The sequence below is a fragment of the Triturus cristatus genome, chromosome 1_1, assembly GCF_964204655.1.
Source record: "Triturus cristatus chromosome 1_1, aTriCri1.1, whole genome shotgun sequence".
NCBI lineage: Eukaryota > Metazoa > Chordata > Amphibia > Caudata > Salamandridae > Triturus > Triturus cristatus.
Window position 1 is genome coordinate 1043958711 of NC_140579.1, and position 144179 is coordinate 1044102889.

The following is a 144179-nucleotide window of genomic DNA, read 5'->3' on the forward strand; positions in this document are numbered from 1 at the left end:
CCACACAATGGATTCCTATGGAAGGAAATACAAGTTACTGGTAAGTACGCTTAGAATTACTTTTCAGGGTAAGTGCTGGGCTAAAAGATGCAGCCCTGGGTTCTCTCCTGATAACAGGTGAGTAAATCGGAATTCGTAGTTCGGCTGATTTTAGAGGAATATATGTACGTTTCAAAAATGGACACAGAAAATTTTCTGGTGAAAACCACACAATGGATTCGTATGGCAGGAAATACAAGTTACTGGTAGGTACGCTTAGAATTACCTTTCAGGGTCTGTGCTGGGCTAAAAGATGCAGCACTGGGTTCTCTCCTAATTACAGGTGAGTAAATCGGAATTCGTAGTTCAGCTGATTTTAGAGGAATATTTGTACGTTTCAAAAATGGACTCTTAGAAAATTGTCTGGTGAAAACCACACAATGTATTCCTATGGAAGGAAATCCAAGTTACTGGTAAGTACGCTTAGAATTACTTTTCAGGGTCTGTGCTGGGCTAAAAGATGCAGCCCTGAGTTCTCTCCTGATGACAGGTGAGTAAATCGGAATTCGTAGTTCGGCTGATTTTAGAGGAATATATGTACGTTTCAAAAATGGACACTTAGAAAATTGTCTGGTGAAAACCACACAATGGATTCCTATGGAAGGAAATACAAGTTACTGGTAAGTACGCTTAGAATTACTTTTCAGGGTCTGTGCTGGGCTAAAAGATGCAGCTCTGGGTTCTCTCCTGATTACAGGTGAGTAAATCAGAATTCGTAGTTCGGCTGATTTTAGAGGAATATTTGTGCGGTTAAAAAATGGACACGTAGAAACTTTTCTGGTGAAAACCACACAATGGATTCCTATGGAATGAAATACAAGTTACTGGTAAGTACGCTTAGAATTACTTTTCAGGGTCAGTGCTGGGCTAAAAGATGCAGCCCTGGGTTCTCTCCTGATTACAGGTGAGTAAATCGGAATTCGTAGTTCGGCTGATTTTAGAGGAATATTTGTACGTTTCAAAAATAGACACGTAGAAACTTTTCTGGTGAAAACCACACAATGGATTCCTATGGAAGGAAATACAAGTTACTGGTAAGTACGCTTAGAATTATTTTTCAGGGTCAGTGCTGGGCTAAAAGATGCAGCTATGGGTTCTCTCCTGATTACAGGTGAGAAAATCAGAATTCGTAGTTCGGCTGATTTTAGAGGAATATTTGTGCGGTTCAAAAATGGACACGTAGAAACTTTTCTGGTGAAAACCACACAATGGATTGCTATGGAAGGAAATACAAGTTACTGGTAAGTACGCTTAGAATTACTTTTCAGGGTCAGTGCTGGGCTAAAAGATGCAGCCCTGGGTTCATTCTTGATAACAGGTGAGTAAATAGGAATTCGTAGTTCGGCTGACTTTAGAGGAATATTTGTACGTTTCAAAAATGGACACAGAAAATTTTCTGGTGAAAACAACACAATGTATTCCTATAGAAGGAAATACAAGTTACTGGTAAGTATGCTTAGAATTACTTTTCAGGGTCAGTGCTGGGCTAAAAGATGCAGCCCTGGGTTCTCTCCTGATAACAGGTGAGTAAATCGGAATTCGTAGTTCGGCTGATTTTAGAGGAATATTTGTACGTGTCAAAAATGGACACAGAAAATTTTCTGGTGAAAACCACACAATGGATTCGTATGGCAGGAAATAAAAGTTACTGGTAGGTACGCTTAGAATTACCTTTCAGGGTCTGTGCTAGGCTAAAAGATGCAGCACTGGGTTCTCTCCTAATTACAGGTGAGTAAATCGGAATTCGTAGTTCAGCTGATTTTAGAGGAATATTTGTACGTTTCAAAAATGGACACTTAGAAAATTGTCTGGTGAAAACCACACAATGGATTCCTATGGAAGGAAATACAAGTTACTGGTAAGTACGCTTAGAATTATTTTTCAGGGTCAGTGCTGGGCTAAAAGATGCAGCTATGGGTTCTCTCCTGATTACAGGTGAGAAAATCAGAATTCGTAGTTCGGCTGATTTTAGAGGAATATTTGTGCGGTTCAAAAATGGACACGTAGAAACTTTTCTGGTGAAAACCACACAATGGATTCCTATGGAAGGAAATACAAGTTACTGGTAAGTACGCTTAGAATTACTTTTCAGGGTCAGTGCTGGGCTAAAAGATGCAGCCCTGGGTTCATTCTTGATAACAGGTGAGTAAATAGGAATTCGTAGTTCGGCTGACTTTAGAGGAATATTTGTACGTTTCAAAAATGGACACAGAAAATTTTCTGGTGAAAACCACACAATGGATTCCTATGGAAGGAAATACCAGTTACTGGTAAGTACGCTTAGAATTACTTTTCAGGGTCAGTGCTGGGCTAAAAGATGCAGCCCTGGGTTCTCTCCTGATAACAGGTGAGTAAATTGGAATTCGTAGTCCGGCTGATTTTAGAGGAATATTTGTACGTTTAAAAAATGGACACTTAGAAAATTGTCTGGTGAAAACCACACAATGGATTCATATGGAAGGAATTATAAGTTACTGGTAAGAACGCTTAGAATTACTTTTCAGGGTCTGTGCTGGGCTAAAAGATGCAGCACTGGGTTCTTTCCTGATTACAGGTGAGTAAATCGGAATTCGTAGTTCGGCTTATTTTAGAGGAATATTTGTACGTTTCAAAAATGAACACAGAACATTTTCTGGTGAAAACCACACAATGTATTCCTATGGAGGGAAATAAAAGTAACTGGTAAGTACGCTTATAATTACTTTTCAGGGTCAGTGCTGGGCTAAAAAATGCAGCCCTGGGTTCATTCTTGATAACAGGTGAGTAAATAGGAATTCGTAGTTCGGCTGACTTTAGAGGAATATTTGTACGTTTCAAAAATGGACACAGAAAATTTTCTGGTGAAAACAACACAATGTATTCCTATAGAAGGAAATACAAGTTACTGGTAAGTATGCTTAGAATTACTTTTCAGGGTCAGTGCTGGGCTAAAAGATGCAGCCCTGGGTTCTCTCCTGATAACAGGTGAGTAAATCGGAATTCGTAGTTCGGCTGATTTTAGAGGAATATTTGTACGTTTCAAAAATGGACACAGAAAATTTTCTGGTGAAAACCACACAATGGATTCGTATGGCAGGAAATACAAGTTACTGGTAGGTACGCTTAGAATTACCTTTCAGGGTCTGTGCTGGGCTAAAAGATGCAGCACTGGGTTCTCTCCTAATTACAGGTGAGTAAATCGGAATTCGTAGTTCAGCTGATTTTAGAGGAATATTTGTACGTTTCAAAAATGGACACTTAGAAAATTGTCTGGTGAAAACCACACAATGTATTCCTATGGAAGGAAATCCAAGTTACTGGTAAGTACGCTTAGAATTACTTTTCAGGGTCTGTGCTGGGCTAAAAGATGCAGCCCTGAGTTCTCTCCTGATGACAGGTGAGTAAATCGGAATTCGTAGTTCGGCTGATTTTAGAGGAATATATGTATGTTTCAAAAATGGACACTTAGAAAATTGTCTGGTGAAAACCACACAATGGATTCCTATGGAAGGAAATACAAGTTACTGGTAAGTACGCTTAGAATTACTTTTCAGGGTCTGTGCTGGGCTAAAAGATGCAGCTCTGGGTTCTCTCCTGATTACAGGTGAGTAAATCAGAATTCGTAGTTCGGCTGATTTTAGAGGAATATTTGTGCGGTTAAAAAATGGACACATAGAAACTTTTCTGGTGAAAACCACACAATGGATTCCTATGGAATGAAATACAAGTTACTGGTAAGTACGCTTAGAATTACTTTTCAGGGTCAGTGCTGGGCTAAAAGATGCAGCCCTGGGTTCTCTCCTGATAACAGGTGAGTAAATCGGAATTCGTAGTTCGGCTGATTTTAGAGGAATATTTGTACGTTTCAAAAATGGACACAGAACATTTTCTGGTGAAAACCACACAATGGATTCCTATGGAAGGAAATACAAGTTACTGGTAAGTACGCTTAGAATTACTTTTCAGGGTAAGTGCTGGGCTAAAAGTTGCAGCCCTGGGTTCTCTCCTGATAACAGGTGAGTAAATCGGAATTCGTAGTTTGGCTGATTTTAGAGGAATATTTGTACGTTTCAAAAATGGACACTTAGAAAATTGTCTGCCGAAAACCACACAATGGATTCCTATGGAAGGAAATACAAGTTACTGGTAAGTATGCTTAGAATTACTTTTCAGGGTCTGTGCTGGGCTAAAAGATGCAGCCCTGGGTTCTCTCCTGATTACAGGTGAGTAAATCGGAATTCGTAGTTCGGCTGATTTTAGAGGAATATTTGTACGTTTCAAAAATAGACACGTAGAAACTTTTCTGGTGAAAACCACACAATGGATTCCTATGGAAGGAAATACAAGTTACTGGTAAGTACGCTTAGAATTATTTTTCAGGGTCAGTGCTGGGCTAAAAGATGCAGCTATGGGTTCTCTCCTGATTACAGGTGAGTAAATCGGAATTCGTAGTTCGGCTTATTTTAGAGGAATATTTGTACGTTTCAAAAATGAACACAGAACATTTTCTGGTGAAAACCACACAATGTATTCCTATGGAGGGAAATAAAAGTAACTGGTAAGTACGCTTATAATTACTTTTCAGGGTCAGTGCTGGGCTAAAAAATGCAGCCCTGGGTTCATTCTTGATAACAGGTGAGTAAATAGGAATTCGTAGTTCGGCTGACTTTAGAGGAATATTTGTACGTTTCAAAAATGGACACAGAAAATTTTCTGGTGAAAACAACACAATGTATTCCTATAGAAGGAAATACAAGTTACTGGTAAGTATGCTTAGAATTACTTTTCAGGGTCAGTGCTGGGCTAAAAGATGCAGCCCTGGGTTCTCTCCTGATAACAGGTGAGTAAATCGGAATTCGTAGTTCGGCTGATTTTAGAGGAATATTTGTACGTTTCAAAAATGGACACAGAAAATTTTCTGGTGAAAACCACACAATGGATTCGTATGGCAGGAAATACAAGTTACTGGTAGGTACGCTTAGAATTACCTTTCAGGGTCTGTGCTGGGCTAAAAGATGCAGCACTGGGTTCTCTCCTAATTACAGGTGAGTAAATCGGAATTCGTAGTTCAGCTGATTTTAGAGGAATATTTGTACGTTTCAAAAATGGACACTTAGAAAATTGTCTGGTGAAAACCACACAATGTATTCCTATGGAAGGAAATCCAAGTTACTGGTAAGTACGCTTAGAATTACTTTTCAGGGTCTGTGCTGGGCTAAAAGATGCAGCCCTGAGTTCTCTCCTGATGACAGGTGAGTAAATCGGAATTCGTAGTTCGGCTGATTTTAGAGGAATATATGTATGTTTCAAAAATGGACACTTAGAAAATTGTCTGGTGAAAACCACACAATGGATTCCTATGGAAGGAAATACAAGTTACTGGTAAGTACGCTTAGAATTACTTTTCAGGGTCTGTGCTGGGCTAAAAGATGCAGCTCTGGGTTCTCTCCTGATTACAGGTGAGTAAATCAGAATTCGTAGTTCGGCTGATTTTAGAGGAATATTTGTGCGGTTAAAAAATGGACACATAGAAACTTTTCTGGTGAAAACCACACAATGGATTCCTATGGAATGAAATACAAGTTACTGGTAAGTACGCTTAGAATTACTTTTCAGGGTCAGTGCTGGGCTAAAAGATGCAGCCCTGGGTTCTCTCCTGATAACAGGTGAGTAAATCGGAATTCGTAGTTCGGCTGATTTTAGAGGAATATTTGTACGTTTCAAAAATGGACACAGAACATTTTCTGGTGAAAACCACACAATGGATTCCTATGGAAGGAAATACAAGTTACTGGTAAGTACGCTTAGAATTACTTTTCAGGGTAAGTGCTGGGCTAAAAGTTGCAGCCCTGGGTTCTCTCCTGATAACAGGTGAGTAAATCGGAATTCGTAGTTTGGCTGATTTTAGAGGAATATTTGTACGTTTCAAAAATGGACACTTAGAAAATTGTCTGCCGAAAACCACACAATGGATTCCTATGGAAGGAAATACAAGTTACTGGTAAGTATGCTTAGAATTACTTTTCAGGGTCTGTGCTGGGCTAAAAGATGCAGCCCTGGGTTCTCTCCTGATTACAGGTGAGTAAATCGGAATTCGTAGTTCGGCTGATTTTAGAGGAATATTTGTACGTTTCAAAAATAGACACGTAGAAACTTTTCTGGTGAAAACCACACAATGGATTCCTATGGAAGGAAATACAAGTTACTGGTAAGTACGCTTAGAATTATTTTTCAGGGTCAGTGCTGGGCTAAAAGATGCAGCTATGGGTTCTCTCCTGATTACAGGTGAGAAAATCAGAATTCGTAGTTCGGCTGATTTTAGAGGAATATTTGTGCGGTTCAAAAATGGACACGTAGAAACTTTTCTGGTGAAAACCACACAATGGATTCCTATGGAAGGAAATACAAGTTACTGGTAAGTACGCTTAGAATTACTTTTCAGGGTCAGTGCTGGGCTAAAAGATGCAGCCCTGGGTTCATTCTTGATAACAGGTGAGTAAATAGGAATTCGTAGTTCGGCTGACTTTAGAGGAATATTTGTACGTTTCAAAAATGGACACAGAAAATTTTCTGGTGAAAACAACACAATGTATTCCTATAGAAGGAAATACAAGTTACTGGTAAGTATGCTTAGAATTACTTTTCAGGGTCAGTGCTGGGCTAAAAGATGCAGCCCTGGGTTCTCTCCTGATAACAGGTGAGTAAATCGGAATTCGTAGTTCGGCTGATTTTAGAGGAATATTTGTACGTTTCAAAAATGGACACAGAAAATTTTCTGGTGAAAACCACACAATGGATTCGTATGGCAGGAAATAAAAGTTACTGGTAGGTACGCTTAGAATCACCTTTCAGGGTCTGTGCTAGGCTAAAAGATGCAGCACTGGGTTCTCTCCTAATTACAGGTGAGTAAATCGGAATTCGTAGTTCAGCTGATTTTAGAGGAATATTTGTACGTTTAAAAAATGGACACTTAGAAAAGTGTGTGGTGAAAACCACACAATGTATTCCTATGGAAGGAAATCCAAGTTACTGGTAAGTACGCTTAGAATTACTTTTCAGGGTCTGTGCTGGGCTAAAAGATGCAGCCCTGAGTTCTCTCCTGATGACAGGTGAGTAAATCGGAATTCGTAGTTCGGCTGATTTTAGAGGAATATATGTACGTTTCAAAAATGGACACTTAGAAAATTGTCTGGTGAAAACCACACAATGGATTCCTATGGAAGGAAATACAAGTTACTGGTAAGTACGCTTAGAATTACTTTTCAGGGTCTGTGCTGGGCTAAAAGATGCAGCTCTGGGTTCTCTCCTGATTACAGGTGAGTAAATCAGAATTCGTAGTTCGGCTGATTTTAGAGGAATATTTGTGCGGTTCAAAAATGGACACGAAGAAACTTTTCTGGTGAAAACCACACAATGGATTCCTATGGAAGGAAATACAAGTTACTGGTAAGTACGCTTAGAATTACTTTTCAGGGTCAGTGCTGGGCTAAAAGTTGCAGCTATGGGTTCTCTCCTGATTACAGGTGAGAAAATCAGAATTCGAAGTTCGGCTGATTTTAGAGGAATATTTGCGCGGTTCAAAAATGGACACGTAGAAACTTTTCTGGTGAAAACCACACAATGGATTCCTATGGAAGGAAATACAAGTTACTGGTAAGTACGCTTAGAATTACTTTTCAGGGTCAGTGCTGGGCTAAAAGATGCAGTCCTGGGTTCTCTCCTGATAACAGGTGAGTAAATCGGAATTCGTAGTTCGGCTGATTTTAGAGGAATATTTGTACGTTTCAAAAATGGACACAGAAAATTTTCTGGTGAAAACCACACAATGGATTTCTATGGAAGGAAATACAAGTTACTGGTAAGTACGCTTAGAATTACTTTTCAGGGTCAGTGCTGGGCTAAAAGATGCAGCCCTGGGTTCTCTCCTGATAACAGGTGAGTAAATCGGAATTCGTAGTCCGGCTGATTTTAGAGGAATATTTGTACGTTTAAAAAATGGACACTTAGAAAATTTTCTGGTGAAAACCACACAATGTATTCCTATGGAGGGAAATAAAAGTAACTGGTAAGTACGCTTATAATTACTTTTCAGGGTCAGTGCTGGGCTAAAAAATGCAGCCCTGGGTTCATTCTTGATAACAGGTGAGTAAATCGGAATTCGTAGTTCGGCTGATTTTAGAGGAATATTTGTACGTTTCAAAAATGGACACAGAAAATTTTCTGGTGAAAACCACACAATGGATTCGTATGGCAGGAAATACAAGTTACTGGTAGGTACGCTTAGAATTACTTTTCAGGGTCTGTGCTGGGCTAAAAGATGCAGCTCTGGGTTCTCTCCTGATTACAGGTGAGTAAATCAGAATTCGTAGTTCGGCTGATTTTAGAGGAATATTTGTGCGGTTAAAAAATGGACACGTAGAAACTTTTCTGGTGAAAACCACACAATGGATTCCTATGGAATGAAATACAAGTTACTGGTAAGTACGCTTAGAATTACTTTTCAGGGTCAGTGCTGGGCTAAAAGATGCAGCCCTGGGTTCTCTCCTGATAACAGGTGAGTAAATCGGAATTCGTAGTTCGGCTGATTTTAGAGGAATATTTGTACGTTTCAAAAATGGACACAGAACATTGTCTGCCGAAAACCACACAATGGATTCCTATGGAAGGAAATACAAGTTACTGGTAAGTATGCTTAGAATTACTTTTCAGGGTCTGTGCTGGGCTAAAAGATGCAGCCCTGGGTTCTCTCCTGATTACAGGTGAGTAAATCGGAATTCGTAGTTCGGCTGATTTTAGAGGAATATTTGTACGTTTCAAAAATAGACACGTAGAAACTTTTCTGGTGAAAACCACACAATGGATTCCTATGGAAGGAAATACAAGTTACTGGTAAGTACGCTTAGAATTATTTTTCAGGGTCAGTGCTGGGCTAAAAGATGCAGCTATGGGTTCTCTCCTGATTACAGGTGAGAAAATCAGAATTCGTAGTTCGGCTGATTTTAGAGAAATATTTGTGCGGTTCAAAAATGGACACGTAGAAACTTTTCTGGTGAAAACCACACAATGGATTCCTATGGAAGGAAATACAAGTTACTGGTAAGTACGCTTAGAATTACTTTTCAGGGTCAGTGCTGGGCTAAAAGATGCAGCCCTGGGTTCATTCTTGATAACAGGTGAGTAAATAGGAATTCGTAGTTCGGCTGACTTTAGAGGAATATTTGTACGTTTCAAAAATGGACACAGAAAATTTTCTGGTGAAAACAACACAATGTATTCCTATAGAAGGAAATACAAGTTACTGGTAAGTATGCTTAGAATTACTTTTCAGGGTCAGTGCTGGGCTAAAAGATGCAGCCCTGGGTTCTCTCCTGATAACAGGTGAGTAAATCGGAATTCGTAGTTCGGCTGATTTTAGAGGAATATTTGTACGTTTCAAAAATGGACACAGAAAATTTTCTGGTGAAAACCACACAATGGATTCGTATGGCAGGAAATAAAAGTTACTGGTAGGTACGCTTAGAATTACCTTTCAGGGTCTGTGCTAGGCTAAAAGATGCAGCACTGGGTTCTCTCCTAATTACAGGTGAGTAAATCGGAATTCGTAGTTCAGCTGATTTTAGAGGAATATTTGTACGTTTCAAAAATGGACACTTAGAAAATTGTCTGGTGAAAACCACACAATGGATTCCTATGGAAGGAAATACAAGTTACTGGTAAGTATGCTTAGAATTATTTTTCAGGGTCAGTGCTGGGCTAAAAGATGCAGCTATGGGTTCTCTCCTGATTACAGGTGAGAAAATCAGAATTCGTAGTTCGGCTGATTTTAGAGGAATATTTGTGCGGTTCAAAAATGGACACGTAGAAACTTTTCTGGTGAAAACCACACAATGGATTCCTATAGAAGGAAATACAAGTTACTGGTAAGTACGCTTAGAATTACTTTTCAGGGTCAGTGCTGGGCTAAAAGATGCAGCCCTGGGTTCTCTCCTGATAACAGGTGAGTAAATCGGAATTCGTAGTTCGGCTGATTTTAGAGGAATATTTGTACGTTTCAAAAATGGACACAGAAAATGTTCTGGTGAAAACCACACAATGGATTCGTATGGCAGGAAATAAAAGTTACTGGTAGGTACGCTTAGAATTACCTTTCAGGGTCTGTGCTGGGCTAAAAGATGCAGCACTGGGTTCTCTCCTAATTACAGGTGAGTAAATCGGAATTCGTAGTTCAGCTGATTTTAGAGGAATATTTGTACGTTTAAAAAATGGACACTTAGAAAATTGTCTGGTGAAAACCACACAATGTATTCCTATGGAAGGAAATCCAAGTTACTGGTAAGTACGCTTAGAATTACTTTTCAGGGTCTGTGCTGGGCTAAAAGATGCAGCCCTGAGTTCTCTCCTGATGACAGGTGAGTAAATCGGAATTCGTAGTTCGGCTGATTTTAGAGGAATATATGTACGTTTCAAAAATGGACACTTAGAAAATTGTCTGGTGAAAACCACACAATGGATTCCTATGGAAGGAAATACAAGTTACTGGTAAGTACGCTTAGAATTACTTTTCAGGGTCTGTGCTGGGCTAAAAGATGCAGCTCTGGGTTCTCTCCTGATTACAGGTGAGTAAATCAGAATTCGTAGTTCGGCTGATTTTAGAGGAATATTTGTGCGGTTCAAAAATGGACACGTAGAAACTTTTCTGGTGAAAACCACACAATGGATTCCTATGGAAGAAAATACAAGTTACTGGTAAGTACGCTTAGAATTACTTTTCAGGGTCAGTGCTGGGCTAAAAGATGCAGCCCTGGGTTCTCTCCTGATAACAGGTGAGTAAATCGGAATTCGTAGTTCGGCTGATTTTAGAGGAATATTTGTACGTTTCAAAAATGGACACAGAACATTATCTGGTGAAAACCACACAATGGATTCCTATGGAAGGAAATACAAGTTACTGGTAAGTACGCTTAGAATTACTTTTCAGGGTCAGTGCTGGGCTAAAAGTTGCAGCCCTGGGTTCTCTCCTGATAACAGGTGAGTAAATCGGAATTCGTAGTTTGGCTGATTTTAAAGGAATATTTGTACGTTTCAAAAATGGACACTTAGAAAATTGTCTGCCGAAAACCACACAATGGATTCCTATGGAAGGAAATACAAGTTACTGGTAAGTACGCTTAGAATTACTTTTCAGGGTCTGTGCTGGGCTAAAAGATGCAGCTCTGGGTTCTCTCCTGATTACAGGTGAGTAAATCGGAATTCGTAGTTCGGCTGATTTTAGAGGAATATTTGTACGTTTCAAAAATAGACACGTAGAAACTTTTCTGGTGAAAACCACACAATGGATTCCTATGGAAGGAAATACAAGTTACTGGTAAGTACGCTTAGAATTATTTTTCAGGGTCAGTGCTGGGCTAAAAGATGCAGCTATGGGTTCTCTCCTGATTACAGGTGAGAAAATCAGAATTCGTAGTTCGGCTGATTTTAGAGGAATATTTGTGCGGTTCAAAAATGGACACGTAGAAACTTTTCTGGTGAAAACCACACAATGGATTCCTATGGAAGGAAATACAAGTTACTGGTAAGTACGCTTAGAATTACTTTTCAGGGTCAGTGCTGGGCTAAAAGATGCAGTCCTGGGTTCTCTCCTGATAACAGGTGAGTAAATCGGAATTCGTAGTTCGGCTGATTTTAGAGGAATATTTGTACGTTTCAAAAATGGACAAAGAAAATTTTCTGGTGAAAACCACACAATGGATTCCTATGGAAGGAAATACAAGTTACTGGTAAGTACGCTTAGAATTACTTTTCAGGGTCAGTGCTGGGCTAAAAGATGCAGCCCTGGGTTCTCTCCTGATAACAGGTGAGTAAATTGGAATTCGTAGTCCGGCTGATTTTAGAGGAATATTTGTACGTTTTAAAAATGGACACTTAGAAAATTGTCTGGTGAAAACCACACAATGGATTCATATGGAAGGAATTATAAGTTACTGGTAAGAACGCTTAGAATTACTTTTCAGGGTATGTGCTGGGCTAAAAGATGCAGCACTGGGTTCTTTCCTGATTACAGGTGAGTAAATCGGAATTCGTAGTTCGGCTTATTTTAGAGGAATATTTGTACGTTTCAAAAATGAACACAGAAAATTTTCTGGTGAAAACCACACAATGTATTCCTATGGAGGGAAATAAAAGTAACTGGTAAGTACGCTTATAATTACTTTTCAGGGTCAGTGCTGGGCTAAAAAATGCAGCCCTGGGTTCATTCTTGATAACAGGTGAGTAAATAGGAATTCGTAGTTCGGCTGACTTTAGAGGAATATTTGTACGTTTCAAAAATGGACACAGAAAATTTTCTGGTGAAAACAACACAATGTATTCCTATAGAAGGAAATACAAGTTACTGGTAAGTATGCTTAGAATTACTTTTCAGGGTCAGTGCTGGGCTAAAAGATGCAGCCCTGGGTTCTCTCCTGATAACAGGTGAGTAAATCGGATTTCGTAGTTCGGCTGATTTTAGAGGAATATATGTACGTTTCAAAAATGGACACAGAAAATTTTCTGGTGAAAACCACACAATGGATTCGTATGGCAGGAAATACAAGTTACTGGTAGGTACGCTTAGAATTACCTTTCAGGGTCTGTGCTGGGCTAAAAGATGCAGCACTGGGTTCTCTCCTAATTACAGGTGAGTAAATCGGAATTCGTAGTTCAGCTGATTTTAGAGGAATATTTGTCCGTTTCAAAAATGGACTCTTAGAAAATTGTCTGGTGAAAACCACACAATGTATTCCTATGGAAGGAAATCCAAGTTACTGGTAAGTACGCTTAGAATTACTTTTCAGGGTCTGTGCTGGGCTAAAAGATGCAGCCCTGAGTTCTCTCCTGATGACAGGTGAGTAAATCGGAATTCGTAGTTCGGCTGATTTTAGAGGAATATATGTACGTTTCAAAAATGGACACTTAGAAAATTGTCTGGTGAAAACCACACAATGGATTCCTATGGAAGGAAATACAAGTTACTGGTAAGTACGCTTAGAATTACTTTTCAGGGTCTGTGCTGGGCTAAAAGATGCAGCTCTGGGTTCTCTCCTGATTACAGGTGAGTAAATCAGAATTCGTAGTTCGGCTGATTTTAGAGGAATATTTGTGCGGTTAAAAAATGGACACGTAGAAACTTTTCTGGTGAAAACCACACAATGGATTCCTATGGAATGAAATACAAGTTACTGGTAAGTACGCTTAGAATTACTTTTCAGGGTCAGTGCTGGGCTAAAAGATGCAGCCCTGGGTTCTCTCCTGATAACAGGTGAGTAAATCGGAATTCGTAGTTCGGCTGATTTTAGAGGAATATTTGTACGTTTCAAAAATGGACACAGAACATTGTCTGCCGAAAACCACACAATGGATTCCTATGGAAGGAAATACAAGTTACTGGTAAGTATGCTTAGAATTACTTTTCAGGGTCTGTGCTGGGCTAAAAGATGCAGCCCTGGGTTCTCTCCTGATAACAGGTGAGTAAATTGGAATTCGTAGTCCGGCTGATTTTAGAGGAATATTTGTACGTTTAAAAAATGGACACTTAGAAAATTGTCTGGTGAAAACCACACAATGGATTCATATGGAAGGAATTATAAGTTACTGGTAAGAACGCTTAGAATTACTTTTCAGGGTCTGTGCTGGGCTAAAAGATGCAGCACTGGGTTCTTTCCTGATTACAGGTGAGTAAATCGGAATTCGTAGTTCGGCTTATTTTAGAGGAATATTTGTACGTTTCAAAAATGAACACAGAAAATTTTCTGGTGAAAACCACACAATGTATTCCTATGGAGGGAAATAAAAGTAACTGGTAAGTACGCTTATAATTACTTTTCAGGGTCAGTGCTGGGCTAAAAAATGCAGCCCTGGGTTCATTCTTGATAACAGGTGAGTAAATAGGAATTCGTAGTTCGGCTGACTTTAGAGGAATATTTGTACGTTTCAAAAATGGACACAGAAAATTTTCTGGTGAAAACAACACAATGTATTCCTATAGAAGGAAATACAAGTTACTGGTAAGTATGCTTAGAATTACTTTTCAGGGTCAGTGCTGGGCTAAAAGATGCAGCCCTGGGTTCTCTCCTGATAACAGGTGAGTAAATCGGAATTCGTAGTTCGGCTGATTTTAGAGGAATATATGTACGTTTCAAAAATGGACACAGAAAATTTTCTGGTGAAAACCACACAATGGATTCGTATGGCAGGAAATACAAGTTACTGGTAGGTACGCTTAGAATTACCTTTCAGGGTCTGTGCTGGGCTAAAAGATGCAGCACTGGGTTCTCTCCTAATTACAGGTGAGTAAATCGGAATTCGTAGTTCAGCTGATTTTAGAGGAATATTTGTACGTTTCAAAAATGGACTCTTAGAAAATTGTCTGGTGAAAACCACACAATGTATTCCTATGGAAGGAAATCCAAGTTACTGGTAAGTACGCTTAGAATTACTTTTCAGGGTCTGTGCTGGGCTAAAAGATGCAGCCCTGAGTTCTCTCCTGATGACAGGTGAGTAAATCGGAATTCGTAGTTCGGCTGATTTTAGAGGAATATATGTACGTTTCAAAAATGGACACTTAGAAAATTGTCTGGTGAAAACCACACAATGGATTCCTATGGAAGGAAATACAAGTTACTGGTAAGTACGCTTAGAATTACTTTTCAGGGTCTGTGCTGGGCTAAAAGATGCAGCTCTGGGTTCTCTCCTGATTACAGGTGAGTAAATCAGAATTCGTAGTTCGGCTGATTTTAGAGGAATATTTGTGCGGTTAAAAAATGGACACGTAGAAACTTTTCTGGTGAAAACCACACAATGGATTCCTATGGAATGAAATACAAGTTACTGGTAAGTACGCTTAGAATTACTTTTCAGGGTCAGTGCTGGGCTAAAAGATGCAGCCCTGGGTTCTCTCCTGATAACAGGTGAGTAAATCGGAATTCGTAGTTCGGCTGATTTTAGAGGAATATTTGTACATTTCAAAAATGGACACAGAACATTGTCTGCCGAAAACCACACAATGGATTCCTATGGAAGGAAATACAAGTTACTGGTAAGTATGCTTAGAATTACTTTTCAGGGTCTGTGCTGGGCTAAAAGATGCAGCCCTGGGTTCTCTCCTGATTACAGGTGAGTAAATCGGAATTCGTAGTTCGGCTGATTTTAGAGGAATATTTGTACGTTTCAAAAATAGACACGTAGAAACTTTTCTGGTGAAAACCACACAATGGATTCCTATGGAAGGAAATACAAGTTACTGGTAAGTACGCTTAGAATTATTTTTCAGGGTCAGTGCTGGGCTAAAAGATGCAGCTATGGGTTCTCTCCTGATTACAGGTGAGAAAATCAGAATTCGTAGTTCGGCTGATTTTAGAGGAATATTTGTGCGGTTCAAAAATGGACACGTAGAAACTTTTCTGGTGAAAACCACACAATGGATTCCTATGGAAGGAAATACAAGTTACTGGTAAGTACGCTTAGAATTACTTTTCAGGGTCAGTGCTGGGCTAAAAGATGCAGCCCTGGGTTCATTCTTGATAACAGGTGAGTAAATAGGAATTCGTAGTTCGGCTGACTTTAGAGGAATATTTGTACGTTTCAAAAATGGACACAGAAAATTTTCTGGTGAAAACAACACAATGTATTCCTATAGAAGGAAATACAAGTTACTGGTAAGTATGCTTAGAATTACTTTTCAGGGTCAGTGCTGGGCTAAAAGATGCAGCCCTGGGTTCTCTCCTGATAACAGGTGAGTAAATCGGAATTCGTAGTTCGGCTGATTTTAGAGGAATATTTGTACGTGTCAAAAATGGACACAGAAAATTTTCTGGTGAAAACCACACAATGGATTCGTATGGCAGGAAATAAAAGTTACTGGTAGGTACGCTTAGAATTACCTTTCAGGGTCTGTGCTAGGCTAAAAGATGCAGCACTGGGTTCTCTCCTAATTACAGGTGAGTAAATCGGAATTCGTAGTTCAGCTGATTTTAGAGGAATATTTGTACGTTTCAAAAATGGACACTTAGAAAATTGTCTGGTGAAAACCACACAATGGATTCCTATGGAAGGAAATACAAGTTACTGGTAAGTACGCTTAGAATTATTTTTCAGGGTCAGTGCTGGGCTAAAAGATGCAGCTATGGGTTCTCTCCTGATTACAGGTGAGAAAATCAGAATTCGTAGTTCGGCTGATTTTAGAGGAATATTTGTGCGGTTCAAAAATGGACACGTAGAAACTTTTCTGGTGAAAACCACACAATGGATTCCTATGGAAGGAAATACAAGTTACTGGTAAGTACGCTTAGAATTACTTTTCAGGGTCAGTGCTGGGCTAAAAGATGCAGCCCTGGGTTCATTCTTGATAACAGGTGAGTAAATAGGAATTCGTAGTTCGGCTGACTTTAGAGGAATATTTGTACGTTTCAAAAATGGACACAGAAAATTTTCTGGTGAAAACCACACAATGGATTCCTATGGAAGGAAATACAAGTTACTGGTAAGTACGCTTAGAATTACTTTTCAGGGTCAGTGCTGGGCTAAAAGATGCAGCCCTGGGTTCTCTCCTGATAACAGGTGAGTAAATTGGAATTCGTAGTCCGGCTGATTTTAGAGGAATATTTGTACGTTTAAAAAATGGACACTTAGAAAATTGTCTGGTGAAAACCACACAATGGATTCATATGGAAGGAATTATAAGTTACTGGTAAGAACGCTTAGAATTACTTTTCAGGGTCTGTGCTGGGCTAAAAGATGCAGCACTGGGTTCTTTCCTGATTACAGGTGAGTAAATCGGAATTCGTAGTTCGGCTTATTTTAGAGGAATATTTGTACGTTTCAAAAATGAACACAGAACATTTTCTGGTGAAAACCACACAATGTATTCCTATGGAGGGAAATAAAAGTAACTGGTAAGTACGCTTATAATTACTTTTCAGGGTCAGTGCTGGGCTAAAAAATGCAGCCCTGGGTTCATTCTTGATAACAGGTGAGTAAATAGGAATTCGTAGTTCGGCTGACTTTAGAGGAATATTTGTACGTTTCAAAAATGGACACAGAAAATTTTCTGGTGAAAACAACACAATGTATTCCTATAGAAGGAAATACAAGTTACTGGTAAGTATGCTTAGAATTACTTTTCAGGGTCAGTGCTGGGCTAAAAGATGCAGCCCTGGGTTCTCTCCTGATAACAGGTGAGTAAATCGGAATTCGTAGTTCGGCTGATTTTAGAGGAATATTTGTACGTTTCAAAAATGGACACAGAAAATTTTCTGGTGAAAACCACACAATGGATTCGTATGGCAGGAAATACAAGTTACTGGTAGGTACGCTTAGAATTACCTTTCAGGGTCTGTGCTGGGCTAAAAGATGCAGCACTGGGTTCTCTCCTAATTACAGGTGAGTAAATCGGAATTCGTAGTTCAGCTGATTTTAGAGGAATATTTGTACGTTTCAAAAATGGACACTTAGAAAATTGTCTGGTGAAAACCACACAATGTATTCCTATGGAAGGAAATCCAAGTTACTGGTAAGTACGCTTAGAATTACTTTTCAGGGTCTGTGCTGGGCTAAAAGATGCAGCCCTGAGTTCTCTCCTGATGACAGGTGAGTAAATCGGAATTCGTAGTTCGGCTGATTTTAGAGGAATATATGTATGTTTCAAAAATGGACACTTAGAAAATTGTCTGGTGAAAACCACACAATGGATTCCTATGGAAGGAAATCCAAGTTACTGGTAAGTACGCTTAGAATTACTTTTCAGGGTCTGTGCTGGGCTAAAAGATGCAGCTCTGGGTTCTCTCCTGATTACAGGTGAGTAAATCAGAATTCGTAGTTCGGCTGATTTTAGAGGAATATTTGTGCGGTTAAAAAATGGACACGTAGAAACTTTTCTGGTGAAAACCACACAATGGATTCCTATGGAATGAAATACAAGTTACTGGTAAGTACGCTTAGAATTACTTTTCAGGGTCAGTGCTGGGCTAAAAGATGCAGCCCTGGGTTCTCTCCTGATAACAGGTGAGTAAATCGGAATTCGTAGTTCGGCTGATTTTAGAGGAATATTTGTACGTTTCAAAAATGGACACAGAACATTTTCTGGTGAAAACCACACAATGGATTCCTATGGAAGGAAATACAAGTTACTGGTAAGTACGCTTAGAATTACTTTTCAGGGTAAGTGCTGGGCTAAAAGTTGCAGCCCTGGGTTCTCTCCTGATAACAGGTGAGTAAATCGGAATTCGTAGTTTGGCTGATTTTAGAGGAATATTTGTACGTTTCAAAAATGGACACTTAGAAAATTGTCTGCCGAAAACCACACAATGGATTCCTATGGAAGGAAATACAAGTTACTGGTAAGTATGCTTAGAATTACTTTTCAGGGTCTGTGCTGGGCTAAAAGATGCAGCCCTGGGTTCTCTCCTGATTACAGGTGAGTAAATCGGAATTCGTAGTTCGGCTGATTTTAGAGGAATATTTGTACGTTTCAAAAATAGACACGTAGAAACTTTTCTGGTGAAAACCACACAATGGATTCCTATGGAAGGAAATACAAGTTACTGGTAAGTACGCTTAGAATTATTTTTCAGGGTCAGTGCTGGGCTAAAAGATGCAGCTATGGGTTCTCTCCTGATTACAGGTGAGAAAATCAGAATTTGTAGTTCGGCTGATTTTAGAGGAATATTTGTGCGGTTCAAAAATGGACACGTAGAAACTTTTCTGGTGAAAACCACACAATGGATTCCTATGGAAGGAAATACAAGTTACTGGTAAGTACGCTTAGAATTACTTTTCAGGGTCAGTGCTGGGCTAAAAGATGCAGCCCTGGGTTCATTCTTGATAACAGGTGAGTAAATAGGAATTCGTAGTTCGGCTGACTTTAGAGGAATATTTGTACGTTTCAAAAATGGACACAGAAAATTTTCTGGTGAAAACAACACAATGTATTCCTATAGAAGGAAATACAAGTTACTGGTAAGTATGCTTAGAATTACTTTTCAGGGTCAGTGCTGGGCTAAAAGATGCAGCCCTGGGTTCTCTCCTGATAACAGGTGAGTAAATCGGAATTCGTAGTTCGGCTGATTTTAGAGGAATATTTGTACGTTTCAAAAATGGACACAGAAAATTTTCTGGTGAAAACCACACAATGGATTCGTATGGCAGGAAATAAAAGTTACTGGTAGGTACGCTTAGAATTACCTTTCAGGGTCTGTGCTAGGCTAAAAGATGCAGCACTGGGTTCTCTCCTAATTACAGGTGAGTAAATCGGAATTCGTAGTTCAGCTGATTTTAGAGGAATATTTGTACGTTTAAAAAATGGACACTTAGAAAAGTGTGTGGTGAAAACCACACAATGTATTCCTATGGAAGGAAATCCAAGTTACTGGTAAGTACGCTTAGAATTACTTTTCAGGGTCTGTGCTGGGCTAAAAGATGCAGCCCTGAGTTCTCTCCTGATGACAGGTGAGTAAATCGGAATTCGTAGTTCGGCTGATTTTAGAGGAATATATGTACGTTTCAAAAATGGACACTTAGAAAATTGTCTGGTGAAAACCACACAATGGATTCCTATGGAAGGAAATACAAGTTACTGGTAAGTACGCTTAGAATTACTTTTCAGGGTCTGTGCTGGGCTAAAAGATGCAGCTCTGGGTTCTCTCCTGATTACAGGTGAGTAAATCAGAATTCGTAGTTCGGCTGATTTTAGAGGAATATTTGTGCGGTTCAAAAATGGACACGAAGAAACTTTTCTGGTGAAAACCACACAATGGATTCCTATGGAAGGAAATACAAGTTACTGGTAAGTACGCTTAGAATTACTTTTCAGGGTCAGTGCTGGGCTAAAAGATGCAGCCCTGGGTTCTCTCCTGATAACAGGTGAGTAAATCGGAATTCGTAGTTCGGCTGATTTTAGAGGAATATTTGTACGTTTCAAAAATGGACACAGAACATTTTCTGGTGAAAACCACACAATGGATTCCTATGGAAGGAAATACAAGTTACTGGTAAGTACGCTTAGAATTACTTTTCAGGGTCAGTGCTGGGCTAAAAGTTGCAGCTATGGGTTCTCTCCTGATTACAGGTGAGAAAATCAGAATTCGAAGTTCGGCTGATTTTAGAGGAATATTTGCGCGGTTCAAAAATGGACACGTAGAAACTTTTCTGGTGAAAACCACACAATGGATTCCTATGGAAGGAAATACAAGTTACTGGTAAGTACGCTTAGAATTACTTTTCAGGGTCAGTGCTGGGCTAAAAGATGCAGTCCTGGGTTCTCTCCTGATAACAGGTGAGTAAATCGGAATTCGTAGTTCGGCTGATATTAGAGGAATATTTGTACGTTTCAAAAATGGACACAGAAAATTATCTGGTGAAAACCACACAATGGATTCCTATGGAAGGAAATACAAGTTACTGGTAAGTACGCTTAGAATTACTTTTCAGGGTCAGTGCTGGGCTAAAAGATGCAGCCCTGGGTTCTCTCCTGATAACAGGTGAGTAAATCGGAATTCGTAGTTCGGTTGATTTTAGAGGAATATTTGTACGTTTAAAAAATGGACACTTAGAAAATTGGCTGGTGAAAACCACACAATGGATTCATATGGAAGGAATTATAAGTTACTGGTAAGTACGCTTAGAATTAATTTTCAGGGTCTGTGCTGGGCTAAAAGATGCAGCACTGGGTTCTATCTTGATAACAAGGGAGTAAATCGGAATTCGTAGTTCGACTGATTTTAGAGGAATATTTGTACGTTTCAAAAATGGACACGTAGAAACTTTTCTGGTGAAAACCACACAATGGATTCCTATGGAAGGAAATACAAGTTACTGGTAAGTACGCTTAGAATTACTTTTCAGGGTCAGTGCTGGGCTAAAAGTTGCAGCACTGGGTTCTCTCCTAATTACATGTGAGTAAATCGGAATTCTTAGTTCGGCTGATTTTAGAGGAATATTTGTACCTTTCACAAATGGACACTTAGAAAATTGTCTGGTGAAAACCACACAATGTATTCCTATGGAAGGAAATAGAAGTTACTGGTAAGTACGCTTAGAATTACTTTTCAGGGTCTGTGCTGGGCTAAAAAATGCAGCACTGGCTTCTCTCCTGATTACAAGTGAGTAAATTGGAATTCGTAGTTCGGCTGATTTTAGAGGAAAATTTGTACGTTTAAAAAATGGACACAGAAAATTTTCTGGTGAAAACAACACAATGTATTCCTATGGAAGGAAATACAAGTTACTGGTAAATACGCTTAGAATTACTTTTCAGGGTCTGTGCTGGGCTAAAAGATGCAGCACTGGGTTCTCTCCTAATTACAGGTGAGTTAATCGGAATTCGAAGTTCGGCTGATTTTAGAGGAATATTTGTTCGTTTCAAAAATGGACACAGAAAATTTTCTGGTGAAAACCACACAATGGATTCCTATGGAAGGAAATACAAGTTACTGGTAAGTACGCTTAGAATTACTTTTCAGGGTCAGTGCTGGGCTAAAAGATGCAGCCCTGGGTTCTCTCCTGATAACAGGTGAGTAAATCGGAATTCGTAGTTTGGCTGATTTTAGAGGAATATTTGTACGTTTCAAAAATAGACACAGAACATTTTCTGGTGAAAACCACACAATGGATTCCTATGGCAGGAAATAAAAGTTACTGGTAAGTACGCTTAGAATTACTTTTCAGGGTCTGTGCTGGGTTAAAAGATGCAGCCCTGAGTTCTCTCCTGATGACAGGTGAGTAAATCGGAATTCGTAGTTCGGCTGATTTTAGAGGAATATATGTACGTTTCAAAAATGGACACTTAGAAAATTGTCTGGTGAAAACCACACAATGGATTCCTATGGAAGGAAATACAAGTTACTGGTAAGTACGCTTAGAATTACTTTTCAGGGTCTGTGCTGGGCTAAAAGATGCAGCTCTGGGTTCTCTCCTGATTACAGGTGAGTAAATCAGAATTCGTAGTTCGGCTGATTTTAGAGGAATATTTGTGCGGTTCAAAAATGGACACGTAGAAGCTTTTCTGGTGAAAACCACACAATGGATTCCTATGGAAGGAAATACAAGTTTCTGGTAAGTACGCTTAGAATTACTTTTCAGGGTCAGTGCTGGGCTAAAAGATGAAGCCCTGGGTTCTCTCCTGATAACAGGTGAGTAAATCGGAATTCGTAGTTTGGCTGATTTTAGAGGAATATTTGTACGTTTCAAAAATGGACACAGAAAATTTTCTGGTGAAAACCACACAATGGATTCCTATGGCAGGAAATAAAAGTTACTGGTAAGTACGCTTAGAATTACTTTTCAGGGTCTGTGCTGGGTTAAAAGATGCAGCCCTGAGTTCTCTCCTGATGACAGGTGAGTAAATCGGAATTCGTAGTTCGGCTGATTTTAGAGGAATATATGTACGTTTCAAAAATGGACACTTAGAAAATTGTCTGGTGAAAACCACACAATGGATTCCTATGGAAGGAAATACAAGTTACTGGTAAGTACGCTTAGAATTACTTTTCAGGGTCTGTGCTGGGCTAAAAGATGCAGCTCTGGGTTCTCTCCTGATTACAGGTGAGTAAATCAGAATTCGTAGTTCGGCTGATTTTAGAGGAATATTTGTGCGGTTCAAAAATGGACACGTAGAAGCTTTTCTGGTGAAAACCACACAATGGATTCCTATGGAAGGAAATACAAGTTACTGGTAAGTACGCTTAGAATTACTTTTCAGGGTCAGTGATGGGCTAAAAGATGAAGCCCTGGGTTCTCTCCTGATAATAGGTGAGTTAATCGGAATTCGAAGTTCGGCTGATTTTAGAGGAATATTTGTACGTTTCAAAAATGGACATAGAAAATTTTCTGGTGAAAACCACACAATGGATTCCTATGGAAGGAAATACAAGTTACTGGTAAGTACGCTTAGAATTACTTTTCAGGGTCAGTGCTGGGCTAAAAGATGCAGCCCTGGGTTCTCTCCTGATAACAGGTGAGTAAATTGGAATTCGTAGTTTGGTTGATTTTAGAGGAATATTTGTACGTTTCAAAAATGGACACAGAAAATTTTCTGGTGAAAACCACACAATGGATTCCTATGGCAGGAAATAAAAGTTACTGGTAAGTACGCTTAGAATTACTTTTCAGGGTCTGTGCTGGGTTAAAAGATGCAGCCCTGAGTTCTCTCCTGATGACAGGTGAGTAAATCGGAATTCGTAGTTCGGCTGATTTTAGAGGAATATATGTACGTTTCAAAAATGGACACTTAGAAAATTGTCTGGTGAAAACCACACAATGGATTCCTATGGAAGGAAATACAAGTTACTGGTAAGTACGCTTAGAATTACTTTTCAGGGTCTGTGCTGGGCTAAAAGATGCAGCTCTGGGTTCTCTCCTGATTACAGGTGAGTAAATCAGAATTCGTAGTTCGGCTGATTTTAGAGGAATATTTGTGCGGTTCAAAAATGGACACGTAGAAGCTTTTCTGGTGAAAACCACACAATGGATTCCTATGGAAGGAAATACAAGTTACTGGTAAGTACGCTTAGAATTAATTTTCAGGGTCTGTGCTGGGCTAAAAGATGCAGCACTGGGTTCTATCTTGATAACAGGGGAGTAAATCGGAATTCGTAGTTCGGCTGATTTTAGAGGAATATATGTACGTTTCAAAAATGGACACTTAGAAAATTGTCTGGTGAAAACCACACAATGGATTCCTATGGAAGGAAATACAAGTTACTGGTAAGTACGCTTAGAATTACTTTTCAGGGTCTGTGCTGGGCTAAAAGATGCAGCTCTGGGTTCTCTCCTGATTACAGGTGAGTAAATCAGAATTCGTAGTTCGGCTGATTTTAGAGGAATATTTGTGCGGTTCAAAAATGGACACGTAGAAGCTTTTCTGGTGAAAACCACACAATGGATTCCTATGGAAGGAAATACAAGTTACTGGTAAGTACGCTTAGAATTAATTTTCAGGGTCTGTGCTGGGCTAAAAGATGCAGCACTGGGTTCTATCTTGATAACAGGGGAGTAAATCGGAATTCGTAGTTCGGCTGATTTTAGAGGAATATTTGTACGTTTCAAAAATGGACACATAGAAACTTTTCTGGTGAAAACCACACAATGGATTCCTATGGAAGGAAATACAAGTTACTGGTAAGTACGCTTAGAATTACTTTTCAGGGTCAGTGCTGGGCTAAAAGTTGCAGCACTGGGTTCTCTCCTAATTACATGTGAGTAAATCGGAATTCTTAGTTCGGCTGATTTTAGAGGAATATTTGTACGTTTCAAAAATGAACACGTAGAACATTTTCTGGTGAAAACCACACAATGGATTCCTATGGATGGCAGTAGAAGTTACTGGTAAGTACGCTTAGAATTACTTTTCAGGGTCAGTGCTGGGCTAAAAGATGCAGCACTGGGTTCTCTCCTAATTACATGTGAGTAAATCAGAATTCTTAGTTCGGCTGATTTTAGAGGAATATTTGTACGTTTAAAAAATGGACACAGAAAATTTTCTGGTGAAAACAACACAATGTATTCCTATGGAAGGAAATACAAGTTACTGGTAAATACGCTTAGAATTACTTTTCAGGGTCTGTGCTGGGCTATAAGATGCAGCACTGGGTTCTCTCCTAATTACAGGTGAGTTAATCGGAATTCGAAGTTCGGCTGATTTTAGAGGAATATTTGTACGTTTCAAAAATGGACATAGAAAATTTTCTGGTGAAAACCACACAATGGATTCCTATGGAAGGAAATACAAGTTACTGGTAAGTACGCTTAGAATTACTTTTCAGGGTCAGTGCTGGGCTAAAAGATGCAGCCCTGGGTTCTCTCCTGATAACAGGTGAGTAAATTGGAATTCGTAGTTTGGTTGATTTTAGAGGAATATTTGTACGTTTCAAAAATGGACACAGAAAATTTTCTGGTGAAAACCACACAATGGATTCCTATGGCAGGAAATAAAAGTTACTGGTAAGTACGCTTAGAATTACTTTTCAGGGTCTGTGCTGGGTTAAAAGATGCAGCCCTGAGTTCTCTCCTGATGACAGGTGAGTAAATCGGAATTCGTAGTTCGGCTGATTTTAGAGGAATATATGTACGTTTCAAAAATGGACACTTAGAAAATTGTCTGGTGAAAACCACACAATGGATTCCTATGGAAGGAAATACAAGTTACTGGTAAGTACGCTTAGAATTACTTTTCAGGGTCTGTGCTGGGCTAAAAGATGCAGCTCTGGGTTCTCTCCTGATTACAGGTGAGTAAATCAGAATTCGTAGTTCGGCTGATTTTAGAGGAATATTTGTGCGGTTCAAAAATGGACACGTAGAAGCTTTTCTGGTGAAAACCACACAATGGATTCCTATGGAAGGAAATACAAGTTACTGGTAAGTACGCTTAGAATTACTTTTCAGGGTCAGTGATGGGCTAAAAGATGAAGCCCTGGGTTCTCTCCTGATAATAGGTGAGTAAATCGGAATTCGTAGTTCGGCTGATTTTAGAGGAATATTTGTACGTTTCAAAAATGGACACAGAAAATTTTCTTGTGAAAACCACACAATGGATTCCTATGGAAGGAAATACAAGTTACTGGTAAGTACGCTTAGAATTACTTTTCAGGGTCAGTGTTGGGCTAAAAGTTGCAGCCCTGGGTTCTCTCCTGATAACAGGTGAGTAAATCGGAATTCGTAGTTTGGCTGATTTTAGAGGAATATTTGTACGTTTCAAAAATGGACACTTAGAAAATTGTCTGCTGAAAACCACACAATGGATTCCTATGGAAGGAAATACAAGTTACTGGTAAGTACGCTTAGAATTACTTTTCAGGGTCTGTGCTGGGCTAAAAGATACAGCTCTGGGTTCTCTCCTGATTACAGGTGAGTAAATCAGAATTCGTAGTTCGGCTGATTTTAGAGGAATATTTGTACGTTTCAAAAATAGACAATTAGAAACTTTTCTGGTGAAAACCACACAATGGATTCCTATGGAAGGAAATACAAGTTACTGGTAAGTACGCTTAGAATTACTTTTCAGGGTCAGTGCTGGGCTAAAAGATGCAGCCCTGGGTTCTCTCCTGATAACAGGTGAGTAAATCGGAATTCGTAGTTCGGCTGATTTTAGAGGAATATTTGTACGTTTCAAAAATAGACACAGAAAATTTTCTGGTGAAAACCACACAATGGATTCGTATGGCAGGAAATAAAAGTTACTGGTAGGTACGCTTAGAATTACCTTTCAGGGTCTGTGCTGGGCTAAAAGATGCAGCACTGGGTTCTCTCCTAATTACAGGTGAGTAAATCAGAATTCGTAGTTCAGCCGATTTTAGAGGAATATTTGTACGTTTCAAAAATGGACACTTAGAAAATTGTCTGGTGAAAACCACACAATGTATTCCTATGGAAGGAAATCCAAGTTACTGGTAAGTACGCTTAGAATTACTTTTCAGGGTCTGTGCTGGGCTAAAAGATGCAGCCCTGAGTTCTCTCCTGATGACATGTGAGTAAATCGGAATTCGTAGTTCGGCTGATTTTAGAGGAATATATGTACGTTTCAAAAATGGACACTTAGAAAATTGTCTGGTGAAAACCACACAATGGATTCCTATGGAAGGAAATACAAGTTACTGGTAAGTACGCTTAGAATTACTTTTCAGGGTCTGTGCTGGGCTAAAAGATGCAGCTCTGGGTTCTCTCCTGATTACAGGTGAGTAAATCAGAATTCGTAGTTCGGCTGATTTTAGAGGAATATTTGTGCGGTTCAAAAATGGACACGTAGAAACTTTTCTGGTGAAAACCACACAATGGATTCCTATGGAAGGAAATACAAGTTACTGGTAAGTACGCTTAGAATTACTTTTCAGGGTCAGTGCTGGGCTAAAAGATGCAGCCCTGGGTTCTCTCCTGATAACAGGTGAGTAAATCGGAATTCGTAGTTCGGCCGATTTTAGAGGAATATTTGTACGTTTCAAAAATGGACACAGAACATTTTCTGGTGAAAACCACACAATGGATTCCTATGGAAGGAAATACAAGTTACTGGTAAGTACGCTTAGAATTACTTTTCAGGGTCAGTGCTGGGCTAAAAGTTGCAGCCCTAGGTTCTCTCCTGATAACAGGTGAGTAAATCGGAATTCGTAGTTTGGCTGATTTTAGAGGAATATTTGTACGTTTCAAAAATGGACACTTAGAAAATTGTCTGCCGAAAACCACACAATGGATTCCTGTGGAAGGATATACAAGTTACTGGTAAGTACGCTTAGAATTACTTTTCAGGGTCTGTGCTGGGCTAAAAGATGCAGCTCTGGGTTCTCTCCTGATTACAGGTGAGTAAATCGGAATTCGTAGTTCGGCTGATTTTTAGAGGAATATTTGTACGTTTCAAAAATAGACACGTAGAAACTTTTCTGGTGAAAACCACACAATGGATTCCTATGGAAGGAAATACAAGTTACTGGTAAGTACGCTTACAATTATTTTTCAGGGTCAGTGCTGGGCTAAAAGATGCAGCTATGGGTTCTCTCCTGATTACAGGTGAGAAAATCAGAATTCGTAGTTCGGCTGATTTTAGAGGAATATTTGTGCGGTTCAAAAATGGACACGTAGAAACTTTTCTGGTGAAAACCACACAATGGATTCCTATGGAAGGAAATACAAGTTACTGGTAAGTACGCTTAGAATTACTTTTCAGGGTCAGTGCTGGGCTAAAAGATGCAGTCCTGGGTTCTCTCCTGATAACAGGTGAGTAAATCGGAATTCGTAGTTCGGCTGATTTTAGAGGAATATTTGTACGTTTCAAAAATGGACACAGAAAATTTTCTGGTGAAAACCACACAATGGATTCCTATGGAAGGAAATACAAGTTACTGGTAAGTACGCTTAGAATTACTTTTCAGGGTCAGTGCTGGGCTAAAAGATGCAGCCCTGGGTTCTCTCCTGATAACAGGTGAGTAAATTGGAATTCGTAGTTTGGTTGATTTTAGAGGAATATTTGTACGTTTCAAAAATGGACACAGAAAATTTTCTGGTGAAAACCACACAATGGATTCCTATGGCAGGAAATAAAAGTTACTGGTAAGTACGCTTAGAATTACTTTTCAGGGTCTGTGCTGGGTTAAAAGATGCAGCCCTGAGTTCTCTCCTGATGACAGGTGAGTAAATCGGAATTCGTAGTTCGGCTGATTTTAGAGGAATATATGTACGTTTCAAAAATGGACACTTAGAAAATTGTCTGGTGAAAACCACACAATGGATTCCTATGGAAGGAAATACAAGTTACTGGTAAGTACGCTTAGAATTACTTTTCAGGGTCTGTGCTGGGCTAAAAGATGCAGCTCTGGGTTCTCTCCTGATTACAGGTGAGTAAATCAGAATTCGTAGTTCGGCTGATTTTAGAGGAATATTTGTGCGGTTCAAAAATGGACACGTAGAAGCTTTTCTGGTGAAAACCACACAATGGATTCCTATGGAAGGAAATACAAGTTACTGGTAAGTACGCTTAGAATTACTTTTCAGGGTCAGTGATGGGCTAAAAGATGAAGCCCTGGGTTCTCTCCTGATAATAGGTGAGTTAATCGGAATTCGAAGTTCGGCTGATTTTAGAGGAATATTTGTACGTTTCAAAAATGGACATAGAAAATTTTCTGGTGAAAACCACACAATGGATTCCTATGGAAGGAAATACAAGTTACTGGTAAGTACGCTTAGAATTACTTTTCAGGGTCAGTGCTGGGCTAAAAGATGCAGCCCTGGGTTCTCTCCTGATAACAGGTGAGTAAATTGGAATTCGTAGTTTGGTTGATTTTAGAGGAATATTTGTACGTTTCAAAAATGGACACAGAAAATTTTCTGGTGAAAACCACACAATGGATTCCTATGGCAGGAAATAAAAGTTACTGGTAAGTACGCTTAGAATTACTTTTCAGGGTCTGTGCTGGGTTAAAAGATGCAGCCCTGAGTTCTCTCCTGATGACAGGTGAGTAAATCGGAATTCGTAGTTCGGCTGATTTTAGAGGAATATATGTACGTTTCAAAAATGGACACTTAGAAAATTGTCTGGTGAAAACCACACAATGGATTCCTATGGAAGGAAATACAAGTTACTGGTAAGTACGCTTAGAATTACTTTTCAGGGTCTGTGCTGGGCTAAAAGATGCAGCTCTGGGTTCTCTCCTGATTACAGGTGAGTAAATCAGAATTCGTAGTTCGGCTGATTTTAGAGGAATATTTGTGCGGTTCAAAAATGGACACGTAGAAGCTTTTCTGGTGAAAACCACACAATGGATTCCTATGGAAGGAAATACAAGTTACTGGTAAGTACGCTTAGAATTAATTTTCAGGGTCTGTGCTGGGCTAAAAGATGCAGCACTGGGTTCTATCTTGATAACAGGGGAGTAAATCGGAATTCGTAGTTCGGCTGATTTTAGAGGAATATATGTACGTTTCAAAAATGGACACTTAGAAAATTGTCTGGTGAAAACCACACAATGGATTCCTATGGAAGGAAATACAAGTTACTGGTAAGTACGCTTAGAATTACTTTTCAGGGTCTGTGCTGGGCTAAAAGATGCAGCTCTGGGTTCTCTCCTGATTACAGGTGAGTAAATCAGAATTCGTAGTTCGGCTGATTTTAGAGGAATATTTGTGCGGTTCAAAAATGGACACGTAGAAGCTTTTCTGGTGAAAACCACACAATGGATTCCTATGGAAGGAAATACAAGTTACTGGTAAGTACGCTTAGAATTAATTTTCAGGGTCTGTGCTGGGCTAAAAGATGCAGCACTGGGTTCTATCTTGATAACAGGGGAGTAAATCGGAATTCGTAGTTCGGCTGATTTTAGAGGAATATTTGTACGTTTCAAAAATGGACACATAGAAACTTTTCTGGTGAAAACCACACAATGGATTCCTATGGAAGGAAATACAAGTTACTGGTAAGTACGCTTAGAATTACTTTTCAGGGTCAGTGCTGGGCTAAAAGTTGCAGCACTGGGTTCTCTCCTAATTACATGTGAGTAAATCGGAATTCTTAGTTCGGCTGATTTTAGAGGAATATTTGTACGTTTCAAAAATGAACACGTAGAACATTTTCTGGTGAAAACCACACAATGGATTCCTATGGATGGCAGTAGAAGTTACTGGTAAGTACGCTTAGAATTACTTTTCAGGGTCAGTGCTGGGCTAAAAGATGCAGCACTGGGTTCTCTCCTAATTACATGTGAGTAAATCAGAATTCTTAGTTCGGCTGATTTTAGAGGAATATTTGTACGTTTAAAAAATGGACACAGAAAATTTTCTGGTGAAAACAACACAATGTATTCCTATGGAAGGAAATACAAGTTACTGGTAAATACGCTTAGAATTACTTTTCAGGGTCTGTGCTGGGCTATAAGATGCAGCACTGGGTTCTCTCCTAATTACAGGTGAGTTAATCGGAATTCGAAGTTCGGCTGATTTTAGAGGAATATTTGTACGTTTCAAAAATGGACATAGAAAATTTTCTGGTGAAAACCACACAATGGATTCCTATGGAAGGAAATACAAGTTACTGGTAAGTACGCTTAGAATTACTTTTCAGGGTCAGTGCTGGGCTAAAAGATGCAGCCCTGGGTTCTCTCCTGATAACAGGTGAGTAAATTGGAATTCGTAGTTTGGTTGATTTTAGAGGAATATTTGTACGTTTCAAAAATGGACACAGAAAATTTTCTGGTGAAAACCACACAATGGATTCCTATGGCAGGAAATAAAAGTTACTGGTAAGTACGCTTAGAATTACTTTTCAGGGTCTGTGCTGGGTTAAAAGATGCAGCCCTGAGTTCTCTCCTGATGACAGGTGAGTAAATCGGAATTCGTAGTTCGGCTGATTTTAGAGGAATATATGTACGTTTCAAAAATGGACACTTAGAAAATTGTCTGGTGAAAACCACACAATGGATTCCTATGGAAGGAAATACAAGTTACTGGTAAGTACGCTTAGAATTACTTTTCAGGGTCTGTGCTGGGCTAAAAGATGCAGCTCTGGGTTCTCTCCTGATTACAGGTGAGTAAATCAGAATTCGTAGTTCGGCTGATTTTAGAGGAATATTTGTGCGGTTCAAAAATGGACACGTAGAAGCTTTTCTGGTGAAAACCACACAATGGATTCCTATGGAAGGAAATACAAGTTACTGGTAAGTACGCTTAGAATTACTTTTCAGGGTCAGTGATGGGCTAAAAGATGAAGCCCTGGGTTCTCTCCTGATAATAGGTGAGTAAATCGGAATTCGTAGTTCGGCTGATTTTAGAGGAATATTTGTACGTTTCAAAAATGGACACAGAAAATTTTCTTGTGAAAACCACACAATGGATTCCTATGGAAGGAAATACAAGTTACTGGTAAGTACGCTTAGAATTACTTTTCAGGGTCAGTGTTGGGCTAAAAGTTGCAGCCCTGGGTTCTCTCCTGATAACAGGTGAGTAAATCGGAATTCGTAGTTTGGCTGATTTTAGAGGAATATTTGTACGTTTCAAAAATGGACACTTAGAAAATTGTCTGCTGAAAACCACACAATGGATTCCTATGGAAGGAAATACAAGTTACTGGTAAGTACGCTTAGAATTACTTTTCAGGGTCTGTGCTGGGCTAAAAGATACAGCTCTGGGTTCTCTCCTGATTACAGGTGAGTAAATCAGAATTCGTAGTTCGGCTGATTTTAGAGGAATATTTGTACGTTTCAAAAATAGACAATTAGAAACTTTTCTGGTGAAAACCACACAATGGATTCCTATGGAAGGAAATACAAGTTACTGGTAAGTACGCTTAGAATTACTTTTCAGGGTCAGTGCTGGGCTAAAAGATGCAGCCCTGGGTTCTCTCCTGATAACAGGTGAGTAAATCGGAATTCGTAGTTCGGCTGATTTTAGAGGAATATTTGTACGTTTCAAAAATAGACACAGAAAATTTTCTGGTGAAAACCACACAATGGATTCGTATGGCAGGAAATAAAAGTTACTGGTAGGTACGCTTAGAATTACCTTTCAGGGTCTGTGCTGGGCTAAAAGATGCAGCACTGGGTTCTCTCCTAATTACAGGTGAGTAAATCAGAATTCGTAGTTCAGCCGATTTTAGAGGAATATTTGTACGTTTCAAAAATGGACACTTAGAAAATTGTCTGGTGAAAACCACACAATGTATTCCTATGGAAGGAAATCCAAGTTACTGGTAAGTACGCTTAGAATTACTTTTCAGGGTCTGTGCTGGGCTAAAAGATGCAGCCCTGAGTTCTCTCCTGATGACATGTGAGTAAATCGGAATTCGTAGTTCGGCTGATTTTAGAGGAATATATGTACGTTTCAAAAATGGACACTTAGAAAATTGTCTGGTGAAAACCACACAATGGATTCCTATGGAAGGAAATACAAGTTACTGGTAAGTACGCTTAGAATTACTTTTCAGGGTCTGTGCTGGGCTAAAAGATGCAGCTCTGGGTTCTCTCCTGATTACAGGTGAGTAAATCAGAATTCGTAGTTCGGCTGATTTTAGAGGAATATTTGTGCGGTTCAAAAATGGACACGTAGAAACTTTTCTGGTGAAAACCACACAATGGATTCCTATGGAAGGAAATACAAGTTACTGGTAAGTACGCTTAGAATTACTTTTCAGGGTCAGTGCTGGGCTAAAAGATGCAGCCCTGGGTTCTCTCCTGATAACAGGTGAGTAAATCGGAATTCGTAGTTCGGCCGATTTTAGAGGAATATTTGTACGTTTCAAAAATGGACACAGAACATTTTCTGGTGAAAACCACACAATGGATTCCTATGGAAGGAAATACAAGTTACTGGTAAGTACGCTTAGAATTACTTTTCAGGGTCAGTGCTGGGCTAAAAGTTGCAGCCCTAGGTTCTCTCCTGATAACAGGTGAGTAAATCGGAATTCGTAGTTTGGCTGATTTTAGAGGAATATTTGTACGTTTCAAAAATGGACACTTAGAAAATTGTCTGCCGAAAACCACACAATGGATTCCTGTGGAAGGATATACAAGTTACTGGTAAGTACGCTTAGAATTACTTTTCAGGGTCTGTGCTGGGCTAAAAGATGCAGCTCTGGGTTCTCTCCTGATTACAGGTGAGTAAATCGGAATTCGTAGTTCGGCTGATTTTTAGAGGAATATTTGTACGTTTCAAAAATAGACACGTAGAAACTTTTCTGGTGAAAACCACACAATGGATTCCTATGGAAGGAAATACAAGTTACTGGTAAGTACGCTTACAATTATTTTTCAGGGTCAGTGCTGGGCTAAAAGATGCAGCTATGGGTTCTCTCCTGATTACAGGTGAGAAAATCAGAATTCGTAGTTCGGCTGATTTTAGAGGAATATTTGTGCGGTTCAAAAATGGACACGTAGAAACTTTTCTGGTGAAAACCACACAATGGATTCCTATGGAAGGAAATACAAGTTACTGGTAAGTACGCTTAGAATTACTTTTCAGGGTCAGTGCTGGGCTAAAAGATGCAGTCCTGGGTTCTCTCCTGATAACAGGTGAGTAAATCGGAATTCGTAGTTCGGCTGATTTTAGAGGAATATTTGTACGTTTCAAAAATGGACACAGAAAATTTTCTGGTGAAAACCACACAATGGATTCCTATGGAAGGAAATACAAGTTACTGGTAAGTACGCTTAGAATTACTTTTCAGGGTCAGTGCTGGGCTAAAAGATGCAGCCCTGGGTTCTCTCCTGATAACAGGTGAGTAAATTGGAATTCGTAGTTTGGTTGATTTTAGAGGAATATTTGTACGTTTCAAAAATGGACACAGAAAATTTTCTGGTGAAAACCACACAATGGATTCCTATGGCAGGAAATAAAAGTTACTGGTAAGTACGCTTAGAATTACTTTTCAGGGTCTGTGCTGGGTTAAAAGATGCAGCCCTGAGTTCTCTCCTGATGACAGGTGAGTAAATCGGAATTCGTAGTTCGGCTGATTTTAGAGGAATATATGTACGTTTCAAAAATGGACACTTAGAAAATTGTCTGGTGAAAACCACACAATGGATTCCTATGGAAGGAAATACAAGTTACTGGTAAGTACGCTTAGAATTACTTTTCAGGGTCTGTGCTGGGCTAAAAGATGCAGCTCTGGGTTCTCTCCTGATTACAGGTGAGTAAATCAGAATTCGTAGTTCGGCTGATTTTAGAGGAATATTTGTGCGGTTCAAAAATGGACACGTAGAAGCTTTTCTGGTGAAAACCACACAATGGATTCCTATGGAAGGAAATACAAGTTACTGGTAAGTACGCTTAGAATTACTTTTCAGGGTCAGTGATGGGCTAAAAGATGAAGCCCTGGGTTCTCTCCTGATAATAGGTGAGTAAATCGGAATTCGTAGTTCGGCTGATTTTAGAGGAATATTTGTACGTTTCAAAAATGGACACAGAAAATTTTCTTGTGAAAACCACACAATGGATTCCTATGGAAGGAAATACAAGTTACTGGTAAGTACGCTTAGAATTACTTTTCAGGGTCAGTGTTGGGCTAAAAGTTGCAGCCCTGGGTTCTCTCCTGATAACAGGTGAGTAAATCGGAATTCGTAGTTCGGCTGATATTAGAGGAATATTTGTACGTTTCAAAAATGGACACAGAAAATTTTCTGGTGAAAACCACACAATGGATTTCTATGGAAGGAAATACAAGTTACTGGTAAGTACGCTTAGAATTACTTTTCAGGGTCAGTGCTGGGCTAAAAGATGCAGCCCTGGGTTCTCTCCTGATAACAGGTGAGTAAATCGGAATTCGTAGTCCGGCTGATTTTAGAGGAATATTTGTACGTTTAAAAAATGGACACTTAGAAAATTGTCTGGTGAAAACCACACAATGGATTCATATGGAAGGAATTATAAGTTACTGGTAAGAACGCTTAGAATTACTTTTCAGGGTCTGTGCTGGGCTAAAAGATGCAGCACTGGGTTCTTTCCTGATTACAGGTGAGTAAATCGGAATTCGTAGTTCGGCTTATTTTAGAGGAATATTTGTACGTTTCAAAAATGAACAGAAAATTTTCTGGTGAAAACCACACAATGTATTCCTATGGAGGGAAATAAAAGTAACTGGTAAGTACGCTTATAATTACTTTTCAGGGTCAGTGCTGGGCTAAAAAATGCAGCCCTGGGTTCATTCTTGATAACAGGTGAGTAAATAGGAATTCGTAGTTCGGCTGACTTTAGAGGAATATTTGTACGTTTCAAAAATGGACACAGAAAATTTTCTGGTGAAAACAACCCAATGTATTCCTATAGAAGGAAATACAAGTTACTGGTAAGTATGCTTAGAATTACTTTTCAGGGTCAGTGCTGGGCTAAAAGATGCAGCCCTGGGTTCTCTCCTGATAACAGGTGAGTAAATCGGAATTCGTAGTTCGGCTGATTTTAGAGGAATATTTGTACGTTTCAAAAATGGACACAGAAAATTTTCTGGTGAAAACCACACAATGGATTCGTATGGCAGGACATAAAAGTTACTGGTAGGTACGCTTAGAATTACCTTTCAGGGTCTGTGCTGGGCTAAAAGATGCAGCACTGGGTTCTCTCCTAATTACAGGTGAGTAAATCAGAATTCGTAGTTCAGCTGATTTTAGAGGAATATTTGTACGTTTCAAAAATGGACACTTAGAAAATTGTCTGGTGAAAACCACACAATGGATTCCTATGGAAGGAAATACAAGTTACTGGTAAGTACGCTTAGAATTACTTTTCAGGGTCAGTGCTGGGCTAAAAGATGCAGCCCTGGGTTCTCTCCTGATAACAGGTGAGTAAATCGGAATTCGTAGTTCGGCTGATTTTAGAGGAATATTTGTACGTTTCAAAAATGGACACAGAACATTTTCTGGTAAAAACCACACAATGGATTCCTATGGAAGGAAATACAAGTTACTGGTAAGTACGCTTAGAATTACTTTTCAGGGTCAGTGCTGGGCTAAAAGTTGCAGCCCTAGGTTCTCTCCTGATAACAGGTGAGTAAATCGGAATTCGTAGTTTGGCTGATTTTAGAGGAATATTTGTACGTTTCAAAAATGGACACTTAGAAAATTGTTTGCCAAAAACCACACAATGGATTCCTATGGAAGGAAATACAAGTTACTGGTAAGTACGCTTAGAATTACTTTTCAGGGTCTGTGCTGGGCTAAAAGATGCAGCTCTGGGTTCTCTCCTGATTACAGGTGAGTAAATCGGAATTCGTAGTTCGGCTGATTTTAGAGGAATATTTGTATGTTTCAAAAATAGACACGTAGAAACTTTTCTGGTGAAAACCACACAATGGATTCCTATGGAAGGAAATACAAGTTACTGGTAAGTACGCTTAGAATTACTTTTCAGGGTCAGTGCTGGGCTAAAAGATGTAGTCTTGGGTTCTCTCCTGATAACAGGTGAGTAAATCGGAATTCGTAGTTCGGCTGATTTTAGAGGAATATTTGTACGTTTCAAAAATGGACACAGAAAATGTTCTGGTGAAAACCACACAATGGATTCCTATGGAAGGAAATACAAGTTACTGGTAAGTACGCTTAGAATTACTTTTCAGGGTCAGTGCTGGGCTAAAAGATGCAGCCCTGGGTTCTCTCCTGATAACAGGTGAGTAAATCGGAATTCGTAGTCCGGCTGATTTTAGAGGAATATTTGTACGTTTAAAAAATGGACACTTAGAAAATTGTCTGGTGAAAACCACACAATGTATTCATATGGAAGGAATTATAAGTTACTGGTAAGAACGCTTAGAATTACTTTTCAGGGTCTGTGCTGGGCTAAAAGATGCAGCACTGGGTTCTTTCCTGATTACAGGTGAGTAAATCGGAATTCGTAGTTCGGCTTATTTTAGAGGAATATTTGTACGTTTCAAAAATGAACACAGAAAATTTTCTGGTGAAAACCACACAATGTATTCATATGGAGGGAAATAAAAGTAACTGGTAAGTACGCTTATAATTACTTTTCAGGGTCAGTGCTGGGCTAAAAAATGCAGCCCTGGGTTCATTCTTGATAACAGGTGAGTAAATAGGAATTCGTAGTTCGGCTGACTTTAGAGGAATATTTGTACGTTTCAAAAATAGACACAGAAAATTTTCTGGTGAAAACAACACAATGTATTCCTATAGAAGGAAATACAAGTTACTGGTAAGTATGCTTAGAATTACTTTTCAGGGTCAGTGCTGGGCTAAAAGATGCAGCCCTGGGTTCTCTCCTGATAACAGGTGAGTAAATCGGAATTCGTAGTTCGGCTGATTTTAGAGGAATATTTGTACGTTTCAAAAATGGACACAGAAAATTTTCTGGTGAAAACCACACAATGGATTCGTATGGCAGGAAATAAAAGTTACTGGTAGGTACGCTTAGAATTACCTTTCAGGGTCTGTGCTGGGCTAAAAGATGCAGCACTGGGTTCTCTCCTAATTACAGGTGAGTAAATCGGAATTTGTAGTTCAGCTGATTTTAGAGGAATATTTGTACGTTTCAAAAATGGACACTTAGAAAATTGTTTGCCAAAAACCACACAATGGATTCCTATGGAAGGAAATACAAGTTACTGGTAAGTACGCTTAGAATTACTTTTCAGGGTCTGTGCTGGGCTAAAAGATGCAGCTCTGGGTTCTCTCCTGATTACAGGTGAGTAAATCGGAATTCGTAGTTCGGCTGATTTTAGAGGAATATTTGTATGTTTCAAAAATAGACACGTAGAAACTTTTCTGGTGAAAACCACACAATGGATTCCTATGGAAGGAAATACAAGTTACTGGTAAGTACGCTTAGAATTACTTTTCAGGGTCAGTGCTGGGCTAAAAGATGTAGTCTTGGGTTCTCTCCTGATAACAGGTGAGTAAATCGGAATTCGTAGTTCGGCTGATTTTAGAGGAATATTTGTACGTTTCAAAAATGGACACAGAAAATGTTCTGGTGAAAACCACACAATGGATTCCTATGGAAGGAAATACAAGTTACTGGTAAGTACGCTTAGAATTACTTTTCAGGGTCAGTGCTGGGCTAAAAGATGCAGCCCTGGGTTCTCTCCTGATAACAGGTGAGTAAATCGGAATTCGTAGTCCGGCTGATTTTAGAGGAATATTTGTACGTTTAAAAAATGGACACTTAAAAAATTGTCTGGTGAAAACCACACAATGTATTCATATGGAAGGAATTATAAGTTACTGGTAAGAACGCTTAGAATTACTTTTCAGGGTCTGTGCTGGGCTAAAAGATGCAGCACTGGGTTCTTTCCTGATTACAGGTGAGTAAATCGGAATTCGTAGTTCGGCTTATTTTAGAGGAATATTTGTACGTTTCAAAAATGAACACAGAAAATTTTCTGGTGAAAACCACACAATGTATTCATATGGAGGGAAATAAAAGTAACTGGTAAGTACGCTTATAATTACTTTTCAGGGTCAGTGCTGGGCTAAAAAATGCAGCCCTGGGTTCATTCTTGATAACAGGTGAGTAAATAGGAATTCGTAGTTCGGCTGACTTTAGAGGAATATTTGTACGTTTGAAAAATAGACACAGAAAATTTTCTGGTGAAAACAACACAATGTATTCCTATAGAAGGAAATACAAGTTACTGGTAAGTATGCTTAGAATTACTTTTCAGGGTCAGTGCTGGGCTAAAAGATGCAGCTATGGGTTCTCTCCTGATTACAGGTGAGAAAATCGGAATTCGTAGTTTGGCTGATTTTAGAGGAATATTTGTACGTTTCAAAAATGGACACAGAAAATTTTCTGGTGAAAACCACACAATGGATTCGTATGGCAGGAAATAAAAGTTACTGGTAGGTACGCTTAGAATTACCTTTCAGGGTCTGTGCTGGGCTAAAAGATGCAGCACTGGGTTCTCTCCTAATTACAGGTGAGTAAATCGGAATTCGTAGTTCAGCTGATTTTAGAGGAATATTTGTACGTTTCAAAAATGGACACTTAGAAAATTGTCTGGTGAAAACCACTCAATGTATTCCTATGGAAGGAAATCCAAGTTACTGGTAAGTACGCTTATAATTACTTTTCAGGGTCTGTGCTGGCCTAAAAGATGCAGCCCTGAGTTCTCTCCTGATGACAGGTGAGTAAATCGGAATTCGTAGTTCGGCTGATTTTAGAGGAATATATGTACGTTTCAAAAATGGACACTTAGAAAATTGTCTGGTGAAAACCACACAATGGATTCCTATGGAAGGAAATACAAGTTACTGGTAAGTACGCTTAGAATTACTTTTCAGGGTCTGTGCTGGGCTAAAAGATGCAGCTCTGGGTTCTCTTCTGATTACAGGTGAGTAAATCAGAATTCGTAGTTCGGCTGATTTTAGAGGAATATTTGTGCGGTTCAAAAATGGACACAAAGAAACTTTTCTGGTGAAAACCACACAATGGATTCCTATGGAAGGAAATACAAGTTACTGGTAAGTATGCTTAGAATTACTTTTCAGGGTCAGTGCTGGGCTAAAAGATGCAGCCCTGGGTTCATTCTTGATAACAGGTGAGTAAATAGGAATTCGTAGTTCGGCTGACTTTAGAGGAATATTTGTACGTTTCAAAAATGGACAAAGAAAATTTTCTGGTGAAAACAACACAATGTATTCCTATAGAAGGAAATACAAGTTACTGGTAAGTGTGCTTAGAATTACTTTTCAGGGTCAGTGCTGGGCTAAAAGATGCAGCCCTGGGTTCTCTCCTGATAACAGGTGAGTAAATCGGAATTCGTAGTTTGGCTGATTTTAGAGGAATATTTGTACGTTTCAAAAATGGACACAGAAAATTTTCTGGTGAAAACCACACAATGGATTCGTATGGCAGGAAATAAAAGTTACTGGTAGGTACGCTTAGAATTACCTTTCAGGGTCTGTGCTGGGCTAAAAGATGCAGCAACGGGTTCTCTCCTAATTACAGGTGAGTAAATCGGAATTCGTAGTTCAGCTGATTTTAGAGGAATATTTGTACGTTTCAAAAATAGACACTTAGAAAATTGTCTGGTGAAAACCACACAATGTATTCCTATGGAAGGAAATCCAAGTTACTGGTAAGTACGCTTAGAATTATTTTTCAGGGTCTGTGCTGGCCTAAAAGATGCAGCCCTGAGTTCTCTCCTGATGACAGGTGAGTAAATCGGAATTCGTAGTTCGGCTGATTTTAGAGGAATATATGTACGTTTCAAAAATGGACACTTAGAAAATTGTCTGGTGAAAACCACACAATGGATTCCTATGGAAGGAAATACAAGTTACTGGTAAGTACGCTTAGAATTACTTTTCAGGGTCTGTGCTGGGCTAAAAGATGCAGCTCTGGGTTCTCTTCTGATTACAGGTGAGTAAATCAGAATTCGTAGTTCGGCTGATTTTAGAGGAATATTTGTGCGGTTCAAAAATGGACACGAAGAAACTTTTCTGGTGAAAACCACACAATGGATTCCTATGGAAGGAAATACAAGTTACTGGTAAGTACGCTTAGAATTACTTTTCAGGGTCAGTGCTGGGCTAAAAGATGCAGCCCTGGGTTCTCTCCTGATAACAGGTGAGTAAATCGGAATTCGTAGTTCGGCTGATTTTAGAGGAATATTTGTACGTTTCAAAAATGGACACAGAACATTTTCTGGTGAAAACCACACAATGGATTCCTATGGAAGGAAATACAAGTTACTGGTAAGTACGCTTAGAATTACTTTTCAGGGTCAGTGCTGGGCTAAAAGTTGCAGCCCTGGGTTCTCTCCTGATAACAGGTGAGTAAATCGGAATTCGTAGTTTGGCTGATTTTAGAGGAATATTTGTACGTTTCAAAAATGGACACTTAGAAAATTGTCTGCCGAAAACCACACAATGGATTCCTACGGAAGGAAATACAAGTTACTGGTAAGTACGCTTAGAATTACTTTTCAGGGTCTGTGCTGGGCTAAAAGATGCAGCTCTGGGTTCTCTCCTGATTACAGGTGAGTAAATCGGAATTCGTAGTTCGGCTGATTTTAGAGGAATATTTGTACGTTTCAAAAATAGACACGTAGAAACTTTTCTGGTGAAAACCACACAATGGATTCCTATGGAAGGAAATACAAGTTACTGGTAAGTACGCTTAGAATTATTTTTCAGGGTCAGTGCTGGGCTAAAAGATGCAGCTATGGGTTCTCTCCAGATTACAGGTGAGAAAATCAGAATTCGTAGTTCGGCTGATTTTAGAGGAATATTTGCGCGGTTCAAAAATGGACTCGTAGAAACTTTTCTGGTGAAAACCACACAATGGATTCCTATGGAAGGAAATACAAGTTACTCGTAAGTACGCTTAGAATTACTTTTCAGGGTCAGTGCTGGGCTAAAAGATGCAGTCCTGGGTTCTCTCCTGATAACAGGTGAGTAAATCGGAATTCGTAGTTCGGCTGATTTTAGAGGAATATTTGTACGTTTCAAAAATGGACACAGAAAATTTTCTGGTGAAAACCACACAATGGATTCCTATGGAAGGAAATACAAGTTACTGGTAAGTACGCTTAGAATTACTTTTCAGGGTCAGTGCTGGGCTAAAAGATGCAGCCCTGGGTTCTCTCCTGATAACAGGTGAGTAAATCGGAATTCGTAGTTCGGCTGATTTTAGAGGAATATTTGTACGTTTCAAAAATGGACACGTAGAAACTTTTCTGGTGAAAACCACACAATGGATTCCTATGGAAGGAAATACAAGTTACTGGTAAGTACGCTTAGAATTACTTTTCAGGGTCAGTGCTGGGCTAAAAGTTGCAGCACTGGGTTCACTCCTAATTACATGTGAGTAAATCGGAATTCTTAGTTCGGCTGATTTTAGAGGAATATTTGTACCTTTCACAAATGGACACTTAGAAAATTGTCTGGTGAAAACCACACAATGTATTCCTATGGAAGGAAATACAAGTTACTGGTAAGTACGCTTAGAATTACTTTTCAGGGTCTGTGCTGGGCTAAAAAATACAGCACTGGCTTCTCTCCTGATTACAAGTGAGTAAATTGGAATTCGTAGTTCGGCTGATTTTAGAGGAATATTTGTACGTTTCAAAAATGAACACGTAGAACATTTTCTGGTGAAAACCACACAATGGATTCCTATGGATGGCAGTAGAAGTTACTGGTAAGTACGCTTAGAATTACTTTTCAGGGTCAGTGCTGGGCTAAAAGATGCAGCACTGGGTTCTCTCCTAATTACATGTGAGTAAATCAGAATTCTTAGTTCGGCTGATTTTAGAGGAATATTTGTACGTTTAAAAAATGGACACAGAAAATTTTCTGGTGAAAACAACACAATGTATTCCTATGGAAGGAAATACAAGTTACTGGTAAATACGCTTAGAATTACTTTTCAGGGTCTGTGCTGGGCTAAAAGATGCAGCACTGGGTTCTCTCCTAATTACAGGTGAGTTAATCGGAATTCGTAGTTCGGCTGATTTTAGAGGAATATTTGTACGTTTCAAAAATGGACACAGAAAATTTTCTGGTGAAAACCACACAATGGATTCCTATGGAAGGAAATACAAGTTACTGGTAAGTACGCTTAGAATTACTTTTCAGGGTCAGTGCTGGGCTAAAAGATGCAGCCCTGGGTTCTCTCCTGATAACAGGTGAGTAAATCGGAATTCGTAGTTTGGCTGATTTTAGAGGAATATTTGTACGTTTCAAAAATGGACACAGAAAATTTTCTGGTGAAAACCACACAATGGATTCCTATGGCAGGAAATAAAAGTTACTGGTAAGTACGCTTAGAATTACTTTTCAGGGTCTGTGCTGGGTTAAAAGATGCAGCCCTGAGTTCTCTCCTGATGACAGGTGAGTAAATCGGAATTCGTAGTTCGGCTGATTTTAGAGGAATATATGTACGTTTCAAAAATGGACACTTAGAAAATTGTCTGGTGAAAACCACACAATGGATTCCTATGGAAGGAAATACAAGTTACTGGTAAGTACGCTTAGAATTACTTTTCAGGGTCTGTGCTGGGCTAAAAGATGCAGCTCTGGGTTCTCTCCTGATTACAGGTGAGTAAATCAGAATTCGTAGTTCGGCTGATTTTAGAGGAATATTTGTGCGGTTCAAAAATGGACACGTAGAAGCTTTTCTGGTGAAAACCACACAATGGATTCCTATGGAAGGAAATACAAGTTACTGGTAAGTACGCTTAGAATTACTTTTCAGGGTCAGTGCTGGGCTAAAAGATGAAGCCCTGGGTTCTCTCCTGATAACAGGTGAGTAAATCGGAATTCGTAGTTCGGCTGATTTTAGAGGAATATTTGTACGTTTCAAGAATGGACACAGAAAATTTTCTTGTGAAAACCACACAATGGATTCCTATGGAAGGAAATACAAGTTACTGGTAAGTACGCTTAGAATTACTTTTCAGGGTCAGTGTTGGGCTAAAAGTTGCAGCCCTGGGTTCTCTCCTGATAACAGGTGAGTAAATCGGAATTCGTAGTTTGGCTGATTTTAGAGGAATATTTGTACGTTTCAAAAATGGACACTTAGAAAATTGTCTGGTGAAAACCACAAAATGGATTCCTATGGAAGGAAATACAAGTTACTGGTAAGTACGCTTAGAATTACTTTTCAGGGTCTGTGCTGGGCTAAAAGATGCAGCTCTGGGTTCTCTCCTGATTACAGGTGAGTAAATCAGAATTCGTAGTTCGGCTGATTTTAGAGGAATATTTGTACGTTTCGAAAATAGACACGTAGAAACTTTTCTGGTGAAAACCACACAATGGATTCCCATGGAAGGAAATACAAGTTACTGGTAAGTACGCTTAGAATTACTTTTCAGGGTCAGTGCTGGGCTAAAAGATGCAGCCCTGGGTTCTCTCCTGATAACAGGTGAGTAAATCGGAATTCGTAGTTCGGCTGATTTTAGAGGAATATTTGTATGTTTCAAAAATGGACACAGAAAATTTTCTGGTGAAAACCACACAATGGATTTCTATGGAAGGAAATACAAGTTACTGGTAAGTACGCTTAGAATTACTTTTCAGGGTCAGTGCTGGGCTAAAAGATGCAGCCCTGGGTTCTCTCCTGATAACAGGTGAGTAAATCGGAATTCGTAGTCCGGCTGATTTTAGAGGAATATTTGTACGATTAAAAAATGGACACTTAGAAAATTGTCTGGTGAAAACCACACAATGGATTCATATGGAAGGAATTATAAGTTACTGGTAAGAACGCTTAGAATTACTTTTCAGGGTCTGTGCTGGGCTAAAAGATGCAGCACTGGGTTCTTTCCTGATTACAGGTGAGTAAATCAGAATTCGTAGTTCGGCTTATTTTAGAGGAATATTTGTACGTTTCAAAAATGAACATAGAACATTTTCTGGTGAAAACCACACAATGTATTCCTATGGAGGGAAATAAAAGTAACTGGTAAGTATGCTTATAATTACTTTTCAGGGTCAGTGCTGGGCTAAAAGATGCAGCCCTGGGTTCTCTCCTGATAACAGGTGAGTAAATCGGAATTCGTAGTTCGGCTGATTTTAGAGGAATAATTGTACGTTTCAAAAATGGACACAGAAAATTTTCTGGTGAAAACCACACAATGGATTCGTATGGCAGGAAATAAAAGTTACTGGTAGGTACGCTTAGAATTACCTTTCAGGGTCTGTGCTGGGCTAAAAGATGCAGCACTGGGTTCTCTCCTAATTACAGGTGAGTAAATCGGAATTCGTAGTTCAGCTGATTTTAGAGGAATATTTGTACGTTTCAAAAATGGACACTTAGAAAATTGTCTGGTGAAAACCACACAATGTATTCCTATGGAAGGAAATCCAAGTTACTGGAAAGTACGCTTAGAATTACTTTTCAGGGTCTGTGCTGGGCTAAAAGATGCAGCCCTGAGTTCTCTCCTGATGACAGGTGAGTAAATCGGAATTCGTAGTTCGGCTGATTTTAGAGGAATATATGTACGTTTCAAAAATGGACACTTAGAAAATTGTCTGGTGAAAACCACACAATGGATTCCTATGGAAGGAAATACAAGTTACTGGTAAGTACGCTTAGAATTACTTTTCAGGGTCTGTGCTGGGCTAAAAGATGCAGCTCTGGGTTCTCTCCTGATTACAGGTGAGTAAATCAGAATTCGTAGTTCGGCTGATTTTAGAGGAACATTTGTACGTTTCAAAAATAGACACGTAGAAACTTTTCTGGTGAAAACCACACAATGGATTCCTATGGAAGGAAATACAAGTTACTGGTAAGTACGCTTAGAATTACTTTTCAGGGTCAGTGCTGGGCTAAAAGATGCAGCCCTGGGTTTTCTCCTGATAACAGGTGAGTAAATCGGAATTCGTAGTTCAGATGATTTTAGAGGAATATTTGTACGTTTCAAAAATGGACACAGAACATTTTCTGGTGAAAACCACACAATGGATTCCTATGGAAGGAAATACAAGTTACTGGTAAGTACGCTTAGAATTACTTTTCAGGGTCAGTGCTGGGCTAAAAGTTGCAGCCCTGGGTTCTCTCCTGATAACAGGTGAGTAAATCGGAATTCGTAGTTTGGCTGATTTTAGAGGAATATTTGTACGTTTCAAAAATGGACACTTAGAAAATTGTCTGCCGAAAACCACACAATGGATTCCTATGGAAGGAAATACAAGTTACTGGTAAGTACGCTTAGAATTACTTTTCAGGGTCTGTGCTGGGCTAAAAGATGCAGCTCTGGGTTCTCTCCTGATTACAGGTGAGTAAATCGGAATTCGTAGTTCGGCTGATTTTAGAGGAATATTTGTACGTTTCAAAAATAGACACGTAGAAACTTTTCTGGTGAAAACCACACAATGGATTCCTATGGAAGGAAATACAAGTTACTGGTAAGTACGCTTAGAATTATTTTTCAGGGTCAGTGCTGGGCTAAAAGATGCAGCTATGGGTTCTCTCCTGATTACAGGTGAGAAAATCAGAATTTGTAGTTCGGCTGATTTTAGAGGAATATTTGTGCGGTTCAAAAATGGACACGTAGAAACTTTTCTGGTGAAAACCACACAATGGATTCCTATGGAAGGAAATACAAGTTACTGGTAAGTACGCTTAGAATTACTTTTCAGGGTCAGTGCTGGGCTAAAAGATGCAGCCCTGGGTTCTCTCCTGATAACAGGTGAGTAAATCGGAATTCGTAGTCCGGCTGATTTTAGAGGAATATTTGTACGTTTAAAAAATGGACACTTAGAAAATTGTCTGGTGAAAACCACACAATGGATTCATATGGAAGGAATTATAAGTTACTGGTAAGAACGCTTAGAATTACTTTTCAGGGTCTGTGCTGGGCTAAAAGATGCAGCACTGGGTTCTTTCCTGATTACAGGTGAGTAAATCGGAATTCGTAGTTCGGCTTATTTTAGAGGAATATTTGTACGTTTCAAAAATGAACACAGAAAATTTTCTGGTGAAAACCACACAACGGATTCCTATGGAAGGAAATACAAGTTACTGTTAAGTACGCTTAGAATTATTTTTCAGGGTCAGTGCTGGGCTAAAAGATGCAGCTATGGGTTCTCTCCTGATTACAGGTGAGAAAATCAGAATTCGTAGTTCGGCTGATTTTAGAGGAATATTTGTGCGGTTCAAAAATGGACACGTAGAAACTTTTCTGGTGAAAACCACACAATGGATTCCTATGGAAGGAAATACAAGTTACTGGTAAGTACGCTTAGAATTACTTTTCAGGGTCAGTGCTGGGCTAAATGATGCAGTCCTGGGTTCTCTCCTGATAACAGGTGAGTAAATTGGAATTCGTAGTTCGGCTGATTTTAGAGGAATATTTGTACGTTTCAAAAATGGACACAGAAAATTTTCTGGTGAAAACCACACAATGGATTCCTATGGAAGGAAATACAAGTTACTGGTAAGTACGCTTAGAATTACTTTTCAGGGTCAGTGCTGGGCTAAAAGATGCAGCCCTGGGTTCTCTCCTGATAACAGGTGAGTAAATCGGAATTCGTAGTTCGGCTGATTTTAGAGGAATATTTGTACGTTTAAAAAATGGACACGTAGAAACTTTTCTGGTGAAAACCACACAATGGATTCCTATGGAAGGAAATACAAGTTACTGGTAAGTACGCTTAGAATTACTTTTCAGGGTCAGTACTGTATTAAAAGATGCAGCCCTGGGTTCTCTCCTGATAACAGGTGAGTAAATCGGAATTAGTTGTTCGGCTGATTTTAGAGGAATATTTGTACGTTTAAAAAATGGACACAGAAAATTTTCTGGTGAAAACCACACAATGTATTCCTAAGGAAGGAAATACAAGTTACTGGTAAATACGCTTAGAGTTACTTTTCAGGGTCTGTGCAGGGCTAAAAGATGCAGCACTGGGTTCTCTCCTAATTACAGGTGAGTTAATCGGAATTCGTAGTTTGGCTGATTTTAGAGGAATATTTGTACGTTTCAAAAATGGACACTTAGAAAATTTTCTGGTGAAAACCACACAATGGATTCCTATGGAAGGAAATACAAGTTACTGGTAAGTACGTTTAGAATTACTTTTCAGGGTCAGTGCTGGGCTAAAAGATGCAGCTCTGGGTTCTCTCCTGATAATAGGTGAGTAAATCGGAATTCGTAGTTCGGCTGATTTTAGAGGAATATTTGTACGTTTCAAAAATGGACACAGAAAATTTTCTGGTGAAAACCACACAATGGATTCCTATGGCAGGAAATAAAAGTTACTGGTAGGTATGCTTAGAATTACTTTTCAGGGTCTGTGCTGGGCTAAAAGATGCAGCACTGGGTTCTCTCCTAATTACAGGTGAGTAAATCGGAATTCATAGTTCAGCTGATTTTAGAGGAATATGTGTACGTTTCAAAAATGGACACTTAGAAAACTGTCTGGTGAAAACCACACAATGTATTCCTACGGAAGGAAATCCAAGTTACTGGTAAGTACGCTGAGAATTACTTTTCAGGGTCTGTGCTGGGCTAAAAGATGCAGCCCTGAGTTCTCTCCTGATGACAGGTGAGTAAATCGGAATTCGTAGTTCGGCTGATCTTAGAGGAATATTTGTACGTTTCAAAAATGGACACTTAGAAAATTGTCTGCTGAAAACCACACAATGGATTCCTATGGAAGGAAATACAAGTAACTGGTAAGTACGCTTAGAATTACTTTTCAGGGTCTGTGCTGGGCTAAAAGATGCAGCTCTGGGTTCTCTCCTGATTACAGGTGAGTAAATCGGAATTCGTAGTTTGGCTGATTTTAGAGGAATATTTGTACGTTTCAAAAATAGACACGTAGAAACTTTTCTGGTGAAAACCACACAAAGGATTCCTATGGAAGGATATACAAGTAACTGGTAAGTACGCTTAGAATTACTTTTCAGGGTCAGTGCTGGGCTAAAAGATGCAGCCCTGGATTCTCTCCTGATAACAGGTGAGTAAATCGGAATTCGTAGTTCGGCTGATTTTAGAGGAATATTTGCACGTTTCAAAAATGGACACAGAAAATGTTCTGGTGAAAACCACACAATGGATTCCTATGGAAGGAAAAACAAGTTACTGGTAAGTACGCTTAGAATTACTTTTCTGGGTCAGTGCTGGGCTAAAAGATGAAGCCCTGGGTTCTCTCCTGATAACAGGTGAGTAAATCGGAATTCGTAGTTTGGCTGATTTTAGAGGAATATTTGTACGTTTCAAAAATGGACACTTAGAAAATTGTCTGCTGAAAACCAGACAATGGATTCCTATGGAAGGAAATACAAGTTACTGGTAAGTACGCTTAGAATTACTTTTCAAGTCAGTGCTGGGCTAAAAGATGCAGCCCTGGGTTCTCTCCTGATAACAGGTGAGTAAATCGGAATTAGTTGTTCGGCTGATTTTAGAGGAATATTTGTACGTTTAAAAAATGGACACAGAAAATTTTCTGGTGAAAACCACACAATGTATTCCTAAGGAAGGAAATACAAGTTACTGGTAAATACGCTTAGAGTTACTTTTCAGGGTCTGTGCAGGGCTAAAAGATGCAGCACTGGGTTCTCTCCTAATTACAGGTGAGTTAATCGGAATTCGTAGTTTGGCTGATTTTAGAGGAATATTTGTACGTTTCAAAAATGGACACTTAGAAAATTTTCTGGTGAAAACCACACAATGGATTCTTATGGAAGGAAATACAAGTTACTGGTAAGTATGTTTAGAATTACTTTTCAGGGTCAGTGCTGGGCTAAAAGATGCAGCCCTGGGTTCTCTCCTGATAATAGGTGAGTAAATCGGAATTCGTAGTTCGGCTGATTTTAGAGGAATATTTGTACGTTTCAAAAATGGACACAGAAAATTTTCTGGTGAAAACCACACAATGGATTCCTATGGCAGGAAATAAAAGTTACTGGTAGGTATGCTTAGAATTACTTTTCAGGGTCTGTGCTGGGCTAAAAGATGCAGCACTGGGTTCTCTCCTAATTACAGGTGAGTAAATCGGAATTCATAGTTCAGCTGATTTTAGAGGAATATTTGTACGTTTCAAAAATGGACACTTAGAAAATTGTCTGGTGAAAACCACACAATGTATTCCTATGGAAGGAAATCCAAGTTACTGGTAAGTACGCTGAGAATTACTTTTCAGGGTCTGTGCTGGGCTAAAAGATGCAGCCCTGAGTTCTCTCCTGATGACAGGTGAGTAAATCGGAATTCGTAGTTCGGCTGATCTTAGAGGAATATTTGTACGTTTCAAAAATGGACACTTAGAAAATTGTCTGCTGAAAACCACACAATGGATTCCTATGGAAGGAAATACAAGTAACTGGTAAGTACGCTTAGAATTACTTTTTAGGGTCTGTGCTGGGCTAAAAGATGCAGCTCTGGGTTCTCTCCTGATTACAGGTGAGTAAATCGGAATTCGTAGTTTGGCTGATTTTAGAGGAATATTTGTACGTTTCAAAAATAGACACGTAGAAACTTTTCTGGTGAAAACCACACAATGGATTCCTATGGAAGGAAATACAAGTAACTGGTAAGTACGCTTAGAATTACTTTTCAGGGTCAGTGCTGGGCTAAAAGATGCAGCCCTGGGTTCTCTCCTGATAACAGGTGAGTAAATCGGAATTCGTAGTTCGGCTGATTTTAGAGGAATATTTGCACGTTTCAAAAATGGACACAGAAAATGTTCTGGTGAAAACCACACAATGGATTCCTATGGAAGGAAAAACAAGTTACTGGTAAGTACGCTTAGAATTACTTTTCAGGGTCAGTGCTGGGCTAAAAGATGAAGCCCTGGGTTCTCTCCTGATAACAGGTGAGTAAATCGGAATTCGTAGTTCGGCTGATTTTAGAGGAATATTTGTACGTTCCAAAAATGGACACAGAAAATTTTCTGGTGAAAACCACACAATGGATTCCTATGGAAGGAAATACAAGTTACTGGTAAGTACGCTTAGAATTACTTTTCAGGGTCAGTGCTGGGCTAAAAGTTGCAGCCCTGGGTTCTCTCCTGATAACAGGTGAGTAAATCGGAATTCGTAGTTTGGCTGATTTTAGAGGAATATTTGTACGTTTCAAAAATGGACACTTAGAAAATTGTCTGCTGAAAACCAGACAATGGATTCCTATGGAAGGAAATACAAGTTACTGGTAAGTACGCTTAGAATTACTTTTCAAGTCAGTGCTGGGCTAAAAGATGCAGCTCTGGGTTCTCTCCTGATTACAGGTGAGTAAATCAGAATTCGTAGTTCGGCTGATTTTAGAGGAATATTTGCACGTTTCAAAAATGGACACAGAAAATGTTCTGGTGAAAACCACACAATGGATTCCTATGGAAGGAAAAACAAGTTACTGGTAAGTACGCTTAGAATTACTTTTCAGGGTCAGTGCTGGGCTAAAAGATGAAGCCCTGGGTTCTCTCCTGATAACAGGTGAGTAAATCGGAATTCGTAGTTCGGCTGATTTTAGAGGAATATTTGTACATTCCAAAAATGGACACAGAAAATTTTCTGGTGAAAACCACACAATGGATTTCTATGGAAGGAAATACAAGTTACTGGTAAGTACGCTTAGAATTACTTTTCAGGGTCAGTGCTGGGCTAAAAGTTGCAGCCCTGGGTTCTCTCCTGATAACAGGTGAGTAAATCCGAATTCGTAGTTTGGCTGATTTTAGATGAATATTTGTACGTTTCAAAAATGGACACTTAGAAAATTGTCTGCTGAAAACCAGACAATGGATTCCTATGGAAGGAAATACAAGTTACTGGTAAGTACGCTTAGAATTACTTTTCAAGTCAGTGCTGGGCTAAAAGATGCAGCTCTGGGTTCTCTCCTGATTACAGGTGAGTAAATCAGAATTCGTAGTTCGGCTGATTTTAGAGGAATATTTTTGCGGTTCAAAAATGGACACGTAGAAGCTTTTCTGGTGAAAACCACACAATGGATTCCTATGGAAGGAAATACAAGTTACTGGTAAGTACGCTTAGAATTACTTTTCAGGGTCAGTGCTGGGCTAAAAGATGAAGCCCTGGGTTCTCTCCTGATAACAGGTGAGTAATTCGGAATTCGTAGTTTGGCTGATTTTAGAGGAATATTTGTACGTTTCAAGAATGGACACAGAAAATTTTCTTGTGAAAACCACACAATGGATTCCTATGGAAGGAAATACAAGTTACTGGTAAGTACGCTTAGAATTACTTTTCAGGGTCAGTGTTGATCTAAAAGTTGCAGCCCTGGGTTCTCTCCTGATAACAGGTGAGTAAATCGGAATTCGTAGTTTGGCTGATTTTAGAGGAATATTTGTACGGTTCAAAAATGGACACTTAGAAAATTGTCTGCTGAAAACCACACAATGGATTCCTATGGAAGGAAATACAAGTTACTGGTAAGTACGCTTAGAATTACTTTTCAGGGTCTGTGCTGGGCTAGAAGATGCAGCTCTGGGTTCTCTCCTGATTACAGGTGAGTAAATCAGAATTCGTAGTTCGGCTGATTTTAGAGGAATATTTGTACGTTTCAAAAATAGACACGTAGAAACTTTTCTGGTGAAAACCACACAATGGATTCCTATGGAAGGAAATACAAGTTACTGGTAAGTACGCTTAGAATTACTTTTCAGGGTCAGTGCTGGGCTAAAAGATGCAGCCCTGGGTTCTCTCCTGATAACAGGTGAGTAAATCGGAATTCGTAGTTCGGCTGATTTTAGAGGAATATTTGTACGTTTCAAAAATGGACACAGAAAATTTTCTGGTGAAAACCACACAATGGATTTCTATGGAAGGAAATACAAGTTACTGGTAAGTACGCTTAGAATTACTTTTCAGGGTCAGTGCTGGGCTAAAAGATGCAGCCCTGGGTTCTCTCCTGATAACAGGTGAGTAAATCGGAATTCGTAGTCCGGCTGATTTTAGAGGAATATTTGTACGTTTAAAAAATGGACACTTAGAAAATTGTCTGGTGAAAACCACACAATGGATTCATATGGAAGGAATTATAAGTTACTGGTAAGAACGCTTAGAATTACTTTTCAGGGTCTGTGCTGGGCTAAAAGATGCAGCACTGGGTTCTTTCCTGATTACAGGTGAGTAAATCAGAATTCGTAGTTCGGCTGATTTTAGAGGAATATTTGCACGTTTCAAAAATGGACACAGAAAATGTTCTGGTGAAAACCACACAATGGATTCCTATGGAAGGAAAAACAAGTTACTGGTAAGTACGCTTAGAATTACTTTTCAGGGTCAGTGCTGGGCTAAAAGATGAAGCCCTGGGTTCTCTCCTGATAACAGGTGAGTAAATCGGAATTCGTAGTTCGGCTGATTTTAGAGGAATATTTGTACATTCCAAAAATGGACACAGAAAATTTTCTGGTGAAAACCACACAATGGATTTCTATGGAAGGAAATACAAGTTACTGGTAAGTACGCTTAGAATTACTTTTCAGGGTCAGTGCTGGGCTAAAAGTTGCAGCCCTGGGTTCTCTCCTGATAACAGGTGAGTAAATCCGAATTCGTAGTTTGGCTGATTTTAGATGAATATTTGTACGTTTCAAAAATGGACACTTAGAAAATTGTCTGCTGAAAACCAGACAATGGATTCCTATGGAAGGAAATACAAGTTACTGGTAAGTACGCTTAGAATTACTTTTCAAGTCAGTGCTGGGCTAAAAGATGCAGCTCTGGGTTCTCTCCTGATTACAGGTGAGTAAATCAGAATTCGTAGTTCGGCTGATTTTAGAGGAATATTTGTGCGGTTCAAAAATGGACACGTAGAAGCTTTTCTGGTGAAAACCACACAATGGATTCCTATGGAAGGAAATACAAGTTACTGGTAAGTACGCTTAGAATTACTTTTCAGGGTCAGTGCTGGGCTAAAAGATGAAGCCCTGGGTTCTCTCCTGATAACAGGTGAGTAATTCGGAATTCGTAGTTTGGCTGATTTTAGAGGAATATTTGTACGTTTCAAGAATGGACACAGAAAATTTTCTTGTGAAAACCACACAATGGATTCCTATGGAAGGAAATACAAGTTACTGGTAAGTACGCTTAGAATTACTTTTCAGGGTCAGTGTTGATCTAAAAGTTGCAGCCCTGGGTTCTCTCCTGATAACAGGTGAGTAAATCGGAATTCGTAGTTTGGCTGATTTTAGAGGAATATTTGTACGGTTCAAAAATGGACACTTAGAAAATTGTCTGCTGAAAACCACACAATGGATTCCTATGGAAGGAAATACAAGTTACTGGTAAGTACGCTTAGAATTACTTTTCAGGGTCTGTGCTGGGCTAGAAGATGCAGCTCTGGGTTCTCTCCTGATTACAGGTGAGTAAATCAGAATTCGTAGTTCGGCTGATTTTAGAGGAATATTTGTACGTTTCAAAAATAGACACGTAGAAACTTTTCTGGTGAAAACCACACAATGGATTCCTATGGAAGGAAATACAAGTTACTGGTAAGTACGCTTAGAATTACTTTTCAGGGTCAGTGCTGGGCTAAAAGATGCAGCCCTGGGTTCTCTCCTGATAACAGGTGAGTAAATCGGAATTCGTAGTTCGGCTGATTTTAGAGGAATATTTGTACGTTTCAAAAATGGACACAGAAAATTTTCTGGTGAAAACCACACAATGGATTTCTATGGAAGGAAATACAAGTTACTGGTAAGTACGCTTAGAATTACTTTTCAGGGTCAGTGCTGGGCTAAAAGATGCAGCCCTGGGTTCTCTCCTGATAACAGGTGAGTAAATCGGAATTCGTAGTCCGGCTGATTTTAGAGGAATATTTGTACGTTTAAAAAATGGACACTTAGAAAATTGTCTGGTGAAAACCACACAATGGATTCATATGGAAGGAATTATAAGTTACTGGTAAGAACGCTTAGAATTACTTTTCAGGGTCTGTGCTGGGCTAAAAGATGCAGCACTGGGTTCTTTCCTGATTACAGGTGAGTAAATCAGAATTCGTAGTTCGGCTTATTTTTGAGGAATATTTGTACGTTTCAAAAATGAACACAGAAAATTTTCTGGTGAAAACCACACAATGTATTCCTATGGAGGGAAATAAAAGTAACTGGTAAATACGCTTATAATTACTTTTCAGGGTCAGTGCTGGGCTAAAAAATGCAGCCCTGGGTTCATTCTTGATAACAGGTGAGTAAATAGGAATTTGTAGTTCGGCTGACTTTAGAGGAATATTTGTACGTTTCAAAAATGGACACAGAAAATTTTCTGGTGAAAACATCACAATGTATTCCTATAGAAGGAAATACAAGTTACTGGTAAGTATGCTTAGAATTACTTTTCAGGGTCAGTGCTGGGCTAAAAGATGCAGCCCTGGGTTCTCTCCTGATAACAGGTGAGTAAATCGGAATTCGTAGTTCGGCTGATTTTAGAGGAATATTTGTACGTTTCAAAAATGGACACAGAAAATTTTCTGGTGAAAACCATACAATGGATTCGTATGGCAGGAAATAAAAGTTACTGGTAGGTACGCTTAGAATTACCTTTCAGGGTCTGTGCTGGGCTAAAAGATGCAGCACTGGGTTCTCTCCTAATTACAGGTGAGTAAATCGGAATTCGTAGTTCAGCTGATTTTAGAGGAATATTTGTACGTTTCAAAAATGGACACTTAGAAAATTGTCTGGTGAAAACCACACAATGTATTCCTATGGAAGGAAATCCAAGTTACTGGTAAGTACGCTTAGAATTACTTTTCAGGGTCTGTGCTGGGCTAAAAGATGCAGCCCTGAGTTCTCTCCTGATGACAGGTGAGTAAATCGGAATTCGTAGTTCGGCTGATTTTAGAGCAATATATGTACGTTTCAAAAATGGACACTTAGAAAATTGTCTGGTGAAAACCACACAATGGATTCCTATGGAAGGAAATACAAGTTACTGGTAAGTACGCTTAGAATTACTTTTCAGGGTCAGTGCTGGGCTAAAAGATGCAGCCCTGGGTTCTCTCCTGATAACAGGTGAGTAAATCGGAATTCGTAGTTCAGTTGCTTTTAGAGGAATATTTGTACGTTTCAAAAATGGACACAGAATATTTTCTGGTGAAAACCACACAATGGATTCCTATGGAAGGAAATACAAGTTACTGGTAAGTACGCTTAGAATTACTTTTCAGGGTCAGTGCTGGGCTAAAAGTTGCAACCCTGGGTTCTCTCCTGATAACAGGTGAGTAAATCGGAATTCGTAGTTTGGCTGATTTTAGAGGAATATTTGTACGTTTCAAAAATGGACACTTAGAAAATTGTCTGCCGAAAACCACACAATGGATTCCTATGGAAGGAAATACAAGTTACTGGTAAGTACGCTTAGAATTACTTTTCAGGGTCTGTGCTGGGCTAAAAGATGCAGCTCTGGGTTCTCTCCTGATTACAGGTGAGTAAATCAGGATTCGTAGTTCGGCTGATTTTAGAGGAATATTTGTACGTTTCAAAAATAGACACGTAGAAACTTTTCTGGTGAAAACCACACAATGGATTCCTATGGAAGGAAATACAAGTTACTGGTAAGTACGCTTAGAATTATTTTTCAGGGTCAGTGCTGGGCTAAAAGATGCAGCTATGGGTTCTCTCCTGATTACAGGTGAGAAAATCAGAATTCGTAGTTCGGCTGATTTTAGAGGAATATTTGTGCGGTTCAAAAATGGACACGTAGAAACTTTTCTGGTGAAAACCACACAATGGATTCCTATGGAAGGAAATACAAGTTACTGGTAAGCACGCTTAGAATTCCTTTTCAGGGTCAGTGCTGGGCTAAAAGATGCAGTCCTGGGTTCTCTCCTGATAACAGGTGAGTAAATCGGAATTCGTAGTTCGGCTGATTTTAGAGGAATATTTGTACGTTTCAAAAATGGACACAGAAAATTTTCTGGTGAAAACCACACAATGGATTCCTATGGAAGGAAATACAAGTTACTGGTAAGTACGCTTAGAATTACTTTTCAGGGTCAGTGCTGGGCTAAAAGATGCAGCCCTGGGTTCTCTCCTGATAACAGGTGAGTAAATCGGAATTCGTAGTCCGGCTGATTTTAGAGGAATATTTGTACGTTTAAAAAATGGACACTTAGAAAATTGTCTGGTGAAAACCACACAATGGATTCATATGGAAGGAATTATAAGTTACTGGTAAGAACGCTTAGAATTACTTATCAGGGTCTGTGCTGGGCTAAAAGATGCAGCACTGGGTTCTTTCCTGATTACAGGTGAGTAAATCGGAATTCGTAGTTTGGCTTATTTTAGAGGAATATTTGAACGTTTCAAAAATGAACACAGAAAATTTTCTGGTGAAAACCACACAATGTATTCCTATGGAGGGAAATAAAAGTAACTGGTAAGTACGCTTATAATTACTTTTCAGGGTCAGTGCTGGGCTAAAAAATGCAGCCCTGGGTTCATTCTTGATAACAGGTGAGTAAATAGGAATTCGTAGTTCGGCTGACTTTAGAGGAATATTTGTACGTTTCAAAAATGGACACAGAAAATTTTCTGGTGAAAACAACACAATGTATTCCTATAGAAGGAAATACAAGTTACTGATAAGTATGCTTAGATTTACTTTTCAGGGTCAGTGCTGGGCTAAAAGATGCAGCCCTGGGTTGTCTCCTTATAACAGGTGAGTAAATCGGAATTCGTAGTTCGGCTGATTTTAGAGGAATATTTGTACGTTTCAAAAATGGACACAGAAAATTTTCTGGTGAAAACCACACAATGGATTCCTATGGAAGGAAATACAAGTTACTGGTAAGTACGCTTAGAATTACTTTTCAGGGTCTGTGCTGGGCTAAAAGATGCAGCTCTGGGTTCTCTCCTGATTACAGGTGAGTAAATCAGAATTCGTAGTTCGGCTGATTTTAGAGGAATATTTGTGCGGTTCAAAAATGGACACGTAGAAACTTTTCTGGTGAAAACCACACAATGGATTCCTATGAAAGGAAATACAAGTTACTGGTAAGTACGCTTAGAATTACTTTTCAGGGTCAGTGCTGGGCTAAAAGATGCAGCCCTGGGTTCTCACCTGATAACAGGTGAGTAAATCGGAATTCGTAGTTCGGCTGATTTTAGAGGAATATTTGTACGTTTCAAAAATGGACACAGAACATTTTCTGGTGAAAACCACACAATGGATTCCTATGGAAGGAAATACAAGTTACTGGTAAGTACGCTTAGAATTACTTTTCAGGGTCAGTGCTTGGCTAAAAGTTGCAGCCCTGGGTTCTCTCCTGATAACAGGTGAGTAAATCGGAATTCGTAGTTTGGCTGATTTTAGAGGAATATTTGTACGTTTCAAAAATGGACACTTAGAAAATAGTCTGCCGAAAACCACACAATGGATTCCTATGGAAGGAAATACAAGTTACTGGTAAGTACGCTTAGAATTACTTTTCAGGGTCTGTGCTGGGCTAAAAGATGCAGCTCTGGGTTCTCTCCTGATTACAGGTGAGTAAATCAGAATTCGTAGTTCGGCTGATTTTAGAGGAATATTTGTACGTTTCAAAAATAGACACGTAGAAACTTTTCTGGTGAAAACCACACAACGGATTCCTATGGAAGGAAATACAAGTTACTGGTAAGTACGCTTAGAATTATTTTTCAGGGTCAGTGCTGGGCTAAAAGATGCAGCTATGGGTTCTCTCCTGATTACAGGTGAGAAAATCAGAATTCGTAGTTCGGCTGATTTTAGAGGAATATTTGTGCGGTTCAAAAATGGACACGTAGAAACTTTTCTGGTGAAAACCACAGAATGGATTCCTATGGAAGGAAATACAAGTTACTGGTAAGTACGCTTAGAATTACTTTTCAGGGTCAGTGCTGGGCTAAAAGATGCAGTCCTGGGTTCTCTCCTGATAACAGGTGAGTAAATCGGAATTCGTAGTTCGGCTGATTTTAGAGGAATATTTGTACTTTATAAAAATGGACACAGAAAATTTTCTGGTGAAAACCACACAATGGATTCCTATGGAAGGAAATACAAGTTACTGGTAAGTACGCTTAGAATTACTTTTCAGGGTCAGTGCTGGGCTAAAAGATGCAGCCCTGGGTTCTCTCCTGATAACAGGTGAGTAAATCAGAATTCGTAGTTCGGCTGATTTTAGAGGAATATTTGTACGTTTAAAAAATGGACACTTAGAAAATTGGCTGGTGAAAACCACACAATGGATTCATATGGAAGGAATTATAAGTTACTGGTAAGTACGCTTAGAATTAATTTTCAGGGTCTGTGCTGGGCTAAAAGATGCAGCACTGGGTTCTATCTTGATAACAGGGGAGTAAATCGGAATTCGTAGTTCGGCTGATTTTAGAGGAATATTTGTACGTTTCAAAAATGGACACGTAGAAACTTTTCTGGTGAAAACCACACAATGGATTCCTATGGAAGGAAATACAAGTTACTGGTAAGTACGCTTAGAATTACTTTTCAGGGTCAGTACTGTATTAAAAGATGCAGCCCTGGGTTCTCTCCTGATAACAGGTGAGTAAATCGGAATTAGTTGTTCGGCTGATTTTAGAGGAATATTTGTACGTTTCAAAAATGGACACAGAAAATTTTCTGGTGAAAACCACACAATGTATTCCTAAGGAAGGAAATACAAGTTACTGGTAAATACGCTTAGAGTTACTTTTCAGGGTCTGTGCAGGGCTAAAAGATGCAGCACTGGGTTCTCTCCTAATTACAGGTGAGTTAATCGGAATTCGTAGTTTGGCTGATTTTAGAGGAATATTTGTACGTTTCAAAAATGGACACGTAGAAACTTTTCTGGTGAAAACCACACAATGGAATCCTATGGAAGGAAATACAAGTTACTGGTAAGTACGCTTAGAATTACTTTTCAGGGTCAGTGCTGGGCTAAAAGATGCAGCCCTGGGTTCTCTCCTGATAACAGGTGAGTAAATGGGAATTCGTAGTTCGGCTGATTTTAGAGGAATATTTGTACGTTTCAAAAATGGACACAGAAAATTTTCTGGTGAAAACCACTCAATGGATTCCTATGGAAGGAAATACAAGTTACTGGTAAGTACGCTTAGAATTACTTTTCAGGGTCAGTGCTGGGCTAAAAGATGCAGCCCTGGGTTCTCTCCTGACAACAGGTGAGTAAATCGGAATTCGTAGTTTGGCTGATTTTAGAGGAATATTTGTACGTTTCAAAAATGGACACAGAAAATTTTCTGGTGAAAACCACACAATGGATTCCTATGGCAGGAAATAAAAGTTACTGGTAGGTATGCTTAGAATTACTTTTCAGGGTCTGTGCTGGGCTAAAAGATGCAGCACTGGGTTCTCTCCTAATTACAGGTGAGTAAATCGGAATTCATAGTTCAGCTGATTTTAGAGGAATATTTGTACGTTTCAAAAATGGACACTTAGAAAATTGTCTGGTGAAAACCACACAATGTATTCCTATGGAAGGAAATCCAAGTTACTGGTAAGTACGCTGAGAATTACTTTTCAGGGTCTGTGCTGGGCTAAAAGATGCAGCCCTGAGTTCTCTCCTGATGACAGGTGAGTAAATCGGAATTCGTAGTTCGGCTGATCTTAGAGGAATATTTGTACGTTTCAAAAATGGACACTTAGAAAATTGTCTGCTGAAAACCACACAATGGATTCCTATGGAAGGAAATACACGTAACTGGTAAGTACGCTTAGAATTACTTTTCAGGGTCTGTGCTGGGCTAAAAGATGCAGCTCTGGGTTCTCTCCTGATTACAGGTGAGTAAATCGGAATTCGTAGTTTGGCTGATTTTAGAGGAATATTTGTACGTTTCAAAAATAGACACGTAGAAACTTTTCTGGTGAAAACCACACAAAGGATTCCTATGGAAGGAAATACAAGTAACTGGTAAGTACGCTTAGAATTACTTTTCAGGGTCAGTGCTCGGCTAAAAGATGCAGCCCTGGGTTCTCTCCTGATAACAGGTGAGTAAATCGGAATTCGTAGTTCGGCTGATTTTAGAGGAATATTTGCACGTTTCAAAAATGGACACAGAAAATGTTCTGGTGAAAACCACACAATGGATTCCTATGGAAGGAAAAACAAGTTACTGGTAAGTACGCTTAGAATTACTTTTCAGGGTCAGTGCTGGGCTAAAAGATGAAGCCCTGGGTTCTCTCCTGATAACAGGTGAGTAAATCGGAATTCGTATTTCGGCTGATTTTAGAGGAATATTTGTACGTTCCAAAAATGGACACAGAAAATTTTCTGGTGAAAACCACACAATGGATTCCTATGGAAGGAAATACAAGTTACTGGTAAGTACGCTTAGAATTACTTTTCAGGGTCAGTGCTGGGCTAAAAGTTGCAGCCCTGGGTTCTCTCCTGATAACAGGTGAGTAAATCGGAATTCGTAGTTTGGCTGATTTTAGAGGAATATTTGTACATTTCAAAAATGGACACTTAGAAAATTGTCTGCTGAAAACCAGACAATGGATTCCTATGGAAGGAAATACAAGTTACTGGTAAGTACGCTTAGAATTACTTTTCAAGTCAGTGCTGGGCTAAAAGATGCAGCTCTGGGTTCTCTCCTGATTACAGGTGAGTAAATCAGAATTCGTAGTTCGGCTGATTTTAGAGGAATATTTGCACGTTTCAAAAATGGACACAGAAAATGTTCTGGTGAAAACCACACAATGGATTCCTATGGAAGGAAAAACAAGTTACTGGTAAGTACGCTTAGAATTACTTTTCAGGGTCAGTGCTGGGCTAAAAGATGAAGCCCTGGGTTCTCTCCTGATAACAGGTGAGTAAATCGGAATTCGTAGTTCGGCTGATTTTAGAGGAATATTTGTACATTCCAAAAATGGACACAGAAAATTTTCTGGTGAAAACCACACAATGGATTCCTATGGAAGGAAATACAAGTTACTGGTAAGTACGCTTAGAATTACTTTTCAGGGTCAGTACTGGGCTAAAAGTTGCAGCCCTGGGTTCTCTCCTGATAACAGGTGAGTAAATCCGAATTCGTAGTTTGGCTGATTTTAGAGGAATATTTGTACGTTTCAAAAATGGACACTTAGAAAATTGTCTGCTGAAAACCAGACAATGGATTCCTATGGAAGGAAATACAAGTTACTGGTAAGTACGCTTAGAATTACTTTTCAAGTCAGTGCTGGGCTAAAAGATGCAGCTCTGGGTTCTCTCCTGATTACAGGTGAGTAAATCAGAATTCGTAGTTCGGCTCATTTTAGAGGAATATTTGTGCGGTTCAAAAATGGACACGTAGAAACTTTTCTGGTGAAAACCACACAATGGATTCCTATGGAAGGAAATACAAGTTACTGGTAAGTACGCTTAGAATTACTTTTCAGGGTCAGTGTTGGGCTAAAAGTTGCAGCCCTGGGTTCTCTCCTGATTACAGGTGAGTAAATCGGAATTCGTAGTTCGGCTGATTTTAGAGGAATAATTGTACGTTTCAAAAATAGACACGTAGAAATTTTTCTGGTGAAAACCACACAATGGATTCCTATGGAAGGAAATACAAGTTACTGGTAAGTACGCTTAGAATTACTTTTCAGGGTCAGTGCTGGGCTAAAAGATGCAGCCCTGGGTTCTCTCCTGATAACAGGTGAGTAAATCAGGATTCGTAGTTCGGCTGATTTTAGAGGAATATTTCTACGTTTTAAAAATGGACACAGAAAATTTTCTGGTGAAAACCACACAATGGATTTCTATGGAAGGAAATACAAGTTACTGGTAAGTACGCTTAGAATTACTTTTCAGGGTCAGTGCTGGGCTAAAAGATGCAGCCTTGGGTTCTCTCCTGATAACAGGTGAGTAAATCGGAATTCGTAGTTCGGCTGATTTTAGAGGAATATTTGTACGTTTAAAAAATGGACACTTAGAAAATTATCTGGTGAAAACCACACAATGGATTCATATGGAAGGAATTATAAGTTACTGGTAAGTACGCTTAGAATTACTTTTCAGGGTCTGTGCTGGGCTAAAAGATGCAGCACTGGGTTCTCTCCTGATTACAGGTGAGTAAATCGGAATTCGTAGTTCGGCTTATTTTAGAGGAATATTTGTACGTTTCAAAAATGGACACTTAGAAAATTGTCTGGTGAAAACCACACATTGTATTCCTATGGAAGGAAATCCAAGTTACTGGTAAGTACGCTGAGAATTACTTTTCAGGGTCTGTGCTGGGCTAAAAGATGCAGCCCTGAGTTCTCTCCTGATGACAGGTGAGTAAATCGGAATTCGTAGTTCGGCTGATTTTAGAGGAATATATGTACGTTTCAAAAATGGACACTTAGAAAATTGTCTGGTGAAAACCACACAATGGATTCCTATGGCAGGAAATAAAAGTTACTGGTAGGTACGCTTAGAATTACTTTTCAGGGTCTGTGCTGGGCTAAAAGATGCAGCAGTGGGTTTTCTCCTAATTACAGGTGAGTAAATCGGAATTCGTAGTTCAGCTGATTTTAGAGGAATATTTGTACGTTTCAAAAATGGACACTTAGAAAATTGTCTGGTGAAAACCACACAATGGATTCCTATGGAAGGAAATACAAGTTACTGGTAAGTACGCTTAGAATTACTTTTCAGGGTCAGTGCTGGGCTTAAAGATGCAGCCCTGGGTTCTCTCCTGATAACAGGTGAATAAATCGGAATTCGTAGTTTGGCTGATCTTAGAGGAATATTTGTACGTTTCAAAAATGGACACTTAGAAAATTGTCTGCTGAAAACCACACAATGGATTCGTATGGAAGGAAATACAAGTTACTGGTAAGTACGCTTAGAATTACTTTTCAGGGTCTGTGCTGGGCTAAAAGATGCAGCTCTGGGTTCTCTCCTGATTACAGGTGAGTAAATCGGAATTCGTAGTTTGGCTGATTTTAGAGGAATATTTGTACGTTTCAAAAATAGACACGTAGAAACTTTTCTGGTGAAAACCACACAATGGATTCCTATGGAAGAAAATACAAGTAACTGGTAAGTACGCTTAGAATTACTTTTCAGGGTCAGTGCTGGGCTAAAAGATGCAGCCCTGGGTTCTCTCCTGATAACAGGTGAGTAAATCGGAATTCGTAGTTCGGCTGATTTTAGAGGAATATTTGTACCTTTCAAAAATGGACACTTAGAAAATTGTCTGGTGAAAACCACACAATGTATTCCTATGAAAGGAAATCCAAGTTACTGGTAAGTATGCTTAGAATTACTTTTCAGGGTCTGTGCTGGGCTAAAAGATGCAGCCCTGAGTTCTCTCCTGATGACAGGTGAGTAAATCGGAATTCGTAGTTCGGCTGATTTTAGAGGAATATATGTACGTTTCAAAAATGGACACTTAGAAAATTGTCTGGTGAAAACCACACAATGGATTCCTATGGAAGGAAATACAAGTTACTGGTAAGTACGCTTAGAATTACTTTTCAGGGTCTGTGCTGGGCTAAAAGAAGCAGCTCTGGGTTCTCTCCTGATTACAGGTGAGTAAATCGGAATTCGTAGTTCGGCTGATTTTAGAGGAATATTTGCACGTTTCAAAAATGGACACAGAAAATTTTCTGGTGAAAACCACACAATGGATTCCTATGGAAGGAAAAACAAGTTACTGGTAAGTACGCTTAGAATTACTTTTCAGGGTCTGTGCTGGGCCAAAAGATTCAGCACTAGGTTCTCTCCTGATTACAGGTGAGTAAATCGGAATTTGTAGTTCGGCTGATTTTAGAGGAATATTTGTACCTTTCAAAAATGGACACTTAGAAAATTGTCTGGTGAAAACCACACAATGTATTCCTATGGAAGGAAGTAGAAGTTACTGGTAAGTATGCTTAGAATTACTTTTCAGGGTCTGTGCTGGGCTAAAAGATGCAGCCCTGAGTTCTCTCCTGATGACAGGTGAGTAAATCGGAATTTGTAGTTCAGCTGATTTTAGAGGAATATATGTACGTTTCAAAAATGGACACTTAGAAAATTGTCTGGTGAAAACCACACAATGGATTCCTATGGAAGGAAATACAAGTTACTGGTAAGTACGCTTAGAATTACTTTTCAGGGTCTGTGCTGGGCTAAAAGATGCAGCTCTGGGTTCTCTCCTGATTACAGGTGAGTAAATCAGAATTCGTAGTTCGGCTGATTTTAGAGGAATATTTGTGCGGTTCAAAAATGGACACGTAGAAACTTTTCTGGTGAAAACCACACAATGGATTCCTATGGAAGGAAATACAAGATACAGGTAAGTACGCTTAGAATTACTTTTCAGGGTCAGTGCTGGGCTAAAAGATGAAGCCCTGGGTTCTCTCCTGATAACAGGTGAGTAAATTGGAATTCGTAGTTCGGCTGATTTTAGAGGAATATTTGCACGTTTCAAAAATGGACACAGAAAATTTTCTGGTGAAAACCACACAATGGATTCCTATGGAAGGAAAAACAAGTTACTGGTAAGTACGCTTAGAATTACTTTTCAGGGTCTGTGCTGGGCCAAAAGATTAAGCACTAGGTTCTCTCCTGATTACAGGTGAGTAAATCGGAATTTGTAGTTCGGCTGATTTTAGATGAATATTTGTACGTTTCAAAAATGGACACAGAAACTTTTCTGGTGAAAACCACACAATGGATTCCTATGGAAGGAAGTAGAAGTTACTGGTAAGTACGCTTAGAATTACTTTTCAGGGTCAGTGCTGGGCTAAAAGATGCAGCACTGGGTTCTCTCCTAATTACATGTGAGTGAATCGGAATTCTTAGTTCGGCTGATTTTAGAGGAATATTTGTACCTTTCAAAAATGGACACTTAGAAAATTGTCTGGTGAAAACCACACAATGTATTCCTATGAAAGGAAATCCAAGTTACTGGTAAGTACGCTTAGAATTACTTTTCACGGTCTGTGCTGGGCTAAAAGATGCAGCCCTGAGTTCTCTCCTGATGACAGGTGAGTAAATCGGAATTCGTAGTTCGGCTGATTTTAGAGGAATATATGTACGTTTCAAAAATGGACACTTAGAAAATTGTCTGGTGAAAACCACACAATGGATTCCTATGGAAGGAAATACAAGTTACTGGTAAGTACGCTTAGAATTACTTTTCAGGGTCTGTGCTAGGCTAAAAGATGCAGCTCTGGGTTCTCTCCTGATTACAGGTGAGTAAATCGGAATTCGTGGTTAAGCTGATTTTAGAGGAATATTTGTACGTTTCAAAAATAGACACGTAGAAACTTTTCTGGTGAAAACCACAGAATGGATTCCTATGGAAGGAAATACAAGTAACTGGTAAGTATGCTTAGAATTACTTTTCAGGGTCAGTGCTGGGCTAAAAGATGCAGCCCTGGGTTCTCTCCTGATAACAGGTGAGTAAATCGGAATTCGTAGTTCGGCTGATTTTAGAGGAATATTTGCACGTTTCAAAAATGGACACAGAAGATTTTCTGGTGAAAACCACACAATGGATTCCTATGGAAGGAAAAACAAGTTACTGGTAAGTACGCTTAGAATTACTTTTCAGGGTCTGTGCTGGGCCAAAAGATTCAGCACTAGGTTCTCTCCTGATTACAGGTGAGTAAATCGGAATTTGTAGTTCGGCTGATTTTAGAGGAATATTTGTACCTTTCAAAAATGGACACTTAGAAAATTGTCTGGTGAAAACCACACAATGTATTCCTATGGAAGGAAGTAGAAGTTACTGGTAAGTATGCTTAGAATTACTTTTCAGGGTCTGTGCTGGGCTAAAAGATGCAGCCCTGAGTTCTCTCCTGATGACAGGTGAGTAAATCGGAATTTGTAGTTCGGCTGATTTTAGAGGAATATATGTACGTTTCAAAAATGGACACTTAGAAAATTGTCTGGTGAAAACCACACAATGGATTCCTATGGAAGGAAATACAAGTTACTGGTAAGTACGCTTAGAATTACTTTTCAGGGTCTGTGCTGGGCTAAAAGATGCAGCTCTGGGTTCTCTCCTGATTACAGGTGAGTAAATCGGAATTCGTAGTTCGGCTGATTTTAGAGGAATATTTGTACGTTTCAAAAATAGACACGTAGAAACTTTTCTGGTGAAAACCAGACAATGGATTCCTATGGAAGGAAATACAAGTTACTGGTAAGTACGCTTAGAATTACTTTTCAGGGTCAGTGCTGGGCTAAAAGATGCAGCTCTGGGTTCTCTCCTGATTACAGGTGAGTAAATCAGAATTCGTAGTTCGGCTGATTTTAGAGGAATATTTGTGCGGTTCAAAAATGGACACGTAGAAACTTTTCTGGTGAAAACCACACAATGGATTCCTATGGAAGGAAATCCAAGTTACTGGTAAGTATGCTTAGAATTACTTTTCAGGGTCTGTGCTGGGCTAAAAGATGCAGCCCTGAGTTCTCTCCTGATGACAGGTGAGTAAATCGGAATTCGTAGTTCGGCTGATTTTAGAGGAATATATGTACGTTTCAAAAATGGACACTTAGAAAATTGTCTGGTGAAAACCACACAATGGATTCCTATGGAAGGAAATACAAGTTACTGGTAAGTACGCTTAGAATTACTTTTCAGGGTCTGTGCTGGGCTAAAAGAAGCAGCTCTGGGTTCTCTCCTGATTACAGGTGAGTAAATCGGAATTCGTAGTTCGGCTGATTTTAGAGGAATATTTGCACGTTTCAAAAATGGACACAGAAAATTTTCTGGTGAAAACCACACAATGGATTCCTATGGAAGGAAAAACAAGTTACTGGTAAGTACGCTTAGAATTACTTTTCAGGGTCTGTGCTGGGCCAAAAGATTCAGCACTAGGTTCTCTCCTGATTACAGGTGAGTAAATCGGAATTTGTAGTTCGGCTGATTTTAGAGGAATATTTGTACCTTTCAAAAATGGACACTTAGAAAATTGTCTGGTGAAAACCACACAATGTATTCCTATGGAAGGAAGTAGAAGTTACTGGTAAGTATGCTTAGAATTACTTTTCAGGGTCTGTGCTGGGCTAAAAGATGCAGCCCTGAGTTCTCTCCTGATGACAGGTGAGTAAATCGGAATTTGTAGTTCAGCTGATTTTAGAGGAATATATGTACGTTTCAAAAATGGACACTTAGAAAATTGTCTGGTGAAAACCACACAATGGATTCCTATGGAAGGAAATACAAGTTACTGGTAAGTACGCTTAGAATTACTTTTCAGGGTCTGTGCTGGGCTAAAAGATGCAGCTCTGGGTTCTCTCCTGATTACAGGTGAGTAAATCAGAATTCGTAGTTCGGCTGATTTTAGAGGAATATTTGTGCGGTTCAAAAATGGACACGTAGAAACTTTTCTGGTGAAAACCACACAATGGATTCCTATGGAAGGAAATACAAGATACAGGTAAGTACGCTTAGAATTACTTTTCAGGGTCAGTGCTGGGCTAAAAGATGAAGCCCTGGGTTCTCTCCTGATAACAGGTGAGTAAATTGGAATTCGTAGTTCGGCTGATTTTAGAGGAATATTTGCACGTTTCAAAAATGGACACAGAAAATTTTCTGGTGAAAACCACACAATGGATTCCTATGGAAGGAAAAACAAGTTACTGGTAAGTACGCTTAGAATTACTTTTCAGGGTCTGTGCTGGGCCAAAAGATTAAGCACTAGGTTCTCTCCTGATTACAGGTGAGTAAATCGGAATTTGTAGTTCGGCTGATTTTAGATGAATATTTGTACGTTTCAAAAATGGACACAGAAACTTTTCTGGTGAAAACCACACAATGGATTCCTATGGAAGGAAGTAGAAGTTACTGGTAAGTACGCTTAGAATTACTTTTCAGGGTCAGTGCTGGGCTAAAAGATGCAGCACTGGGTTCTCTCCTAATTACATGTGAGTGAATCGGAATTCTTAGTTCGGCTGATTTTAGAGGAATATTTGTACCTTTCAAAAATGGACACTTAGAAAATTGTCTGGTGAAAACCACACAATGTATTCCTATGAAAGGAAATCCAAGTTACTGGTAAGTACGCTTAGAATTACTTTTCACGGTCTGTGCTGGGCTAAAAGATGCAGCCCTGAGTTCTCTCCTGATGACAGGTGAGTAAATCGGAATTCGTAGTTCGGCTGATTTTAGAGGAATATATGTACGTTTCAAAAATGGACACTTAGAAAATTGTCTGGTGAAAACCACACAATGGATTCCTATGGAAGGAAATACAAGTTACTGGTAAGTACGCTTAGAATTACTTTTCAGGGTCTGTGCTAGGCTAAAAGATGCAGCTCTGGGTTCTCTCCTGATTACAGGTGAGTAAATCGGAATTCGTGGTTTGGCTGATTTTAGAGGAATATTTGTACGTTTCAAAAATAGACACGTAGAAACTTTTCTGGTGAAAACCACAGAATGGATTCCTATGGAAGGAAATACAAGTAACTGGTAAGTATGCTTAGAATTACTTTTCAGGGTCAGTGCTGGGCTAAAAGATGCAGCCCTGGGTTCTCTCCTGATAACAGGTGAGTAAATCGGAATTCGTAGTTCGGCTGATTTTAGAGGAATATTTGCACGTTTCAAAAATGGACACAGAAGATTTTCTGGTGAAAACCACACAATGGATTCCTATGGAAGGAAAAACAAGTTACTGGTAAGTACGCTTAGAATTACTTTTCAGGGTCTGTGCTGGGCCAAAAGATTCAGCACTAGGTTCTCTCCTGATTACAGGTGAGTAAATCGGAATTTGTAGTTCGGCTGATTTTAGAGGAATATTTGTACCTTTCAAAAATGGACACTTAGAAAATTGTCTGGTGAAAACCACACAATGTATTCCTATGGAAGGAAGTAGAAGTTACTGGTAAGTATGCTTAGAATTACTTTTCAGGGTCTGTGCTGGGCTAAAAGATGCAGCCCTGAGTTCTCTCCTGATGACAGGTGAGTAAATCGGAATTTGTAGTTCGGCTGATTTTAGAGGAATATATGTACGTTTCAAAAATGGACACTTAGAAAATTGTCTGGTGAAAACCACACAATTGATTCCTATGGAAGGAAATACAAGTTACTGGTAAGTACGCTTAGAATTACTTTTCAGGGTCTGTGCTGGGCTAAAAGATGCAGCTCTGGGTTCTCTCCTGATTACAGGTGAGTAAATCGGAATTCGTAGTTCGGCTGATTTTAGAGGAATATTTGTACGTTTCAAAAATAGACACGTAGAAACTTTTCTGGTGAAAACCAGACAATGGATTCCTATGGAAGGAAATACAAGTTACTGGTAAGTACGCTTAGAATTACTTTTCAGGGTCAGTGCTGGGCTAAAAGATGCAGCTCTGGGTTCTCTCCTGATTACAGGTGAGTAAATCAGAATTCGTAGTTCGGCTGATTTTAGAGGAATATTTGTGCGGTTCAAAAATGGACACGTAGAAACTTTTCTGGTGAAAACCACACAATGGATTCCTATGGAAGGAAATACAAGTTACTGGTAAGTACGCTTAGAATTACTTTTCAGGGTCAGTGTTGGGCTAAAAGTTGCATCCCTGGGTTCTCTCCTGATAACAGGTGAGTAAATCGGAATTCGTAGTTTGGCTGATTTTAGAGGAATATTTGTACGTTTCAAAAATGGACACTTAGAAAATTGTCCGCTGAAAACCACACAATGGATTCCTATGGAAGGAAATACAAGTTACTGGTAAGTACGCTTAGAATTACTTTTCAGGGTCTGTGCTAAGCTAAAAGATGCAGCTCTTGGTTCTCTCCTGATTACAGGTGAGTAAATCGGAATTCGTAGTTCGGCTGATTTTAGAGGAATATTTGTACGTTTCAAAAATGGACACAGAAAATTTTCTGGTGAAAACCACACAATGGATTCCTATGGCAGGAAATAAAAGTTACTGGTAGGTATGCTTAGAATTACTTTTCAGGGTCTGTGCTGGGCTAAAAGATGCAGCACTGGGTTCTCTCCTAATTACAGGTGAGTAAATCGGAATTCATAGTTCAGCTGATTTTAGAGGAATATTTGTACGTTTCAGAAATGGACACTTAGAAAATTGTCTGGTGAAAACCACACAATGTATTCCTATGGAAGGAAATCCAAGTTACTGGTAAGTATGCTGAGAATAACTTTTCAGGGTCTGTGCTGGGCTAAAAGATGCAGCCCTGAGTTCTCTCCTGATGACAGGTGAGTAAATCGGAATTCGTAGTTCGGCTGATCTTAGAGGAATATTTGTACGTTTCAAAAATGGACACTTAGAAAATTGTCTGCTGAAAACCACACAATGGATTCCTATGGAAGGAAATACAAGTAACTGGTAAGTACGCTTAGAATTACTTTTCAGGGTCTGTGCTGGGCTAAAAGATGCAGCTCTGGGTTCTCTCCTGATTACAGGTGAGTAAATCGGAATTCGTAGTTTGGCTGATATTAGAGGAATATTTGTACGTTTCAAAAATAGACACGTAGAAACTTTTCTGGTGAAAACCACACAATGGATTCCTATGGAAGGAAATACAAGTAACTGGTAAGTACGCTTAGAATTACTTTTCATGGTCAGTGCTGGGCTAAAAGATGCAGCCCTGGGTTCTCTCCTGATAACAAGTGAGTAAATCGGAATTCGTAGTTCGGCTGATTTTAGAGGAATATTTGCACGTTTCAAAAATGGACACAGAAAATGTTCTGGTGAAAACCACACAATGGATTCCTATGGAAGGAAAAACAAGTTACTGGTAAGTACGCTTAGAATTACTTTTCAGGGTCAGTGCTGGGCTAAAAGATGAAGCCCTGGGTTCTCTCCTGATAACAGGTGAGTAAATCGGAATTCGTAGTTCGCCTGTTTTTAGAGGAATATTTGTACGTTTCAAAAATGGACACAGAAAATTTTCTGGTGAAAACCACACAATGGATTCCTATGGAAGGAAATACAAGTTACTGGTAAGTACGCTTAGAATTACTTTTCAGGGTCAGTGCTGGGCTAAAAGTTGCAGCCCTGGGTTCTCTCCTGATAACAGGTGAGTAAATCGGAATTCGTAGTTTGGCTGATTTTAGAGGAATATTTGTACGTTTCAAAAATGGACACTTAGAAAATGGTCTGCTGAAAACCAGACAATGGATTCCTATGGAAGGAAATACAAGTTACTGGTAAGTACGCTTAGAATTACTTTTCAAGTCAGTGCTGGGCTAAAAGATGCAGCTCTGGGTTCTCTCCTGATAACAGGTGAGTAAATCAGAATACATAGTTCGGCTGATTTTAGAGGAATATTTGTGCGGTTCAAAAATGGACACGTAGAAACTTTTCTGGTGAAAACCACACAATGGATTCCTATGGAAGGAAATACAAGTTACTGGTAAGTACGCTTAGAATTACTTTTCAGTGTCAGTGTTGGGCTAAAAGTTGCAGCCCTGGGTTCTCTCCTGATAACAGGTGAGTAAATCGGAATTCGTAGTTTGGCTGATTTTAGAGGAATATTTGTACGTTTCAAAAATGGACACTTAGAAAATTGTCCGCTGAAAACCACACAATGGATTCCTATGGAAGGAAATACAAGTTACTGGTAAGTACGCTTAGAATTACTTTTCAGGGTCTGTGCTGGGCTAAAAGATGCAGCACTGGGTTCTCTCCTGATTACAGGTGAGTAAATCGGAATTCGTAGTTCGGCTTATTTTAGAGGAATATTTGTACGTTTCAAAAATGGACACTTAGAAAATTGTCTGGTGAAAACCACACATTGTATTCCTATGGAAGGAAATCCAAGTTACTGGTAAGTACGCTGAGAATTACTTTTCAGGGTCTGTGCTGGGCTAAAAGATGCAGCCCTGAGTTCTCTCCTGATGACAGGTGAGTAAATCGGAATTCGTAGTTCGGCTGATTTTAGAGGAATATATGTACGTTTCAAAAATGGACACTTAGAAAATTGTCTGGTGAAAACCACACAATGGATTCCTTTGGCAGGAAATAAAAGTTACTGGTAGGTACGCTTAGAATTACTTTTCAGGGTCTGTGCTGGGCTAAAAGATGCAGCAGTGGGTTTTCTCCTAATTACAGGTGAGTAAATCGGAATTCGTAGTTCAGCTGATTTTAGAGGAATATTTGTACGTTTCAAAAATGGACACTTAGAAAATTGTCTGGTGAAAACCACACAATGGATTCCTATGGAAGGAAATACAAGTTACTGGTAAGTACGCTTAGAATTACTTTTCAGGGTCAGTGCTGGGCTTAAAGATGCAGCCCTGGGTTCTCTCCTGATAACAGGTGAATAAATCGGAATTCGTAGTTTGGCTGATCTTAGAGGAATATTTGTACGTTTCAAAAATGGACACTTAGAAAATTGTCTGCTGAAAACCACACAATGGATTCGTATGGAAGGGAATACAAGTTACTGGTAAGTACGCTTAGAATTACTTTTCAGGGTCTGTGCTGGGCTAAAAGATGCAGCTCTGGGTTCTCTCCTGATTACAGGTGAGTAAATCGGAATTCGTAGTTTGGCTGATTTTAGAGGAATATTTGTACGTTTCAAAAATAGACACGTAGAAACTTTTCTGGTGAAAACCACACAATGGATTCCTATGGAAGAAAATACAAGTAACTGGTAAGTACGCTTAGAATTACTTTTCAGGGTCAGTGCTGGGCTAAAAGATGCAGCCCTGGGTTCTCTCCTGATAACAGGTGAGTAAATCGGAATTCGTAGTTCGGCTGATTTTAGAGGAATATTTGTACCTTTCAAAAATGGACACTTAGAAAATTGTCTGGTGAAAACCACACAATGTATTCCTATGAAAGGAAATCCAAGTTACTGGTAAGTATGCTTAGAATTACTTTTCAGGGTCTGTGCTGGGCTAAAAGATGCAGCCCTGAGTTCTCTCCTGATGACAGGTGAGTAAATCGGAATTCGTAGTTCGGCTGATTTTAGAGGAATATATGTACGTTTCAAAAATGGACACTTAGAAAATTGTCTGGTGAAAACCACACAATGGATTCCTATGGAAGGAAATACAAGTTACTGGTAAGTACGCTTAGAATTACTTTTCAGGGTCTGTGCTGGGCTAAAAGAAGCAGCTCTGGGTTCTCTCCTGATTACAGGTGAGTAAATCGGAATTCGTAGTTCGGCTGATTTTAGAGGAATATTTGCACGTTTCAAAAATGGACACAGAAAATTTTCTGGTGAAAACCACACAATGGATTCCTATGGAAGGAAAAACAAGTTACTGGTAAGTACGCTTAGAATTACTTTTCAGGGTCTGTGCTGGGCCAAAAGATTCAGCACTAGGTTCTCTCCTGATTACAGGTGAGTAAATCGGAATTTGTAGTTCGGCTGATTTTAGAGGAATATTTGTACCTTTCAAAAATGGACACTTAGAAAATTGTCTGGTGAAAACCACACAATGTATTCCTATGGAAGGAAGTAGAAGTTACTGGTAAGTATGCTTAGAATTACTTTTCAGGGTCTGTGCTGGGCTAAAAGATGCAGCCCTGAGTTCTCTCCTGATGACAGGTGAGTAAATCGGAATTTGTAGTTCAGCTGATTTTAGAGGAATATATGTACGTTTCAAAAATGGACACTTAGAAAATTGTCTGGTGAAAACCACACAATGGATTCCTATGGAAGGAAATACAAGTTACTGGTAAGTACGCTTAGAATTACTTTTCAGGGTCTGTGCTGGGCTAAAAGATGCAGCTCTGGGTTCTCTCCTGATTACAGGTGAGTAAATCAGAATTCGTAGTTCGGCTGATTTTAGAGGAATATTTGTGCGGTTCAAAAATGGACACGTAGAAACTTTTCTGGTGAAAACCACACAATGGATTCCTATGGAAGGAAATACAAGATACAGGTAAGTACGCTTAGAATTACTTTTCAGGGTCAGTGCTGGGCTAAAAGATGAAGCCCTGGGTTCTCTCCTGATAACAGGTGAGTAAATTGGAATTCGTAGTTCGGCTGATTTTAGAGGAATATTTGCACGTTTCAAAAATGGACACAGAAAATTTTCTGGTGAAAACCACACAATGGATTCCTATGGAAGGAAAAACAAGTTACTGGTAAGTACGCTTAGAATTACTTTTCAGGGTCTGTGCTGGGCCAAAAGATTAAGCACTAGGTTCTCTCCTGATTACAGGTGAGTAAATCGGAATTTGTAGTTCGGCTGATTTTAGATGAATATTTGTACGTTTCAAAAATGGACACAGAAACTTTTCTGGTGAAAACCACACAATGGATTCCTATGGAAGGAAGTAGAAGTTACTGGTAAGTACGCTTAGAATTACTTTTCAGGGTCAGTGCTGGGCTAAAAGATGCAGCACTGGGTTCTCTCCTAATTACATGTGAGTGAATCGGAATTCTTAGTTCGGCTGATTTTAGAGGAATATTTGTACCTTTCAAAAATGGACACTTAGAAAATTGTCTGGTGAAAACCACACAATGTATTCCTATGAAAGGAAATCCAAGTTACTGGTAAGTACGCTTAGAATTACTTTTCACGGTCTGTGCTGGGCTAAAAGATGCAGCCCTGAGTTCTCTCCTGATGACAGGTGAGTAAATCGGAATTCGTAGTTCGGCTGATTTTAGAGGAATATATGTACGTTTCAAAAATGGACACTTAGAAAATTGTCTGGTGAAAACCACACAATGGATTCCTATGGAAGGAAATACAAGTTACTGGTAAGTACGCTTAGAATTACTTTTCAGGGTCTGTGCTAGGCTAAAAGATGCAGCTCTGGGTTCTCTCCTGATTACAGGTGAGTAAATCGGAATTCGTGGTTTGGCTGATTTTAGAGGAATATTTGTACGTTTCAAAAATAGACACGTAGAAACTTTTCTGGTGAAAACCACAGAATGGATTCCTATGGAAGGAAATACAAGTAACTGGTAAGTATGCTTAGAATTACTTTTCAGGGTCAGTGCTGGGCTAAAAGATGCAGCCCTGGGTTCTCTCCTGATAACAGGTGAGTAAATCGGAATTCGTAGTTCGGCTGATTTTAGAGGAATATTTGCACGTTTCAAAAATGGACACAGAAGATTTTCTGGTGAAAACCACACAATGGATTCCTATGGAAGGAAAAACAAGTTACTGGTAAGTACGCTTAGAATTACTTTTCAGGGTCTGTGCTGGGCCAAAAGATTCAGCACTAGGTTCTCTCCTGATTACAGGTGAGTAAATCGGAATTTGTAGTTCGGCTGATTTTAGAGGAATATTTGTACCTTTCAAAAATGGACACTTAGAAAATTGTCTGGTGAAAACCACACAATGTATTCCTATGGAAGGAAGTAGAAGTTACTGGTAAGTATGCTTAGAATTACTTTTCAGGGTCTGTGCTGGGCTAAAAGATGCAGCCCTGAGTTCTCTCCTGATGACAGGTGAGTAAATCGGAATTTGTAGTTCGGCTGATTTTAGAGGAATATATGTACGTTTCAAAAATGGACACTTAGAAAATTGTCTGGTGAAAACCACACAATGGATTCCTATGGAAGGAAATACAAGTTACTGGTAAGTACGCTTAGAATTACTTTTCAGGGTCTGTGCTGGGCTAAAAGATGCAGCTCTGGGTTCTCTCCTGATTACAGGTGAGTAAATCGGAATTCGTAGTTCGGCTGATTTTAGAGGAATATTTGTACGTTTCAAAAATAGACACGTAGAAACTTTTCTGGTGAAAACCAGACAATGGATTCCTATGGAAGGAAATACAAGTTACTGGTAAGTACGCTTAGAATTACTTTTCAGGGTCAGTGCTGGGCTAAAAGATGCAGCTCTGGGTTCTCTCCTGATTACAGGTGAGTAAATCAGAATTCGTAGTTCGGCTGATTTTAGAGGAATATTTGTGCGGTTCAAAAATGGACACGTAGAAACTTTTCTGGTGAAAACCACACAATGGATTCCTATGGAAGGAAATACAAGTTACTGGTAAGTACGCTTAGAATTACTTTTCAGGGTCAGTGTTGGGCTAAAAGTTGCATCCCTGGGTTCTCTCCTGATAACAGGTGAGTAAATCGGAATTCGTAGTTTGGCTGATTTTAGAGGAATATTTGTACGTTTCAAAAATGGACACTTAGAAAATTGTCCGCTGAAAACCACACAATGGATTCCTATGGAAGGAAATACAAGTTACTGGTAAGTACGCTTAGAATTACTTTTCAGGGTCTGTGCTAAGCTAAAAGATGCAGCTCTTGGTTCTCTCCTGATTACAGGTGAGTAAATCGGAATTCGTAGTTCGGCTGATTTTAGAGGAATATTTGTACGTTTCAAAAATGGACACAGAAAATTTTCTGGTGAAAACCACACAATGGATTCCTATGGCAGGAAATAAAAGTTACTGGTAGGTATGCTTAGAATTACTTTTCAGGGTCTGTGCTGGGCTAAAAGATGCAGCACTGGGTTCTCTCCTAATTACAGGTGAGTAAATCGGAATTCATAGTTCAGCTGATTTTAGAGGAATATTTGTACGTTTCAGAAATGGACACTTAGAAAATTGTCTGGTGAAAACCACACAATGTATTCCTATGGAAGGAAATCCAAGTTACTGGTAAGTATGCTGAGAATAACTTTTCAGGGTCTGTGCTGGGCTAAAAGATGCAGCCCTGAGTTCTCTCCTGATGACAGGTGAGTAAATCGGAATTCGTAGTTCGGCTGATCTTAGAGGAATATTTGTACGTTTCAAAAATGGACACTTAGAAAATTGTCTGCTGAAAACCACACAATGGATTCCTATGGAAGGAAATACAAGTAACTGGTAAGTACGCTTAGAATTACTTTTCAGGGTCTGTGCTGGGCTAAAAGATGCAGCTCTGGGTTCTCTCCTGATTACAGGTGAGTAAATCGGAATTCGTAGTTTGGCTGATATTAGAGGAATATTTGTACGTTTCAAAAATAGACACGTAGAAACTTTTCTGGTGAAAACCACACAATGGATTCCTATGGAAGGAAATACAAGTAACTGGTAAGTACGCTTAGAATTACTTTTCATGGTCAGTGCTGGGCTAAAAGATGCAGCCCTGGGTTCTCTCCTGATAACAAGTGAGTAAATCGGAATTCGTAGTTCGGCTGATTTTAGAGGAATATTTGCACGTTTCAAAAATGGACACAGAAAATGTTCTGGTGAAAACCACACAATGGATTCCTATGGAAGGAAAAACAAGTTACTGGTAAGTACGCTTAGAATTACTTTTCAGGGTCAGTGCTGGGCTAAAAGATGAAGCCCTGGGTTCTCTCCTGATAACAGGTGAGTAAATCGGAATTCGTAGTTCGCCTGTTTTTAGAGGAATATTTGTACGTTTCAAAAATGGACACAGAAAATTTTCTGGTGAAAACCACACAATGGATTCCTATGGAAGGAAATACAAGTTACTGGTAAGTACGCTTAGAATTACTTTTCAGGGTCAGTGCTGGGCTAAAAGTTGCAGCCCTGGGTTCTCTCCTGATAACAGGTGAGTAAATCGGAATTCGTAGTTTGGCTGATTTTAGAGGAATATTTGTACGTTTCAAAAATGGACACTTAGAAAATGGTCTGCTGAAAACCAGACAATGGATTCCTATGGAAGGAAATACAAGTTACTGGTAAGTACGCTTAGAATTACTTTTCAAGTCAGTGCTGGGCTAAAAGATGCAGCTCTGGGTTCTCTCCTGATAACAGGTGAGTAAATCAGAATACATAGTTCGGCTGATTTTAGAGGAATATTTGTGCGGTTCAAAAATGGACACGTAGAAACTTTTCTGGTGAAAACCACACAATGGATTCCTATGGAAGGAAATACAAGTTACTGGTAAGTACGCTTAGAATTACTTTTCAGTGTCAGTGTTGGGCTAAAAGTTGCAGCCCTGGGTTCTCTCCTGATAACAGGTGAGTAAATCGGAATTCGTAGTTTGGCTGATTTTAGAGGAATATTTGTACGTTTCAAAAATGGACACTTAGAAAATTGTCCGCTGAAAACCACACAATGGATTCCTATGGAAGGAAATACAAGTTACTGGTAAGTACGCTTAGAATTACTTTTCAGGGTCTGTGCTGGGCTAAAAGATGCAGCTCTTGGTTCTCTCCTGATTACAGGTGAGTAAATCGGAATTCGTAGTTCGGCTGATTTTAGAGGAATATTTGTACGTTTCAAAAATAGACACGTAGAAATTTTTCTGGTGAAAACCACACAATGGATTCCTATGGAAGGAAATACAAGTTACTGGTAAGTATGCTTAGAATTACTTTTCAGGGTCAGTGCTGGGCTAAAACATGCAGCCCTGGGTTCTCTCCTGATAACAGGTGAGTAAATCGGAATTCGTAGTTCGGCTGATTTTAGAGGAATATTTGTACGTTTTAAAAATGGACACAGAAAATTTTCTGGTGAAAACCACACAATGGATTTCTATGGAAGGAAATACAAGTTACTGGTAAGTACGCTTAGAATTACTTTTCAGGGTCAGTGCTGGGCTAAAAGATGCAGCCCTGGGTTCTCTCCTGATAACAGGTGAGTAAATCGGAATTCGTAGTTCGGCTGATTTTAGAGGAATATTTGTACGTTTAAAAAATGGACACTTAGAAAATTATCTGGTGAAAACCACACAATGGATTCATATGGAAGGAATTATAAGTTACTGGTAAGTACGCTTAGAATTACTTTTCAGGGTCTGTGCTGGGCTAAAAGATGCAGCAGTGGGTTTTCTCCTAATTACAGGTGAGTAAATTAGAATTCGTAGTTCAGCTGATTTTAGAGGAATATTTGTACATTTCAAAAATGGACACTTAGAAAATTGTCTGGTGAAAACCACACAATGGATTCCTATGGAAGGAAATACAAGTTACTGGTAAGTACGCTTAGAATTACTTTTCAGGGTCAGTGCTGGGCTTAAAGATGCAGCCCTGGGTTCTCTCCTGATAACAGGTGAATAAATCGGAATTCGTAGTTTGGCTGATCTTAGAGGAATATTTGTACGTTTCAAAAATGGACACTTAGAAAATTGTCTGCTGAAAACCACACAATGGATTCCTATAGAAGGAAATACAAGTTACTGGTAAGTACGCTTAGAATTACTTTTCAGGGTCTGTGCTGGGCTAAAAGATGCAGCTCTGGGTTCTCTCCTGATTACAGGTGAGTAAATCGGAATTCGTAGTTTGGCTGATTTTAGAGGAATATTTGTACGTTTCAAAAATAGACACGTAGAAACTTTTCTGGTGAAAACCACACAATGGATTCCTATGGAAGAAAACACAAGTAACTGGTAAGTACGCTTAGAATTACTTTTCAGGGTCAGTGCTGGGCTAAAAGATGCAGCCCTGGGTTCTCTCCTGATAACAGGTGAGTAAATCAGAATTCGTAGTTCGGCTGATTTTAGAGGAATATTTGCACGTTTCAAAAATGGACACAGAAAATTTTCTGGTGAAAACCACACAATGGATTCCTATGGAAGGAAAAACAAGTTACTGGTAAGTACGCTTAGAATTACTTTTCAGGGTCTGTGCTGGGCCAAAAGATTAAGCACTAGGTTCTCTCCTGATTACAGGTGAGTAAATCGGAATTTGTAGTTCGGCTGATTTTAGAGGAATATTTGTACGTTTCAAAAATGGACACAGAAACTTTTCTGGTGAAAACCACACAATGGATTCCTATGGAAGGAAGTAGAAGTTACTGGTAAGTACGCTTAGAATTACTTTTCAGGGTCAGTGCTGGGCTAAAAGATGCAGCACTGGGTTCTCTCCTAATTACATGTGAGTGAATCGGAATTCTTAGTTCGGCTGATTTTAGAGGAATATTTCTACCTTTCAAAAATGGACACTTAGAAAATTGTCTGGTGAAAACCACACAATGTATTCCTATGAAAGGAAATCCAAGTTACTGGTAAGTACGCTTAGAATTACTTTTCAGGGTCTGTGCTGGGCTAAAAGATGCAGCCCTGAGTTCTCTCCTGATGACAGGTGAGTAAATCGGAATTCGTAGTTCGGCTGATTTTAGAGGAATATATGTACGTTTCAAAAATGGACACTTAGAAAATTGTCTGGTGAAAACCACACAATGGATTCCTATGGAAGGAAATACAAGTTACTGGTAAGGACGCTTAGAATTACTTTTCAGGGTCTGTGCTGGGCTAAAAGATGCAGCTCTGGGTTCTCTCCTGATTACAGGTGAGTAAATCGGAATTCGTGGTTTGGCTGATTTTAGAGGAATATTTGTACGTTTCAAAAATAGACACGTAGAAACTTTCTGGTGAAAACTACAGAATGGATTCCTATGGAAGGAAATACAAGTAACTGGTAAGTATGCTTAGAATTACTTTTCAGGGTCAGTGCTGGGCTAAAAGATGCAGCCCTGGGTTCTCTCCTGATAACAGGTGAGTAAATCGGAATTCGTAGTTCGGCTGATTTTAGAGGAATATTTGCACGTTTCAAAAATGGACACAGAAAATTTTCTGGTGAAAACCACACAATGGATTCCTATGGAAGGAAAAACAAGTTACTGGTAAGTACGCTTAGAATTACTTTTCAGGGTCTGTGCTGGGCCAAAAGATTCAGCACTAGGTTCTCTCCTGATTACAGGTGAGTAAATCGGAATTTGTAGTTCGGCTGATTTTAGAGGAATATTTGTACCTTTCAAAAATGGACACTTAGAAAATTGTCTGGTGAAAACCACACAATGTATTCCTATGGAAGGAAGTAGAAGTTACTGGTAAGTATGCTTAGAATTACTTTTCAGGGTCTGTGCTGGGCTAAAAGATGCAGCCCTGAGTTCTCTCCTGATGACAGGTGAGCAAATCAGAATTTGTAGTTCGGCTGATTTTAGAGGAATATATGTACGTTTCAAAAATGGACACTTAGAAAATTGTCTGGTGAAAACCACACAATGGATTCCTATGGAAGGAAATACAAGTTACTGGTAAGTACGCTTAGAATTACTTTTCAGGGTCTGTGCTGGGCTAAAAGATGCAGCTCTGGGTTCTCTCCTGATTACAGGTGAGTAAATCGGAATTCGCAGTTCGGCTTATTTTAGAGGAATATTTGTACGTTTCAAAAATGGACACAGAAAATTTTCTGGTGAAAACCACACAATGGATTCCTATGGGCGGAAATAAAAGTTACTGGTAGGTATGCTTAGAATTACTTTTCAGGGTCTGTGCTGGGCTAAAAGATGCAGCACTGGGTTCTCTCCTAATTACAGGTAAGTAAATCGGAATTCATAGTTCAGCTGATTTTAGAGGAATATTTGTACGTTTCAAAAATGGACACTTAGAAAATTGTCTGGTGAAAACCACACAATGTATTCCTCTGGAAGGAAATCCAAGTTACTGGTAAGTATGCTGAGAATTACTTTTCAGGGTCTGTGCTGGGCTAAAAGATGCAGCCCTGAGTTCTCTCCTGATGACAGGTGAGTAAATCAGAATTCGTAGTTCGGCTGATCTTAGAGGAATATTTGTACGTTTCAAAAATGGACACTTAGAAAATTGTCTGCTGAAAACCACACAATGGATTCCTATGGAAGGAAATACAAGTAACTGGTAAGTACGCTTAGAATTACTTTTCAGGGTCTGTGCTGGGCTAAAAGATGCAGCTCTGGGTTCTCTCCTGATTACAGGTGAGTAAATCGGAATTCGTAGTTTGGCTGATTTTAGAGGAATATTTGTACGTTTCAAAAATAGACACGTAGAAACTTTTCTGGTGAAAACCACACAATGGATTCCTATGGAAGGAAATACAAGTAACTGGTAAGTACGCTTAGAATTACTTTTCAGGGTCAGTGCTGGGCTAAAAGATGCAGCCCTGGGTTCTCTCCTGATAACAGGTGAGTAAATCGGAATTCGTAGTTCGGCTGATTTTAGAGGAATATTTGCACGTTTCAAAAATGGACACAGAAAATGTTCTGGTGAAAACCACACAATGGATTCCTATGGAAGGAAAAACAAGTTACTGGTAAGTACGCTTAGAATTACTTTTCAGGGTCAGTGCTGGGCTAAAAGATGAAGCCCTGGGTTCTCTCCTGATAACAGGTGAGTAAATCGGAATTCGTAGTTCGGCTGATTTTAGAGGAATATTTGTACGTTTCAAAAATGGACACAGAAAATTTTCTGGTGAAAACCACACAATGGATTCCTATGGAAGGAAATACAAGTTACTGGTAAGTACGCTTAGAATTACTTTTCAGGGTCAGTGCTGGGCTAAAAGTTGCAGCCCTGGGTTCTCTCCTGATAACAGGTGAGTAAATCGGAATTCGTAGTTTGGCTGATTTTAGAGGAATATTTGTACGTTTCAAAAATGGACACTTAGAAAATGGTCTGCTGAAAACCAGACAATGGATTCCTATGGAAGGAAATACAAGTTACTGGTAAGTATGCTTAGAATTACTTTTCAAGTCAGTGCTGGGCTAAAAGATGCAGCTCTGGGTTCTCTCCTGATAACAGGTGAGTAAATCAGAATTCGTAGTTCAGCTGATTTTAGAGGAATATTTGTGCGGTTCAAAAATGGACACGTAGAAACTTTTCTGGTGAAAACCACACAATGGATTCCTATGGAAGGAAATACAAGTTACTGGTAAGTACGCTTAGAATTACTTTTCAGGGTCAGTGTTGGGCTAAAAGTTGCAGCCCTGGGTTCTCTCCTGATAACAGGTGAGTAAATCGGAATTCGTAGTTTGGCTGATTTTAGAGGAATATTTGTACGTTTCAAAAATGGACACTTAGAAAATTGTCCGCTGAAAACCACACAATGGATTCCTATGGAAGGAAATACAAGTTACTGGTAAGTACGCTTAGAATTACTTTTCAGGGTCTGTGCTGGGCTAAAAGATGCAGCTCTTGGTTCTCTCCTGATTACAGGTGAGTAAATCGGAATTCGTAGTTCGGCTGATTTTAGAGGAATATTTGTACGTTTCAAAAATAGACACGTAGAAATTTTTCTGGTGAAAACCACACAATGGATTCCTATGGAAGGAAATACAAGTTACTGGTAAGTACGCTTAGAATTACTTTTCAGGGTCAGTGCTGGGCTAAAACATGCAGCCCTGGGTTCTCTCCTGATAACAGGTGAGTAAATCGGAATTCGTAGTTCGGCTGATTTTAGAGGAATATTTGTACGTTTTAAAAATGGACACAGAAAATTTTCTGGTGAAAACCACACAATGGATTTCTATGGAAGGAAATACAAGTTACTGGTAAGTACGCTTAGAATTACTTTTCAGGGTCAGTGCTGGGCTAAAAGATGCAGCCCTGGGTTCTCTCCTGATAACAGGTGAGTAAATCGGAATTCGTAGTTCGGCTGATTTTAGAGGAATATTTGTACGTTTAAAAAATGGACACTTAGAAAATTATCTGGTGAAAACCACACAAAGGATTCATATGGAAGGAATTATAAGTTACTGGTAAGTACGCTTAGAATTACTTTTCAGGGTCTGTGCTGGGCTAAAAGATGCAGCAGTGGGGTTTCTCCTAATTACAGGTGAGTAAATTAGAATTCGTAGTTCAGCTGATTTTAGAGGAATATTTGTACATTTCAAAAATGGACACTTAGAAACTTTTCTGGTGAAAACCACACAATGGATTCCTATGGAAGAAAACACAAGTAACTGGTAAGTACGCTTAGAATTACTTTTCAGGGTCAGTGCTGGGCTAAAAGATGCAGCCCTGGGTTCTCTCCTGATAACAGGTGAGTAAATCAGAATTCGTAGTTCGGCTGATTTTAGAGGAATATTTGCACGTTTCAAAAATGGACACAGAAAATTTTCTGGTGAAAACCACACAATGGATTCCTATGGAAGGAAAAACAAGTTACTGGTAAGTACGCTTAGAATTACTTTTCAGGGTCTGTGCTGGGCCAAAAGATTAAGCACTAGGTTCTCTCCTGATTACAGGTGAGTAAATCGGAATTTGTAGTTCGGCTGATTTTAGAGGAATATTTGTACGTTTCAAAAATGGACACAGAAACTTTTCTGGTGAAAACCACACAATGGATTCCTATGGAAGGAAGTAGAAGTTACTGGTAAGTACGCTTAGAATTACTTTTCAGGGTCAGTGCTGGGCTAAAAGATGCAGCACTGGGTTCTCTCCTAATTACATGTGAGTGAATCGGAATTCTTAGTTCGGCTGATTTTAGAGGAATATTTGTACCTTTCAAAAATGGACACTTAGAAAATTGTCTGGTGAAAACCACACAATGTATTCCTATGAAAGGAAATCCAAGTTACTGGTAAGTACGCTTAGAATTACTTTTCAGGGTCTGTGCTGGGCTAAAAGATGCAGCCCTGAGTTCTCTCCTGATGACAGGTGAGTAAATCGGAATTCGTAGTTCGGCTGATTTTAGAGGAATATATGTACCTTTCAAAAATGGACACTTAGAAAATTGTCTGGTGAAAACCACACAATGGATTCCTATGGAAGGAAATACAAGTTACTGGTAAGGACGCTTAGAATTACTTTTCAGGGTCTGTGCTGGGCTAAAAGATGCAGCTCTGGGTTCTCTCCTGATTACAGGTGAGTAAATCGGAATTCGTGGTTTGGCTGATTTTAGAGGAATATTTGTACGTTTCAAAAATAGACACGTAGAAACTTTTCTGGTGAAAACCACAGAATGGATTCCTATGGAAGGAAATACAAGTAACTGGTAAGTATGCTTAGAATTACTTTTCAGGGTCAGTGCTGGGCTAAAAGATGCAGCCCTGGGTTCTCTCCTGATAACAGGTGAGTAAATCGGAATTCGTAGTCCGGCTGATTTTAGAGGAATATTTGCACGTTTCAAAAATGGACACAGAAAATTTTCTGGTGAAAACCACACAATGGATTCCTATGGAAGGAAAAACAAGTTACTGGTAAGTACGCTTAGAATTACTTTTCAGGGTCTGTGCTGGGCCAAAAGATTCAGCACTAGGTTCTCTCCTGATTACAGGTGAGTAAATCGGAATTTGTAGTTCGGCTGATTTTAGAGGAATATTTGTACCTTTCAAAAATGGACACTTAGAAAATTGTCTGGTGAAAACCACACAATGTATTCCTATGGAAGGAAGTAGAAGTTACTGGTAAGTATGCTTAGAATTACTTTTCAGGGTCTGTGCTGGGCTAAAAGATGCAGCCCTGAGTTCTCTCCTGATGACAGGTGAGTAAATCGGAATTTGTAGTTCGGCTGATTTTAGAGGAATATATGTACGTTTCAAAAATGGACACTTAGAAAATTGTCTGGTGAAAACCACACAATGGATTCCTATAGAAGGAAATACAAGTTACTGGTAAGTACGCTTAGAATTACTTTTCAGGGTCTGTGCTGGGCTAAAAGATGCAGCTCTGGGTTCTCTCCTGATTACAGGTGAGTAAATTGGAATTCGTAGTTCGGCTTATTTTAGAGGAATATTTGTACGTTTCAAAAATGGACACAGAAAATTTTCTGGTGAAAACCACACAATGGATTCCTATGGCAGGAAATAAAAGTTACTGGTAGGTATGCTTAGAATTACTTTTCAGGGTCTGTGCTGGGCTAAAAGATGCAGCACTGGGTTCTCTCCTAATTACAGGTGAGTAAATCGGAATTCATAGTTCAGCTGATTTTAGAGGAATATTTGTACGTTTCAAAAATGGACACTTAGAAAATTGTCTGGTGAAAACCACACAATGTATTCCTATGGAAGGAAATCCAAGTTACTGGTAAGTATGCTGAGAATTACTTTTCAGGGTCTGTGCTAGGCTAAAAGATGCAGCCCTGAGTTCTCTCCTGATGACAGGTGAGTAAATCGGAATTCGTAGTTCGGCTGATCTTAGAGGAATATTTGTACGTTTCAAAAATGGACACTTAGAAAATTGTCTGCTGAAAACCACACAATGGATTCCTATGGAAGGAAATACAAGTAACTGGTAAGTACGCTTAGAATTACTTTTCAGGGTCTGTGCTGGGCTAAAAGATGCAGCTCTGGGTTCTCTCCTGATTACAGGTGAGTAAATCGGAATTCGTAGTTTGGCTGATTTTAGAGGAATATTTGTACGTTTCAAAAATAGACACGTAGAAACTTTTCTGGTGAAAACCACACAATGGATTCCTATAGAAGGAAATACAAGTAACTGGTAAGTACGCTTAGAATTACTTTTCAGGGTCAGTGCTGGGCTAAAAGATGCAGCCCTGGGTTCTCTCCTGATAACAGGTGAGTAAATCGGAATTCGTAGTTCGGCTGATTTTAGAGGAATATTTGCACGTTTCAAAAATGGACACAGAAAATGTTCTGGTGAAAACCACACAATGGATTCCTATGGAAGGAAAAACAAGTTACTGGTAAGTACGCTTAGAATTACTTTTCAGGGTCAGTGCTGGGCTAAAAGATGAAGCCCTGGGTTCTCTCCTGATAACAGGTGAGTAAATCGGAATTCGTAGTTCGGCTGATTTTAGAGGAATATTTGTACGTTTCAAAAATGGACACAGAAAATTTTCTGGTGAAAACCACACAATGGATTCCTATGGAAGGAAATACAAGTTACTGGTAAGTACGCTTAGAATTACTTTTCAAGTCAGTGCTGGGCTAAAAGATGCAGCTCTGGGTTCTCTCCTGATAACAGGTGAGTAAATCAGAATTCGTAATTCGGCTGATTTTAGAGGAATATTTGTGCGGTTCAAAAATGGACACGTAGAAACTTTTCTGGTGAAAACCACACAATGGATTCCCATGGAAGGAAATACAAGTTACTGGTAAGTACGCTTAGAATTACTTTTCAGGGTCAGTGTTGGGCTAAAAGTTGCAGCCCTGGGTTCTCTCCTGATAACAGGTGAGTAAATCGGAATTCGTAGTTTGGCTGATTTTAGAGGAATATTTGTACGTTTCAAAAATGGACACTTAGAAAATTGTCCGCTGAAAACCACACAATGGATTCCTATGGAAGGAAATACAAGTTACTGGTAAGTACGCTTAGAATTACTTTTCAGGGTCTGTGCTGGGCTAAAAGATGCAGCTCTTGGTTCTCTCCTGATTACAGGTGAGTAAATCGGAATTCGTAGTTCGGCTGATTTTAGAGGAATATTTGTACGTTTCAAAAATAGACACGTAGAAATTTTTCTGGTGAAAACCACACAATGGATTCCTATGGAAGGAAATACAAGTTACTGGTAAGTACGCTTAGAATTACTTTTCAGGGTCAGTGCTGGGCTAAAACATGCAGCCCTGGGTTCTCTCCTGATAACAGGTGAGTAAATCGGAATTCGTAGTTCGGCTGATTTTAGAGGAATATTTGTACGTTTTAAAAATGGACACAGAAAATTTTCTGGTGAAAACCACACAATGGATTTCTATGGAAGGAAATACAAGTTACTGGTAAGTACGCTTAGAATTACTTTTCAGGGTCAGTGCTGGGCTAAAAGATGCAGCCCTGGGTTCTCTCCTGATAACAGGTGAGTAAATCGGAATTCGTAGTTCGGCTGATTTTAGAGGAATATTTGTACGTTTAAAAAATGGACACTTAGAAAATTATCTTGTGAAAACCACACAAAGGATTCATATGGAAGGAATTATAAGTTACTGGTAAGTACGCTTAGAATTACTTTTCAGGGTCTGTGCTGGGCTAAAAGATGCAGCAGTGGGTTTTCTCCTAATTACAGGTGAGTAAATTAGAATTCGTAGTTCAGCTGATTTTAGAGGAATATTTGTACATTTCAAAAATGGACACTTAGAAAATTGTCTGGTGAAAACCACACAATGGATTCCTATGGAAGGAAATACAAGTTACTGGTAAGTACGCTTAGAATTACTTTTCAGGGTCAGTGCTGGGCTTAAAGATGCAGCCCTGGGTTCTCTCCTGATAACAGGTGAATAAATCGGAATTCGTAGTTTGGCTGATCTTAGAGGAATATTTGTACGTTTCAAAAATGGACACTTAGAAAATTGTCTGCTGAAAACCACACAATGGATTCCTATAGAAGGAAATACAAGTTACTGGTAAGTACGCTTAGAATTACTTTTCAGGGTCTGTGCTGGGCTAAAAGATGCAGCTCTGGGTTCTCTCCTGATTACAGGTGAGTAAATCGGAATTCGTAGTTTGGCTGATTTTAGAGGAATATTTGTACGTTTCAAAAATAGACACGTAGAAACTTTTCTGGTGAAAACCACACAATGGATTCCTATGGAAGAAAACACAAGTAACTGGTAAGTACGCTTAGAATTACTTTTCAGGGTCAGTGCTGGGCTAAAAGATGCAGCCCTGGGTTCTCTCCTGATAACAGGTGAGTAAATCAGAATTCGTAGTTCGGCTGATTTTAGAGGAATATTTGCACGTTTCAAAAATGGACACAGAAAATTTTCTGGTGAAAACCACACAATGGATTCCTATGGAAGGAAAAACAAGTTACTGGTAAGTACGCTTAGAATTACTTTTCAGGGTCTGTGCTGGGCCAAAAGATTAAGCACTAGGTTCTCTCCTGATTACAGGTGAGTAAATCGGAATTTGTAGTTCAGCTGATTTTAGAGGAATATTTGTACGTTTCAAAAATGGACACAGAAACTTTTCTGGTGAAAACCACACAATGGATTCCTATGGAAGGAAGTAGAAGTTACTGGTAAGTACGCTTAGAATTACTTTTCTGGGTCAGTGCTGGGCTAAAAGATGCAGCACTGGGTTCTCTCCTAATTACATGTGAGTGAATCGGAATTCTTAGTTCGGCTGATTTTAGAGGAATATTTGTACCTTTCAAAAATGGACACTTAGAAAATTGTCTGGTGAAAACGACACAATGTATTCCTATGAAAGGAAATCCAAGTTACTGGTAAGTACGCTTAGAATTACTTTTCAGGGTCTGTGCTGGGCTAAAAGATGCAGCCCTGAGTTCTCTCCTGATGACAGGTGAGTAAATCGGAATTCGTAGTTCGGCTGATTTTAGAGGAATATATGTACGTTTCAAAAATGGACACTTAGAAAATTGTCTGGTGAAAACCACACAATGGATTCCTATGGAAGGAAATACAAGTTACTGGTAAGGACGCTTAGAATTACTTTTCAGGGTCTGTGCTGGGCTAAAAGATGCAGCTCTGGGTTCTCTCCTGATTACAGGTGAGTAAATCGGAATTCGTGGTTTGGCTGATTTTAGAGGAATATTTGTACATTTCAAAAATAGACACGTAGAAACTTTTCTGGTGAAAACCACAGAATGGATTCCTATGGAAGGAAATACAAGTAACTGGTAAGTATGCTTAGAATTACTTTTCAGGGTCAGTGCTGGGCTAAAAGATGCAGCCCTGGGTTCTCTCCTGATAACAGGTGAGTAAATCAGAATTCGTAGTTCCGCTGATTTTAGAGGAATATTTGCACGTTTCAAAAATGGACACAGAAAATTTTCTGGTGAAAACCACACAATGGATTCCTATGGAAGGAAAAACAAGTTACTGGTAAGTACGCTTAGAATTACTTTTCAGGGTCTGTGCTGGGCCAAAAGATTCAGCACTAGGTTCTCTCCTGATTACAGGTGAGTAAATCGGAATTTGTAGTTCGGCTGATTTTAGAGGAATATATGTACGTTTCAAAAATGGACACTTAGAAAATTGTCTGGTGAAAACCACACAATGGATTCCTATGGAAGGAAATACAAGTTACTGGTAAGTACGCTTAGAATTACTTTTCAGGGTCTGTGCTGGGCTAAAAGATGCAGCTCTGGGTTCTCTCCTGATTACAGGTGAGTAAATCAGAATTCGTAGTTCGGCTGATTTTAGAGGAATATTTGTGCGGTTCAAAAATGGACACATAGAAACTTTTCTGGTGAAAACCACACAATGGATTCCTATGGAAGGAAATACAAGTTACTGGTAAGTACGCTTAGAATTACTTTTCAGGGTCAGTGCTGGGCTAAAAGATGAAGCCCTGGGTTCTCTCCTGATAACAGGTGAGTAAATTGGAATTCGTAGTTCGGCTGATTTTAGAGGAATATTTGTACGTTTCAAAAATGGACACAGAAAATTTTCTGGTGAAAACTACACAATGGATTCCTATGGAAGGAAATACAAGTTACTGGTAAGTACGCTAGAATTACTTTTCAGGGTCAGTGCTGGGCTAAAAGTTGCAGCCCTGGGTTCTCTCCTGATAACAGGTGAGTAAATCGGAATTCGTAGTTTGGCTGATTTTAGAGGAATATTTGTACGTTTCAAAAATGGACACTTAGAAAATTGTCTGCTGAAAACCACACAATGGATTCCTATGGAAGGAAATTAAATTTACTGGTAAGTACGCTTAGAATTACTTTTCAGGGTCTGTGCTGGGCTAAAAGATGCAGCTCTGGGTTCTCTCCTGATTACAGGTGAGTAAATCAGAATTCGTAGTTCGGCTGATTTTAGAGGAATATTTGTACGTTTCAAAAATAGACACGTAGAAACTTTTCTGGTGAAAACCAGACAATGGATTCCTATGGAAGGAAATACAAGTTACTGGTAAGTACGCTTAGAATTACTTTTCAGGGTCAGTGCTGGGCTAAAAGATGCAGCTCTGGCTTCTCTCCTGATTACAGGTGAGTAAATCAGAATTCGTAGTTCGGCTGATTTTAGAGGAATATTTGTGCGGTTCAAAAATGGACACGTAGAAACTTTTCTGGTGAAAACCACACAATGGATTCCTATGGAAGGAAATACAAGTTACTGGTAAGTACGCTTAGAATTACTTTTCAGGGTCAGTGTTGGGCTAAAAATTGCAGCCCTGGGTTCTCTCCTGATAACAGGTGAGTAAATCGGAATACGTAGTTTGGCTGATTTTAGAGGAATATTTGTACGTTTCAAAAATGGACACTTAGAAAATTGTCCGCTGAAAACCACACAATGGATTCCTATGGAAGGAAATACAAGTTACTGGTAAGTACGCTTAGAATTCCTTTTCAGGGTCTGTGCTAAGCTAAAAGATGCAGCTCTTGGTTCTCTCCTGATTACAGGTGAGTAAATCGGAATTCGTAGTTCGGCTGATTTTAGAGGAATATTTGTACGTTTCAAAAATAGACACGTAGAAATTTTTCTGGTGAAAACCACACAATGGATTCCTATGGAAGGAAATACAAGTTACTGGTAAGTACGCTTAGAATTACTTTTCAGGGTCAGTGCTGGGCTAAAAGATGCAGCCCTGGGTTCTCTCCTGATAACAGGTGAGTAAATCGGAATTCGTAGTTCGGCTGATTTTAGAGGAATATTTGTACGTTTCAAAAATGGACACAGAAAATTTTCTGGTGAAAACCACACAATGTATTTCTATGGAAGGAAATACAAGTTACTGGTAAGTACGCTTAGAATTACTTCTCAGGGTCAGTGCTGGGCTAAAAGATGCAGCCCTGGGTTCTCTCCTGATAACAGGTGAGTAAATCGGAATTCGTAGTTCGGCTGATTTTAGAGGAATATTTGTACGTTTAAAAAATGGACACTTAGAAAATTGTCTGGTGAAAACCACACAATGGATTCATATGGAAGGAATTATAAGTTACTGGTAAGTACGCTTAGAATTACTTTTCAGGGTCTGTGCTGGGCCAAAAGATTCAGCCCTGAGTTCTCTCCTGATAACAGGTGAGTAAATCGGAATTTGTAGTTCGGCTGATTTGAGAGGAATATTTGTACCTTTCAAAAATGGACACTTAGAAAATTGTCTGGTGAAAACCACACAATGTATTCCTATGGAAGGAAGTAGAAGTTACTGGTAAGTATGCTTAGAATTACTTTTCAGGGTCTGTGCTGGGCTAAAAGATGCAGCCCTGAGTTCTCTCCTGATAACAGGTGAGTAAATCGGAATTCGTAGTTCGGCTGATTTTAGAGGAATATTTGTACGTTTCAAAAATGGACACAGAAAATTTTCTGGTGAAAACCACACAATGGATTTCTATGGAAGGAAATACAAGTTACTGGTAAGTACGCTTAGAATTACTTCTCAGGGTCAGTGCTGGGCTAAAAGATGCAGCCCTGGGTTCTCTCCTGATTACAGGTGAGTAAATCGGAATTTGTAGTTCGGCTGATTTGAGAGGAATATTTGTACCTTTCAAAAATGGACACTTAGAAAATTGTCTGGTGAAAACCACACAATGTATTCCTATGGAAGGAAGTAGAAGTTACTGGTAAGTATGCTTAGAATTACTTTTCAGGGTCTGTGCTGGGCTAAAAGATACAGCCCTGAGTTCTCTCCTGATGACAGGTGAGTAAATCGGAATTTGTAGTTCGGCTGATTTTAGAGGAATATATGTACGTTTCAAAAATGGACACTTAGAAAATTGTCTGGTGAAAACCACACAATGGATTCCTATGGAAGGAAATACAAGTTACTGGTAAGTACGCTTAGAATTACTTTTCAGGGTCTGTGCTGGGCTAAAAGATGCTGCTCTGGGTTCTCTCCTGATTACAGGTGAGTAAATCAGAATTCGTAGTTCGGCTGATTTTAGAGGAATATTTGTGCGGTTCAAAAATGGACACGTAGAAACTTTTCTGGTGAAAACCACACAATGGATTCCTATGGAAGGAAATACAAGTTACTGGTAAGTACGCTTAGAATTACTTTTCAGGGTCAGTGCTGGGCTAAAAGATGAAGCCCTGGGTTCTCTCCTGATAACAGGTGAGTAAATTGGAATTCGTAGTTCGGCTGATTTTAGAGGAATATTTGTATGTTTCAAAAATGGACACAGAAAATTTTCTGGTGAAAACTACACAATGGATTCCTATGGAAGGAAATACAAGTTACTGGTAAGTACGCTAGAATTACTTTTCAGGGTCAGTGCTGGGCTAAAAGTTGCAGCCTTGGGTTCTCTCCTGATAACAGGTGAGTAAATCGGAATTCGTAGTTTGGCTGATTTTAGAGGAATATTTGTACGTTTCAAAAATGGACACTTAGAAAATTGTCTGCTGAAAACCACACAATGGATTCATATGGAAGGAATTATAAGTTACTGGTAAGTACACTTAGAATTACTTTTCAGGGTCTGTGCTGGGCTAAAAGATGCAGCACTGGGTTCTCTCCTGATTACAGGTGAGTAAATCGGAATTCGTAGTTCGGCTTATTTTAGAGGAATATTTGTACGTTTCAAAAATGGACACTTAGAAAATTGTCTGGTGAAAACCACACAATGGATTCCTATGGCAGGAAATAAAAGTTACTGGTAGGTACGCTTAGAATTACTTTTCAGGGTCTGTGCTGGGCTAAAAGATGCAGCACTGGGTTCTCTCCTAATTACAGGTGAGTAAATCGGAATTCATAGTTCAGCTGATTTTAGAGGAATATTTGTACGTTTCAAAAATGGACACTTAGAAAATTGTCTGGTGAAAACCACACAATGGATTCCTATGGAAGGAAATACAAGTTACTGGTAAGTACGCTTAGAATTACTTTTCAGGGTCAGTGCTGGGCTAAAAGATGCAGCCCTGGGTTCTCTCCTGATAACAGGTGAATAAATCAGAATTCGTAGTTTGGCTGATCTTAGAGGAATATTTGTACGTTTCAAAAATGGACACTTAGAAAATTGTCTGCTGAAAACCACACAATGGATTCCTATGGAAGGAAATACAAGTTACTGGTAAGTACGCTTAGAATTACTTTTCAGGGTCTGTGCTGGGCTAAAAGATGCAGCTCTGGGTTCTCTCCTGATTACAGGTAAGTAAATCGGAATTCGTAGTTTGGCTGATTTTAGAGGAATATTTGTACGTTTCAAAAATAGACACGTAGAAACTTTTCTGGTGAAAACCACACAATGGATTCCTATGGAAGGAAATACAAGTAACTGGTAAGTACGCTTAGAATTACTTTTCAGGGTCAGTGCTGGGCTAAAAGATGCAGCCCTGGGTTCTCTCCTGATAACAGGTGAGTAAATCAGAATTCGTAGTTCGGCTGATTTTAGAGGAATATTTGCACGTTTCAAAAATGGACACAGAAAATTTTCTGGTGAAAACCACACAATGGATTCCTATGGAAGGAAAAACAAGTTACTGGTAAGTACGCTTAGAATTACTTTTCAGGGTCTGTGCTGGGCCAAAAGATTAAGCACTAGGTTCTCTCCTGATTACAGGTGAGTAAATCGGAATTTGTAGTTCGGCTGATTTTAGAGGAATATTTGTACGTTTCAAAAATGGACACAGAAACTTTTCTGGTGAAAACCACACAATGGATTCCTATGGAAGGAAGTAGAAGTTACTGGTAAGTACGCTTAGAATTACTTTTCAGGGTCAGTGCTGGGCTAAAAGATGCAGCACTGGGTTCTCTCCTAATTACATGTGAGTGAATCGGAATTCTTAGTTCGGCTGATTTTAGAGGAATATTTGTACCTTTCAAAAATGGACACTTAGAAAATTGTCTGGTGAAAACCACACAATGTATTCCTATGAAAGGAAATCCAAGTTACTGGTAAGTACGCTTAGAATTAGTTTTCAGGGTCTGTGCTGGGCTAAAAGATGCAGCCCTGAGTTCTCTCCTGATGACAGGTGAGTAAATCTAAATTCGTAGTTCGGCTGATTTTAGAGGAATATATGTACGTTTCAAAAATGGACACTTAGAAAATTGTCTGGTGAAAACCACACAATGGATTCCTATGGAAGGAAATACAAGTTACTGGTAAGGACGCTTAGAATTACTTTTCAGGGTCTGTGCTGGGCTAAAAGATGCAGCTCTGGGTTCTCTCCTGATTACAGGTGAGTAAATCGGAATTCGTGGTTTGGCTGATTTTAGAGGAATATTTGTACGTTTCAAAAATAGACACGTAGAAACTTTTCTGGTGAAAACCACAGAATGGATTCCTATGGAAGGAAATACAAGTAACTGGTAAGTATGCTTAGAATTACTTTTCAGGGTCAGTGCTGGGCTAAAAGATGCAGCCCTGGGTTCTCTCCTGATAACAGGTGAGTAAATCGGAATTCGTAGTTCGGCTGATTTTAGAGGAATATTTGCACGTTTCAAAAATGGACACAGAAAATTTTCTGGTGAAAACCACACAATGGATTCCTATGGAAGGAAAAACAAGTTACTGGTAAGTACGCTTAGAATTACTTTTCAGGGTCTGTGCTGGGCCAAAAGATTCAGCACTAGGTTCTCTCCTGATTACAGGTGAGTAAATCGGAATTTGTAGTTCGGCTGATTTTAGAGGAATATTTGTACCTTTCAAAAATGGACACTTAGAAAATTGTCTGGTGAAAACCACACCATGTATTCCTATGGAAGGAAGTAGAAGTTACTGGTAAGTATGCTTAGAATTACTTTTCAGGGTCTGTGCTGGGCTAAAAGATGCAGCCCTGAGTTCTCTCCTGATGACAGGTGAGTAAATCGGAATTTGTAGTTCGGCTGATTTTAGAGGAATATATGTACGTTTCAAAAATGGACACTTAGAAAATTGTCTGGTGAAAACCACACAATGGATTCCTATGGAAGGAAATACAAGTTACTGGTAAGTACGCTTAGAATTACTTTTCAGGGTCTGTGCTGGGCTAAAAGATGCAGCTCTGGGTTCTCTCCTGATTACAGGTGAGTAAATCAGAATTCGTAGTTCGGCTGATTTTAGAGGAATATTTGTGCGGTTCAAAAATAGACACGTAGAAACTTTTCTGGTGAAAACCACACAATGGATTCCTATGGAAGGAAATACAAGTTACTGGTAAGTACGCTTAGAATTACTTTTCAGGGTCAGTGCTGGGCTAAAAGATGAAGCCCTGGGTTCTCTCCTGATAACAGGTGAGTAAATTGGAATTCGTAGTTCGGCTGATTTTAGAGGAATATTTGTACGTTTCAAAAATGGACACAGAAAATTTTCTGGTGAAAACTACACAATGGATTCCTATGGAAGGAAATACAAGTTACTGGTAAGTACGCTAGAATTACTTTTCAGGGTTAGTGCTGGGCTAAAAGTTGCAGCCCTGGGTTCTCTCCTGATAACAGGTGAGTAAATCGGAATTCGTAGTTTGGCTGATTTTAGAGGAATATTTGAACGTTTCAAAAATGGACACTTAGAAAATTGTCTGCTGAAAACCACACAATGGATTCCTATAGAAGGAAATACAAGTTACTGGTAAGTACGCTTAGAATTACTTTTCAGGGTCTGTGCTGGGCTAAAAGATGCAGCTCTGGGTTCTCTCCTGATTACAGGTGAGTAAATCGGAATTCGTAGTTTGGCTGATTTTAGAGGAATATTTGTACGTTTCAAAAATAGACACGTAGAAACTTTTCTGGTGAAAACCACACAATGGATTCCTATGGAAGAAAACACAAGTAACTGGTAAGTACGCTTAGAATTACTTTTCAGGGTCAGTGCTGGGCTAAAAGATGCAGCCCTGGGTTCTCTCCTGATAACAGGTGAGTAAATCAGAATTCGTAGTTCGGCTGATTTTAGAGGAATATTTGCACGTTTCAAAAATGGACACAGAAAATTTTCTGGTGAAAACCACACAATGGATTCCTATGGAAGGAAAAACAAGTTACTGGTAAGTACGCTTAGAATTACTTTTCAGGGTCTGTGCTGGGCCAAAAGATTAAGCACTAGGTTCTCTCCTGATTACAGGTGAGTAAATCGGAATTTGTAGTTCGGCTGATTTTAGAGGAATATTTGTACGTTTCAAAAATGGACACAGAAACTTTTCTGGTGAAAACCACACAATGGATTCCTATGGAAGGAAGTAGAAGTTACTGGTAAGTACGCTTAGAATTACTTTTCAGGGTCAGTGCTGGGCTAAAAGATGCAGCACTGGGTTCTCTCCTAATTACATGTGAGTGAATCGGAATTCTTAGTTCGGCTGATTTTAGAGGAATATTTGTACCTTTCAAAAATGGACACTTAGAAAATTGTCTGGTGAAAACCACACAATGTATTCCTATGAAAGGAAATCCAAGTTACTGGTAAGTACGCTTAGAATTACTTTTCAGGGTCTGTGCTGGGCTAAAAGATGCAGCCCTGAGTTCTCTCCTGATGACAGGTGAGTAAATCGGAATTCGTAGTTCGGCTGATTTTAGAGGAATATATGTACGTTTCAAAAATGGACACTTAGAAAATTGTCTGGTGAAAACCACACAATGGATTCCTATGGAAGGAAATACAAGTTACTGGTAAGGACGCTTAGAATTACTTTTCAGGGTCTGTGCTGGGCTAAAAGATGCAGCTCTGGGTTCTCTCCTGATTACAGGTGAGTAAATCGGAATTCGTGGTTTGGCTGATTTTAGAGGAATATTTGTACGTTTCAAAAATGGACACTTAGAAAATTGTCTGCTGAAAACCACACAATGGATTCCTATGGAAGGAAATACAAGTTACTGGTAAGTACGCTTAGAATTACTTTTCAGGGTCTGTGCTAAGCTAAAAGATGCAGCTCTTGGTTCTCTCCTGATTACAGGTGAGTAAATCGGAATTCGTAGTTCGGCTGATTTTAGAGGAATATTTGTACGTTTCAAAAATAGACACGTAGAAATTTTTCTGGTGAAAACCACACAATAGATTCCTATGGAAGGAAATACAAGTTACTGGTAAGTACGCTTAGAATTACTTTTCAGGGTCAGTGCTGGGCTAAAAGATGCAGCCCTGGGTTCTCTCCTGATAACAGGTGAGTAAATCGGAATTCGTAGTTCGGCTGATTTTAGAGGAATATTTGTACGTTTCAAAAATGGACACAGAAAATTTTCTGGTGAAAACCACACAATGGATTTCTATGGAAGGAAATACAAGTTACTGGTAAGTACGCTTCGAATTACTTTTCAGGGTCAGTGCTGGGCTAAAAGATGCAGCCCTGGGTTCTCTCCTGATAACAGGTGAGTAAATCGGAATTCGTAGTTCGGCTGATTTTAGAGGAATATTTGTACGTTTAAAAAATGGACACAGAAACTTTTCTGGTGAAAACCACACAATGGATTCCTATGGAAGGAAGTAGAAGTTACTGGTAAGTACGCTTAGAATTACTTTTCAGGGTCAGTGCTGGGCTAAAAGATGCAGCACTGGGTTCTCTCCTAATTACATGTGAGTGAATCGGAATTCTTAGTTCGGCTGATTTTAGAGGAATATTTGTACCTTTCAAAAATGGACACTTAGAAAATTGTCTGGTGAAAACCACACAATGTATTCCTATGAAAGGAAATCCAAGTTACTGGTAAGTACGCTTAGAATTAGTTTTCAGGGTCTGTGCTGGGCTAAAAGATGCAGCCCTGAGTTCTCTCCTGATGACAGGTGAGTAAATCTAAATTCGTAGTTCGGCTGATTTTAGAGGAATATATGTACGTTTCAAAAATGGACACTTAGAAAATTGTCTGGTGAAAACCACACAATGGATTCCTATGGAAGGAAATACAAGTTACTGGTAAGGACGCTTAGAATTACTTTTCAGGGTCTGTGCTGGGCTAAAAGATGCAGCTCTGGGTTCTCTCCTGATTACAGGTGAGTAAATCGGAATTCGTGGTTTGGCTGATTTTAGAGGAATATTTGTACGTTTCAAAAATAGACACGTAGAAACTTTTCTGGTGAAAACCACAGAATGGATTCCTATGGAAGGAAATACAAGTAACTGGTAAGTATGCTTAGAATTACTTTTCAGGGTCAGTGCTGGGCTAAAAGATGCAGCCCTGGGTTCTCTCCTGATAACAGGTGAGTAAATCGGAATTCGTAGTTCGGCTGATTTTAGAGGAATATTTGCACGTTTCAAAAATGGACACAGAAAATTTTCTGGTGAAAACCACACAATGGATTCCTATGGAAGGAAAAACAAGTTACTGGTAAGTACGCTTAGAATTACTTTTCAGGGTCTGTGCTGGGCCAAAAGATTCAGCACTAGGTTCTCTCCTGATTACAGGTGAGTAAATCGGAATTTGTAGTTCGGCTGATTTTAGAGGAATATTTGTACCTTTCAAAAATGGACACTTAGAAAATTGTCTGGTGAAAACCACACCATGTATTCCTATGGAAGGAAGTAGAAGTTACTGGTAAGTATGCTTAGAATTACTTTTCAGGGTCTGTGCTGGGCTAAAAGATGCAGCCCTGAGTTCTCTCCTGATGACAGGTGAGTAAATCGGAATTTGTAGTTCGGCTGATTTTAGAGGAATATATGTACGTTTCAAAAATGGACACTTAGAAAATTGTCTGGTGAAAACCACACAATGGATTCCTATGGAAGGAAATACAAGTTACTGGTAAGTACGCTTAGAATTACTTTTCAGGGTCTGTGCTGGGCTAAAAGATGCAGCTCTGGGTTCTCTCCTGATTACAGGTGAGTAAATCAGAATTCGTAGTTCGGCTGATTTTAGAGGAATATTTGTGCGGTTCAAAAATAGACACGTAGAAACTTTTCTGGTGAAAACCACACAATGGATTCCTATGGAAGGAAATACAAGTTACTGGTAAGTACGCTTAGAATTACTTTTCAGGGTCAGTGCTGGGCTAAAAGATGAAGCCCTGGGTTCTCTCCTGATAACAGGTGAGTAAATTGGAATTCGTAGTTCGGCTGATTTTAGAGGAATATTTGTACGTTTCAAAAATGGACACAGAAAATTTTCTGGTGAAAACTACACAATGGATTCCTATGGAAGGAAATACAAGTTACTGGTAAGTACGCTAGAATTACTTTTCAGGGTTAGTGCTGGGCTAAAAGTTGCAGCCCTGGGTTCTCTCCTGATAACAGGTGAGTAAATCGGAATTCGTAGTTTGGCTGATTTTAGAGGAATATTTGAACGTTTCAAAAATGGACACTTAGAAAATTGTCTGCTGAAAACCACACAATGGATTCCTATAGAAGGAAATACAAGTTACTGGTAAGTACGCTTAGAATTACTTTTCAGGGTCTGTGCTGGGCTAAAAGATGCAGCTCTGGGTTCTCTCCTGATTACAGGTGAGTAAATCGGAATTCGTAGTTTGGCTGATTTTAGAGGAATATTTGTACGTTTCAAAAATAGACACGTAGAAACTTTTCTGGTGAAAACCACACAATGGATTCCTATGGAAGAAAACACAAGTAACTGGTAAGTACGCTTAGAATTACTTTTCAGGGTCAGTGCTGGGCTAAAAGATGCAGCCCTGGGTTCTCTCCTGATAACAGGTGAGTAAATCAGAATTCGTAGTTCGGCTGATTTTAGAGGAATATTTGCACGTTTCAAAAATGGACACAGAAAATTTTCTGGTGAAAACCACACAATGGATTCCTATGGAAGGAAAAACAAGTTACTGGTAAGTACGCTTAGAATTACTTTTCAGGGTCTGTGCTGGGCCAAAAGATTAAGCACTAGGTTCTCTCCTGATTACAGGTGAGTAAATCGGAATTTGTAGTTCGGCTGATTTTAGAGGAATATTTGTACGTTTCAAAAATGGACACAGAAACTTTTCTGGTGAAAACCACACAATGGATTCCTATGGAAGGAAGTAGAAGTTACTGGTAAGTACGCTTAGAATTACTTTTCAGGGTCAGTGCTGGGCTAAAAGATGCAGCACTGGGTTCTCTCCTAATTACATGTGAGTGAATCGGAATTCTTAGTTCGGCTGATTTTAGAGGAATATTTGTACCTTTCAAAAATGGACACTTAGAAAATTGTCTGGTGAAAACCACACAATGTATTCCTATGAAAGGAAATCCAAGTTACTGGTAAGTACGCTTAGAATTACTTTTCAGGGTCTGTGCTGGGCTAAAAGATGCAGCCCTGAGTTCTCTCCTGATGACAGGTGAGTAAATCGGAATTCGTAGTTCGGCTGATTTTAGAGGAATATATGTACGTTTCAAAAATGGACACTTAGAAAATTGTCTGGTGAAAACCACACAATGGATTCCTATGGAAGGAAATACAAGTTACTGGTAAGGACGCTTAGAATTACTTTTCAGGGTCTGTGCTGGGCTAAAAGATGCAGCTCTGGGTTCTCTCCTGATTACAGGTGAGTAAATCGGAATTCGTGGTTTGGCTGATTTTAGAGGAATATTTGTACGTTTCAAAAATGGACACTTAGAAAATTGTCTGCTGAAAACCACACAATGGATTCCTATGGAAGGAAATACAAGTTACTGGTAAGTACGCTTAGAATTACTTTTCAGGGTCTGTGCTAAGCTAAAAGATGCAGCTCTTGGTTCTCTCCTGATTACAGGTGAGTAAATCGGAATTCGTAGTTCGGCTGATTTTAGAGGAATATTTGTACGTTTCAAAAATAGACACGTAGAAATTTTTCTGGTGAAAACCACACAATAGATTCCTATGGAAGGAAATACAAGTTACTGGTAAGTACGCTTAGAATTACTTTTCAGGGTCAGTGCTGGGCTAAAAGATGCAGCCCTGGGTTCTCTCCTGATAACAGGTGAGTAAATCGGAATTCGTAGTTCGGCTGATTTTAGAGGAATATTTGTACGTTTCAAAAATGGACACAGAAAATTTTCTGGTGAAAACCACACAATGGATTTCTATGGAAGGAAATACAAGTTACTGGTAAGTACGCTTCGAATTACTTTTCAGGGTCAGTGCTGGGCTAAAAGATGCAGCCCTGGGTTCTCTCCTGATAACAGGTGAGTAAATCGGAATTCGTAGTTCGGCTGATTTTAGAGGAATATTTGTACGTTTAAAAAATGGACACTTAGAAAATTGTCTGGTGAAAACCACACAATGGATTCATATGGAAGGAATTATAAGTTACTGGTAAGTACGCTTAGAATTACTTTTCAGGGTCTGTGCTGGGCTAAAAGATGCAGCACTGGGTTCTCTCCTGATTACAGGTGAGTAAATCGGAATTCGTAGTTCGGCTTATTTTAGAGGAATATTTGTACGTTTCAAAAATGGACACTTAGAAAATTGTCTGGTGAAAACCACACAATGGATTCCTATGGCAGGAAATAAAAGTTACTGGTAGGTACGCTTAGAATTACTTTTCAGGGTCTGTGCTGGGCTAAAAGATGCAGCACTGGGTTCTCTCCTAATTACAGGTGAGTAAATCGGAATTCATAGTTCAGCTGATTTTAGAGGAATATTTGTACGTTTCAAAAATGGACACTTAGAAAATTGTCTGGTGAAAACCACACAATGGATTCCTATGGAAGGAAATACAAGTTACTGGTAAGTACGCTTAGAATTACTTTTCAGGGTCAGTGCTGGGCTAAAAGATGCAGCCCTGGGTTCTCTCCTGATAACAGGTGAATAAATCAGAATTCGTAGTTTGGCTGATCTTAGAGGAATATTTGTACGTTTCAAAAATGGACACTTAGAAAATTGTCTGCTGAAAACCACACAATGGATTCCTATGGAAGGAAATACAAGTTACTGGTAAGTACGCTTAGAATTACTTTTCAGGGTCTGTGCTGGGCTAAAAGATGCAGCTCTGGGTTCTCTCCTGATTACAGGTGAGTAAATCGGAATTCGTAGTTTGGCTGATTTTAGAGGAATATTTGTACATTTCAAAAATAGACACGTAGAAACTTTTCTGGTGAAAACCACACAATGGATTCCTATGGAAGGAAATACAAGTAACTGGTAAGTACGCTTAGAATTACTTTTCAGGGTCAGTGCTGGGCTAAAAGATGCAGCCCTGGGTTCTCTCCTGATAACAGGTGAGTAAATCGGAATTCGTAGTTCGGCTGATTTTAGAGGAATATTTGCATGTTTCAAAAATGGACACAGAAAATTTTCTGGTGAAAACCACACAATGGATTCCTATGGAAGGAAAAACAAGTTACTGGTAAGTACGCTTAGAATTACTTTTCAGGGTCTGTGCTGGGCCAAAAGATTAAGCACTAGGTTCTCTCCTGATTACAGGTGAGTAAATCGGAATTTGTAGTTCGGCTGATTTTAGAGGAATATTTGTACGTTTCAAAAATGGACACAGAAACTTTTCTGGTGAAAACCACACAATGGATTCCTATGGAAGGAAGTAGAAGTTACTGGTAAGTACGCTTAGAATTACTTTTCAGGGTCAGTGCTGGGCTAAAAGATGCAGCACTGGGTTCTCTCCTTATTACATGTGAGTGAATCGGAATTCTTAGTTCGGCTGATTTTAGAGGAATATTTGTACCTTTCAAAAATGGACACTTAGAAAATTGTCTGGTGAAAACCACACAATGTATTCCTATGAAAGGAAATCCAAGTTACTGGTAAGTACGCTTAGAATTACTTTTCAGGGTCTGTGCTGGGCTAAAAGATGCAGCCCTGAGTTCTCTCCTGATGACAGGTGAGTAAATCGGAATTCGTAGTTCGGCTGATTTTAGAGGAATATATGTACGTTTAAAAAATGGACACTTAGAAAATTGTCTGGTGAAAACCACACAATGGATTCCTATGGAAGGAAATACAAGTAACTGGTAAGTACGCTTAGAATTACTTTTCAGGGTCAGTGCTGGGCTAAAAGATGCAGCCCTGGGTTCTCTCCTGATAACAGGTGAGTAAATCAGAATTCGTAGTTTGGCTGATTTTAGAGGAATATTTGTACGTTTCAAAAATGGACACTTAGAAAATTGTCTGCTGAAAACCACACAATGGATTCCTATGGAAGGAAATACAAGTTACTGGTAAGTACGCTTAGAATTACTTTTCAGGGTCTGTGCTAAGCTAAAAGATGCAGCTCTTGGTTCTCTCCTGATTACAGGTGAGTAAATCGGAATTCGTAGTTCGGCTGATTTTAGAGGAATATTTGTACGTTTCAAAAATAGACACGTAGAAACTTTTCTGGTGAAAACCACACAATGGATTCCTATGGAAGAAAACACAAGTAACTGGTAAGTACGCTTAGAATTACTTTTCAGGGTCAGTGCTGGGCTAAAAGATGCAGCCCTGGGTTCTCTCCTGATAACAGGTGAGTAAATCAGAATTCGTAGTTCGGCTGATTTTAGAGGAATATTTGCACGTTTCAAAAATGGACACAGAAAATTTTCTGGTGAAAACCACACAATGGATTCCTATGGAAGGAAAAACAAGTTACTGGTAAGTACGCTTAGAATTACTTTTCAGGGTCTGTGCTGGGCCAAAAGATTAAGCACTAGGTTCTCTCCTGATTACAGGTGAGTAAATCGGAATTTGTAGTTCGGCTGATTTTAGAGGAATATTTGTACGTTTCAAAAATGGACACAGAAACTTTTCTGGTGAAAACCACACAATGGATTCCTATGGAAGGAAGTAGAAGTTACTGGTAAGTACGCTTAGAATTACTTTTCAGGGTCAGTGCTGGGCTAAAAGATGCAGCACTGGGTTTTCTCCTAATTACATGTGAGTGAATCGGAATTCTTAGTTCGGCTGATTTTAGAGGAATATTTGTACCTTTCAAAAATGGACACTTAGAAAATTGTCTGGTGAAAACCACACAATGTATTCCTATGAAAGGAAATCCAAGTTACTGGTAAGTACGCTTAGAATTACTTTTCAGGGTCTGTGCTGGGCTAAAAGATGCAGCCCTGAGTTCTCTCCTGATGACAGGTGACTAAATCGGAATTCGTAGTTCGGCTGATTTTAGAGGAATATATGTACGTTTCAAAAATGGACACTTAGAAAATTGTCTGGTGAAAACCACACAATGGATTCCTATGGAAGGAAATACAAGTTACTGGTAAGGACGCTTAGAATTACTTTTCAGGGTCTGTGCTGGGCTAAAAGATGCAGCTCTGGGTTCTCTCCTGATTACAGGTGAGTAAATCGGAATTCGTGGTTTGGCTGATTTTAGAGGAATATTTGTACGTTTCAAAAATAGACACGTAGAAACTTTTCTGGTGAAAACCACAGAATGGATTCCTATGGAAGGAAATACAAGTAACTGGTAAGTATGCTTAGAATTACTTTTCAGGGTCAGTGCTGGGCTAAAAGATGCAGCCCTGGGTTCTCTCCTGATAACAGGTGAGTAAATCGGAATTCGTAGTTCGGCTGATTTTAGAGGAATATTTGCACGTTTCAAAAATGGACACAGAAAATTTTCTGGTGAAAACCACACAATGGATTCCTATGGAAGGAAAAACAAGTTACTGGTAAGTACGCTTAGAATTACTTTTCAGGGTCTGTGCTGGGCCAAAAGATTCAGCACTAGGTTCTCTCCTGATTACAGGTGAGTAAATCGGAATTTGTAGTTCGGCTGATTTTAGAGGAATATTTGTACCTTTCAAAAATGGACACTTAGAAAATTGTCTGGTGAAAACCACACAATGTATTCCTATGGAAGGAAGTAGAAGTTACTGGTAAGTATGCTTAGAATTACTTTTCAGGGTCTGTGCTGGGCTAAAAGATGCAGCCCTGAGTTCTCTCCTGATGACAGGTGAGTAAATCGGAATTTGTAGTTCGGCTGATTTTAGAGGAATATCTGTACGTTTCAAAAATGGACACTTAGAAAATTGTCTGGTGAAAACCACACAATGGATTCCTATGGAAGGAAATACAAGTTACTGGTAAGTACGCTTAGAATTACTTTTCAGGGTCTGTGCTGGGCTAAAAGATGCAGCTCTGGGTTCTCTCCTGATTACAGGTGAGTAAATCAGAATTCGTAGTTCGGCTGATTTTAGAGGAATATTTGTGCGGTTCAAAAATGGACACGTAGAAACTTTTCTGGTGAAAACCACACAATGGATTCCTATGGAAGGAAATACAAGTTACTGGTAAGTACGCTTAGAATTACTTTTCAGGGTCAGTGCTGGGCTAAAAGATGAAGCCCTGGGTTCTCTCCTGATAACAGGTGAGTAAATTGGAATTCGTAGTTCGGCTGATTTTAGAGGAATATTTGTACGTTTCAAAAATGGACACAGAAAATTTTCTGGTGAAAACTACACAATGGATTCCTATGGAAGGAAATACAAGTTACTGGTAAGTACGCTAGAATTACTTTTCAGGGTCAGTGCTGGGCTAAAAGTTGCAGCCCTGGGTTCTCTCCTGATAACAGGTGAGTAAATCGGAATTCGTAGTTTGGCTGATTTTAGAGGAATATTTGTACGTTTCAAAAATGGACACTTAGAAAATTGTCTGCTGAAAACCACACAATGGATTCCTATGGAAGGAAATTCAAGTTACTGGTAAGTACGCTTAGAATTACTTTTCAGGGTCTGTGCTGGGCTAAAAGATGCAGCTCTGGGTTCTCTCCTGATTACAGGTGAGTAAATCGGAATTCGTAGTTCGGCTGATTTCAGAGGAATATTTGTACGTTTCAAAAATGGACACAGAAAATTTTCTGGTGAAAACCACACAATGGATTTCTATGGAAGGAAATACAAGTTACTGGTAAGTACGCTTAGAATTACTTTTCAGGGTCAGTGCTGGGCTAAAAGATGCAGCCCTGGGTTCTCTCCTGATAACAGGTGAGTAAATCGGAATTCGTAGTTCGGCTGATTTTAGAGGAATATTTGTACGTTTAAAAAATGGACACTTAGAAAATTGTCTGGTGAAAACCACACAATGGATTCATATGGAAGGAATTATAAGTTACTGGTAAGTACGCTTAGAATTACTTTTCAGTGTCTGTGCTGGGCCAAAAGATTCAGCACTAGGTTCTCTCCTGATTACAGGTGAGTAAATCGGAATTTGTAGTTCGGCTGATTTTAGAGGAATATTTGTACCTTTCAAAAATGGACACTTAGAAAATTGTCTGGTGAAAACCACACAATCTATTCCTATGGAAGGAAGTAGAAGTTACTGGTAAGTATGCTTAGAATTACTTTTCAGGGTCTGTGCTGGGCTAAAAGATGCAGCCCTGAGTTCTCTCCTGATGACAGGTGAGTAAATCGGAATTTGTAGTTCGGCTGATTTTAGAGGAATATATGTACGTTTCAAAAATGGACACTTAGAAAATTGTCTGGTGAAAACCACACAATGGATTCCTATGGAAGGAAATACAAGTTACTGGTAAGTACGCTTAGAATTACTTTTCAGGGTCTGTGCTGGGCTAAAAGATGCAGCTCTGGGTTCTCTCCTGATTACAGGTGAGTAAATCAGAATTCGTAGTTCGGCTGATTTTAGAGGAATATATGTACGTTTCAAAAATGGACACTTAGAAAATTGTCTGGTGAAAACCACACAATGGATTCCTATGGAAGGAAATACAAGTTACTGGTAAGTACGCTTAGAATTACTTTTCAGGGTCAGTGCTGGGCTAAAAGATGAAGCCCTGGGTTCTCTCCTGATAACAGGTGAGTAAATTGGAATTCGTAGTTCGGCTGATTTTAGAGGAATATTTGTACGTTTCAAAAATGTACACAGAAAATTTTCTGGTGAAAACTACACAATGGATTCCTATGGAAGGAAATACAAGTTACTGGTAAGTACGCTAGAATTACTTTTCAGGGTCAGTGCTGGGCTAAAAGTTGCAGCCCTGGGTTCTCTCCTGATAACAGGTGAGTAAATCGGAATTCGTAGTTTGGCTGATTTTAGAGGAATATTTGTACGTTTCAAAAATGGACACTTAGAAAATTGTCTGCTGAAAACCACACAATGGATTCCTATGGAAGTTAATTCAAGTTACTGGTAAGTATGCTTAGAATTACTTTTCAGGGTCTGTGCTGGGCTAAAAGATGCAGCTCTGGGTTCTCTCCTGATTACAGGTGAGTAAATCGGAATTCGTAGTTCGGCTGATTTTAGAGGAATATTTGTACGTTTCAAAAATAGACACGTAGAAACTTTTCTGTTGAAAACCAGACAATGGATTCCTATGGAAGGAAATACAAGTTACTGGTAAGTACGCTTAGAATTACTTTTCAGGGTCAGTGCTGGGCTAAAAGATGCAGCTCTGGCTTCTCTCCTGATTACAGGTGAGTAAATCAGAATTCGTAGTTCGGCTGATTTTAGAGGAATATTTGTGCGGTTCAAAAATGGACACGTAGAAACTTTTCTGGTGAAAACCACACAATGGATTCCTATGGAAGGAAATACAAGTTACTGGTAAGTACGCTTAGAATTACTTTTCAGGGTCAGTGTTGGGCTAAAAATTGCAGCCCTGGGTTCTCTCCTGATAACAGGTGAGTAAATCGGAATTCGTAGTTTGGCTGATTTTAGAGGAATATTTGTACGTTTCAAAAACTGGACACTTAGAAAATTGTCCGCTGAAAACCACACAATGGATTCCTATAGAAGGAAATACAAGTTACTGGTAAGTACGCTTAGAATTACTTTTCAGGGTCTGTGCTAAGCTAAAAGATGCAGCTCTTGGTTCTCTCCTGATTACAGGTGAGTAAATCGGAATTCGTAGTTCGGCTGATTTTAGAGGAATATTTGTACGTTTCAAAAATAGACACGTAGAAATTTTTCTGGTGAAAACCACACAATGGATTCCTATGGAAGGAAATACAAGTTACTGGTAAGTACGCTTAGAATTACTTTTCAGGGTCAGTGCTGGGCTAAAAGATGCAGCCCTGGGTTCTCTCCTGATAACAGGTGAGTAAATCGGAATTCGTAGTTCGGCTGATTTTAGAGGAATATTTGTACGTTTCAAAAATGGACACAGAAAATTTTCTGGTGAGAACCACACAATGGATTTCTATGGAAGGAAATACAAGTTACTGGTAAGTACGCTTAGAATTACTTTTCAGGGTCAGTGCTGGGCTAAAAGATGCAGCCCTGGGTTCTCTCCTGATAACAGGTGAGTAAATCGGAATTCGTAGTTCGGCTGATTTTAGAGGAATATTTGTACGTTTAAAAAATGGACACTTAGAAAATTGTCTGGTGAAAACCACACAATGGATTCATATGGAAGGAATTATAAGTTACTGGTAAGTACTCTTAGAATTACTTTTCAGGGTCTGTGCTGGGCTAAAAGATGCAGCACTGGGTTCTCTCCTGATTACAGGTGAGTAAATCGGAATTCGTAGTTCGGCTTATTATAGAGGAATATTTGTACGTTTCAAAAATGGACACTTAGAAAATTGTCTTGTGAAAACCACACAATGGATTCCTATGGCAGGAAATAAAAGGTACTGGTAGGTACGCTTAGAATTACTTTTCAGGGTCTGTGCTGGGCTAAAAGATGCAGCACTGGGTTCTCTCCTAATTACAGGTGAGTAAATCGGAATTCATAGTTCAGCTGATTTTAGAGGAATATTTGTACGTTTCAAAAATGGACACTTAGAAAATTGTCTGGTGAAAACCACACAATGGATTCCTATGGAAGGAAATACAAGTTACTGGTAAGTACACTTAGAATTACTTTTCAGGGTCAGTGCTGGGCTAAAAGATGCAGCCCTGGGTTCTCTCCTGATAACAGGTGAATAAATCAGAATTCGTAGTTTGGCTGATCTTAGAGGAATATTTGTACGTTTCAAAAATGGACACTTAGAAAATTGTCTGCTGAAAACCACACAATGGATTCCTATGGAAGGAAATACAAGTTACTGGTAAGTACGCTTAGAATTACTTTTCAGGGTCTGTGCTGGGCTAAAAGATGCAGCTCTGGGTTCTCTCCTGATTACAGGTGAGTAAATCGGAATTCGTAGTTTGGCTGATTTTAGAGGAATATTTGTACGTTTCAAAAATAGACACGTAGAAACTTTTCTGGTGAAAACCACACAATGGATTCCTATGGAAGGAAATACAAGTAACTGGTAAGTACGCTTAGAATTACTTTTAAGGGTCAGTGCTGGGCTAAAAGATGCAGCCCTGGGTTCTCTCCTGATAACAGTTGAGTAAATCGGAATTCGTAGTTCGGCTGATTTTAGAGGAATATTTGCATGTTTCAAAAATGGACACAGAAAATTTTCTGGTGAAAACCACACAATGGATTCCTATGGAAGGAAAAACAAGTTACTGGTAAGTACGCTTAGAATTACTTTTCAGGGTCTGTGCTGGGCCAAAAGATTAAGCACTAGGTTCTCTCCTGATTACAGGTGAGTAAATCGGAATTTGTAGTTCGGCTGATTTTAGAGGAATATTTGTACGTTTCAAAAATGGACACAGAAAATTTTCTGGTGAAAACCACACAATGGATTCCTATGGAAGGATGTAGAAGTTACTGGTAAGTACGCTTAGAATTACTTTTCAGGGTCAGTGCTGGGCTAAAAGATGCAGCACTGGGTTCTCTCCTAATTACATGTAAGTGAATCGGAATTCTTAGTTCGGCTGATTTTAGAGGAATATTTGTACCTTTCAAAAATGGACACTTAGAAAATTGTCTGGTGAAAACCACACAATGTATTCCTATGAAAGGAAATCCAAGTTACTGGTAAGTACGCTTAGAATTACTTTTCAGGGTCTGTGCTGGGCTAAAAGATGCAGCCCTGAGTTCTCTCCTGATGACAGGTGAGTAAATCGGAATTCGTAGTTCGGCTGATTTTAGAGGAATATATGTACGTTTAAAAAATGGACACTTAGAAAATTGTCTGGTGAAAACCACACAATGGATTCCTATGGAAGGAAATACAAGTTACTGGTAAGTATGCTTAGAATTACTTTTCAGGGTCAGTGCTGGGCTAAAAGATGCAGCCCTGGGTTCTCTCCTGATAACAGGTGAGTAAATCGGAATTCGTAGTTCGGCTGATTTTAGAGGAATATTTGCACGTTTCAAAAATGGACACAGAACATTTTCTGGTGAAAACCACACAATGGATTCCTATGGAAGGAAAAACAAGTTACTGGTAAGTACGCTTAGAATTACTTTTCAGGGTCTGTGCTGGGCCAAAAGATTCAGCACTAGGTTCTCTCCTGATTACAGGTGAGTAAATCGGAATTTGTAGTTCGGCTGATTTTAGAGGAATATTTGTACCTTTCAAAAATGGACACTTAGAAAATTGTCTGGTGAAAACCACACAATGTATTCCTATGGAAGGAAGTAGAAGTTACTGGTAAGTATGCATAGAATTACTTTTCAGGGTCTGTGCTGGGCTAAAAGATGCAGCCCTGAGTTCTCTCCTGATGACAGGTGAGTAAATCGGAATTTGTAGTTTTGCTGATTTTAGAGGAATATACGTACGTTTCAAAAATGGACACAGAAAATTTTCTGGTGAAAACCACACAATGGATTCCTATGGAAGGAAAAACAAGTTACTGGTAAGTACGCTTAGAATTACTTTTCAGGGTCTGTGCTGGGCCAAAAGATTAAGCACTAGGTTCTCTCCTGATTACAGGTGAGTAAATCGGAATTTGTAGTTCGGCTGATTTTAGAGGAATATTTGTACGTTTCAAAAATGGACACAGAAACTTTTCTGGTGAAAACCACACAATGGATTCCTATGGAAGGAAGTAGAAGTTACTGGTAAGTACGCTTAGAATTACTTTTCAGGGTCAGTGCTGGGCTAAAAGATGCAGCACTGGGTTCTCTCCTAATTACATGTGAGTGAATCGGAATTCTTAGTTCGGCTGATTTTAGAGGAATATTTGTACCTTTCAAAAATAGACACTTAGAAAATTGTCTGGTGAAAACCACACAATGTATTCCTATGAAAGGAAATCCAAGTTACTGGTAAGTACGCTTAGAATTACTTTTCAGGGTCTGTGCTGGGCTAAAAGATGCAGCCCTGAGTTCTCTCCTGATGACAGGTGAGTAAATCGGAATTCGTAGTTCGGCTGATTTTAGAGGAATATATGTACGTTTCAAAAATGGACACGTAGAAACTTTTCTGGTGAAAACCACAGAATGGATTCCTATGGAAGGAAATACAAGTTACTGGTAAGTATGCTTAGAATTACTTTTCAGGGTCAGTGCTGGGCTAAAAGATGCAGCCCTGGGTTCTCTCCTGATAACAGGTGAGTAAATCGGAATTCGTAGTTCGGCTGATTTTAGAGGACAATTTGCACGTTTCAAAAATGGACACAGAAAATTTTCTGGTGAAAACCACACAATGGATTCCTATGGAAGGAAAAACAAGTTACTGGTAAGTACGCTTAGAATTACTTTTCAGGGTCTGTGCTGGGCCAAAAGATTCAGCACTAGGTTCTCTCCTGATTACAGGTGAGTAAATCGGAATTTGTAGTTCGGCTGATTTTAGAGGAATATTTGTACCTTTCAAAAATGGACACTTAGAAAATTGTCTGGTGAAAACCACACAATGTATTCCTATGGAAGGAAGTAGAAGTTACTGGTAAGTATGCTTAGAATTACTTTTCAGGGTCTGTGCTGGGCTAAAAGATGCAGCCCTGAGTTCTCTCCTGATGACAGGTGAGTAAATCGGAATTTGTAGTTCGGCTGATTTTAGAGGAATATACGTACGTTTCAAAAATGGACTCTTAGAAAATTGTCTGGTGAAAACCACACAATGGATTCCTATGGAAGGAAATACAAGTTACTGGTAAGTACGCTTAGAATTACTTTTCAGGGTCAGTGCTGGGCTAAAAGTTACAGCCCTGGGTTCTCTCCTGATAACAGGTGAGTAAATCGGAATTCGTAGTTTGGCTGATTTTAGAGGAATATTTGTACGTTTCAAAAATGGACACTTAGAAAATTGTCCGCTGAAAACCACACAATGGATTCCTATGGAAGGAAATACAAGTTACTGGTAAGTACGCTTAGAATTACTTTTCAGGGTCTGTGCTGGGCTAAAAGATGCAGCTCTGGGTTCTCTCCTGATTACAGGTGAGTAAATCGGAATTTGTAGTTCGGCTGATTTTAGAGGAATATTTGTATGTTTCAAAAATAGACACGTAGAAATTTTTCTGGTGAAAACCACACAATGGATTCCTATGGAAGGAAATACAAGTTACTGGTAAGTACGCTTAGAATTACTTTTCAGGGTCAGTGCTGGGCTAAAAGATGCAGCCCTGGGTTCTCTCCTGATAACAGGTGAGTAAATCGGAATTCGTAGTTCGGCTGATTTTAGAGGAATATTTGTACGTTTCAAAAATGGACACAGAAAATTTTCTGGTGAAAACCACACAATGGATTTCTATGGAAGGAAATACAAGTTACTGGTAAGTACGCTTAGAATTACTTTTCAGGGTCAGTGCTGGGCTAAAAGATGCAGCCCTGGGTTCTCTCCTGATAACAGGTGAGTAAATCGGAATTCGTAGTTCGGCTGATTTTAGAGGAATATTTGTACGTTTAAAAAATGGACACTTAGAAAATTGTCTGGTGAAAACCACACAATGGATTCATATGGACGGAATTATAAGTTACTGGTAAGTACGCTTAGAATTACTTTTCAGGGTCTGTGCTGGGCTAAAAGGTGCAGCACTGGGTTCTCTCTTGATAACAGGGGAGTAAATCGGAATTCGTAGTTCGGCTGATTTTAGAGGAATATTTGTACGTTTCAAAAATGGACACGTAGAAACTTTTCTGGTGAAAACCACACAATGGATTCCTATGGAAGGAAATACAAGTTACTGGTAAGTACGCTTAGAATTACTTTTCAAGGTCAGTACTGTATTAAAAGATGCAGCCCTGGGTTCTCTCCTGATAACAGGTGAGTAAACCGGAATTAGTAGTTCGGCTGATTTTAGAGGAATATTTGTACGTTTAAAAAATGGACACAGAAAATTTTCTGGTGAAAACCACACAATGTATTCCTAAGGAAGGAAATACAAGTTACTGGTAAATACGCTTGGAGTTACTTTTCAGGGTCTGAGCAGGGCTAAAAGATGCAGCACTGGGTTCTCTCCTAATTACAGGTGAGTTAATCGGAATTTGTAGTTCGGCTGATTTTAGAGGAATATTTGTACGTTTCAAAAATAGACACGTAGAAATTTTTCTGGTGAAAACCACACAATGGATTCCTATGGAAGGAAATACAAGTTACTGGTAAGTACGCTTAGAATTACTTTTCAGGGTCAGTGCTGGGCTAAAAGATGCAGCCCTGGGTTCTCTCCTGATAACAGGTGAGTAAATCGGAATTCGTAGTTCGGCTGATTTTAGAGGAATATTTGTACGTTTCAAAAATGGACACAGAAAATTTTCTGGTGAAAACCACACAATGGATTTCTATGGAAGGAAATACAAGTTACTGGTAAGTACACTTAGAATTACTTTTCAGGGTCAGTGCTGGGCTAAAAGATGCAGCCCTGGCTTCTCTCCTGATAACAGGTGAGTAAATCGGAATTCGTAGTTCGGCTGATTTTAGAGGAATATTTGTACGTTTAAAAAATGGACACTTAGAAAATTGTCTGGTGAAAACCACACAATGGATTCATATGGAAGGAATTATAAGTTACTGGTAAGTACGCTTAGAATTACTTTTCAGGGTCTGTGCTGGGCTAAAAGATGCAGCACTGGGTTCTCTCTTGATAACAGGGGAGTAAATCGGAATTCGTAGTTCGGCTGATTTTAGAGGAATATTTGTAAGTTTCAAAAATGGACACGTAGAAACTTTTCTGGTGAAAACCACACAATGGATTCCTATGGAAGGAAATACAAGTTACTGGTAAGTACGCTTAGAATGACTTTTCAGGGTCAGTACTGTATTAAAAGATGCAGCCCTGGGTTCTCTCCTGATAACAGGTGAGTAAATCGGAATTAGTAGTTCGGCTGATTTTAGAGGAATATTTGTACGTTTAAAAAATGGACACAGAAAATTTTCTGGTGAAAACCACACAACGTATTCCTAAGGAAGGAAATACAAGTTACTGGTAAATACGCTTAGAGTTACTTTTCAGGGTCTGTGCAGGGCTAAAAGATGCAGCACTGGGTTCTCTCCTAATTACAGGTGAGTTAATCGGAATTCGTAGTTTGGCTGATTTTAGAGGAATATTTGTACGTTTCAAAAATGGACACTTAGAAAATTTTTGGGTGAAAACCACACAATGGATTCCTGTGGAAGGAATTACAAGTTACTGGTAAGTACGCTGAGAATTACTTTTCAGGGTCTGTGCTGGGCTAAAAGATGCAGCCCTGAGTTCTCTCCTGATGACAGGTGAGTAAATCGGAATTCGTAGTTCGGCTGATTTTAGAGGAATATATGTACGTTTCAAAAATGGACACTTAGAAAATTGTCTGGTGAAAACCACACAATGGATTCCTATGGCAGGAAATAAAAGTTACTGGTAGGTACGCTTAGAATTACTTTTCAGGGTCTGTGCTGGGCTAAAAGATGCAGCACTGGGTTCTCTCCTAATTACAGGTGAGTAAATCGGAATTCGTAGTTCAGCTGATTTTAGAGGAATATTTGTACGTTTCAAAAATGGACACTTAGAAAATTGTCTGGTGAAAACCACACAATGGATTCCTATGGAAGGAAATACAAGTTACTGGTAAGTACGCTTAGAATTACTTTTCAGGGTCAGTGCTGGGCTAAAAGATGCAGCCCTGGGTTCTCTCCTGATAACAGGTGAATAAATCGGAATTCGTAGTTTGGCTGATCTTAGAGGAATATTTGTACGTTTCAAAAATTGACACTTAGAAAATTGTCTGCTGAAAACCACACAATGGATTCCTATGGAAGGAAATACAAGTTACTGGTAAGTACGCTTAGAATTACTTTTCAGGGTCTGTGCTGGGCTAAAAGATGCAGCTCTGGGTTCTCTCCTGATTACAGGTGAGTAAATCGGAATTCGTAGTTTGGCTGATTTTAGAGGAATATTTGTACGTTTCAAAAATAGACACGTAGAAACTTTTCTGGTGAAAACCACACAATGGATTCCTATGGAAGGAAATACAAGTAACTGGTAAGTACGCTTAGAATTACTTTTCAGGGTCAGTGCTGGGCTAAAAGATGCAGCCCTGGGTTCTCTCCTGATAACAGGTGAGTAAATTGGAATTCGTAGTTCGGCTGATTTTAGAGGAATATTTGCACGTTTCAAAAATGGACACAGAAACTTTTCTTGTGAAAACCACACAATGGATTCCTATGGAAGGAAGTAGAAGTTACTGGTAAGTACGCTTAGAATTACTTTTCAGGGTCAGTGCTGGGCTAAAAGATGCAGCACTGGGTTCTCTTCTAATTACATGTGAGTGAATCGGAATTCTTAGTTCGGCTGATTTTAGAGGAATATTTGTACCTTTCAAAAATGGACACTTAGAAAATTGTCTGGTGAAAACCACACAATGTATTCCTATGAAAGGAAATACAAGTTACTGGTAAGTACGTTTAGAATTACTTTTCAGGGTCTGTGCTGGGCTAAAAGATGCAGCTCTGGGTTCTCTCCTGATTACAGGTGAGTAAATCGGAATTCGTAGTTCGGCTGATTTTAGAGGAATATTTGTACGTTTCAAAAATAGACACGTAGAAATTTTTCTGGTGAAAACCAGACAATGGATTCCTATGGAAGGAAATACAAGTTACTGGTAAGTATGCTTAGAATTACTTTTCAGGGTCAGTGCTGGGCTAAAAGATGCAGCCCTGGGTTCTCTCCTGATAACAGGTGAGTAAATCGGAATTCGTAGTTCGGCTGATTTTAGAGGAATATTTGTACGTTTCAAAAATGGACACAGAAAATTTTCTGGTGAAAACCACACAATGGATTTCTATGGAAGGAAATACAAGTTACTGGTAAGTACGCTTAGAATTACTTTTCAGGGTCAGTGCTGGGCTAAAAGATGCAGCCCTGGCTTCTCTCCTGATAACAGGTGAGTAAATCGGAATTCGTAGTTCGGCTGATTTTAGAGGAATATTTGTACGTTTAAAAAATGGACACTTAGAAAATTGTCTGGTGAAAACCACACAATGGATTCATATGGAAGGAATTATAAGTTACTGGTAAGTACGCTTAGAATTACTTTTCAGGGTCTGTGCTGGGCTAAAAGATGCAGCACTGGGTTCTCTCTTGATAACAGGGGAGTAAATCGGAATTCGTAGTTCGGCTGATTTTAGAGGAATATTTGTACGTTTCAAAAATGGACACGTAGAAACTTTTCTGGTGAAAACCACACAATGGATTCCTATGGAAGGAAATACAAGTTACTGGTAAGTACGCTTAGAATGACTTTTCAGGGTCAGTACTGTATTAAAAGATGCAGCCCTGGGTTCTCTCCTGATAACAGGTGAGTAAATCGGAATTAGTAGTTCGGCTGATTTTAGAGGAATATTTGTACGTTTAAAAAATGGACACAGAAAATTTTCTGGTGAAAACCACACAACGTATTCCTAAGGAAGGAAATACAAGTTACTGGTAAATATTCTTAGAGTTACTTTTCAGGGTCTGTGCAGGGCTAAAAGATGCAGCACTGGGTTCTCTCCTAATTACAGGTGAGTTAATCGGAATTCGTAGTTTGGCTGATTTTAGAGGAATATTTGTACGTTTCAAAAATGGACACTTAGAAAATTTTTGGGTGAAAACCACACAATGGATTCCTGTGGAAGGAATTACAAGTTACTGGTAAGTACGCTGAGAATTACTTTTCAGGGTCTGTGCTGGGCTAAAAGATGCAGCCCTGAGTTCTCTCCTGATGACAGGTGAGTAAATCGGAATTCGTAGTTCGGCTGATTTTAGAGGAATATATGTACGTTTCAAAAATGGACACTTAGAAAATTGTCTGGTGAAAACCACACAATGGATTCCTATGGCAGGAAATAAAAGTTACTGGTAGGTACGCTTAGAATTACTTTTCAGGGTCTGTGCTGGGCTAAAAGATGCAGCACTGGGTTCTCTCCTAATTACAGGTGAGTAAATCGGAATTCGTAGTTCAGCTGATTTTAGAGGAATATTTGTACGTTTCAAAAATGGACACTTAGAAAATTGTCTGGTGAAAACCACACAATGGATTCCTATGGAAGGAAATACAAGTTACTGGTAAGTACGCTTAGAATTACTTTTCAGGGTCAGTGCTGGGCTAAAAGATGCAGCCCTGGGTTCTCTCCTGATAACAGGTGAATAAATCGGAATTCGTAGTTTGGCTGATCTTAGAGGAATATTTGTACGTTTCAAAAATTGACACTTAGAAAATTGTCTGCTGAAAACCACACAATGGATTCCTATGGAAGGAAATACAAGTTACTGGTAAGTACGCTTAGAATTACTTTTCAGGGTCTGTGCTGGGCTAAAAGATGCAGCTCTGGGTTCTCTCCTGATTACAGGTGAGTAAATCGGAATTCGTAGTTTGGCTGATTTTAGAGGAATATTTGTACGTTTCAAAAATAGACACGTAGAAACTTTTCTGGTGAAAACCACACAATGGATTCCTATGGAAGGAAATACAAGTAACTGGTAAGTACGCTTAGAATTACTTTTCAGGGTCAGTGCTGGGCTAAAAGATGCAGCCCTGGGTTCTCTCCTGATAACAGGTGAGTAAATCGGAATTCGTAGTTCGGCTGATTTTAGAGGAATATTTGCACGTTTCAAAAATGGACACAGAAACTTTTCTTGTGAAAACCACACAATGGATTCCTATGGAAGGAAGTAGAAGTTACTGGTAAGTACGCTTAGAATTACTTTTCAGGGTCAGTGCTGGGCTAAAAGATGCAGCACTGGGTTCTCTTCTAATTACATGTGAGTGAATCGGAATTCTTAGTTCGGCTGATTTTAGAGGAATATTTGTACCTTTCAAAAATGGACACTTAGAAAATTGTCTGGTGAAAACCACACAATGTATTCCTATGAAAGGAAATACAAGTTACTGGTAAGTACGTTTAGAATTACTTTTCAGGGTCTGTGCTGGGCTAAAAGATGCAGCTCTGGGTTCTCTCCTGATTACAGGTGAGTAAATCGGAATTCGTAGTTCGGCTGATTTTAGAGGAATATTTGTACGTTTCAAAAATAGACACGTAGAAATTTTTCTGGTGAAAACCAGACAATGGATTCCTATGGAAGGAAATACAAGTTACTGGTAAGTATGCTTAGAATTACTTTTCAGGGTCAGTGCTGGGCTAAAAGATGCAGCTCTGGGTTCTCTCCTGATTACAGGTGAGTAAATCAGAATTCGTAGTTCGGCTGATTTTAGAGGAATATTTGTGCGGTTCAAAAATGGACACGTAGAAACTTTTCTGGTGAAAACCACACAATGGATTCCTATGGAAGGAAATACAAGTTACTGGTAAGTACGCTTAGAATTACTTTTCAGGGTCAGTGTTGGGCTAAAAGTTGCAGCCCTGGGTTCTCTCCTGATAACAGGTGAGTAAATCGGAATTCGTAGTTTGGCTGATTTTAGAGGAATATTTGTACGTTTCAAAAATGGACACTTAGAAAATTGTCCGCTGAAAACCACACAATGGATTCCTATGGAAGGAAATACAAGTTACTGGTAAGTACGCTTAGAATTACTTTTCAGGGTCTGTGCTAAGCTAAAAGATGCAGCTCTTGGTTCTCTCTTGATTACAGGTGAGTAAATCAGAATTCGTAGTTCGGCTGATTTTAGAGGAATATTTGTACGTTTCAAAAATAGACACGTAGAAATTTTTCTGGTGAAAACCACACAATGGATTCCTATGGAAGGAAATAAAAGTTACTGGTAAGTACGCTTAGAATTACTTTTCAGGGTCAGTGCTGGGCTAAAAGATGCAGCCCTGGGTTCTCTCCTAATAACAGGTGAGTAAATCGGAATTCGTAGTTCGGCTGATTTTAGAGGAATATTTGTACGTTTCAAAAATGGACACGTAGAAACTTTTCTGGTGAAAACCACACAATGGATTCCTAAGGAAGGAAATACAAGTTACTGGTAAATACGCTTAGAGTTACTTTTCAGGGTCTGTGCAGGGCTAAAAGATGCAGCACTGGGTTCTCTCCTAATTACAGGTGAGTTAATCGGAATTCGTAGTTTGGCTGATTTTAGAGGTATATTTGTACGATTCAAAAATGGACACTTAGAAAATTTTTGGGTGAAAACCACACAATGGATTCCTGTGGAAGGAATTACAAGTTACTGGTAGGTACGCTTAGAATTACTTTTCAGGGTCTGTGCTGGGCTAAAAGATGCAGCAATGGGTTCTCTCCTAATTACAGGTGAGTAAATCGGAATTCATAGTTCAGCTGATTTTAGAGGAATATTTGTACGTTTCAAAAATGGACACTTAGAAAATTGTCTGGTGAAAACCACACAATGTATTCCTATGGAAGGAAATCCAAGTTACTGGTAAGTACGCTGAGAATTACTTTTCAGGGTCTGTGCTGGGCTAAAAGATGCAGCCCTGAGTTCTCTCCTGATGACAGGTGAGTAAATCGGAATTCGTAGTTCGGCTGATTTTAGAGGAATATATGTACGTTTCAAAAATGGACACTTAGAAAATTGTCTGGTGAAAACCACACAATGGATTCCTATGGCAGGAAATAAAAGTTACTGGTAGGTACGCTTAGAATTACTTTTCAGGGTCTGTGCTGGGCTAAAAGATGCAGCACTGGGTTCTCTCCTAATTACAGGTGAGTAAATCGGAATTCGTAGTTCAGCTGATTTTAGAGGAATATTTGTACGTTTCAAAAATGGCCACTTAGAAAATTGTCTGGTGAAAACCACACAATGGATTCCTATGGAAGGAAATACAAGTTACTGGTAAGTACGCTTAGAATTACTTTTCAGGGTCAGTGCTGGGCTAAAAGATGCAGCCCTGGGTTCTCTCCTGATAACAGGTGAATAAATCGGAATTCGTAGTTTGGCTGATCTTAGAGGAATATTTGTACGTTTCAAAAATTGACACTTAGAAAATTGTCTGCTGAAAATCACACAATGGATTCCTATGGAAGGAAATACAAGTTACTGGTAAGTACGCTTAGAATTACTTTTCAGGGTCTGTGCTGGGCTAAAAGATGCAGCTCTGGGTTCTCTCCTGATTACAGGTGAGTAAATCGGAATTCTTAGTTCGGCTGATTTTAGAGGAATATTTGTACCTTTCAAAAATGGACACTTAGAAAATTGTCTGGTGAAAACCACACAATGTATTCCTATGAAAGGAAATACAAGTTACTGGTAAGTACGTTTAGAATTACTTTTCAGGGTCTGTGCTGGGCTAAAAGATGCAGCTCTGGGTTCTCTCCTGATTACAGGTGAGTAAATCGGAATTCGTAGTTCGGCTGATTTTAGAGGAATATTTGTACGTTTCAAAAATAGACACGTAGAAATTTTTCTGGTGAAAACCAGACAATGGATTCCTATGGAAGGAAATACAAGTTACTGGTAAGTACGCTTAGAATTACTTTTCAGGGTCAGTGCTGGGCTAAAAGATGCAGCTCTGGGTTCTCTCCTGATTACAGGTGAGTAAATCAGAATTCGTGGTTCGGCTGATTTTAGAGGAATATTTGTGCGGTTCAAAAATGGACACGTAGAAACTTTTCTGGTGAAAACCACACAATGGATTCCTATGGAAGGAAATACAAGTTACTGGTAAGTACGCTTAGAATTACTTTTCAGGGTCAGTGTTGGGCTAAAAGTTGCAGCCCTGGGTTCTCTCCTGATAACAGGTGAGTAAATCGGAATTCGTAGTTTGGCTGATTTTAGAGGAATATTTGTACGTTTCAAAAATGGACACTTAGAAAATTGTCCGCTGAAAACCACACAATGGATTCCTATGGAAGGAAATACAAGTTACTGGTAAGTACGCTTAGAATTACTTTTCAGGGTCTGTGCTAAGCTAAAAGATGCAGCTCTTGGTTCTCTCTTGATTACAGGTGAGTAAATCGGAATTCGTAGTTCGGCTGATTTTAGAGGAATATTTGTACGTTTCAAAAATAGACACGTAGAAATTTTTCTGGTGAAAACCACACAATGGATTCCTATGGAAGGAAATACAAGTTACTGGTAAGTACGCTTAGAATTACTTTTCAGGGTCTGTGCTGGGCTAAAAGATGCAGCAATGGGTTCTCTCCTAATTACAGGTGAGTAAATCGGAATTCATAGTTCAGCTGATTTTAGAGGAATATTTGTACGTTTCAAAAATGGACACTTAGAAAATTGTCTGGTGAAAACCACACAATGTATTCCTATGGAAGGAAATCCAAGTTACTGGTAAGTACGCTGAGAATTACTTTTCAGGGTCTGTGCTGGGCTAAAAGATGCAGCCCTGAGTTCTCTCCTGATGACAGGTGAGTAAATCGGAATTCGTAGTTCGGCTGATTTTAGAGGAATATATGTACGTTTCAAAAATGGACACTTAGAAAATTGTCTGGTGAAAACCACACAATGGATTCCTATGGAAGGAAATACAAGTTACTGGTAAGTACGCTTAGAATTACTTTTCAGGGTCAGTGCTGGGCTAAAAGATGCAGCCCTGGGTTCTCTCCTGATAACAGGTGAGTAAATCGGAATTCGTAGTTCGGCTGATTTTAGAGGAATATTTGTACGTTTCAAAAATGGACACAGAAAATTTTCTGGTGAAAACCACACAATGGATTTCTATGGAAGGAAATACAAGTTACTGGTAAGTACGCTTAGAATTACTTTTCAGGGTCAGTGCTGGGCTAAAAGATGCAGCCCTGGGTTCTCTCCTGATAACAGGTGAGTAAATCGGAATTCGTAGTTCGGCTGATTTTAGAGGAATATTTGTACGTTTAAAAAATGGACACTTAGAAAATTGTCTGGTGAAAACCACACAATGGATTCATATGGACGGAATTATAAGTTACTGGTAAGTACGCTTAGAATTACTTTTCAGGGTCTGTGCTGGGCTAAAAGGTGCAGCACTGGGTTCTCTCTTGATAACAGGGGAGTAAATCGGAATTCGTAGTTCGGCTGATTTTAGAGGAATATTTGTACGTTTCAAAAATGGACACGTAGAAACTTTTCTGGTGAAAACCACACAATGGATTCCTATGGAAGGAAATACAAGTTACTGGTAAGTACGCTTAGAATTACTTTTCAAGGTCAGTACTGTATTAAAAGATGCAGCCCTGGGTTCTCTCCTGATAACAGGTGAGTAAACCGGAATTAGTAGTTCGGCTGATTTTAGAGGAATATTTGTACGTTTAAAAAATGGACACAGAAAATTTTCTGGTGAAAACCACACAATGTATTCCTAAGGAAGGAAATACAAGTTACTGGTAAATACGCTTGGAGTTACTTTTCAGGGTCTGAGCAGGGCTAAAAGATGCAGCACTGGGTTCTCTCCTAATTACAGGTGAGTTAATCGGAATTTGTAGTTCGGCTGATTTTAGAGGAATATTTGTACGTTTCAAAAATAGACACGTAGAAATTTTTCTGGTGAAAACCACACAATGGATTCCTGTGGAAGGAATTACAAGTTACTGGTAAGTACACTGAGATTTACTTTTCAGGGTCTGTGCTGGGCTAAAAGATGCAGCCCTGAGTTCTCTCCTGATGACAGGTGAGTAAATCGGAATTCGTAGTTCGGCTGATTTTAGAGGAATATATGTACGTTTCAAAAATGGACACTTAGAAAATTGTCTGGTGAAAACCACACAATGGATTCCTATGGCAGGAAATAAAAGTTACTGGTAGGTACGCTTAGAATTACTTTTCAGGGTCTGTGCTGGGCTAAAAGATGCAGCACTGGGTTCTCTCCTAATTACAGGTGAGTAAATCGGAATTCGTAGTTCAGCTGATTTTAGAGGAATATTTGTACGTTTCAAAAATGGACACTTAGAAAATTGTCTGGTGAAAACCACACAATGGATTCCTATGGAAGGAAATACAAGTTACTGGTAAGTACGCTTAGAATTACTTTTCAGGGTCAGTGCTGGGCTAAAAGATGCAGCCCTGGGTTCTCTCCTGATAACAGGTGAATAAATCGGAATTCGTAGTTTGGCTGATCTTAGAGGAATATTTGTACGTTTCAAAAATTGACACTTAGAAAATTGTCTGCTGAAAACCACACAATGGATTCCTATGGAAGGAAATACAAGTTACTGGTAAGTACGCTTAGAATTACTTTTCAGGGTCTGTGCTGGGCTAAAAGATGCAGCTCTGGGTTCTCTCCTGATTACAGGTGAGTAAATCGGAATTCGTAGTTTGGCTGATTTTAGAGGAATATTTGTACGTTTCAAAAATAGACACGTAGAAACTTTTCTGGTGAAAACCACACAATGGATTCCTATGGAAGGAAATACAAGTAACTGGTAAGTACGCTTAGAATTACTTTTCAGGGTCAGTGCTGGGCTAAAAGATGCAGCCCTGGGTTCTCTCCTGATAACAGGTGAGTAAATCGGAATTCGTAGTTCGGCTGATTTAAGAGGAATATTTGCACGTTTCAAAAATGGACACAGAAACTTTTCTTGTGAAAACCACACAATGGATTCCTATGGAAGGAAGTAGAAGTTACTGGTAAGTACGCTTAGAATTACTTTTCAGGGTCAGTGCTGGGCTAAAAGATGCAGCACTGGGTTCTCTTCTAATTACATGTGAGTGAATCGGAATTCTTAGTTCGGCTGATTTTAGAGGAATATTTGTACCTTTCAAAAATGGACACTTAGAAAATTGTCTGGTGAAAACCACACAATGTATTCCTATGAAAGGAAATACAAGTTACTGGTAAGTACGTTTAGAATTACTTTTGAGGGTCTGTGCTGGGCTAAAAGATGCAGCTCTGGGTTCTCTCCTGATTACAGGTGAGTAAATCGGAATTCGTAGTTCGGCTGATTTTAGAGGAATATTTGTACGTTTCAAAAATAGACACGTAGAAATTTTTCTGGTGAAAACCAGACAATGGATTCCTATGGAAGGAAATACAAGTTACTGGTAAGTATGCTTAGAATTACTTTTCAGGGTCAGTGCTGGGCTAAAAGATGCAGCCCTGGGTTCTCTCCTGATAACAGGTGAGTAAATCGGAATTCGTAGTTCGGCTGATTTTAGAGGAATATTTGTACGTTTCAAAAATGGACACAGAAAATTTTCTGGTGAAAACCACACAATGGATTTCTATGGAAGGAAATACAAGTTACTGGTAAGTACGCTTAGAATTACTTTTCAGGGTCAGTGCTGGGCTAAAAGATGCAGCCCTGGCTTCTCTCCTGATAACAGGTGAGTAAATCGGAATTCGTAGTTCGGCTGATTTTAGAGGAATATTTGTACGTTTAAAAAATGGACACTTAGAAAATTGTCTGGTGAAAACCACACAATGGATTCATATGGAAGGAATTATAAGTTACTGGTAAGTACGCTTAGAATTACTTTTCAGGGTCTGTGCTGGGCTAAAAGATGCAGCACTGGGTTCTCTCTTGATAACAGGGGAGTAAATCGGAATTCGTAGTTCGGCTGATTTTAGAGGAATATTTGTACGTTTCAAAAATGGACACGTAGAAACTTTTCTGGTGAAAACCACACAATGGATTCCTATGGAAGGAAATACAAGTTACTGGTAAGTACGCTTAGAATGACTTTTCAGGGTCAGTACTGTATTAAAAGATGCAGCCCTGGGTTCTCTCCTGATAACAGGTGAGTAAATCGGAATTAGTAGTTCGGCTGATTTTAGAGGAATATTTGTACGTTTAAAAAATGGACACAGAAAATTTTCTGGTGAAAACCACACAACGTATTCCTAAGGAAGGAAATACAAGTTACTGGTAAATACGCTTAGAGTTACTTTTCAGGGTCTGTGCAGGGCTAAAAGATGCAGCACTGGGTTCTCTCCTAATTACAGGTGAGTTAATCGGAATTCGTAGTTTGGCTGATTTTAGAGGAATATTTGTACGTTTCAAAAATGGACACTTAGAAACTTTTTGGGTGAAAACCACACAATGGATTCCTGTGGAAGGAATTACAAGTTACTGGTAAGTACGCTGAGAATTACTTTTCAGGGTCTGTGCTGGGCTAAAAGATGCAGCCCTGAGTTCTCTCCTGATGACAGGTGAGTAAATCGGAATTCGTAGTTCGGCTGATTTTAGAGGAATATATGTACGTTTCAAAAATGGACACTTAGAAAATTGTCTGGTGAAAACCACACAATGGATTCCTATGGCAGGAAATAAAAGTTACTGGTAGGTACGCTTAGAATTACTTTTCAGGGTCTGTGCTGGGCTAAAAGATGCAGCACTGGGTTCTCTCCTAATTACAGGTGAGTAAATCGGAATTCGTAGTTCAGCTGATTTTAGAGGAATATTTGTACGTTTCAAAAATGGACACTTAGAAAATTGTCTGGTGAAAACCACACAATGGATTCCTATGGAAGGAAATACAAGTTACTGGTAAGTACGCTTAGAATTACTTTTCAGGGTCAGTGCTGGGCTAAAAGATGCAGCCCTGGGTTCTCTCCTGATAACAGGTGAATAAATCGGAATTCGTAGTTTGGCTGATCTTAGAGGAATATTTGTACGTTTCAAAAATTGACACTTAGAAAATTGTCTGCTGAAAACCACACAATGGATTCCTATGGAAGGAAATACAAGTTACTGGTAAGTACGCTTAGAATTACTTTTCAGGGTCTGTGCTGGGCTAAAAGATGCAGCTCTGGGTTCTCTCCTGATTACAGGTGAGTAAATCGGAATTCGTAGTTTGGCTGATTTTAGAGGAATATTTGTACGTTTCAAAAATAGACACGTAGAAACTTTTCTGGTGAAAACCACACAATGGATTCCTATGGAAGGAAATACAAGTAACTGGTAAGTACGCTTAGAATTACTTTTCAGGGTCAGTGCTGGGCTAAAAGATGCAGCCCTGGGTTCTCTCCTGATAACAGGTGAGTAAATCGGAATCCGTAGTTCGACTGATTTTAGAGGAATATTTGCACGTTTCAAAAATGGACACAGAAACTTTTCTTGTGAAAACCACACAATGGATTCCTATGGAAGGAAGTAGAAGTTACTGGTAAGTACGCTTAGAATTACTTTTCAGGGTCAGTGCTGGGCTAAAAGATGCAGCACTGGGTTCTCTTCTAATTACATGTGAGTGAATCGGAATTCTTAGTTCGGCTGATTTTAGAGGAATATTTGTACCTTTCAAAAATGGACACTTAGAAAATTGTCTGGTGAAAACCACACAATGTATTCCTATGAAAGGAAATACAAGTTACTGGTAAGTACGTTTAGAATTACTTTTCAGGGTCTGTGCTGGGCTAAAAGATGCAGCTCTGGGTTCTCTCCTGATTACAGGTGAGTAAATCGGAATTCGTAGTTCGGCTGATTTTAGAGGAATATTTGTACGTTTCAAAAATAGACACGTAGAAATTTTTCTGGTGAAAACCAGACAATGGATTCCTATGGAAGGAAATACAAGTTACTGGTAAGTATGCTTAGAATTACTTTTCAGGGTCAGTGCTGGGCTAAAAGATGCAGCTCTGGGTTCTCTCCTGATTACAGGTGAGTAAATCAGAATTCGTAGTTCGGCTGATTTCAGAGGAATATTTGTGCGGTTCAAAAATGGACACGTAGAAACTTTTCTGGTGAAAACCACACAATGGATTCCTATGGAAGGAAATACAAGTTACTGGTAAGTACGCTTAGAATTACTTTTCAGGGTCAGTGTTGGGCTAAAAGTTGCAGCCCTGGGTTCTCTCCTGATAACAGGTGAGTAAATCGGAATTCGTAGTTTGGCTGATTTTAGAGGAATATTTGTACGTTTCAAAAATGGATACTTAGAAAATTGTCCGCTGAAAACCACACAATGGATTCCTATGGAAGGAAATACAAGTTACTGGTAAGTACGCTTAGAATTACTTTTCAGGGTCTGTGCTAAGCTAAAAGATGCAGCTCTTGGTTCTCTCTTGATTACAGGTGAGTAAATCAGAATTCGTAGTTCGGCTGATTTTAGAGGAATATTTGTACGTTTCAAAAATAGACACGTAGAAATTTTTCTGGTGAAAACCACACAATGGATTCCTATGGAAGGAAATAAAAGTTACTGGTAAGTACGCTTAGAATTACTTTTCAGGGTCAGTGCTGGGCTAAAAGATGCAGCCCTGGGTTCTCTCCTAATAACAGGTGAGTAAATCGGAATTCGTAGTTCGGCTGATTTTAGAGGAATATTTGTACGTTTCAAAAATGGACACGTAGAAACTTTTCTGGTGAAAACCACACAATGGATTCCTAAGGAAGGAAATACAAGTTACTGGTAAATACGCTTAGAGTTACTTTTCAGGGTCTGTGCAGGGCTAAAAGATGCAGCACTGGGTTCTCTCCTAATTACAGGTGAGTTAATCGGAATTCGTAGTTTGGCTGATTTTAGAGGAATATTTGTACGTTTCAAAAATGGACACTTAGAAAATTTTTGGGTGAAAACCACACAATGGATTCCTGTGGAAGGAATTACAAGTTACTGGTAGGTACGCTTAGAATTACTTTTCAGGGTCTGTGCTGGGCTAAAAGATGCAGCAATGGGTTCTCTCCTAATTACAGGTGAGTAAATCGGAATTCATAGTTCAGCTGATTTTAGAGGAATATTTGTACGTTTCAAAAATGGACACTTAGAAAATTGTCTGGTGAAAACCACACAATGTATTCCTATGGAAGGAAATCCAAGTTACTGGTAAGTACGCTGAGAATTACTTTTCAGGGTCTGTGCTGGGCTAAAAGATGCAGCCCTGAGTTCTCTCCTGATGACAGGTGAGTAAATCGGAATTCGTAGTTCGGCTGATTTTAGAGGAATATATGTACGTTTCAAAAATGGACACTTAGAAAATTGTCTGGTGAAAACCACACAATGGATTCCTATGGCAGGAAATAAAAGTTACTGGTAGGTACGCTTAGAATTACTTTTCAGGGTCTGTGCTGGGCTAAAAGATGCAGCACTGGGTTCTCTCCTAATTACAGGTGAGTAAATCGGAATTCGTAGTTCAGCTGATTTTAGAGGAATATTTGTACGTTTCAAAAATGGCCACTTAGAAAATTGTCTGGTGAAAACCACACAATGGATTCCTATGGAAGGAAATACAAGTTACTGGTAAGTACGCTTAGAATTACTTTTCAGGGTCAGTGCTGGGCTAAAAGATGCAGCCCTGGGTTCTCTCCTGATAACAGGTGAATAAATCGGAATTCGTAGTTTGGCTGATCTTAGAGGAATATTTGTACGTTTCAAAAATTGACACTTAGAAAATTGTCTGCTGAAAATCACACAATGGATTCCTATGGAAGGAAATACAAGTTACTGGTAAGTACGCTTAGAATTACTTTTCAGGGTCTGTGCTGGGCTAAAAGATGCAGCTCTGGGTTCTCTCCTGATTACAGGTGAGTAAATCGGAATTCTTAGTTCGGCTGATTTTAGAGGAATATTTGTACCTTTCAAAAATGGACACTTAGAAAATTGTCTGGTGAAAACCACACAATGTATTCCTATGAAAGGAAATACAAGTTACTGGTAAGTACGTTTAGAATTACTTTTCAGGGTCTGTGCTGGGCTAAAAGATGCAGCTCTGGGTTCTCTCCTGATTACAGGTGAGTAAATCGGAATTCGTAGTTCGGCTGATTTTAGAGGAATATTTGTACGTTTCAAAAATAGACACGTAGAAATTTTTCTGGTGAAAACCAGACAATGGATTCCTATGGAAGGAAATACAAGTTACTGGTAAGTACGCTTAGAATTACTTTTCAGGGTCAGTGCTGGGCTAAAAGATGCAGCTCTGGGTTCTCTCCTGATTACAGGTGAGTAAATCAGAATTCGTGGTTCGGCTGATTTTAGAGGAATATTTGTGCGGTTCAAAAATGGACACGTAGAAACTTTTCTGGTGAAAACCACACAATGGATTCCTATGGAAGGAAATACAAGTTACTGGTAAGTACGCTTAGAATTACTTTTCAGGGTCAGTGTTGGGCTAAAAGTTGCAGCCCTGGGTTCTCTCCTGATAACAGGTGAGTAAATCGGAATTCGTAGTTTGGCTGATTTTAGAGGAATATTTGTACGTTTCAAAAATGGACACTTAGAAAATTGTCCGCTGAAAACCACACAATGGATTCCTATGGAAGGAAATACAAGTTACTGGTAAGTACGCTTAGAATTACTTTTCAGGGTCTGTGCTAAGCTAAAAGATGCAGCTCTTGGTTCTCTCTTGATTACAGGTGAGTAAATCGGAATTCGTAGTTCGGCTGATTTTAGAGGAATATTTGTATGTTTCAAAAATAGACACGTAGAAATTTTTCTGGTGAAAACCACACAATGGATTCCTATGGAAGGAAATACAAGTTACTGGTAAGTACGCTTAGAATTACTTTTCAGGGTCTGTGCTGGGCTAAAAGATGCAGCAATGGGTTCTCTCCTAATTACAGGTGAGTAAATCGGAATTCATAGTTCAGCTGATTTTAGAGGAATATTTGTACGTTTCAAAAATGGACACTTAGAAAATTGTCTGGTGAAAACCACACAATGTATTCCTATGGAAGGAAATCCAAGTTACTGGTAAGTACGCTGAGAATTACTTTTCAGGGTCTGTGCTGGGCTAAAAGATGCAGCCCTGAGTTCTCTCCTGATGACAGGTGAGTAAATCGGAATTCGTAGTTCGGCTGATTTTAGAGGAATATATGTACGTTTCAAAAATGGACACTTAGAAAATTGTCTGGTGAAAACCACACAATGGATTCCTATGGCAGGAAATAAAAGTTACTGGTAGGTATGCTTAGAATTACTTTTCAGGGTCTGTGCTGGGCTAAAAGATGCAGCACAGGGTTCTCTCCTAATTACAGGTGAGTAAATCGGAATTCGTAGTTCAGCTGATTTTAGAGGAATATTTGTACGTTTCAAAAATGGCCACTTAGAAAATCGTCTGGTGAAAACCACACAATGGATTCCTATGGAAGGAAATACAAGTTACTGGTAAGTACGCTTAGAATTACTTTTCAGGGTCAGTGCTGGGCTAAAAGATGCAGCCCTGGGTTCTCTCCTGATAACAGGTGAATAAATCGGAATTCGTAGTTTGGCTGATCTTAGAGGAATATTTGTACGTTTCAAAAATTGACACTTAGAAAATTGTCTGCTGAAAATCACACAATGGATTCCTATGGAAGGAAATACAAGTTACTGGTAAGTACGCTTAGAATTACTTTTCAGGGTCTGTGCTGGGCTAAAAGATGCAGCTCTGGGTTCTCTCCTGATTACAGGTGAGTAAATCGGAATTCTTAGTTCGGCTGATTTTAGAGGAATATTTGTACCTTTCAAAAATGGACACTTAGAAAATTGTCTGGTGAAAACCACACAATGTATTCCTATGAAAGGAAATACAAGTTACTGGTAAGTACGTTTAGAATTACTTTTCAGGGTCTGTGCTGGGCTAAAAGATGCAGCTCTGGGTTCTCTCCTGATTACAGGTGAGTAAATCGGAATTCGTAGTTCGGCTGATTTTAGAGGAATATTTGTACGTTTCAAAAATAGACACGTAGAAATTTTTCTGGTGAAAACCAGACAATGGATTCCTATGGAAGGAAATAAAAGTTACTGGTAAGTACGCTTAGAATTACTTTTCAGGGTCAGTGCTGGGCTAAAAGATGCAGCTCTGGGTTCTCTCCTGATTACAGGTGAGTAAATCAGAATTCGTGGTTCGGCTGATTTTAGAGGAATATTTGTGCGGTTCAAAAATGGACACGTAGAAACTTTTCTGGTGAAAACCACACAATGGATTCCTATGGAAGGAAATACAAGTTACTGGTAAGTACGCTTAGAATTACTTTTCAGGGTCAGTGTTGGGCTAAAAGTTGCAGCCCTGGGTTCTCTCCTGATAACAGGTGAGTAAATCGGAATTCGTAGTTTGGCTGATTTTAGAGGAATATTTGTACGTTTCAAAAATGGACACTTAGAAAATTGTCCGCTGAAAACCACACAATGGATTCCTATGGAAGGAAATACAAGTTACTGGTAAGTACGCTTAGAATTACTTTTCAGGGTCTGTGCTAAGCTAAAAGATGCAGCTCTTGGTTCTCTCTTGATTACAGGTGAGTAAATCGGAATTCGTAGTTCGGCTGATTTTAGAGGAATATTTGTACGTTTCAAAAATAGACACGTAGAAATTTTTCTGGTGAAAACCACACAATGGATTCCTATGGAAGGAAATACAAGTTACTGGTAAGTACGCTTAGAATTACTTTTCAGGGTCTGTGCTGGGCTAAAAGATGCAGCAATGGGTTCTCTCCTAATTACAGGTGAGTAAATCGGAATTCATAGTTCAGCTGATTTTAGAGGAATATTTGTACGTTTCAAAAATGGACACTTAGAAAATTGTCTGGTGAAAACCACACAATGTATTCCTATGGAAGGAAATCCAAGTTACTGGTAAGTACGCTGAGAATTACTTTTCAGGGTCTGTGCTGGGCTAAAAGATGCAGCCCTGAGTTCTCTCCTGATGACAGGTGAGTAAATCGGAATTCGTAGTTCGGCTGATTTTAGAGGAATATATGTACGTTTCAAAAATGGACACTTAGAAAATTGTCTGGTGAAAACCACACAATGGATTCCTATGGCAGGAAATAAAAGTTACTGGTAGGTATGCTTAGAATTACTTTTCAGGGTCTGTGCTGGGCTAAAAGATGCAGCACAGGGTTCTCCCCTAATTACAGGTGAGTAAATCGGAATTCGTAGTTCAGCTGATTTTAGAGGAATATTTGTACGTTTCAAAAATGGCCACTTAGAAAATCGTCTGGTGAAAACCACACAATGGATTCCTATGGAAGGAAATACAAGTTACTGGTAAGTACGCTTAGAATTACTTTTCAGGGTCAGTGCTGGGCTAAAAGATGCAGCCCTGGGTTCTCTCCTGATAACAGGTGAATAAATCGGAATTCGTAGTTTGGCTGATCTTAGAGGAATATTTGTACGTTTCAAAAATTGACACTTAGAAAATTGTCTGCTGAAAATCACACAATGGATTCCTATGGAAGGAAATACAAGTTACTGGTAAGTACGCTTAGAATTACTTTTCAGGGTCTGTGCTGGGCTAAAAGATGCAGCTCTGGGTTCTCTCCTGATTACAGGTGAGTAAATCGGAATTCTTAGTTCGGCTGATTTTAGAGGAATATTTGTACCTTTCAAAAATGGACACTTAGAAAATTGTCTGGTGAAAACCACACAATGTATTCCTATGAAAGGAAATACAAGTTACTGGTAAGTACGTTTAGAATTACTTTTCAGGGTCTGTGCTGGGCTAAAAGATGCAGCTCTGGGTTCTCTCCTGATTACAGGTGAGTAAATCGGAATTCGTAGTTCGGCTGATTTTAGAGGAATATTTGTACGTTTCAAAAATAGACACGTAGAAATTTTTCTGGTGAAAACCAGACAATGGATTCCTATGGAAGGAAATACAAGTTACTGGTAAGTACGCTTAGAATTACTTTTCAGGGTCAGTGCTGGGCTAAAAGATGCAGCTCTGGGTTCTCTCCTGATAACAGGTGAGTAAATCGGAATTCGTAGTTTGGCTGATTTTAGAGGAATATTTGTACGTTTCAAAAATGGACACGTAGAAACTTTTCTGGTGAAAACCACACAATGGATTCCTATGGAAGGAAATACAAGTTACTGGTAAGTACGCTTAGAATTACTTTTCAGGGTCAGTGTTGGGCTAAAAGTTGCAGCCCTGGGTTCTCTCCTGATAACAGGTGAGTAAATCGGAATTCGTAGTTTGGCTGATTTTAGAGGAATATTTGTACGTTTCAAAAATGGACACTTAGAAAATTGTCCGCTGAAAACCACACAATGGATTCCTATGGAAGGAAATACAAGTTACTGGTAAGTACGCTTAGAATTACTTTTCAGGGTCTGTGCTAAGCTAAAAGATGCAGCTCTTGGTTCTCTCCTGATTACAGGTGAGTAAATCGGAATTCGTAGTTCGGCTGATTTTAGAGGAATATTTGTACGTTTCAAAAATAGACACGTAGAAATTTTTCTGGTGAAAACCACACAATGGATTCCTATGGCAGGAAATAAAAGTTACTGGTAGGTACGCTTAGAATTACTTTTCAGGGTCTGTGCTGGGCTAAAAGATGCAGCACTGGGTTCTCTCCTAATTACAGGTGAGTAAATCGGAATTCGTATTTCAGCTGATTTTAGAGGAATATTTGTACGTTTCAAAAATGGACACTTAGAAAATTGTCTGGTGAAAACCACACAATGGATTCCTATGGAAGGAAATACAAGTTACTGGTAAGTACGCTTAGAATTACTTTTCAGGGTCAGTGTTGGGCTAAAAGTTGCAGCCCTGAGTTCTCTCCTGATAACAGGTGAGTAAATCGGAATTCGTAGTTTGGCTGATTTTAGAGGAATATTTGTACGTTTCAAAAATGGACACTTAGAAAATTGTCCGCTGAAAACCACACAATGGATTTCTATGGAAGGAAATACAAGTTACTGGTAAGTACGCTTAGAATTACTTTTCAGGGTCTGTGCTGGGCTAAAAGATGCAGCTCTGGGTTCTCTCCTGATTACAGGTGAGTAAATCGGAATTTGTAGTTCGGCTGATTTTAGAGGAATATTTGTACGTTTCAAAAATAGACATGTAGAAATTTTTCTGGTGAAAACCACACAATGGATTCCTATGGAAGGAAATACAAGTTACTGGTAAGTACGCTTAGAATTACTTTTCAGGGTCAGTGCTGGGCTAAAAGATGCAGCCCTGGGTTCTCTCCTGATAACAGGTGAGTAAATCGGAATTCGTAGTTCGGCTGTTTTTAGAGGAATATTTGTACGTTTCAAAAATGGACACAGAAAATTTTCTGGTGAAAACCACACAATGGATTTCTATGGAAGGAAATACAAGTTACTGGTAAGTACGCTTAGAATTACTTTTCAGGGTCTGTGCTGGGCCAAAAGATTAAGCACTAGGTTCTCTCCTGATTACAGGTGAGTAAATCGGAATTTGTAGTTCGGCTGATTTTAGAGGAATATTTGTATGTTTCAAAAATGGACACAGAAACTTTTCTGGTGAAAACCACACAATGGATCCCTATGGAAGGAAGTAGAAGTTACTGGTAAGTACGCTTAGAATTACTTTTCAGGGTCAGTGCTGGGCTAAAAGATGCAGCACTGGGTTCTCTCCTAATTACATGTGAGTGAATCGGAATTCTTAGTTCGGCTGATTTTAGAGGAATATTTGTACCTTTCAAAAATGGACACTTAGAAAATTGTCTGGTGAAAACCACACAATGTATTCCTATGAAAGGAAATACAAGTTACTGGTAAGTACGCTTAGAATTACTTTTCAGGGTCTGTGCTGGGCTAAAAGATGCAGCACTGGGTTCTCTCTTGATAACAGGGGAGTAAATCGGAATTCGTAGTTCGGCTGATTTTAGAGGAATATTTGTACGTTTCAAAAATGGACACGTAGAAACTTTTCTGGTGAAAACCACACAATGGATTCCTATGGAAGGAAATACAAGTTACTGGTAAGTACGCTTAGAATTACTTTTCAGGGTCAGTACTGTATTAAAAGATGCAGCCCTGGGTTCTCTCCTGATAACAGGTGAGTAAATCGGAATTAGTAGTTCGGCTGATTTTAGAGGAATATTTGTACATTTAAAAAATGGACACAGAAAATTTTCTGGTGAAAACCACACAATGTATTCCTAAGGAAGGAAATACAAGTTACTGGTAAATACGCTTAGAATTACTTTTCAGGGTCTGTGCAGGGCTAAAAGATGCAGCACTGGGTTCTCTCCTAATTACAGGTGAGTTAATCGGAATTTGTAGTTCGGCTGATTTTAGAGGAATATTTGTACGTTTCAAAAATGGACACAGAAAATTTTCTGGTGAAAACCACACAATGGAGTTCTATGGAAGGAAATACAAGTTACTGGTAAGTACGCTTAGACTTACTTTTCAGGGTCAGTGCTGGGCTAAAAGATGCAGCCCTGGGTTCTCTCCTGATAACAGGTGAGTAAATCGGAATTCGTAGTTCGGCTGATTTTAGAGGAATATTTGTACGTTTAAAAAATGGACACAGAAAATTTTCTGGTGAAAACCACACAATGTATTCCTAAGGAAGGAAATACAAGTTACTGGTAAATACGCTTAGAGTTACTTTTCAGGGTCTGTGCAGGGCTAAAAGATGCAGCACTGGGTTCTCTCCTAATTACAGGTGAGTTAATCGGAATTCGTAGTTTGGCTGATTTTAGAGGAATATTTGTACGTTTCAAAAATGGACACTTAGAAATTTTTTGGGTGAAAACCACACAATGGATTCCTATGGAAGGAATTACAAGTTACTGGTAAGTACGCTTAGAATTACTTTTCAGGGTCAGTGCTGGGCTAAAAGATGCAGCCCTGGGTTCTCTCCTGATAATAGGTGAGTAAATCAGAATTCGTAGTTCGGCTGATTTTAGAGGAATATTTGTACGTTTCAAAAATGGACACAGAAAATTTTCTGGTGAAAACCACACAATGGATTCCTATGGCAGGAAATAAAAGTTACTGGTAGGTACGCTTATAATTACTTTTCAGGGTCTGTGCTGGGCTAAAAGATGCAGCACTGGGTTCTCTCCTAATTACAGGTGAGTAAATCGGAATTCATAGTTCAGCTGATTTTAGAGGAATATTTGTACGTTTCAAAAATGGACACTTAGAAAATTGTCTGGTGAAAACCACACAATGTATTCCTATGGAAGGAAATCCAAGTTACTGGTAAGTACGCTGAGAATTACTTTTCAGGGTCTGTGCTGGGCTAAAAGATGCAGCCCTGAGTTCTCTCCTGATGAAAGGTGAGTAAATCGGAATTCGTAGTTCAGCTGATTTTAGAGGAATATATGTACGTTTCAAAAATGGACACTTAGAAAATTGTCTGGTGAAAACCACACAATGGATTCCTATGGCAGGAAATAAAAGTTACTGGTAGGTACGCTTAGAATTACTTTTCAGGGTCTGTGCTGGGCTAAAAGAGGCAGCACTGGGTTCTCTCCTAATTACAGGTGAGTTAATCGGAATTTGTAGTTCGGCTGATTTTAGAGGAATATTTGTACGTTTCAAAAATGGACACAGAAAATTTTCTGGTGAAAACCACACAATGGAGTTCTATGGAAGGAAATACAAGTTACTGGTAAGTACGCTTAGACTTACTTTTCAGGGTCAGTGCTGGGCTAAAAGATGCAGCCCTGGGTTCTCTCCTGATAACAGGTGAGTAAATCGGAATTCGTAGTTCGGCTGATTTTAGAGGTATATTTGTATGTTTAAAAAATGGACACTTAGAAAATTGTCTGGTGAAAACCACACAATGGATTCATATGGAAGGAATTATAAGTTACTGGTAAGTACGCTTAGAATTACTTTTCAGGGTCTGTGCTGGGCTAAAAGATGCAGCACTGGGTTCTCTCTTGATAACAGGGGAGTAAATCGGAATTCGTAGTTCGGCTGATTTTAGAGGAATATTTGTACGTTTCAAAAATGGACACGTAGAAACTTTTCTGGTAAAAACCACACAATGGATTCCTATGGAAGGAAATACAAGTTACTGGTAAGTACGCTTAGAATTACTTTTCAGGGTCAGTACTGTATTAAAAGATGCAGCCCTGGGTTCTCTCCTGATAACAGGTGAGTAAATCGGAAATAGTAGTTCAGCTGATTTTAGAGGAATATTTGTACGTTTAAAAAATGGACACAGAAAATTTTCTGGTGAAAACCACACAATGTATTCCTAAGGAAGGAAATACAAGTTACTGGTAAATACGCTTAGAGTTACTTTTCAGGGTCTGTGCAGGGCTAAAAGATGCAGCACTGGGTTCTCTCCTAATTACAGGTGAGTTAATCGGAATTCGTAGTTTGGCTGATTTTAGAGGAATATTTGTACGTTTCAAAAATGGACACTTAGAAATTTTTTGGGTGAAAACCACACAATGGATTCCTATGGAAGGAATTACAAGTTACTGGTAAGTACGCTTAGAATTACTTTTCAGGGTCAGTGCTGGGCTAAAAGATGCAGCCCTGGGTTCTCTCCTGATAATAGGTGAGTAAATCAGAATTCGTAGTTCGGCTGATTTTAGAGGAATATTTGTACGTTTCAAAAATGGACACAGAAAATTTTCTGGTGAAAACCACACAATGGATTCCTATGGCAGGAAATAAAAGTTACTGGTAGGTACGCTTAGAATTACTTTTCAGGGTCTGTGCTGGGCTAAAAGATGCAGCACTGGGTTCTCTCCTAATTACAGGTGAGTAAATCGGAATTCATAGTTCAGCTGATTTTAGAGGAATATTTGTACGTTTCAAAAATGGACACTTAGAAAATTGTCTGGTGAAAACCACACAATGTATTCCTATGGAAGGAAATCCAAGTTACTGGTAAGTACGCTGAGAATTACTTTTCAGGGTCTGTGCTGGGCTAAAAGATGCAGCCCTGAGTTCTCTCCTGATGAAAGGTGAGTAAATCGGAATTCGTAGTTCAGCTGATTTTAGAGGAATATATGTACGTTTCAAAAATGGACACTTAGAAAATTGTCTGGTGAAAACCACACAATGGATTCCTATGGCAGGAAATAAAAGTTACTGGTAGGTACGCTTAGAATTACTTTTCAGGGTCTGTGCTGGGCTAAAAGAGGCAGCACTGGGTTCTCTCCTAATTACAGGTGAGTAAATCGGAATTCGTAGTTCAGCTGATTTTAGAGGAATATTTGTACGTTTCAAAAATGGACACCTAGAAAATTGTCTGGTGAAAACCACACAATGGATTCCTATGGAAGGAAATACAAGTTACTGGTAAGTACGCTTAGAATTACTTTTCAGGGTCTGTGCTGGGCTAAAAGATGCAGCTCTGGGTTCTCTCCTGATTACAGGTGAGTAAATCGGAATTCTTAGTTTGGCTGATTTTAGAGGAATATTTGTACGTTTCAAAAATGGACACTTAGAAATTTTTTGGGTGAAAACCACACAATGGACTCCTATGGAAGGAAAAACAAGTTACTGGTAAGTACGCTTAGAATTACTTTTCAGGGTCTGTGCTGTGCCAAAAGATTAAGCACTAGGTTCTCTCCTGATTACAGGTGAGTAAATCGGAATTTGTAGTTCGGCTGATTTTAGAGGAATATTTGTATGTTTCAAAAATGGACACAGAAACTTTTCTGGTGAAAACCACACAATGGATTCCTATGGAAGGAAGTAGAAGTTACTGGTAAGTACGCTTAGAATTACTTTTCAGGGTCAGTGCTGGGCTAAAAGATGCAGCACTGGGTTCTCTTCTAATTACATGTGAGTGAATCGGAATTCTTAGTTCGGCTGATTTTAGAGGAATATTTGTACCTTTCAAAAATGGACACTTAGAAAATTGTCTGGTGAAAACCACACAATGTATTCCTATGAAAGGAAATACAAGTTACTGGTAAGTACGCTTAGAATTACTTTTCAGGGTCAGTGTTGGGCTAAAAGTTGCAGCTCTGGGTTCTCTCCTGATTACAGGTGAGTAAATCGGAATTCGTAGTTCGGCTGATTTTAGAGGAATATTTGTACGTTTCAAAAATGGACACGTAGAAATTTTTCTGGTGAAAACCAGACAATGGATTCCTATGGAAGGAAATACAAGTTACTGGTAAGTACGCTTAGAATTACTTTTCAGGGTCAGTGCTGGGCTAAAAGATGCAGCTCTGGGTTCTCTCCTGATTACAGGTGAGAAAAATCAGAATTCGTGGTTCGGCTGATTTTAGAGGAATATTTGTGCGGTTCAAAAATGGACACGTAGAAACTTTTCTGGTGAAAACCACACAATGGATTCCTATGGAAGGAAATACAAGTTACTGGTAAGTACGCTTAGAATTACTTTTCAGGGTCAGTGTTGGGCTAAAAGTTGCAGCCCTGGGTTCTCTCCTGATGACAGGTGAGTAAATCGGAATTCGTAGTTTGGCTGATTTTAGAGGAATATTTGTACGTTTCAAAAATGGACACTTAGAAAATTGTCCGCTGAAAACCACACAATGGATTCCTATGGAAGGAAATACAAGTTACTGGTAAGTACGCTTAGAATTACTTTTCAGGGTCTGTGCTAAGCTAAAAGATGCAGCTCTTGGTTCTCTCTTGATTACAGGTGAGTAAATCGGAATTCGTAGTTCGGCTGATTTTAGAGGAATATTTGTACGTTTCAAAAATAGACACGTAGAAATTTTTCTGGTGAAAACCACACAATGGATTCCTATGGAAGGAAATACAAGTTACTGGTAAGTACGCTTAGAATTACTTTTCAGGGTCAGTGCTGGGCTAAAAGATGCAGCCCTGGGTTCTCTCCTGATAACAGGTGAGTAAATCGGAATTCGTAGTTCGGCTGATTTTAGAGGAATATTTGTACGTTTCAAAAATGGACACGTAGAAACTTTTCTGGTGAAAACCACACAATGGATTCCTATGGAAGGAAATACAAGTTACTGGTAAGTACGCTTAGAATTACTTTTCAGGGTCAGTGTTGGGCTAAAAGTTGCAGCCCTGGGTTCTCTCCTGATAACAGGTGAGTAAATCGGAATTCGTAGTTTGGCTGATTTTAGAGGAATATTTGTACGTTTCAAAAATGGACACTTAGAAAATTGTCCGCTGAAAACCACACAATGGATTCCTATGGAAGGAAATACAAGTTACTGGTAAGTACGCTTAGAATTACTTTTCAGGGTCTGTGCTAAGCTAAAAGATGCAGCTCTTGGTTCTCTCCTGATTACAGGTGAGTAAATCGGAATTTGTAGTTCGGCTGATTTTAGAGGAATATTTGAACGTTTCAAAAATAGACATGTAGAAATTTTTCTGGTGAAAACCACACAATGGATTCCTATGGAAGGAAATACAAGTTACTGGTAAGTACGCTTAGAATTACTTTTCAGGGTCAGTGCTGGGCTAAAAGATGCAGCCCTGGGTTCTCTCCTGATAACAGGTGAGTAAATCGGAATTCGTAGTTCGGCTGTTTTTAGAGGAATATTTGTACGTTTCAAAAATGGACACAGAAAATTTTCTGGTGAAAAACACACAATGGATTTCTATGGAAGGAAATACAAGTTACTGGTAAGTACGCTTAGAATTACTTTTCAGGGTCTGTGCTGGGCCAAAAGATTAAGCACTAGGTTCTCTCCTGATTACAGGTGAGTAAATCGGAATTTGTAGTTCGGCTGATTTTAGAGGAATATTTGTATGTTTCAAAAATGGACACAGAAACTTTTCTGGTGAAAACCACACAATGGATTCCTATGGAAGGAAGTAGAAGTTACTGGTAAGTACGCTTAGAATTACTTTTCAGGGTCAGTGCTGGGCTAAAAGATGCAGCACTGGGTTCTCTCCTAATTACATGTGAGTGAATCGGAATTCTTAGTTCGGCTGATTTTAGAGGAATATTTGTACCTTTCAAAAATGGACACTTAGAAAATTGTCTGGTGAAAACCACACAATGTATTCCTATGAAAGGAAATACAAGTTACTGGTAAGTACGCTTAGAATTACTTTTCAGGGTCTGTGCTGGGCTAAAAGATGCAGCACTGGGTTCTCTCTTGATAACAGGGGAGTAAATCGGAATTCGTAGTTCGGCTGATTTTAGAGGAATATTTGTACGTTTCAAAAATGGACACGTAGAAACTTTTCTGGTGAAAACCACACAATGGATTCCTATGGAAGGAAATACAAGTTACTGGTAAGTACGCTTAGAATTACTTTTCAGGGTCAGTACTGTATTAAAAGATGCAGCCCTGGGTTCTCTCCTGATAACAGGTGAGTAAATCGGAATTAGTAGTTCGGCTGATTTTAGAGGAATATTTGTACGTTTAAAAAATGGACACAGAAAATTTTCTGGTGAAAACCACACAATGTATTCCTAAGGAAGGAAATACAAGTTACTGGTAAATACGCTTAGAGTTACTTTTCAGGGTCTGTGCAGGGCTAAAAGATGCAGCACTGGGTTCTCTCCTAATTACAGGTGAGTTAATCGGAATTTGTAGTTCGGCTGATTTTAGAGGAATATTTGTACGTTTCAAAAATAGACACGTAGAAATTTTTCTGGTGAAAACCACACAATGGATTCCTATGGAAGGAAATACAAGTTACTAGTAAGTACGCTTAGAATTACTTTTCAGGGTCAGTGCTGGGCTAAAAGATGCAGCCCTGGGTTCTCTCCTGATAACAGGTGAGTAAATCGGAATTCGTAGTTCGGCTGATTTTAGAGGAATATTTGTACGTTTCAAAAATGGACACAGAAAATTTTCTGGTGAAAACCACACAATGGAGTTCTATGGAAGGAAATACAAGTTACTGGTAAGTACGCTTAGACTTACTTTTCAGGGTCAGTGCTGGGCTAAAAGATGCAGCCCTGGGTTCTCTCCTGATAACAGGTGAGTAAATCGGAATTCGTTGTTCGGCTGATTTTAGAGGAATATTTGTACGTTTAAAAAATGGACACTTAGAAAATTGTCTGGTGAAAACCACACAATGGATTCATATGGAAGAAATTATAAGTTACTGGTAAGTACGCTTAGAATTACTTTTCAGGGTCTGTGCTGGGCTAAAAGATGCAGCACTGGGTTCTCTCTTGATAACAGGGGAGTAAATCGGAATTCGTAGTTCGGCTGATTTTAGAGGAATATTTGTACGTTTCAAAAATGGACACGTAGAAACTTTTCTGGTAAAAACCACACAATGGATTCCTATGGAAGGAAATACAAGTTACTGGTAAGTACGCTTAGAATTACTTTTCAGGGTCAGTACTGTATTAAAAGATGCAGTCCTGGGTTCTCTCCTGATAACAGGTGAGTAAATCGGAATTAGTAGTTCGGCTGATTTTAGAGGAATATTTGTACGTTTAAAAAATGGACACAGAAAATTTTCTGGTGAAAACCACACAATGTATTCCTAAGGAAGGAAATACAAGTTACTGGTAAATACGCTTAGAGTTACTTTTCAGGGTCTGTGCAGGGCTAAAAGATGCAGCACTGGGTTCTCTCCTAATTACAGGTGAGTTAATCGGAATTCGTAGTTTGGCTGATTTTAGAGGAATATTTGTACGTTTCAAAAATGGACACTTAGAAATTTTTTGGGTGAAAACCACACAATGGATTCCTATGGAAGGAATTACAAGTTACTGGTAAGTAAGCTTAGAATTACTTTTCAGGGTCAGTGCTGGGCTAAAAGATGCAGCCCTGGGTTCTCTCCTGATAATAGGTGAGTAAATCGGAATTCGTAGTTCGGCTGATTTTAGAGGAATATTTGTACGTTTCAAAAATGGACACAGAAAATTTTCTGGTGAAAACCACACAATGGATTCCTATGGCAGGAAATAAAAGTTACTGGTAGGTACGCTTAGAATTACTTTTCAGGGTCTGTGCTGGGCTAAAAGATGCAGCACTGGGTTCTCTCCTAATTACAGGTGAGTAAATCGGAATTCATAGTTCAGCTGATTTTAGAGGAATATTTGTACGTTTCAGAAATGGACACTTAGAAAATTGTCTGGTGAAAACCACACAATGGATTCCTATGGCAGGAAATAAAAGTTACTGGTAGGTACGCTTAGAATTACTTTTCAGGGTCTGTGCTGGGCTAAAAGAGGCAGCACTGGGTTCTCTCCTAATTACAGGTGAGTAAATCGGAATTCGTAGTTCAGCTGATTTTAGAGGAATATTTGTACGTTTCAAAAATGGACACTTAGAAAATTGTCTGGTGAAAACCACACAATGGATTCCTATGGAAGGAAATCCAAGTTACTGGTAAGTACGCTGAGAATTACTTTTCAGGGTCTGTGCTGGGCTAAAAGATGCAGCCCTGAGTTCTCTCCTGATGACAGGTGAGTAAATCGGAATTCGTAGTTCAGCTGATTTTAGAGGAATATATGTACGTTTCAAAAATGGACACTTAGAAAATTGTCTGGTGAAAACCACACAATGGATTCCTATGGCAGGAAATAAAAGTTACTGGTAGGTACGCTTAGAATTACTTTTCAGGGTCTGTGCTGGGCTAAAAGAGGCAGCACTGGGTTCTCTCCTAATTACAGGTGAGTAAATCGGAATTCGTAGTTCAGCTGATTTTAGAGGAATATTTGTACGTTTCAAAAATGGACACTTAGAAAATTGTCTGGTGAAAACCACACAATGGATTCCTATGGAAGGAAATACAAGTTACTGGTAAGTACGCTTAGAATTACTTTTCAGGGTCTGTGCTGGGCTAAAAGATGCAGCTCTGGGTTCTCTCCTGATTACAGGTGAGTAAATCGGAATTCGTAGTTTGGCTGATTTTAGAGGAATATTTGTACGTTTCAAAAATGGACACTTAGAAATTTTTTGGGTGAAAACCACACAATGGATTCCTATGGAAGGAATTACAAGTTACTGGTAAGTACGCTTAGAATTACTTTTCAGGGTCAGTGCTGGGCTAAAAGATGCAGCCCTGGGTTCTCTCCTGATAATAGGTGAGTAAATCGGAATTCGTAGTTCGGCTGATTTTAGAGGAATATTTGTACGTTTCAAAAATAGACACAGAAAATTTTCTGGTGAAAACCACACAATGGATTCCTATGGCAGGAAATAAAAGTTACTGGTAGGTACGCTTAGAATTACTTTTCAGGGTCTGTGCTGGGCTAAAAGATGCAGCACTGGGTTCTCTCCTAATTACAGGTGAGTAAATCGGAATTCATAGTTCAGCTGATTTTAGAGGA